The sequence below is a fragment of the Dipodomys merriami genome, unplaced genomic scaffold, assembly GCF_024711535.1.
Source record: "Dipodomys merriami isolate MVZ:Mamm:240054 unplaced genomic scaffold, mDipMer1.0.p SCAF_975, whole genome shotgun sequence".
NCBI classification, from domain to species: Eukaryota; Metazoa; Chordata; class Mammalia; order Rodentia; family Heteromyidae; genus Dipodomys; species Dipodomys merriami.
The window spans coordinates 128766-272944 of record NW_027206596.1 but is presented as its reverse complement, the minus strand read 5'-3'; the positions used below and the strand labels follow the sequence as shown (position 1 = coordinate 272944).

Here is a 144179-nt window from a genome sequence, read left to right as displayed (position 1 = left end):
ACACAAATAGGATGTATTCTAGTACTGGGGATCGATTTCAGACCTAAGGAACAGACATGAATTTCTTGACAACAAGAAGGCTAGCTTCCCCTTTCAATACAGTGCAACAGAGTTACCCAGACCATGAGTTCCAATCCCAGTTGTAGCAGAAAAAATGGCACCTTTATACTGTGTGACGCCCAATTCTTTGGTATTTCATTATGCTTCCATTTAATGAACGTAATTTTTTAAATGCTTCATAAAGTATTGATTAAAATCGATCAGTGTCCTATAATATTATTGTGTATAATTTTATCGTAGAATTATTTAAGAGCTGCCCATTCAAACATAACATAGATCATGTTCCATTGTATTCATATAGATAGGAATGAGTTTCTAAGGATCTCTTTCCATTTGGAGGTGGCAGGATCAGGATTCGAACTGTGGGCTCCAGCTCCCACCATTTTAATCCGAGGATAGGGAACTCACAGGTTTGTTTAAGAATATCAGCAAGACCAATGATTAGGCAGGCACCAGTGGTTCTCAGCAGTCCTTATTGATGTTTACAAGGCTGTGATAGGAGGATCATAGTCAAATTCACACTAGGCAGAAAAGTCCTTGAGATCCCTGTCCAACTTCAGTGCCAACAAAGGCAGAAGTAGAGCTGTGTAGCTCCAGTGGTAGAGGGATAGCCCTGATTAAAACAGCTCACAACACACACACACACACACACACACACACACACACACACACACACTGTAGTCTAATCATCTATCTGTTTATATATTGGCCATTCCTAGGGCTTGATCTCATGTCCTCAGATTTGCCCACCAACTTCTCTTGCATCAGACTGGTGTGCTAACATTTACCCACTCATGAAGTGGGCCTGCTAGGCCCTGAGTTCAAGTCACAGAACTGCCAAAAACTTAATCCTGGTGGAAAGCCAATTGTCCCACTTGGTTTCATTATGGGTGAATGATACTCAGGAATGATGTAGAATACACAGGCAAATCTATGTCTTATGTAATAGGATGCAAAAAATATTATATGTGTAATCATATTCACTAAAATATATAAGAAACAAAACACAAAATAAAATGAATACACTAACTGCAATATGCAGTAAAAATATGTAGGTCAATAAAATTCATGTATTTAAAATATATACGAATATTATTTTTTCGAGTGCTAGGACATGAATTGAGGTCCTAGAAACAGGCCTGACTTTTTTGTCTTCCAGAATGTTGATCTTCCCCATCCCCCACAGTGCTGAGGATTTACCCAGACCCTGAGTTCAAATCCCGGTCCTGGCAAAAAAAAATGGCATGAATTCTAAGCCAAGGAGCCTCATAATTTTAAAAACATTTTTAATGTATTTATGTATGTATGTATGCATGCATGTATGTATGTATGTATGTATGTATGTATGTATGTATGTATGTATGTATGTATTTTTATTTTGTCAACCACCGGGCTTGAACTCAGCTCATGGCAATTCTGCCTCAGCTTTGATCACTCTTGGCTGGGGTGTAGCCACTGGACCCACAGCTGAACCTGGGTTCCTGGGACCCAAAGGCTGACAAGAAAAAAAATAATTAATGCAAATCAGAAAATAAAAAAAAAACTGGCAACTTGCAGATGGCTACCGGTTTTATATTTGTTTTCTTTGCTAGTTGACCATTCTGCTTCTGAAAGACACGGTTGAAGAATGTTGGTAACTTGGCATTACGAAAGGCTGGCGGGCTACCAGGGAACCCAAAAGCCAATATGGCAATACAGGCCCTGTGTTTGAAGCCGGGTCCTAACCCCAACCAATGGAAGGAAATCCTAAGTGTCTCGTTCCTATTCATAAGGATACCAATGGAAGATTGTGAATGGCAAGGTTGAATTAGTTGTTTCTGAATACTACCATATAAATAGAGTGCTTTTAGGAGGCCAATGGATTTTAATGAATATTTTTGACACATTCAAAGAATACTATTAATTACATGGACATAATAGTTTCAGGACAGTGGTTGATTTAATTAATAATTAAGGATGAAAACAATAATATTAATTACATGGACGTATACTAAATACCCCAAAATTGATAGGAATGTAGCCTATATAACTGAATAATGTACAGACATCTCTAGCACTCTATAAAAATCAATAATTATTTTTGTACTACCATCTGCATGTCAATCTGTTCTAATTTTGTCAACTCCTAGAGCTGGATCTCAAGTTCTGGAAATGCTTGTCAGCTCAAAATGCCTCAGGTGGCATGCTGACACTCATCCTTTCATGAATTGGTCCTTGTAGGCTGTGAGTTCAGATGCCAGCACTCACAAAAATTGAATCGTGCAGTAAGAAGCCCATGGCGACACATGTTTTCCTTTTCTGTGAAAGTCCTAGGTATCAGGTGTGAAGTTTCATACATAGGCAAATCCATATCCTATGTAATAAATGTAATAAATATTTCATGTGTAATAACAGTCAATAAAATAAATGGTAAGTAAATGAATAAAACAAAACATAAAATGAACAAGCACACTAAGCATAAAATGGGGTCAACATATGGGGTTCAATTTCAGGGCCTGGGAAGTGCCTGGCAGCTAAATTGGCTAGAGGCTGCTGTTCTGACAGTCAGCCACTTATGAATTGAGCATTCTAGGCCCTGAGTTAGATCCCACCACTGCCAAAAAATGTAATCTTGGAGTGAGAAGCTGAGCGTGACACATGTTTTCTTTGTCTTTGAAAGTGCTTGGTGACAGGTAGGATGTATAATTCAAATGAAAATCTATATGTAATATATGCAAATCTATATTTAATAGGATGTCATAAATGTAAAAAATGTCATAATTGGAAGAATTGTCACGACAATAAATGAAAAACAGATTGAATTAGTAGTGAATCATTCTAGGATAAAATTAGACACTAAAATTATAGGATGTGTATTAAGTTTAATATTTTATTAAGTATTACCAGAATAAAAAATGCATGGAGACATAAATACCTAATAATTGGTAATAACACATGATGCATAATTTAATAATATATAGATATCTGTCTCATTCTATAAAATATGAAATTATGTGTATGGATGTATGTACAATATGTGATAAACAATAACAGGATATTGAATAATTTAGTTAATGCTTTATTAATTGTTAACTGGGACATATCATTAATGGAGACATAATTTAATAATTATTAATTGGTAGTAATATTTATAAATTAATTGTATACAGACATCTTTCTGTGTATATAGTGTTTATATACATCAATCTCTATCTATTTATACCTCATTCACTCCTGGGGTTCGGTGGTTGAGTGCTCACCTAGTGAGCATGAAGCCCTGGGCTCGATTCCTCAGTGCCACATAAACAGAAAACCTGGAAGTTCTGCTGTCTTTCAATCACTTGAATTCTACCCTTGAGCACAAATGCTTAGCGACAGTTTCAAAACCCTTACTCAAGCCCCAGGACTGCCGCCAAAAAGAGTTACAATGTTCTAACTACAACTGTAGAGGGACAGGACTTCAAATACCACATGACAGAGCAAGCTAGGAGTCTGATGCTGACTTAGCCAGATATAAACTGCTGCAACCCAGCTCCATGGGTTACCCCCATCATCCTGGCTTACCCTGGCTTACCCCAGATATCCTGGCCTCTCTGGGGCTTTAAAACCTGCCAGGAAGTCTGCTAGACTCTTTGAAATATGGCTCTAAGTGGTAGAGTTCTAGCCTTGTGCAAATGTTATTAGAACAATAATATCCCAAAGCTTTAAGCTCAAGCTCCATGACTAAACCCCCCCACAAAGAAATCTCACTAAACTGTAAGGTGTGAACTTGTGTGGTTTGTGAAATGTTCCTCATAGAATGGTGATATTGATTAGAGCACCCTAAGTCTAATGACAGCTTGTGGAACAGAGCTATGTGCTGAGTCCTGCATAGGGTACTCTGTGCTGAGTCCTGCACATGGTTCTATGTGCTGAGTCCTTCACAGGGTGCAGTGTGCTGAGTCCTGCATTAGGTGCTGGGTTCTGAGTCTTTCACAGGATGCTGTGTGCTGAATCATGCAAAGAGTGCAATGTGCTGTGTCCTTCACCAGGTGCATTCTTTCATTGGGTCCTTGTAAGATCTCCCCACTGAGATGATTATGCAGACAAGAATATTGAGGCTCAGATATGTCTCCATGGCAGGTACAAAATTATGTATTACTGAAGACTAATGAGTTGTCTACTACAGACAATATTGTTTTGTTCTGGTTTTTCAAAGTCATAAACCTTGAAATAGGAGCCTAAGCTCTGACCCTTACCTCTTGGGCTCATGGTTAGCACTCCACCTCTTGGAGCCATGGACCCCCTTGCAGCAGATGCCACAGCCTAGAGGTCTATAGCTGAGGTCTCTCATCCTGCCTTCCCAGGAAGCAGAGATCTGAGGATCTGCGTTCCAAATTATCCCAGACACAAAAGGTCCCATGAGCATATTATCTCCAGTTCACCACTAAGAAACCTGAAGTGGAAGCTAGGTGCCTGTCACCCTAGTACTCAGGAGGATGAGATCTGAGGATCATAGTTCAAAGCCAGCATGGGCAGGAAAGTCCTTGAGACACTTAGCTCCAATGGGCCACCAGAAAAGCTGTAATGGTGTTTGGCTCAAGTGGTAGAGCACAAGACTTGAGCTGAAGAGCTCAAGGACAGGACCCAGGCCCAGACATCAACTCCTACAATAGAAAAAGAGAGAGAAACAAGTTAACAAACCTGAAGTGGAAGGCTGGGAATGTGCCTTAGGGGTAGAGTGCTTTGCAAATATGAAACCCTGCGTTTCATTTCTCAGGAACACAACAGTAAAAAAAAAAAAAAAGCCTGAAGTAGCTCTGTGGTTCAAGTGGGAGAACGCTATGATTGTACAAGAGAAGTTAGGTACAATGCTCAGGTCCTGAGTTCAACCTCAAAGAATGATGTATGTGCCCTGCCCCTGTGTGCCCACGTGTACACATACACACACACACACACACACACACACACACACACACACACACACACACACACACACACACACACACACAGACTAGAAGTGATGCTGTTACCCAAAATGATAAAGCACCGGGCTTCTGCACTGTGCTCATGGTCAGCACACTGGCCCTGTGTTCAACCCCAAAACCTAGCCACCCAGGGCCAAACTAGGAGAGGTCAAATGTTTAAAAACCTGTTGAATTCACCAGCCCTAGATGAGAGGAAGCTTTGTGATATTAGATATGTGCTTGGATTTCCCAAGCTTCCAGAAACCTAAGAGAGGCATCATAGGCCCATCATCACTGGCAATGAAACATTTCATTAAGTTAAGGGTCCTAGTTGTCTGCCAGAAGGAATCTTGATTTATATTGAACACTGTATCTGAGCACCGGAATATAGTCTCACAAAGGCAGGATAAGTGCACAGGACTTGGCCTGCCACAGGAGGTGGCAGAAATGAAGGCTTCCTGTCAAACCAGAGCACTGGGGAGAGAGATAGTTTGGGGAACAAAGAGACCTTTTTCGCCTGACCTTCAGAGCCTGCCCAAAATCATCCTCACTATCTGACCCAGATGGAGTTGTTGATTACACAGCTGTACAGGAGTGAGGGCTTTTGTCTGCCTGTCCAGACAATAAGAGAGACTTCTACCAGCTGGCCTGGGATGCAGAGAAACCCTCAGGCTACTCTGGGAACAGTGAGGGGAGCTCTGGATTATGCACTGTCATGAAAACAGTCTCTGTTACGAAATCATTTTATTGAATACAAATTTCCTACCTTGGTGCCGTTCATCATAATACTCTGCAGCTTCATGTATAAGAATACATCCATACATACACAAAGACATGGAGGTACAGGCTCTTTTTGATGGGGCAGGTCCTGGGGTTTAACTATGAGCCTAGGCATTGTCCCTGAATTCCTTTTGCTCAAGGGTAGTGCATTAACTTTGAATCACAACCTTACTTCTGGGTTTTTCTGTGATCTCTTAGAAACAAGAGTATCATGGATTTTGCTAAACTGGCTGGATTCAAACTCAGATTCTCTACACCTCAGCCTCCTCAGAAGCTGGGATTACAGTGAGAAGCCACTGGCACCTTCTTTCTTTTCTTCTTCATTTTTTAATCTGGACAAGCTGACTTCTTAACAGGGTCATTCCAAAGGTTTGAATTTATAAGTTAACTACCCAATGTTCTTTATAGCTGTTTCTCTGAGAAGGATTTTCTCTCCTCATCTTCTCCTCTCAGTCACAGGTTTGAAGCCAAAAATGAGAAGTGAGTGTCACAGGATTAGGGAGCAAATGTCCACAGGACACGCCAGTTCTGTCACTTAGCATTGAGCTGCAGTGAATTTGCCATCTCAAGATGAGAGGACCAAAAGCTGGAGTGATCCTCATGCTGTCCTCATTGCTCCTTTTGTCTATAAAATGATCTGATAATTATGAGTGTTGTGTGTCTCCAACTTTAAGTATCTAGAACACACTAGATGCTTCTTCATATATCTCTTTTTCTCTAGTGCCTCTCGAGATTTAGACTATGGGTTTGTGTGGAGGGGCTCCTTGGTGTCTTCCTGAGGAAAGCAGCTTGAATCCTGTTTGCAAGATTGCCGTTCAAATTCAGCCTGAGCAGGAATTCGGTGAGACTCTTATCTCCAATAAACCACCAGAAAACCAGACGTAGTACAGTGGTCCAGAGAATAGAGCTCCATCTTTAAGAGAGAAAGCCGAGCAGGATTCACAGGCCTGACCAGGAAGGAAAGCCTGGGAGGCACTTATGTCCAATTAATGACCAGATGGCTGGAAGTAGAGCTGTGGCACTGGTAAAACCTCAGCATTAGGAAAAACAGCTGAGGAACGCCCTGAGTTTAAGCCCTAGTATGGCCACAAAAATTTTTCAGTGCTCTACCTACTTAGTCTGTACACTACCTCCCTGAATGTAAACATACCTTATGCAATGCTTCTCCTTTTATTTACTGATTTATTTTTCAGATATACTCCTTGTGCATACTGCATCATTCTCTTCATTACAGGCCCATGTCTTTTCTCTTCCAGGGTTCCAATCCTGTGTCCTTATATGATACACTGACGCTCTCAGAAGCTTTTATTTACATTTTATTATGAGGCCATTGCAGGAAAAGTAACAAACCAGGCGTGGGAAGAGAAGATCAGGTTTTGTAGAAGTAAGCAATATTCAGAAAATAAAACTTGGGGATGTAAAATGGCAGTATAATTATGTAAGAAACTACCATTAAGGAAAAGATGAGGGGGCAGGGAATGTGGATTATTGAGAGAGTGCTGGTCTGCATGCAAGAAGCCCTGGGTACGATTTCTCGGTAGCACATACACAGAATAAGCCAGAATTTGGACTGTGGCTCAAGTAGTAGAGTGCTACAGACAGTGCCCAGGCCTTGAGTTCAAAACAAGAACTGGCAAAAATATACCTAGGTGTTGGGTCTTCATCTGTCCCATGAATGAGGAACGGGGTCCAAAGAAAGGTCAGTGCAGCATTCAACCATTCCCTAGCCTTCCTCAGCTCGGGGGACAATCAGACACAGCAGGGAGCGAAATCAAGCAGGAAGAAAAACTCATTCATTAACAGAGAGCAGCCCTTTTTAAAGCCAAAAAAGGTGGGTGGCATGGCAGGGGAGGAAGAGGAACGAACCACTGTCTAGGTCACACCCTATCAGGCAACTAAGCTTTCACGGGCTGGTTCCTCACTGAACTTAAGGCAAATTGGGCTCAGCCCACTCTACTCTCTCAGCGCCATCTTCACTGCCCATGTGCCCTGCAGATTCCCCCTCACCTTTTTTGTTTGTTTGTTTTAACAGGATTATATTGGTAAGTATAGCATTTGCCACACAGGGGGTTTGAGGCAAGTCTGGGGGTTGAGATTCACCAGACAAAGATAGGGAGGGCACTTGTGCATGATACAAGAGCCTGTCCCAGTTGCCTCACATCCCCACCTAGCACAGTAATAAACATCAGTCCCACCACAGTTAGAAATGTCTGAAACAGTTCCATTATTTCCTGGGCATATATAAAAGTCAGTTTCAGTATCTCGTAAGGTCATCCTCTTTAGAACATGGGATAGCCTGGATATTGGGAGTTCCACACATGTGGCACTGTTACATCCTTGTGGGCCCCCATACTCAGGCCATTCTACCATAGTCCAGAAAAACAAGGAAAATTTAAAAAAACTGCAGACATAGCAAAGCAATCCTGGGCACCTGGTGTCTTTTAAGTAAGCAAGTTCCTTGTACATGCCTTTAAGCTAGCACAGGGGTCAAAATGACCTTTGAGCTTTACTGTCAATGGCTCCCAAAATCATCTCCCCCCATCTTTGTTAAAAGAAGCGAACCTGCCTGTCTTAGGTTGGGTGGATCACCTTGTCTGTCTTACTCGTCATCGTAAACTTCTTCAGAGTGAAGCTGAAGGCCCTGTCTTAGTTTGGTTAGACTGACACCCCCTCTTACCCGTCTCTGTCTCCGATTCCTCTTGGGGGGAAATTCATTCACTTGGAGATTGATCTTATGTAACAGGCTGTCTATGCTCATAAGAGTTATACAGTGCACGTATAATGCAAGGAAGGCATAGAAAAACCATTAGCAAAAGCATTACCAGGCCAGGAAATGTCATTACCAGTCCTTTAACATTAGTGAAGGATGGGATAGCAGTCTTTGCCACTTCAGAGTCCAGAGGTGGGGCTTGTAACAAAAGGTGGTTGTTTAACAATAAGTATAGATTCAATGCCACTATACAAGCAATTAGTAAAAGAACAATTAAAGCAGGTAATATTAAAATGATATAAGGTGGTGATCAAAATGAATTTTAGGCCACCAGGTCAAAGGGACAGCTTCTCTTGTGATGCTATTTATGATTTCTGCATTGCCAGCGCTGATCACTGCCCGGGTCACCCATTGAGGTTGATGCAGATTCCGTAGGGTCATTGCCAGAACTGGGAGAATCAGGACAGCCAACAGCTGGAATATCGCCATGTGCAGTTATTAGAGAACACAAGAGCTTCTCAAGGGCTGGTTGCCCTTGGGGAAGGTTATTAGTTATCTTTCTGGCTTTTCTCTTTTAAACACAAGCCTCGCCCATGTCTGTTTTTCTTTCCTTGTTGGTTAGTTTATCTTGGGCATCCTCCTGTATAGAGGAGATGGGTAAAAACTTAAGGTTCCTGGCAGGCATCCAAATGGGGGCTGTCTCCCTTATGGGAAAAAATGCATCCAAATACCCTGCCCATAGTAACTAGGGGGTCAGGTCCTCTTCATTGTTGTGTCAGGGGATAGAAAAAAAACAATATTTCACAACCAAGGTATATTCTGAAGGTACAGCAGGAGTCCAGGGCATGCCTCTTAGGGGCGTTCCTACTAGCTCCATCCTTTCATGTACCTTATGTAGATCTTGGAGCATATGCTAAACCCCGGAGGCTTTTTGAATAACAAATACGGGTGTTAGGTTTGGTCAATGGCCACTGCTCCACCCAGATTGGGCTTCCTGGCTTCCACCTAATGGGAGGTTATCGGGGGCAGTGGCCTTTTAGGATTGGGGGTGCACCTGAGCATGTCCCCTATGTTCTTCTTTTTTTTTAATTTAATTTTATTTTATTTGTGAACATACTGTACAGAGGAGTTACAATTACATGGGCAGGATAATGCGTACATTTCTTACCAAGCATTGTCCCCTATGTTCTTCTCTGTAATTATGAAAGTTAAAAAAATCCTTTACCTTACCTCCCTCTAGATCCTGTTTAAGCCTTTGTGCTTCATGCCCATCCAGGATATCATCATAGGATGCTTGATGATCTGTAGGGACCATGGCATCCATTTGTCATAGCATGTCTTGTTCTAGTAAATTTGCAGTGAGGTTTTCCCACTAAAGGACATATCTTTTCCTGTTCTCCATCTGGGCTAGTCCATGTCATAAGGTCAACCATCTCTTGGGACTGGGAGTTGCCCCCTACCACCAATATCAGGGGCCCAGGTGCAAGCTTCCAGTCCAAGGGCACTTCCACCTCCCTGAGTATGGTTCCATCTGCCCCAGTGTCAATTAATCAGTGAAACCTCTTTCCGACTACGTGAATACTCATTTTAGGGCAGAGTCCTTCCACCAGGTGGATGGTCCAATGGGCTAGGGTCGCCCTGCCACAAGGCTGCCTGGGCCTCACAGCAGAGGGGTTTCCTCCTTGAGTTAGTGGGGCTGGAGGATGCCCTTCCCCTAGTTTAAAGGCTTCCCATCTAAATCAAACTTGTATCTCTCTCTGCCCCTAGGGCAGAGTGTATGGGGCGGTTTGCCCCCAGGTCGGTTGGTGCGGGATTGTTGTAAACAGTCCCTCTTAAAGTGCTCCTCTTGCCTGCATTGAAAACAAGTCCTTCTGCCAGATGATCTTGGGGTTTCTTGGCCCTGGGCTACCAATCCCTGGGTAATAGCCTCAGTCATTGAAGATGTCTGAGCCTGTAAAGTTAAAGCTAAAGTTTGTAAGTGGTGCTGTTGGATTCCCACATCCTGGGAGGTCCCCACCCATCTGCCCAGGGAACTCTCTCTCAATCCCTTGCAGGCCATGTGGTGATCTGCATTCATCCTTTCCCAGACCAGCAGCTTTACAAACTGATCTTGGAGGTTCCCTGCCGGCAGCTTGCAGTGAATGCTCAATTGGATTCAGTCTATGAAATCCGGTAGAGGCTCACCCAGTGTTTTTGTCTCACTCCTGCTATGGGGGTCTTGGTAGGCCCATCATCCAGTTTGTACCAGGCAGCAAGTCCTGCCTGTCTCACCTGGTCACAGTACGGGCCAGTTATTGTGGCCTGTTGGACATCAGTGGAATGCCCTTCCCTTATCCCTGCTAACATGGCAGAAGTAATAGGGATCATGGGTTGAGCCTGCCAGTTATTCTCCACCCACACTCTGCATTCCTCCTCAAAGAAAGCACACCATTTAATAAACTGAGAACTAGTAAGGACAGCTTTGGCCACATCCAGCCAGTCCTTAGGGACAACTGTAATAGGGTCTGGGCCCAAGGAGAGTTTGGGTGATCCTCTGCCACGGCCTTGAGGAGCTCTTTAAGATCCTTAGCTTCCCACGGATACCATTCCAAAGGCCTGTTAGCCCCTGGTGACAGATTGAATGGATATGCTTGGGGAAGCAAATCCTGTGGCCTAGAGTCTGGGCTCTCAGGTGGCCCTTCCTTTCCAGGGAAGGTCTTCCAGTAGGTTACTTCCCCAACCCTCAGCCCCTCCATGGGGTAGGGGTCTGGGTCTTGCAAGTCCCTTTCGCAGATCTCGTAGGGTGCAGTACCTCCCCTCCAATCGGGGGAATAGGGAAGGGGCCTAAGACCTTCAGGGTCACCCGAGTCAGAGGGGTTAACTTTCATCCTCATTTTGACTTCCACTGGGCATGTTTCAGTGCATTCTTGGTTGAATTTGACCTGGTCCTTTTCCTTCTCACTTCCCAAGTCCTTCTGTACTCCTTCTAGGCCTAATGTTGCCTCCTCCTCCTTCTTCTGTGATAAAGCATTTTCCTTTCATGCCCAACATTGGGCACCAGATGTTGGGTCTTCGTCCATCCCATGAAAGATGGATAGGGTCTGAAGAAAGGTCAGTGTGGCGCTCGACCATTCCCTAGTCTCCCTCAGCCCGGGGGACAATCAGACACAGCCGGGAGCCAAGTCAAGCAGGAAGAAAAACTCATTTATTAACAGAGAGCAGCCTTTTTAAAGCCAAAAAAGGGCAGGTGGCATGGCAGGGGAGGAAGAGGAACCAATCACTGTCAAGGTCACACCTTATCATGCACCTAAGCTTTCACGGGGTGGTTCCCCACTGAACATAAGGCCAATTGGGCTCAGCCCACTCTATTCTCTCAGAGCCATCTTTGCTTCCCATGTGCTCTGTACCTAGGTAGAATGGTAGGTAGGTTGGTAGGTAAGTAGGTAGACAGACACACAGAACGAACAAAGGAAAGAAGGAAGGAAGGAAGGAAGGATGGAAGGAAGGAAGGAAGGAAGGAAGGAAGGAAGGAAGGAAGGAAGGAAGGAAGGAAGGAAAGAAGGACAGAAAGGAAGAAAGAAGGAAAGAACGAACGAAAGAAAGAAAGAAAGAACGAAAGAAAGAAAGAAAGAAAGAAAGAAAGAAAGAAAGAAAGAAAGAAAGAAAGAAAGAAAGAGAGAAAGAAAGAAAGAAAGAAAGAAAGGAAGAAAGGAAGAGAGAAAGAAAGAAAGAGAGAAAGAAAGAGAGAGAGAAAGAAAGAGAGAAAGAAAGAAAGAAAGAAAGAAAGAAAGAAAGAAAGAAAGAAAGAAAGAAAGAAAGAAAGAAAGAAAGAAAGAAAGATAGAAAGATGATAGATGAATCTGGTCTTGGATTTCAGGAGGAAAGAAGGGAACATTTCCCAGTCATTAGGCCTTATGCAGTGTGCCAGGACACCAGCATCGCCTTCACACACCCACAGAGTAGGAAGACTGTCTCTTTCCCACTTCTCAGGTAGCCAAGGGCCCCAGAGACAATTGGTCAGAGCCAGGTTCTAACTCCTGTGCTTGGAGAAAGAAGAGAAACATCCCTGACTCTAGTGGGTCTGGGGATTTGCATTAATTATGTGGAAAATGAAGGAAGGAGAAAGGACTGGCAGAAGTAGAATGGCCTTCAAATCTGACAGATGGAGAGTCAAAAGCCCACTCCCTAAGAACAGAGAGCAGGGTTTTTCTACTCTGTTCCTCCCCTCTCCCCCACTAAATTTGCTCTTTATTGTTAGCCAAAAGATATCCTGAAAGTCCCTTCACCTGTGGGAGGAAGGTTAATTAGAAATTGTTTGAATAGGCTGAGAAAAGCCTGACCCTGGTGTAACTCTAACAAATGTTTCAGGTTTCTCCCCATTGCTGGCAGTGCCTGGAATAAATGAAGTGGTTTTGCTGCTCACTTACCTGTTGAATGTGTACATTCTGCCTCCTAATCCTGTAGGCCTGTTTCTGCACCTAGCCTGGCATTTGAAACTGTTTTCCGTCCTTCAAATACAGTGTTACACTGGAGTTCTTCCTGCTAACAGGGCTAGGGCTTGGATCCTGAGAACTTCATCTGAACCCAGGATGGGTCAATAATGTTTCTTTCTTGCTTCTATAGCTCAAAACTCCAAGAATATTTAGAGTGCAAGTACTTCTCATCACCAAAGGAAACACAGGAAGCTCTTGAATATGTGACCTTTCAGAAGTGGAAGTCAGAGTGTCATAGACTTTTCTGCCTGGCTGGCTTCACCCTGTGATCCTCAGACCTCAGCCTCCTGAGCTAGGATGATGGGCTTGAACTACTGGTGTTCTGCTAGGTTCAGAACTGTAATGACTTTATCACAAAGGGCTTGAGGAGCATATTAAGCCTTTCAACATTGACCTTTCAGAACCCTGTAGGACATAAGATTACAATGCTACAGTCTGAGAGGCTGGGCAAATGGATATGTTACACTTGAACCTTAAGCTCTGAATCCAATTCTGGTATACATCAGTGTTCATTTTCCAAAGTATGATCTCATAATTAGCAAATAATAATTAGCAAAATTAGAAAAGTACCTGGATTAACCTTCACTTTTTTTTCCCAATAGTGTGTCTTGAACTCAAGCCTGGGCACTGTCCCTTAGCCCCTCAGGTCAAGGCGAACACTCTACCACTTGAGCCACAGTGCCACATGGGGTCTTTTCATGGTTCACTGTAGATAAGCGTCTAACAGGCTTTCCTTGATTAGGCTGTCTTTGAACTGTGATCTTCAGCTCTCAGCCTCCTGAAAAGCTAGAGTTCCATGTGTGAGCCACTGACATCTCATCTATTGTTTTTGGCAGTCCTTGGGATTGATCTTAGGGCATGGGTACTGTCTCTGAGCTCCTTTTCCTCAAGGTTAGCCACTTAGGCCCCTCCACAGCTTCTGTTTTTTCTGAGTATGTGGCACTGAGGATTAAACCCTGGCATTCCTGCATGCTAGGCGAGCTCTTTACCACTAAGCCACATTTCTAGTCCCACTCTTACAATTTTATCCCTCACTTGCCTATACTCAGGAAAAGATTTCTGACTATAAATCATTGAAAGAAATCCCAATAGGAAGATATTCAAAGATTGCACAAAGCTCATACTTGGGAGAGACTCTAAACATGTGAAGACTGTGACAAATGCTTCCATTTAATTATGTATTATGTTTCAACACTTAATAAAATATTAATAAAAATGAGTACATATCCTAAATTATTGTATAGAATTTTATTATAGATGTGCAAATTGTAATAAATATTATGTGTATAATAATACTAAATACAATAATCAATCAATAAATGAATACAAGATAAATAAAATACAAAATCAATAATAAAAATCTTAATATGAAATTAACATACATATGTAAGTGTATATCATATATTAAACATGTATAGAAACATTTTTTGCATTGCAGAGCCTTCATTCAGGCCCTGGGAACTCTAGCCTGAATTTCTTTTCCTCAAGGACAGTGAACCTCGCCTTCAACCATGGTGTAAAAGAGTTACCTGGTCAGTGATCTCAAATCCTAGCAATGGCAGAAATACTGGCCCCAGTTCCAAGACAGTGACATTTTTTTAAATGGAAACATTTATGGTTACTCAGTTCCATACTGAACATTAAAAAAAAGCAGTGTGGAATTTGTACAGCTATTCAGACATCCTTTCCTTACTTCTAAATTGCTTCTCTGAGAACAACATTGTTTCTCTTTTTTTGTACTTTTTTATTGCAAAAGTGTTTTACAGAGGGATTACAGTTACAGGAGCAAGGTAATGAGTACATTTCCTATTGAGCATTATTGACTCCTCCTTTGTTTTCCCCCTGCCATCCCTTCCCTCCTATCTCCACAACTACTTCCCCTGCCAAGGTCAGTGACTTAGTTTTTCATTTTTGTTTGGCATGGGGTTTGAACTCAAGTAGTGGCAACTGTTCCCTCACATTGCTACAAATTTGTCAACACCCTGAGTTCAAATCCCAGGCTACGAAAAAAAACTGGCAGAAATTCCAAACCAGGGAGCTTTATTTTTTATATAGTTAAATAATTAATATTTTTATTTTTATTTTTTGGCCATCCATGGGGCTTGAACTCACGTCCTGGAAACATTTCCTCAGCTTGGATCTCCCTAGGCTGGGGTACAGTCTCCAGACCCATAGCTGATCCTGAGATCCTAGGCCCAAAGGGCTTGCAGGAAGAAAAAAGAAGCTGGAAAACACAAAAAGTGGTGAGCTGCAGAGGGCTGGCACTTTATGATTTTTTTTTTAGCATGGTGACCATCCTGGATCTGAATGACATGGCTGCAAAGTGGACCTAACCTGCAATTGCTGATGGCTGGTGGGCTATCAGTGAAGCCATAGGCCAACCTGTCAACATAAGCCCTGGGTTCAAATCCCAGTCCTGACACCAATGGCAGGAGAACACAAGAGACTCATTCCTATTCATGGGAATACCAATTGAATGAGTTCATGCATCCGTCTAATCTAAAATTGGATGCAATTGTCCTAGAATGCTGATTGATCTTAACGTATAGTTCATTAAGCATGAAAAGAATAATATTCCTTCAATGGTGGTATAATAAATACCTAAAAGTTGGTAGGAACGTAGTAGGTGTCATTCAATCATAGATAGATGGCTCTGGGACTCTTTAACAATATATATTTATTTGTATACCACTGTCTGCCTATCCATATATCGCTGTTTTGGCCTAAAGTGAGGGTCGATCTCAGCGCCTGGGAAGCACTTGACAGCTTCATTGGCTAGAGGCTCCCATGCTCAAATTCACCCATTCATGAATTGGGCCTGCTAGGCACTGAGTTCTCCATCACTGCCAGGCATGATTGAGAACACATCTAAAATCTAGATTCTATGTGTTAGGATGTAAACAATGTAATAAATGGTATAGGTGTCATCAAATTCAATAAAATAAATGGTGAATAAATGAATAAAACAAGAAATAAAATGAATAAATGCACCAAACACAATATGGACTGAAGATCTGAATGGAAATATAAATCCTATCGTTAAAATGTGTATAAGGAGTATGTTTTCCAGGACTAAGGCTTGAATTGAGTTTCCCTAGGAGGAGGAAATGGCGGGAGATCCTGAGATACTTGTTTCTGGACCTAGAAAGAGTCATGGCATGCGATTGATTTCATCCTTGAATGAGTAGTTCATGCATGATGTGAGTAGGAAATAATATGCAAGACTCATTGGGTATAGATTATTTGTAGAGAAGAGTTAGTAAAAGCACGACAATAATCATCACAGACATGAAATGGATAAATCAGGAAAGATCCAAATATAGGTACTCACAGATTGGATTCCACCACAGGTCACCATCAATCCTACTCTATACAAATATGTACTTATTTGCATTCTACCTTCAGCTTATGAATGGATGACTATTGTGCTCCCCACTCTCCCCCAGGGGGGCTCAAATTCAGGTACTGGGAATGCCTAGCTCCTTCGTTGCTCACAGGCTGGTGTGCTCATGTGGACTCATTCACCAATTGGGCCTGCTAGGCCCCGAGTTCAGATCCCAGCCCTGCCAAAGGATTCATCTTGATGTCAGAAGCCAATTGTTGCATCTGTTTTCCTTTTTTGTGCAAGTCTTGGGTCTCAGCTAGGATGGAGAATGCATGGGCCACCTTCTGGTTATGGGAATAAATTGTTATCCATGTCAGCCCAGTTATACCTGTCATCATATACATAAGAAAATACACAATACATCCATGAATAGCATACAAAATAAACACAATAAGTACACTCAATGAACGATGCAGTCCACACACGAATGTGAATATATATCCCATGTTTCAATGATGCATTGAGCACTATTTTGGCCTCCCTGTGGCTCAATCTCAGTTCCTGGGAAGAGCCCATCTCCTTAGTGGCTCAAAGTCTGGTGTGATCACATGGACTGATTGGGCAGTTGGGCCTCCTAGGCCCCGAATTCAAAACCCAGCACTGCCAAAAATTCACCCTGATGTGAGAAGCCAGTCGCACCTGTTTTCCTGTGCTGTGCAAATTCTGGGTCAGAAGCCAGTTGTTGCACACGTTTTCCTCTCCTGTGAAAGTCCTGAATCTCAACCAAGAAGAGGAATTCATAGGCAACCCTATAACCATAGGAACAGGTTGTCATCCATGTCAGCAAAGTTATACCTGTCACCATATTTAGTAAAATACACAATACCTCCATGAAATAGAGACAAAATAAAGAGAAGTTCACTAAATACAAGATGCTGTTTATGTGGGGAGCCGGGGCGAACGCAATTAGACTCCGCCCACTGCCCACTCCCTTCCAGTGTTGAGGTAAACAACTCCATATTAGGCAGTGCTTGGCGGGACGGTGGGTCCTGGGCTTTGCGCATGCGCGAGCCACGTAGAGTCCCCAGCCAATCCCGTGGCACTTGGTGACGGTGAAAGGCAGACGACCAATGATAGGACGACACGTGTCCCTATTCCCTATATAAGCGGCCATTTTTTCTGTGCTCGCTCTCTCGCGCCCAAGCTCTCCTACAACTAAAAGGCTCTCCAATAAAGTGTGATCTGAGAAGACTCCTGGTGTGGTGGTCGTTCTTCCTCGCTGGTCGAGTAGACGGCCGCAACAAGTGGTGCCGAAACCCGGGACCCGTGCGAGAGGCTGAACAGGAGCCAGAACTCAACACACGGAGAGGAGACGTCGGTAAGTATCCCCCCCGGAATGCTGTTCACGGTAGATTACTGGTTGCTTGCGTTGCTTCTTCCCTTGTGGTTTGTTTTTTTAGTGGTTCTCTGCGTTTGCCTACATTGTAGCGAACCTGGGAAGGCCTGCCGCTGTTAATAGCAAACAATTGTAAAGCGAAAGTAAAGCCACGGTAGATCACGTGGTTTTCGCCCCGAGAGATAAGTCACTCGTACATAAGGGTGCGACATGGGAAACGGACAAGAGAAGCCCTGCGGCTTAACGGACTTTTATGCACCTCTTCAGGCCTTGTTAAGGCAGCGGGGGCTTAAAGTTTCCAAAGCCACGGTCCAGAAGGTGCTGAGTGATTTTGACAGACAGGCCCCATGGTTCGCAGTTTCGGGAGACCTTACGCTCCCGTGCTGGGATAAGCTGGGTAAGGACCTGGCTAGGGCCCAGGAAGAGGGTCAAGTGACAGGTGCGACTCTCCCCCTGTGGCGAATGATTCGCACTTGCCTTGAGGAGGGTGGTTCTGATCTAATACGGGAGGGGCGTAGGGTTTTGATGCAACACCAGGATAGCCTTTCAGAGTCAGCATCGGAAAGGGAGGAAGAAAAAAAGGCAAAAAAGAAAAAAGAAAAAAGGAAAGGACTCTAGAGAGTCAAAACAGGAGGGACTGCAGCCCTCACAAGCTCAAAAGGAAAAGAGCCTTGACAAAACCCCTGAAAGGGAGACTCCAATAAAAAACTCTTTATACCCTTCACTGAAGGAATTTTCTAATCGGTTCTCCGCCCTACATGTGGAAGGGCGGGACCCACAAAGTGACGTTGAAAGTCACTCAGAGGGAGAGGAAAGTCAGCTCGATCCGGGCGATGCTGAAGATCTAGAAAAGGTAGCAGCCGAGTATGAGGCAGGCAGATATGGGGGGTGGCGTGCTCTGACAACAGACCCAAGGCCACGACAAAAGGGAAGCGGCCAGACTGGCCTCTGCCCATCTGCCCCCCCCATACCCAGAAACGGGGAGGAGCCATTTTATAAAAGGCAATACTTGGTCGCGGTTAGCGGCCGCGTTTCCGGTCTTTGAAAATCCTACCACCAATGAGAGAACTTTTGAACCCGTGTCTTATACTCAACTTAAAGATTTAGTTGAAGCAGTCCGATCCTACGGGGTAACAGCTAATTATACTACAGCCCTGCTCTTGAGATTGACCGTACACGCTATGACACCCACTGATTGGTTTGAGGTAGCCCGGACTTGCCTTAATCATGGGCAATACCTAGATTTCCGATCCATTGCCCAGGATAAAGCCCAGGCCCAGTATAGACAAAACATTCGAGATGGGCACCCCGAATGGAACGTGGACATGCTTTTGGGGCTAGGGCCCTATACTGAAAACCAGACGCGGTACCCTATTGAGGTGTATCAACAGGTAAATGCCCTTTTTTACCAATCATGGAGAGCCCTCCCCAATAAAGGGGAAACGGCGGGTCCCTTAACAAAAATTACCCAAGGCCCTAGTGAGCCATTTTCTGATTTTGTTGCTCGCATGTTGGAGACGGCAGAGCGCGTCTTGGGAAACCTAGAGACTGCCATGCTGTTTGTACAACAGATCATTTTTGAGCAGAGTACTAAAGAGTGCCAGCGGGCTATTACCCCAGTAAGAACTCAGAGCTTGGAGGCATGGTTAAAAGCATGCAGGGAGGTTGGCGGTCCCCTAACCAACGCGGGGCTGGCTGCTGCGGTCTTGTCGGCCGCTAAAGCGGCCCGGGATAACAGCAAAAAGGGATGCTTTCGCTGTGGCCAGTTAGGCCACTTTAAGCGACAATGCCCTCAGAAGGAAAAACTTCCCCAGGAAGTGTCCCGACCCGCTAGGACCCCTGGGGTGTGCCCTCGATGTAAAAAAGGGAAGCATTGGGCTAATGAGTGCAGGTCAGTCAGAGACATTAATGGCCACCTTATTCCCCAGGCCAACAAAGATGTTAACCCAGATCAGGATCAAAAAAACGGGATGGGGGGCCCCCGTCCCCAGGGCCCGAAAATTTATGGGGCAGCTCAGGATCTGACTCCCAACCCACAAGGAGGGCAACCACAGGCTCAGCAGGGTTGGACCTCTGTGCCACCTCCCGACTGGTATTAACACAACAAATGGGAGTCCAGGTCGTGGAGACAGACATGACAGGACCCTTAGATAAAGGCACTGTGGGAATAGTCTTAGGACGTTCCTCCTCTACAATGAAAGGTTTGATCATTTTTCCGGGAGTTACTGACCCGGACTATACGGGGACTATTAAGGTCCTCTGCCATGTCCCCCATGGGGTGGTGTCTATTTCCCCCGGGGACAGAATTGCACAGCTTCTGCTTTTGCCTTCCCTTTATGACAACTTCACTGCAAAGGCGATAGAGAGGGGAGATAAGGGGCTAGGCTCCACTGGAGTTGACCTAACATGCCTATCTATAACCTTAGACCAGAGACCCATGCTAACTCTCCAGGTGGAAGGGAGAAGATTTGAGGGACTGGTGGATACAGGGGCAGATCGAAGCATCATCCAAAGAGGAGAGTGGCCAAAGCAATGGCCAACTCAGAAATCCTCCCAGACCTTACAAGGGCTGGGCTATGCCGATGCCCCACAGTTAAGTGCAAAGGAATTGACTTGGAGAACAGACGAAGGCCAGGTTGGAAAAATGCAGCCATTTGTGGTAGACGTTCCTGTCAATCTTTGGGGGAGAGATGTGCAGCAGCAGCTAAAGTTGACCTTAACAAATGATTATTCTGAGGCCAGCCAAAACATGATGAAACAACAAGGATTTGTGCCCGCCCTAAGGCTCGGTCGGCGTCTCCAAGGATGCAAGGAGCCGATGGAGCCGCTCCCCAAACAGGATCGAAAGGGTTTGGGTTTTTCTTAGGGGCCTCTGAAAATAAAGCTTCCAGCACAGGTGCGGTGCCCATACCTTTGTTAACGCAAAAGGCAGTGTGGGTTCCACAGTGGCCCCTCTCTCGAGAAAAGTTGGAAGCGGCACAAACTCTTGTCCGGGAACAGCTACAGTTGGGGCATGTTGAGCCTTCAGTGTCATCTTGGAATACCCCAATCTTTGTGATCAAAAAGGCCTCCGGAAAATGGAGATTATTGCATGACCTTAGAGCAGTAAATGCCCAGATGCAAATTATGGGACCCATCCAAAGGGGACTTCCACTGCTCTCGGCATTACCTAGAGAGTGGCCTATCTTGGCTTTAGACATTAGGGATTGCTTTTTTCCCATACCTCTTTATGAGAAGGATAGGGAGCGCTTTGCCTTTACTTTGCCCTCTGTTAATCATGAAACCCCGGATGCTCGCTATCAGTTGAAAGTCCTCCCCCAAGGGATGGCTAACAGCCCAAAAATTTGTCAATTGTTCGTGGGGGCTGCATTAACCCCTGTTAAGGAAAAATTTCCAAAGGTGCGGATTGTCCATTATATGGATGATATCTTGTTGGCTGCTCCCTCGGTAGAGACTCTTCATGAGGCATTTGGGCAGGTAACGGAGACCTTAGCTGATAAAGGATTAATTATTGCCCCTGAGAAGGTTCAGCAGACTAGTGTCGTTCAATTTTTGGGAACCGTTGTTTCTCCTACTGAGGTCAAACCACAAAAACTTTCCATTCGGACTGATCACCTTAAAACACTTAATGATTTTCAACAATTGGCAGGGGATATTAATTGGATAAGGGGGTTTCTTAATCTCCCTCGGTCAGAGCTGTTACCCTTGTTTGCTATTTTGGAGGGCGACCCTGAAGTCACCTCCTCTAGATCCCTGACACCTTTAGCACTAAATTCCCTACAAAAGGTTGAGGCAGCTTTGTCTAGGGCTCAACTTTCACGGGTTGATTTAAACTTACCTATTGATTTATGTATATTGAAAACAAAAAATTATCCCACGGGGGTTCTTTGGCAAAATGGCCCCTTATTGTGGCTCCATGGTAATTCTGTGGGAGCAAAAACTGTTCAATATTTTCCTGAATTAGTGGCAAAACAGGCAATTTTGGGTATGAAGTATTGTTTGATACACTTTGCAAAAATTCCAGATAAATTGATTATTCCCTACACCCGTGAGCAAGTTGAAATTTTAGCAGCCACAATGGATATGTGGGCAATTCTTGTTTGCTCATTTCCAAATGTAATTGATAATCATTATCCTAAGCATCCTCTGCTTGCCATAGTTAACAAAAATTTAGTGTATTTTCCTGTTGTCACTTCAAAGGAGCCCTTGGTTGATGCTCTGACCATCTTTACGGATGGATCAAAATCCGGACAGGGTGCCTTTTTTGTTCAAGGACACAAACAGCTGGTAGTTTTTAATTTTCGGCCGAATGTCCCACAGGCTGTTGAATGTTTAATTGTGCTTGAAGTTTTTAAAAGATTTGATCAACCTTTTAATTTGTTTTCGGATTCATTATATGTTGTAAATGCCGTTGCCTTTCTTGAAGTTGCTGCTTCAGTTAAGCAGGCCAGTACAATTTCTAATGTTTTGTTACAGATTCAATCCTTTATTTTAAACAGAAAATACCCTTTTTATATTGGACATATTCGTGCCCACTCTATGTTGCCGGGCCCAATGACAAAGTGTAATGATTTGGTGGACCAGGCAACTCGGGCTGTGGCTCTGGTTGCTGCTGATCCTGTAGAATTGGCAAAAGACTTTCATAGATTGTATCATGTACCTGCTAATACCCTTAGGAAAAGATATAATTTGTCCAGGCATGTGGCAAGAGATATTGTTAAGGCCTGTAAATCTTGTGTTACCTTTCTTCATCCTCCCCATGTGGGGGTAAACCCCAGGGGGTTGAGACCAAACGCCCTATGGCAAATGGATGTTACTCATCTGACGGAATTTGGTAAATTGAAATATTTACATGTGTCTGTGGACACCTTTTCTAGTGTCATTCATGCCACACCTCTGGCAGGAGAAAAGGTGTCCCACGTCAGAATACACTGCTTGGAAGCTTGGGCAGCTTGGGGAAAGCCCCTTAGACTCAAGACGGATAATGGCCCTGCTTATACTTCCCATGGTTTTCGCGCCTTTTGCGCACAAATGCAGGTTGCCCACACCACCGGATTGCCCTACAATCCTCAAGGACAAGGTATAGTGGAAAGAGCTAATCGAAGCATAAAAGAAGTGCTTCAAAAACAAAAAGGGGGAGTTGCTGAGTCTGCGTCCCCCAGGGAAAGACTTTCTCTTACACTCTTTACCCTCAATTTTCTGATTTTAAATGACAATGATCAGTCTGCCGCAGATCGGCATATGACAAGAGACTCCATGGATACTAAAGACATGGTCATGTGGAAGGATGTTATTAATAACAAATGGTATGGACCGGATCCGGTAATAACGAGATCCAGGGGAGTTGTTTGTGTTTTTCCACAGGATCAAGAAGTACCTCACTGGGTCCCGAGTCGGCTGACGCGGCCGGTCCTACAAGGTCAAGAAAAAATTGAACAAAATGACCAGGCTCCTGCTGTTGGTGATACAATTGATGATCAAGACTCATCTCAGCAGGGAGGAACACAGATGGGCAATTCTGTTGGCGTTCCCGAGGCCGCTGCCGGTTCGACATGATGCGAGACTTTTTCCCCGCCTGTTTGGCACCAATAGGACCATGGACCTTCCGTATCTTTTGTTGGACCCAGAGGAAGCCCCCATTGGGGAAAATAGATCCTTCCACTTGGGGGGGAGTCTTTGTTTTCAGTTAGTGAAAGACAAGTCGGCTCCCTCCTTTTCCCCATGCATTTTGCTTTTATCTCAGACTGCAGGCTGGTTTGATGTTCCCCACGGCGGCGGCCCCTGTAAACAGTCCAATGCCACTTGGTTTTCCGGCTGGTGGCCGGCAAAGCGTCAGGAAAAGGGTTTGCCTAGCTTTCCAAAGTGGGCCCCCTTTTGCATGGGTTGGCACTCTGGAGACACTTGGCCCTGGACGGGCTGTCAATCCCGTACGGGGGCCTGGGTTACGCAAGACCAAACCTTTTATTTCTCCCCCGGCATTAGCACAAGTTTTAATCAAACCTATAAGGGAAAGAATTATACTGACCAAAACCCTTCACAGGCCTATGTTTCCAATCCATTTGATATTTGGTTGCTGTGTGGCGTAAAAGGCAGTTGTATAAATTTAGAGCCTATGGCAATGATAGGAGGGGGAAAGATTGGAGTGAGTCGGTTTGGGTGGAGCACTTCCAAACCTTGGGCCTTTTGGGATCCAGAGATCGAGAGCCCTACCAGGACCGATAGCGTTGTCGCTTGGTCATCCACCGTGGGTTGTGGGGGGGATGGAGTTCAACCATATTATAATATTAGCTATAAGGCTACCCCAGTCTGTGTTTATCCCCCTTTTGTTTTTATAGTCAGTGACAAAGGTCTGCAGACCTGTACTAATGATTCTTGTTTTTATACTTCATGCTGGAAAGCTTCTAAATATGAGTATGCGCTTATTGCTCGCATTCCTCGCTGGGTGCCAGTACCTGTTAAAGCTTCCAGTGCCTTGACCCTTTTACGCCAAAAAAGAGATTTCGGCATTACTGCTGCCGTGGTGACAGCTATTTCGTTAGCTGCCGTGGGAGCTGCAACGGCAGCTGTTGCCATGGGGCAATCAATACAAATGGCACAAACGCTAAATGACCTTTCTGCCAATACAGCACATGCTTTGGATGTACAACAAGGGATTAATTCACAATTGAGGGGAGGGCTGATGGTGGTTAATCAGAGGATTGATTTAGTCCAAGAACAGGTAGATACGTTGTGGCAGATTGCCCAGCTGGGATGTCAGTGGAAGTATGAGGGGTTATGTGTAACAAGCGTACAGTATAACAACGCTACGCAGGCTGCAAACTTGTCTAAGCAGTTGTCAAGTTATCTTCTAGGTAACTGGTCTGGCGAGTTTGATGATATGCTTGACCAGCTGAGGATTGCCATTGTGACCGTAAACTCTACACGCGTGGACCCTAAATTCGTGGAGGGACTTCAATCTTGGATCTCCTCTGCTGTTTCCTGGTTTAAGGAGTGGGTGGGAGTTGGATTATTTTTGGCCTGCTGCTTGGGAGGATGCGTGGTCTGCCTATGGTTGGTCTGTCGCCTTCGAGCCCAAACCAGAAGGGACAAGGTTGTTATCTCACAAGCATTAGCCGCTTTGGAGAGTGGATCCTCACCCCAGATCTGGCTGTCGGCCCTGAGAGGCAATTAAGCCTTACCATTTTGCATAGCCTTAGCACCCCGAGGGATCAGGGGATCCCATTGCACCGGGACAGGTATGCAACTTGCAATTTGGGACAGGGTGCGAGGCAAGTGCACTGCACTTGAGGAGGACCATCGCCTCAAGAAGAGCATGTTGGGTTGCATGTGGGATGATGCCCAAGATCCCACCTCTGCAAAAAGGCATCGGACGGGCCTGGTCATCACTGGGGAAGGCGCCCCTCAGGCGAAGACCAGTGCAAGGTCCTCTCATTAATGTTTTAGACAGAGGCCCAACCTCTACTCTTACCTGTCGCCAAAAAACAAAAAGGGGGAACTGTGGGGAGCCGGGGCGAACGCAATTAGACTCCGCCCACCGCCCACTCCCTTCCAGCGTTGAGGTAAACAACTCCATATTAGGCAGTGCTTGGCGGGACGGTGGGTCCTGGGCTTTGCGCATGCGCGAGCCACGTAGAGTCCCCAGCCAATCCCGTGGCACTTGGTGACGGTGAAAGACAGACGACCAATGATAGGACGACACGTGTCCCTATTCCCTATATAAGCGGCCATTTTTTCTGTGCTCGCTCTCTCGCGCCCAAGCTCTCCTACAACTAAAAGGCTCTCCAATAAAGTGTGATCTGAGAAGACTCCTGGTGTGGTGGTCGTTCTTCCTCGCTGGTCAAGTAGACGGCCGCAACATGTTTAGACATGTATATCAATATAGATTGTATGTTTAAATTATGAATTTATGACTATACTGGATGACTCTGGGGATCAATGTCAGATCCTGGGAATGGCCTACATCCTTAGTTGCTCACAGGTTGGTGTGTTCACCTTGACTTCTTAGCCAATTGGTCCTACTAGGACCTGAGCTAAGATCCCAGCACTACCAACAAGTGGGTTGTGGAGTAAAAAGCCAAGGGTGAAATTGTCTTCCTTTCTTTGAATATCATTTGTGAACCTGAGAACACTGACAAGATGGAGAACATTTATACAAATCTAGATGGTCTCTGATAGGATGTCATCAATGTAATAAACGGAATGGGTATCATCATAGTATAATCAATGGTAAATAAATGAATAAAACAAAAAATTCAAGGAATAACCACACACATGTATGGACTGAACATCTATAGGTAAGTATAAATCCTATCTTTACAATGTATATAAATATTATGTTTCCAGGGCTGGGGCTTGAATTTAGGACTAGTAAACAGGCCTGACTTTCTTATCTTCAAGTACAGTGATCTTCCCTTTCATCCACATTGCTGCTGATTTACCCAGATCCTGAGTTCAAATCCAAAGTCTAGAAGAATATACATCATGAATTGCAAGGGAGGGAGCTAAATTTTTTATTTTACTTTTCTCAGTACGGGCTTGAAGTCAGGTTGTGGCAACTGTGCCTCAGGTTCAATCACCCTAGGCTGGGGTGCAGCCACTAGACCTACAGCTGCTTCTGGGATCCTAGACCCCCTGGTCTTGCAGAGAAAGCAATGCACAGAAAAAATGTGGCCTTTTTATATTTTCTTCCTTTGCACGGTGATCCTCATGGCTCTGAATGACACTGTTGCAAAAGGTACTTCACCTTGCATTGCTGAGGGCTGACAGACTATCTGGGAATCCATAGGCCCACGTGGCAACATAGGCCCTGATGTCAAATCCCCCTCCTAACACCAATCAACGGCAGGAAATACTAAGAAAATGGTTCCCATCCATAGGAAGAACAATGGAATGTTATCAATGTCAAAGTTCAATGAGTTGATCATGAATGATGCTCCTATAAATTTAGACAGCATCATTTCAGGAGGCTAATTGATTTTATTTAATATTTGTGAAGCATAAAAAGAGTATTATTACTTAAAGGAACACAATAATTTCAGGACACTGATTGATTTCTTTAATAGTGTAAGGATGAAAATAATAACATTAATTACATGGATGCATGATTAATACCCAGGAATTGGAAGGAATGTAGTCTATATAACTGAATAATATATAGACATCTCTAAAAACTATAAAAATACATATTTATTAGCTTTCTGCCATCTGCCTGTCAATCTGTTCTTATTTTGCTAACACCTGTGGCTTGATCTCAGGCCCTGGGAACAGCCTGTCAGCTCAGTTTGCCCCAGGATGGCATGGTAACCCTCACCCATTCATGAATTGGGCCTTGTAGGCTTGTAGGCCATGAGTTCAGATGCTAGCACTCCCCAAAAATGAATTATGGAATAAGAAGTTGATCGTGACACATGTTTTCTTTTTCTGTGAATGTCCTGGGTGTCAGGTATGAAGTGGAATACATATGCAGACCTGTATCTTATGTAATCAATGTAATCAATTTTTATGTGCCATAATAGTAAAAATAAATGGTCAATACATGAATAAAACAAAAAAAATAACTGCACTGAATGCAATATGGAGTCAATATATGTATATAAATATAAATCATATGTAAATTGTACATGAATAGGATGTTTTCTAGTGGTGGTGATCTATTTCAGGCCTAAGGAACAGACTTGAATTTCTTGACTTCAAGGAGGCCAGTTTCCCCTTCCCACACACTGCAAGAGAGTTACCAAGTCCATAGGTTCCAATCCCATTCCTGGCAGAAAAATGGCACCTTTATATTATGTAATAGAATAGTAATTCTTAGGTATTGCATTATGATTCCGTATTATGAATGTGATTGTTTAAATGCTTCATAAACATTAACTCACATCGATCAGTTTCCTATAACATAATTGTATATAATTTTTATTTATTTATTTTTTTTTTTTTGTCGGTCGTGGGGCTTGAACTCTGGGCCTGAGCGCTGTCCCTCAGCTCTTCAGCTCAAGGCGAGCACTCTACCACTTGAGCTACAGCGCCACTTCCGGTTTTCTGGAGGTTTATTGGAGATAGGAGTCTCACGGTCTCTCCTGCCCGGGCTGGCTTTGAACCTCGATCCTCAGATCTCAGCCTCCTGAGTAGCTAGGATTACAGGCGTGAGCCACCAGCGCCCGGCAATTGTATATAATTTTATCATAGAATCATTCAGGAACTGCTCTTTCAATCAGGACATACATTATATTCCATTGGTAATCATATGGACAGGATTAAGTTTCTTAGGATCTCCTTCCATTTGGAAGTGGCAGAACCAGGATTCCATCTATGGGCTACAGCTCCCACCACTTAAATCCGAGGATAGGGAGCTCACCAGTCTGTCCAAGAACATCAGTAAGACCAATGATTAGGCACTCACCAGTGGCTCTCAGCAGTCTTCCTTGATACTTACAAGGCTGTGATGGGAGGATCATGGTCGAAGTCACCCTAGGCAGGAAAGTCCAACTTCAGTGCCAACAAAGCCAAAATCCCTATGGCTCCAGTGTGGAAGGCTAGCCTTGAGCCAAAGCAGCTCACAGACTGTGCCCATATCCTCAGTTCAACGTCTGGGACTGGGAACAAACAGACATACACAACAATCTGTGTGGTCATCCCGCTAAAGCAGGTCACCCTCTTGTCTCCAACTGAATTGGACATTGTTCCCCAGGAAAAGGACTGGGGGAGCTGCTATCTCCTTGACTCCGCCCATGCTGCTTGCATCACAGGATTCTGGCCACACCCCAATTATTTCATGGTTCTTTCTGACCAATGAGATACAAGAATGGTGGCCACGCTCACATTCCATGCTGCCAGGTAGCACCGGGATTCCCTCTGTTAGTTTACACCACTACCAGCAGTTGAGGAAGGTAGAGATGGCTGAGTGGTGAGGAAGAGACTCAAGGCAACTTTGGAATTTTGAACGAAAATGATATGGCTGCCCATGCCCCAGTGCCCTCCCTGCCCATGGTTCAGGATTTCAGACATCAGGCAATACCCTGCCAGGCCGCGTAAAGCCCAACCTGGTCCCTGGCTCTGAGGCCATGTGTCTGAAATGCAACTGCCATCACTGCTCGCCCCACCTGGAGCAGCCTCAAGCAACTTTTCACAGCAGCACATGTGAGTGGCTGGCCCAAAACTACCCCTACCCCGGGTCAGACACCCTTCTGGGGGCACCATGACCTCCTACTTCTGTCCAATCCCTGGCTCTGAGAAGCCACCTTTCTGTTTGGGGCATTCCTGAAACAGAGCCTCAATATATGCTCTGGCTGGGCTGGATCGAGGTCCTCCTATCTATAACATGTATGCTCCACCAGGCCTGGTCCTCTGTCGTTGGTATAGTAGATATGTAGCAACATGCTCAGTCATCAATTTAGATGGATTATCCCAAACTTTTAGTCCACATCAGGCGATTCTTTTTTTTTTTTTATTGTGAAAATACTGTACAGAGGGTTTAAAATTACATCGGCAAGATAATGAGTACATTTCTTATCAAGTATTGTAGCTTCCTCCTTTGTTTCCCCTTCTCATCCCATCCTCTCCCCGCCTCCCTTCCTGTCCCTCCACCTCCCCCTACCAAAGTTGTAAAGTTCATTTTCGACATACGACTTCTATGTCTCATTGTTGCAATGGGTCCACCTGTAATCTCTATTTAAATGATTCGTTTTTTCCCTTCCCCTCCATAAATTATAACAACATCAAATACAGTTAAAGCAGGGATTATACTGTGGGGGAGGGACATAAAAAACAACAAAGAAATAATCTTATAAATGTAATAGAAACAATCGAATGAAAGAAAAAATATTGAATACATATTTTAAGGTTCATTTCCCTAACATCAACTTATCTGACCTGTTTTGCTTGACTCAGACATATACTAGTTATTGCAAATAAGGCAAACCATGGAACCTATGTTTCTTTGGGCCTGGCTTATTTCACTTAATATAATTTTTTCCAAGTCTTTCCATTTCCTAACCAATGGAGCACTGTCATTCTTTATGATGGAGGCATAGAATTCCATTGTGTATATATACTACATTTTCTTGATCCATTCATCTACCCAGGGGCATCTGGGTTGGTTCCATACCTTAGCTATCGTAAATAATGCTGCAATAAACATAGTTGTCCTGGTAGCTTTAATGTGGTCTTGTTTGTGAACATTTGGGTAAATGCCCAAAATTGGGATTGCCTGGGTCATAGGGGAACTGTACATAGAGTCTTTTGAGGAACCTCCATACTGCTTTTGAAAGTGGTTGAACAAATTTACACTCCCACCAACACTGCAATAAAGTTCCCATCTCTCCAAATCCACTCCAGAATCTGTTGTTATCAGAGTTCTTGATTATAGCCATTCTAACTGGGATGAGGTGGTATCTCAAAGTTGTTTTGATTTGCATTGCTTTTATGGCTAGAGAGGTTGAGCATTTGTTCATGTGTCTATTGGCCATCCTTCTTTTCTCTTCAGAGAAGTTTCTCTTTAAGGTTTTAGCACACTTATTTATTGGGCAGTTGTTTCTTTGAAGATTTGTTGTTGGGGGATTTATTTTAGCTATGAGACCCTTGTCAGTTGTATGGCTAGTGAAGATTTTCTCCAAGTCTGTGGTCTTTCTATTGATCTTGCTAGCTATATCCTTTGCCATGCAGAAGCTCTCCAATTTCATGCAATCCTAATTGTCCAACCTTTCTTTGGTTTGTTGTGTTTCAGGGTCTCTATTCAGAAAATTTCAGCTTTTGCCAAGTAGACCTGGGATTTTTCCTATTCCATCCTGTAATGTTTTCAGAGTGTCTGCTTTGGCATCGAGGTCTTTGATCCATTTGGAGTTGATTCTGGTGCAGGGTGATATATAAGGGTCTAGTTTTAGTTTTCTACAAGTAGTTAACCAATTTTGCCAGCACCATTTCCTGAAGAAGCTTTCTTTCTTCCATTCTATTTTCTTAGCTCCCTTATCGAATATTAGATGGCTATAGGTCTGTAGGTTCATTTCTGGGTTTTCAATTCTATTCCATTGGTCCTGTGGTCTGTTCTTGTTCCAGTACCAAGCTCTTTTGATTATTATTGCTTTGTAGAGGAGTTTGAAATTTGGAATTAATATTCATCCAGGACTGTTCTTTCTGTTGAGGATCATTTTTGCTATTCGGGATCTTTTATTGTTCCCTATGAATTATTGGATTGCCTCTTCTATTTCCTTGAAGAATGAGGTTGGAATATTCATAGGAATTGCATTGAATTTGTAGATAGCCTTGGGAAGTATTGCCATTTTCATGATGTTGATTTTTCCAATCCAGGAGCATGGGAGTTTTTGCCACTTTCTAAGATTTCTTTTGATTTCCTTTTTCAGGTTTTTTACATTTTCATCATAGAGGTCCTTCACTTCTTTGATTAAGTTAATTCCTAGGTATTTTATTTTTTGTGTGGTATTACGAATGGAGATGCTTTCCTAATTTCAGCCACACTTTTCTCATTGTTGGCATACAGAAAAGCCATTGTTTTTTGAGGGTTAATTTTATACCCTGCTACTTTGCCAAAGTTTTAAATCAGCTAGAGTAATTTGGGAATGGAGTCTATGGGATTCTTTAAATACAAGATCATGTCATCTGCAAAGAGGGAGAGTTTTGCTTCTTCTTTCCCTATTTGGATCTCCTTTACGTTTGCGTCTTGTCTTATTCCTGTAGCTAGGCATGCTAACACTAGATTGAAGAGAAGTGGAGACATTCTTGTCTCATTCCTGAGTTAAGAGGAAATGGCATTAATGTTTCACCATTAAGTTTAATGCTGGCTGTAGGATTGTCCTATATAGTCTTTATTATATTGAGGAAAGTTCCATGGATTCCTAGTTTTCCCAGAACCTTAATCATAAAGGGGAGTTGGATCTTGTCAAATGCTTTTTCAGCATCAATTGAGATAACTATGTGGTTCTTACCCTTGCTCCTGTTGATGTGATGAATTATATTACTTGATTTTTGTATATTGAGCCAGCTTTGCCTCCCTGAAATGAATACTGTTTGATCATGGTGTATGATTTTTTGGATGAATTGTTGAAATCGATTGACCAAAATTTTGTTGAGAAGTTTTGCATCAATGTTCATCAAAGAAATGGGTAAATAGTTCTCTTTCTGTGATGAGTCCCTGCCTGGTTTGGGGATGGGGCTTATGATGGCTTCATAGAATGTGTTCGGTAGTGAATTTTTTCTTTCAATTTCATTGAAGATTTGGAGGAGTATTGGTGTGAGCTGTGTTTTGAAGGCCTTATAGAATTCTGCTCTAAAGCCATCTGGTCCTGGGCTTTACTTAGATGGGAGGTCTGTTATTGTGGTTTCTATTTCAATGCTTGATATGGGCCTGTTAAGATGGTTTAACTCATCCTGGTTTAGTTTCAGCATGTCAATATTTGCTAGGAAAAGGTCCATTTCTGTCAAGTTGTCAAACTTATTAGCATAAAGTTTTCAGAAATATTTCCTTATAATGTTCTGAATCTTGGTTGATTCTGTGGTGATGTTTCCATTCGCATCTCTGAGTTTATTTATTTGCGTGTGTTTTATTCTTTTTCTGATAAGATTTGCTAAGAGTCTGTCAATTTTGTTAATTTTTTGAAGTAACAAATCTTTGTTTTGTTGATTCTTTTGATGATTCCTTTTGCATTCTAATTCATTTAATGCTGATTTAATTTTAATTATTTCTTACCGTCTACTGGATGGGGGATTATCTTGCTGTTTTTTTCAAGGAGGCTCAGATGTCTCATCAAATGGTGGGTTTCAGATCTCTCGAATTTGTTGATGTAGGAACTCAGAGCGATGAACTTGCCCCTGAGTACTGCTTTTCCTGTGTCCCAGAGGAGCTGGTAATTTGTGTGTTCAAGAACATTTGAATTTCCTTTCTAATCTCTTCCATGACCCACTCGTGATTCTGCAGTGTGTTTTTCAGGCTCCATGTGTTATAGGATTTTCTTTGGTGGCTTTTGGTATTAAGTTTTAATTTTATTTCCTTGTGGTCTGAGAGAATGCAAGGTATAACTTCAATATTTCTGAAAAACGTGTATTCTGATGATGCTGTGTGAAATATTCGGTAGATGTCTGTGAAATCTAGTTGATCTATGCAGTTGTTTAGATCTGCGTTTTCTCTGTTGAGTTTTTACTGAGTTTATCTATCTAGTGAGGAAACTGGTGTGTTAAATACCCCACAAATTAATCTCTTTGGATCTCTGTCAGATTTGAGGGAAAGTAGTGTTTCTTGGATAAATTTGGGGGCTCCATTGCTTGGCGAATAGATATTCAGAATTGTAATATCTTCTTGAAGGATAGATCCCTTAATTAGTATGTAGTGACCTTCTTTATCTCTTTTCACAAATTTCATTTTGAAGTCTCTTTTATCTGATATTAGGATTGCAACTCCTGCCTGTTTATGGGGGCCATTTGCTTGGTAGATTTGGTTGCAGCCTTTCATATCCAAAATGTGTTTGTTTTTATATGCAAGATGTGACTCCTGATCCTAGCAGATAGAAGGATCTTGCTTTTAATCCAACTAGATAGTCTACGATGCTTAATTGGAGAGTTAAGTCCGTTAATGTTGAGAGTTAAGATTGAGAGGTATTTGGGAGTACCTGCCATTTTATCCACCTTCTTGAGTGCTGAGTCAACTGGGTTCTTCTTATGGTTCTTGGATTCTCAGTTTGGGTGCGATTTCTTGGCCTTTATTGTGATCTTGTTGGTTTTCTATGTGTAGGACATCTTTAAGAATGTTTTGTAGGGCTGGTTTTGTGGAGATATATTGTATCAATTTTTCTTTGCTATGGAAGGTTTTTATTTTACCTCCAGTTAAGGAGAGTTTAGCTGGGTACAAAATTCTTGTTTGATAGTTGTTTGTTTTTAGGGCATGGAATCCATCATTCTAGGCTCTTCTTGCAATGATTGTTTCCGCTGAGAAATCTGAGGTGATTCCAATTGATTTCCATGTATAGGTGATTGATCTTTTCTCCTCGTCATCTTTAAGGATCTTTTCTTTGGTCTGAATTGATCCTGTGTGGATTATAATTTGATGGTGGATGTCCTATTCTGGGCTGGTCTATTTGGAGTTCTACCAGCTTCTTGTATCTGAATAGGACTTTCTTTTTGCGTGTTTGGGAAGTTCTTTGCTAGGATCCTGTTACACAAATTTCCTAGACCATTAACTTCTGTCTCTAGCTTCTCCTCTACACCCGTTAGCCTCAGATTAGGCCTTCTGATGGTGTCTTCCAAATGTTGGATAGATTTATCATATTTCTTGGATTTGTCTTAAATAGTTGTATGTTCTTTCTCTATAATATCTAGGCTCTCTTCAATCCCCGAGAGTCGATCTTCTGCATGGTCTAACCTACAATAGAGACTTTATACTTTGTTTTAAATTTCTTCTTATAGTTGGTCAACTTTGTTGGCTTCAAATTCTTTGTTGCAGCATTGTTTTAGAACTTGTATGAACTTCTTTTCTTCCTTAATTTGGTTTTCAGTGTTTATTCTCAAATCCCTTAGTTGATTTGTTATTCCCATTCCTTCTGTTGGGGTTCCATTCAGCATTCCCTTTGTGGTCTCTCTGACTTCTTTCAGTTCTCTGTTTATGGATTCCATGAATGCCTTTAGTGATCTTTCTGCATTCTCATCTCACTCTCTCAATTCCTGTATTTTTTTTGATTAGCTTCTTCACGTTCACGCAGTTCCTGTAGTTCTCTTTGACTGATCTCAGCCTGCTCATGACATTCCTTTATTTCTCTTTGAGTGCTCTCCATCTGCGCATGCAATTCCTGTATCAATCTTTGAGTAGCTTCCTCACGCTCATGATATTCTTGTATTAATCTTTGTTTTGCCTCCTCTCTCTCCCTATCACGCTCATGCGGAGTCCTTTGCAGGTTTTCACTCTTTTCATTTACTATATTTACCAGTAGTGTTTATAGAGCTTTTTGAGAACTCTCCTCTGGATTATTGATTATCTTTTCTGACCCCTGATTACCATGAGTGGGAGTTGAGATACCCGGACTTGTCATTTTTCTTGTGTTTTTCCAGGTTGCTCTGCCCATTTGGGATGAAAGTAATGCCAGTTTTGTGCTAGCACACTATTTTAAGGCAAGCATCAACCAAAGTCTGTAGTTCCACACTCAAAAATCTGCAGATACAATCTAGTTCTACAGATATACCTATTCAACATCAAACAACTATGTATTAATGGGCTACAAACCGCAAAGAAGAATTTGGCAAACAGAAATGATTAAGTTTAGGGAGAGATATGGGTAAAAATAGGCACATAAGTATGTGGAAAGGCAGTGGGATAGTTAACTCAATCCTAATCTCAAAGCGGGAAATAGGTTGGATAGAATGATAGTAGAGAGAGAAATAAGAAGAAAGAGAAAGAAAAAAGACAAGAAAAAATAGAAAAACAAAAAAATAAAAATTAAGAAGTTCAACACTTAAAAATTATGCAAAATGAAAACGTAATATTCAGAGAAGAACGTGGATAGAATAAGAGAAGGGGATGGATAGAAAGGAGATGTGAAAAACTTAAAAATAAAAATTCTTAAAATATTATACAGGTAAAAAGGGTAGTACTGCTATTAAGAAATTTAAGGCTAAGAGGTTTTAAATTGAGTAATAAATTTCTGGATTAAGGGTGTACACAATGGGGCTAAGGTCTAATAATCGACTATTGGCATATCTGAGGATTAGCAGAATAACAATTAAGTCACGCAAAGAAGATAGGAAAGAAGAAAAAGTGAAAAGAGTAAGAAGGAAAGAAACAAAGGGCAAATGGTCAGTAGAGCTAAACAAAAAAAATTTTAAGAAGACAAGAGAAAAAAGTACACACACATATACCCCTAAAATGAAAATTCTGAGAGGAAGAAAAAAATGTTAACAAAAAACAAAAAAAATTAAAGTAAAAAATTCAAAATTAAAAAAAAAACTTTTAGAAAAACATTTTTTATAAAGGTACAAAAAAAGAGTTCTTTGATATTTTTGGGTGGGGATGGTAATATAATGTATCTCCCTTGTGTCCTTAAGCTGTCTCTTGTTGCAGTCTCTGGTCTGTTTGTGGTTTTTGATTTTCCTGTGGCTTGAATGGTTTCTTAAGTCAGTTTGAGCAGGCAGAATAATCACAGCAGATGATTCTTGACCACAGGTGAAGCTCTGGGTAGGGTCACAACCATCAGACCTCATTCTCCTCTCAGGACAGTTGTGAGGAAACAAGGGATTTATACAGAGGGAACTCTGGAGCATGGCTAGGCACAGAGGGAGCAGCCTTCAGATAAGTTTCTCCGCAATTCTGTGAGCAAATGACAGGAAGATAGCTGGGAAGGGCTCAGGTGGGGCCTGTTATTAATTGTCCAACAGATGTGGGCTTATGAAACAAAACATGGCTCTCTTTCATCATTACCCTATCGCCATGAGGAAGAGGATCCTTCACTATGTTGAGTTTTGTAGCTGGTGAAACCAAAGCACAGAGAAGCCAGTTGACCTACTTATGACTTCAATTTCACAGGAAGCTCTGCCTGACTTTGATACCCTGCTCCCTAGGAGAATGGATGCTATTCAGTCCACTTCTTGTGTTAGGAAGTTCACTTCTTGTCAGTTGTGGGGCTGGAACTCTAGGCATGGGCACTGTTCCCGAAAGCCTCAGCAAAAGGCTATTTAGTGCTCTACCACTTGAGCACAAAGCACTACTTCTGATTTTCTGGTGGTTCTTTGGAAATAAGAGTCTCACAGACGTTTCTGCCTGGGCTGGTTATGAACCATGATCCTCATATCTCAGCGTCCTGTGTAGTTAGTATTAGAATTCTGAGCCACTAGCACCAGACTTAATTGTAATTCTGACTTTTTTTCTCTCTCTCTTTCAAAAGTACTGATCCCCATGTGGCTGGAACCCGAGGTGGCCCTCTCATTCTGGAGGTTGGCTGTGGGTCAGGAGCTGTCTCGCTCAGTTATTGAAACAGCTCCATGGGATAAGCCCCTCTGGCTAGACCGTGACAGTTATTCATTGTCCCTCCTGCCTTACTAGACTTATTGTATTGCTTTCTACATCATTTTCTAGCACCTGGCCAAAATTATGATACGTAGTTATGGAATGAAAAAGTAATGCCATCTTAAGAAAGTTATTTAGGGCTCTGGGAATGTGGCTTCATGGTACAGTGATTGCCTAGCATCCATAAAAGCCTGGGTTCAATTCCTCTAGTAACACATAAAAGAAAAACTGGAAGTGGTGCTGTGCCTCAAGTGGTAGAGAGCTAGCATTGAGCAAGAAAAAAAAAAGCTCAGGAAAACTCCCTACCCCTGAGTTTTAGCCCCTCGACTGGCAAAAAGAACAAAAACGAAACAAAACAAAACAAATAAACCATTTAGTTAGTAAATCAAAAATAAAGAACCCATACTTGGAATATATAATTGCTCCTTTCATACTGACACCTGACAACAGTCCCTAATTCATGTACTTTACTTATATGAGGATACTGTGTTGAAAAAATCTTTGTTCATTAAGTCACAGCAATTAATACTAGGAATGTGCTTAGATGCCAGGTAAAGTTTAATTCTGGAAATTCAACGATTCCAGGATTTGTGTCATCACTGAAAATCACAAAAAGAAGGGTAGGCTAAGTGTGATTTTGAAATTTTTTTGGTCCATTATGGCACCAAAAAGGCAGAGGCTAATTAATAGTTGTGACAGAAAATAAGGAATAACTCCAGATAGAAGGAATAAATGATAGTAATTAAGGTATACCAGAAACTGGTCTTGAAAACAATTTTTGGTTATTGTAGAACTAGTTGTTAACTAGGCTTTTCCTCATTGCCTTTAGAATTCCAAATCTCTTAGGCTAGCTCTTCATCTCTGTGTGATAAATGTATCGCCTATGCTATTCTTTCATACCTTATCTCCTTTACTTTCTAAAAATCTCATTCTTTCTATATTTCTCTATGAACATTTCCTGATACTAAATACACTTATACAGATGGCAGAGGATGCTAATGTAAGGGTCCCATAGCTCATGAGTTATTAATGTCGGAAAATGGAAAAGGAGGACTTCAATTTTAATGTCATCATTTGGTTAAAATTTCCATTCTTTGTCTACACAGTGTCATTCAGTGCACATAAATGCAAATATGAGCCAGGTGCTGGTGGTTTACGCTTGTAATCCTAGCTACTCAGGAGATTGTGACCAGAGGATTGTGGTTCAAACCCAGCCTGTTCAGGAAAGTTCATGAGACCGTAACCTTCAATTAACCACCAGAAACCCAGAGCTGGTGCTGTAGCTGAGCACCCAGGATCAGAGTTCAAGCCCCACAACCTATAAAAAGGTGAAATATGACTTTAAGTTTCCCCAAAAGGAACGACAAGATCAATAATCTTCCCAAGCAAAAAAAAAATTCCAAAATGATTCAGTGGGCCTACTTTTGCTGAGTTATGTTATGGATTCTATGCTGGACATATTCTTTAAAAACAAATCGTTTAACTAGGGATACAGGTGGAACCATTGCAACAATGAGATGTACAAGTCATCATGTTGAAAAACGAACCTTACAACGTTGGTGGGGGGTGGAGGGTCGCCTGGGAGGAGGGGGTATATGGGAAGGGATGGGAAGGGGAAACAAAGAGGAGACAACAATGATTGATAAGAAATGCACTGGTTATCTTGCCCATGTAATTGTAACTTCTCTGTACGGTATGCTCACAGTAAAAAGGAAGTAAAAATTGTCAAATATTAGCTTTACAATAAAATTCATATAATATTTCTCGTTTGAAAAGAGAAGTCTATACAGTTGATGTCACTTGGCTTTCTTACTATCCTAGTTTAAAGCCAAACCAGGCAGGATAGTCTGTCAAAGTCTTATCTGTAATTACACAGGAAAAAAGCCAGAAGTGGAGTTTTGGTTCAAGCAGTAGAGTACTAGCTTTGGGACTAGGTGAGCAGGAAAGAAGACTGTTCAGAGACAGGGTCCAGCCTCTGGGTTCAAGCCCTAGAACCAACACCAGCTAAACAAAAAAGCAAACAAAAAACCAGATATTTCATTGGAACCCTCCTTAAAGGACTATTGGTGTGAGAAATGGCTCCTTTTGCTGTTCATACATACTGGTTGCTTTTTTGGAATCCTTATTGCTCTGGAGAACTCAGGACCAAACAAAAGGAATTGATAACTGACTCCTGCAACAAAAGAATCATCTCAGGGGTAAAATATCCATCCATAAAACACTTTAAAACCTCCATGTCTTTGTTTCTTTGCAGTAGATTTTTTGGGGGGTCCAGTCGTGGGCCTGAAATCTGGGCCTGGGCACTTTACCTCAACTTTTCAACTCAAAGCTAGCGCTCTACCACTTGAGCCACAGCACCACTTATGGCTTATATTTGCTTATGAGGTGCGAGGAATCGAACCCAGGGCCTCAAGCATGCAAAGCAAATGCTCTATCACTGAGTCACCTTCACAGTCCCTGCAGTAGAACATATTTAAAACAACGTTATTTCCTTTTGTTCTATGCTGGCCATCAAATGGCACATTATATCTTTTTGTAATATTCTCAATTTAGAAGTTTACAGAAAAATTATATATGAGTAAAAACACACTAAAAAAAGTCAGGGACAGAGTTTCCTTCAAGCCTTCGGATTCTCTTCTTTTACAGTAAAAAGGAAAGCACAAGTTAACTTGAACTTTGTCAATCCTCTATGTTCCATTCTTCTCCTGGGATCAGTTTCCACATCCAGTAATAGTTATTTCCAGGAACAATCTATGGTGCTGTCTAAGGTATAATGAATGTTTTCTGGCTTCACCGAAATAACCCAAGGACACCTTTGGACCTGAGGTAACACGTGTTTCAGAGACAACTTAGTATAGAGAAAATATGAAATTGACATTTCTTATAAATACATTATCCATGAGTATATTGAGTTCAAACTTTGTAAATTCTCTGTAAATTAAGGTGAATTTTAAAGGGGAATATGGTTCTCAGATAATTTTTTTCTGAGTGTATATGCTGCGCATTATTTCCCAAGTTTACATAAATTTGTTAACTCATGTTAACTATAACAATAATAAGAGAAAGAGAAATTCTGTGTTTAAGACTCTACAAATAAGACCACGTTGAAACAATAAAGCCAAATCCAGTATGTAGATTTATGAGTGTGATATAGAGAAAGCATTACTCCTACGTGGAACACGAAGTGTATTCTAAATCACACTTGCTAACGACACATCTTTGTAGAAAGAAGAATGGAAGAATAATTCTGTTTCCAATGCAAGGCAGATATAAGAGCATGGACTTGTCTGGAAAAAAAGAGTCCATCTTGAGAGAGCAGGGATTATACTAGCCATGAACTGGTGGATAAGATCACATTTTTTCTTTCCTTTAGTTATATATTTTTTGTTGGTGGTGGTCTTGTCACTTGAACTCTGGGCCTAGACACTGTCCCTCTGCTATTCTGCTCAAGGCTAATGCTCTACCACTTGAGCCAACAGTGCCACTTCCAGTTTTCTTGCAGTAAATTGGAGAAAAGAGTTTCCGGGACTTTCCTACCTGGGCTGGCTTTGAACCCCAATCCTCAGATCTCACCACAACGTAGCTTAGGATCACATTTCTAACAGTGTACACTCAGCATATGTAATTTGTATATTCATCTATCTGTATATGAAATCTTGAGTTAAAAATCTGGACTACAGCTTAGACTTTAAACTCAAAAAATGTTTGTAGTTTAAAAGTTGATTCTACTGGATAAATGAAACCTAAGAATGTAAAGGAGTCTGGGAGGTTCAGTTTGCATCCAGCCTGGGCAGAAGAGTGTTTGAGACACTATCTATAATTAACCACCCAAAATCTGGATTGGAAAAATGGCTCAGGTGATGGAATAACAGTCATGAGCAAGAATGATGAATAAGAGCTTGAGGCTTTTGCATACATACATATAAACATATACATACACACAGAGGCACTTATATGTGCACACACATATACAAAAATGAAGCAACTCTCAAAATATGTAGAAAAGTTAGAAAACAATAGAAAATATGTCCTGAGTAAGACTGGAATCAAGTGCTAATTTTTAAAATTAGAAAATCCTCAAGTGAACTTTCTTCAAAATGTTTGAGCATATTAGAGAGGTAGGGACCAGAGATAGTAAGAGAGTCAAGTAATCAATATTAAAAGGATTGGATCCATGGAGGAATGAATCAGAGACCCCGCAGGTGCACTTGAAAATGTTCATACCCTGTGTCAAATGTTAGAACATCTTTGAAAATAGTACATGAACAGTCTGAGAATTCTAGCGGATAATATCACTAGAGAAGTTCAGAATTGCTAGTCAGTATCTAGATTAAATAAACCAAGAAGGGGCTGGGAAGGTGGCTCAATGGTAGAGTGCTGTGTTGCATGCATGAAGCCCTGGGTTCGATTCCTCAGCACCACATAAGCAAAAAGAAAAAAGCCGGAAGTGGCTCTGTGGCTCAAGTGATAGATCGCTAGCCTTGAGCTGAAGGGCTGAGGGACAGCACACAGGCCCAGAGTTTAGGCCCCATTACTGGACCCAAAAACAAACAAACAAACAAACAAACAAACAAACAAAATAAATAAACCAAGAAACTATGGTTGGGCAATGTGATACAAGCCTTGAATTCTAGCACTCAGACTGACAGGAGATTAGGGACTGGAATTTCTACTGATACCTTCCCTAGACCAGGTAGTATAATTTTGTCTTAATAAAATAAACCAAACAAGAAAGGAATACACAGTTGGAAATTTGGGCTAATTTCTTCATTATGTTTTGAGAAGCCAAGATTTCTATTGAAATGCAACTGGTATATCATCCTCAGTTGTGTTTAAATGTTCTCTTTATTACAGAATATTCCTAGATGCAAAATGGTTCATTATTCCCATCCAAAATTTGAAAAAGTAAGTAATCATCATTCTGTTAGATTCCAAGGAAAGATGAAGGATTACAAAAGCATAAACCTGGAGGAATAGCAAAGTTCATCTAATGTAGGTCTTTATAGAACTTGCTAAATTAGAGTTTAGACTTCAAATAAATATTTCGGTTTTGTTTGTAATATCATATTCTATAGGATACTACAAAATTCTTTTTAAGTAGAGGGTTTAATTGGTGTGTGTGTGTGTGTGTGTGTGTGTGTGTGTGTGTGTGTGTGTGTGTGTGTGTGTGTGTGTGTGTGTGTGTGTGTGTGTGTGTTGTGTGAGAGAGTCAGACAGAGGTGAAGTTTGGGATAAAATACTTCTTCCCTTCAGCATTTAGTTTTGGTATCTATTGTTTGTCCCACCTCCCCAATCTGGAGTTCTAAAGTTGCCTTCTAAATACATTTATCCTTTGATCTTCTTGATATTCAGATTCCTAAGGTCTGCCTGTGAACTTCAACATTGGCTTCATGAAGGTGATGCCTTTATTCTAACTTGTATGAAGCCCATTGCTCTGTTTAAATGCAGTTTGTGCTGTGTTAATGGTTTTACTTAGCCCAGACTGTGGTGCCCCAGGCTGTGACTGTTAATTCTGAGATTAGTTTAGGCGAATAAGAGATACTATACTTTCAGGTATATCAGTGAAAGAAGTTCAGTATCTTTATTGAAACAATTTCCTGGCTGTAAATACAAACAAAAACATCCAGTGATATAAATGTACTATCTGTTGTTTTTAGTTAATTGTGCACCACTCTAATAAAAAAATCTTTTTAAACTAAAATGAGTATTTGTAATGGGAAAAATCAAATGTTACAAACCTTGAAAATTGATCAAGTACTAAAATAAAAAGAAAGACACTAATCAGGAATGAAGTACAAATGTAAGTGTTTAATAAATAAATACAATGTTTGAGATTCATATCCATGTAGCAAATACAAAGGAAAATAGAGGAAAGTCACTGAGATCCTATCTTACACACTAGAATAGCTATCACCACTCAAATAAATAAACTGCTGGAGAGGTTGAAATAAATCAGGAACTATATCTGGTTCTGTGGCATTGTAAACCAGCGCAAACCATAGGGATACCTTAATGGAAATTTACACAATATCAAAAAGACAGATGTGTTGATGTCCTTTACCGCAATTGGATACATATTGAAGGAATATAAATCAACATGAACATTCATGTTTATGGCAGCAATATTCCTAGCAACCAAGCTGTGTAATCAACCTAGATGCACCAGAAAGAAGGAATGAAGAAAATGTGCTACTCATAGCTATAAACATGTTCTGATATATGAGAAGTGAATGTTTCTACTGTATCATTGCTAAATATTTTGAATATATACCTAATCTTACTTTCACGACGTTTTGTGGCATTGTGTTTTTGCTTTAAGGAAGAATGTCCATATTGATTTTCAGACTAGTTACAATAGGTTGAAGATATCCTATAATATGTGGATATTAGATTAAAGTTTAAATATATCAATGAACATATAGAGTACCATCATATATAGTTTATGATTTGAAGCAATTTTAAGAAGGCAACAGTTGGGGAAAAAGATGTTGTTAGAAGCTTAACAAATACACAGACATGGAAAAATACAAAAAATGTGCAAGTAATTACTGCTAATAGTAAAACATTTTCCTCAAGTTTTAACAATGAAACTATTAAAATAATACTTAATAATATCAAATAAATATGCCATGGAAGAAAATGTACCATTGCTATACGTTTCCCCATAATTTGTTTTACTTTATAACAAATGGATTAGAAGAAAGTGTAACTACATGTCTGAAGATGCTAACACTTTCAAGTGTCATTGATTTAATCCAGCAAAGGAAAGTAACAGAGAAGTAGAGAGTAAGAACAACCTGGGGTATGGATAAAGATACTCAGTAGAACTTTGTGAGGAAAGAATGTGCTCCGTTTTCCTTATCACAATAGAGCTAGGACAGCTAACTTTTGACAGAACACTTGTAATGTAGAGTAGTGGAGTTAGTAATTTAGGTAGTAATTTATTACTTTTATTCCCTAATCTTATGATGTGATTCCCAAATGATGTGAGTGTTCCTAGATTTTCTTTCTTTTTCTTGGGGGGGGGGTCCGGTGGTGGGTCCTGAACTCTGGGCCTGGGCGCTGTCCCTCAGCCCTTCAGCTCAAGGCTAGCGCTCTACCACTTGAGCCACAGAGCCACTTCCAGCTTTTTTCTTTTTGATTATATGGTGCTGAGGAATCAAACCCAGGGCCTCAGGCATGCAAGGCAAGCTCTCTACCACTGAGCCACTTTCCCAGCCCCCTGATCCTAGGTTTTCTGAGGCCTTTTTTTCACCAACAGTTTCTAATTCCTCACTCTGCCAATGGTTCTTCTGCTACTCTCATTTCTCCTTGTTTCTGAACTAAACTCCTGTAACATTTTGGTTCATGAGAAAGAGCTGGAGAAAGATGAAGATGGCTTGGAGTCTGAGCTAACATCCACTCCAGCTTGGAGGATCTGGTAAAGGACTTCCACCTTGGTCTCAGAATCAGATATTAATTGACATCTTTGAAAATGGAGAAACTCACTCCCTCAGGCAGAATCTGTCATTTCTTGACTTTCTCTGAAGTTTTGATACTAGGGCACAATTCAAAGAATGAGCTTTCCCATTGTCAGAAGGAACAGGTTGAAAACTAAAAGTGACCTCAGGTCCCAAAGGGCCAGTCAGAAACCAAGAGATCACACTTTCCTCCTCATCAGGGACCTTCTGGTAGGAATAGAGTCTGAGCAAAATCTAAGATAGAGATAAACTGAGACTGGGCCTAAGGAAGAAACAAAAGAATGACCCTCTCTTTGACTACAAGTGAGTTGTGTAGTGAGACATGACAACTTCCTTCATATAAGAAAATTCACTAGGTAAGTTATCTCACTGCCACTTTGCAGGAGGTCAGTTTCCCCAAAGGAGAAGTTGTTAAATGTTGTGAATGCCAGTTTGCTCTCTAGGCTGTTGTGTCTCTGACCCCCTCTCATGTCAGGAATGCATTGCTTCTTTCAGGCACTCAACTACTTGTCCTGACTCCTAGGCAGGAATACTGTAGGCTATTCTTTGGCTAACCTCTTACATTTAAGGTAGAATAGGCCCAGGCTCTCCTCATGCCAAGAGGTAGATGCAAGAAGTGAATATAAGCTTTGTACAGAAAAAACAATCATATTGAAAAAAATTAAAATAAATTAATAGTTGAGTAATTTAGGGTTTATAGCCACAAAAAATTAGGTAATTATTAGTAATACATCTAGAATTATGGATTAGGAAGGCAACAGTGAAGTAGGTTCAGGATACAATGGAAAAGACACACCATAGCCATAAGAAGAGATGAGAGTATGAAGGATCTATTGGCATAGGTCCATTTACTATCTTAGGAGTGACCTTTGATAGGAGGCTTTTAGAATAATATCTAAAAGAGAGGGACTTGCTGGGCACTGGTGGCTCAGACCTATAATACTAGCTACCCAGCAGGCTGAGATCTGAATTTTATGATTCAAAGGAAGCCCAGGCAGAAAAAGCCAAAAGTGGTGCTGTGGTTCAAGTGGTAGAGCATGAGCCTTGAGCTCAGAGACAATGCCCAGGCCCTGAGTGCAAGCTTTAGGATCAGCAAAACAACAAGAAACAATAATGATAAAAGAAATAAAAGAAGGACTTAAAGATATGCGATGGAATGATGATCATGTGTGACTGTTTAGGGAACATAAAAGGAGACAAAATTTGGGGCAAAATGATATCTATTTTTTTACTAATGAAGGATGCAAATCAAATGCCAAATTCCTCTTCTCAAAAACTTCAAACTTGGGCTGGGAATGTGGTTCAGTGGTAGAATGCTTGCCTTGCATGCATGATGCCGTGGTTTCCATTCTTCAGTGCCACATAAGCAGAAAAAGCCAGAAGTGCTGCTATGGCTCGAGTGGTAGAGAACTAGCCTTGAATTGAAGAGGTGAGGGACAGTGTTCAGGCCCAAAGTTCAGGCCCCTTGTCCGGCCTAAATAAAAACAAAAAAATATAAAATCAAACAAAAGAAACAACCTCCAAACTTATCTTTTCTCAAAATTGAAGAGAGGTTCCTTTTACAGAAATTCTCCTAATCTAGCTCAAGGTCATCAGAACTTTAGTAGACTTTTCCTGTTGAGATGTAATGCACCTGACTCTACTGAACCTAATCATGGCTAGGAAAGTATGGACATTGATACTTTTGTTGTATTTTTCCTTATAAATATATAACACTGTCAGTTATGATATATAATATATATTATAATATAGAATATATTATACATTATATAATATATTAAATATATTATAACATGTATTATGTATTAAAAGACTTCCTAATTTTAGATGTAGGAACAGGCAACATATTGAAAGAAAAATGTTTGAATTTCTGAGTTATTTCTCTACCACAGGACAATACCAGGTTTCATTCTTATTACCCAAAGAGCAACATAGGAAAGCAATGCCCATGAATGTGGTTCTCTGGATTTTGGAAATTGTGATCATATATATATATATGTGTGTGTGTGTGTGTGTGTGTGTGTGTGTGTGTGTGTGTGTGTGTGTGTGTGTGTGTGTGTGTGTATTCATATATATGAAATATCGTTTAATAATAGGGAATATGTAAAACTATAACAACAGATACACCTATGTGCACACACTCCCAGTCACTTTCATGTATAAGAATTTCTTTTCTATGCTCCTATTCACCTACACAGAGAGTACATGAGTTGCCCTTGAATTGTCCTGGAAGTTCTTTATTGGAATACTGTAGCTTCACATCCTTTGTTCCCTAAGTAGCCAGATTTTATGTATTCAATAACAAAACTGTTACAGGCAAAAGTATCCACTCTGACACACAGAGGAACTTGGATTTCAGAAATGCCACAAATAAGTGGGAGGTACAGCAGTACTTTTCAAAATTGAATAGATTACATATTTATTAGAAAGCTTGTAAGAAAAAAAAACTTCAGTGTAGGAGGATACACTTGAAGAAAACTACAGTTTAAATTACACATAGCCGGGTGCTGTAATAGACAATAAATAAGAATAAAAAAATTACATATGACAACAAATTACAAAGTTCCAGGGCATTTCCCTACTCATGAGAACTAAAGTAATGCAGAGTAAAAATAAATAAGTGAAAATGCAAATATTTTATACCAAATTTCAAAACATATTATATGTTATACAAAGGAAATGCAATAAGCATGCATATGACAGTCTAGTAACATCATATGGTATGATGAATCTGATTAACTGATTCATAAAAATTAATACAATGCATTACATCTGATATCTCAAGTGTCAACTTAGCAGAATACTTTCAATCTATGGTGTCTATTTTGCATATTATCCAGTCCTATCTATCCCACAATGGCAGAAGGCTCTTCCTGAGAATGTCCAGAGACCCGTCTACTGTGGTGCTCAATATAGACCTGTTCCAATTCTCTTTTATTTGGCATGTGACAGACTATCTGTTAACTTGCCAAAGGCACAATTTGGACAGGCTTCCAGTAATGATACTTTAGCTCGCAGATAAAAAGGGAAAATGAAGACAAAGGGAAAATCTACCAGATCCCTGAAAGTTTTCTATCATTGTGCTAAAACTGTAGCTTTCTACTGACACTTCAACAAACTGAAGTAATTGCCACTCCAACCACATGTCCAAATGGTAGCTTTCCAAATATTGGCCTATTTTCACTTTGGTAAATCAAGGCACACTACTGTGGCCCCGTTTCACTTAAACTATCAGCTATGGTTGGACCAAAGGATAGTTGAACCTATCAATTTCTTAATTTTAGGTCATCACACAATCAGTTCATAGCCTTAAACATTAAAAATACCTACCCATATAAGTCTGCATTACATACGTATTACTGTTTTTCTTCATTTGTCATGTTTTACATACTTGTGTATCCCAGGGCTTAGCTCTGTAATATTCCTTCTCATGGTTGTTGAGTGGCTTTCTTCACTGGGTGACTTTTCCCTGGGTGGAGCTGAGTCTGGCATGTCACGCCGTTAAGTTCTTGTGACCTGCTAAATGACTCCTTTTATTCCAAGGCCTGAGTTGGAGCTAGCAGCTCTGCCAAGCTTTGTCGGTATCCAAGATGGAGTCTCCAGTACTGGGGAGGGGGGAAGGGTGGCCTTCCCTCCTCTGCTCCCTAAGAAGGAGTGAGGACATCAGGCTTCAACTCTTGCCGAATCTTGGTTCCTGGATCATCTCTGGTCTGTGAACTGCAGGATGAAAATGTCTGCTCCTTGTCGGTTCTTGCTGGTGTTGAGTAGAATCTGCTCACCCGCTGTGTATGGCTCTTTCCTCCTGGACTCTCACTATTTCAGGTATGGCAGTAAGGCCGCCACCACCCCTGCTGCCGCAGTGGCAGCTGCTGGGAAGAGCTCAGATCTGTCCCCTTGCTTGGATTTTTCCTCTCTGGCCTAACTCTCTGTTGTGTGATGGCACACTTGGCGTGATTGTCTGGTTTAGGACTGTTCACTGGAACTCTAAAACTGCTTAATATGTGAGAGCTTGTTTAGCCTCCAGCTTGTCCTCCGCCATCTTCCTGGAACTCCACAATTTTAAATTTTCTTAATAGGCTAAGTTGTTAAAAATGTTGAAGAATTAAAATTTACCTGTCATAATTGTAAAACTCTTTTGAAATTCCTTTATCAGAATCGCAAATTCACCAATCCTAATTCCACCTTTACCATCAGAAACAGCTAACATTGTTTTTATGATATAGTGTCCATGCAACTATTCTTTTCCAGTGGCTTTGTTATGCATATATATTACCATAGAAGCTAATGCCGAGCAAAATGAACTACAAGATATGGAAACAGAGGCTTTTTTATTAGCTTGCTGTTTTTAATGTAGTATGTGATTTCTATTTTGCTTTGGGTTTTCTCCCTATAGTTTAATCCCTGCTGTATTTGATTTTGGTGCCCTGTATTTTGTGTATACATTTACCTTAATTAGGGAATGGAAGAGGAAAAACAAAATGGTGAGAAAAAAGACAAAAGGCAAACCAATGCAATAGCAATGCTCACAAGACAATATAGGGGAAATGTACATAACAACTTGTGAGAGGTATTGAGGAAAAGGAAAACTGTGAGAAAAATGAGGGAGGAGGTAAGAAGTATGAAAAGTTATGAATTAAGTACTTTAAAATTACTGACAGGATCATTGCAAGATAATGTTAAAGCATGCATAGATGCCTCACCAGCAGCCATTCAAGGAATGGCACATGCTGCAGCAATGAAAGGAGAACCCTTCAGTGCTTATGTACAAAAATTACATAAGAAATGACCTCAGGCCAGAAATGGGGTCTGTTTCTCATGTGACCAGTCAGAACACATGAGTAAAGATTTTCAACAAAAGAAAAATAAGCCTAGTAACAATAAAAAGGGTAAAGCGCCTGGACTTTGTCCACAATGAAATAAAGGCAATCATTGGAAAAATGAGTGTAGATCAAAATATCATAAGGATAGAATTCTCCTAACAGAAGAAGAAAAGGAGACAAAAAACAAGAAGAGGGGTGCTCCCTCAGCCCCGTAAACGAAAGAGGGGAAACACCTACTGTTACACAAAAATCCCCTAAGGGATCAGTTCCATTAAATCTCTTGTCACCTTCATTTGCAGTATGGGATTTGCCAAGAGCTACTCCAGGAAGTGCAGGGTTAGATCTGGCAGCAAAAAAGAGATTACATTGTCTCTATCATGTATGGTATTCAGCTAATAAACACTCAAGTTTACAGTCTTGTAATTGAAGGAACTGTGGGCTTGATAATTGGTAGAAGCTCAAATTATAACAAAACTTTGAGATATTACCTGGAGTAGTTGATGCAGATTATCAAGGGGAAATTAAAGTAACGGTAAGGTTTTTAAAAGAAAATATGTAAATACATATGGATCAAAGATTATCTCAAATCTTAATTTTAAATTATGTCCATCTTCGAAATGAAATCCTAAAACAAGATCGAGGTACAGGAGGTTTCAGTTCCACAGAAACTGTGGCCTGGGTACAATCTATTTCTAAGGATGGACCCATGAAAACCAAAAAAGTGGATACAAAGCCTGTTAAAGGTCTCGTGGACACAGGGTCAGACCCAACATTTATTGCAGGAAAAGACTCGCCCTCCTCCTGGCCAATTATGAAGACAGAATCTACATTAATGGGATTGGATATGGCTAACAATGTTGCTCAAACTTCAAAATTTTTAAAGTGGGAGTGTGAAAATAGATTTGGAAACTTTCAACCTTATATTATATCTTCTTTGCCCTTACATTATGGGGCAGAGACATTATGCAAAACATGGAACTAAAATTAGTTACCGCAGATTACATTAGTGTACAAAATTTTTCATAGGGGCCGCTGATGAGAAGTTTGCTGATGCAATATCATGGAAAAATGATCAGCCAGTGTGGTTTGATCAGTGGTCCCTAACTCAAGAGAAGATACAGGCTGTAGAACAATTGGTAAATGAGCAAATACAGAAAGGATATTTAGAGGAATCCAATAGCCCTTGGAATACTCCAGTTTTTGTAATTAAAAAGAAATCTGGGTAATGGAGGTTGTTACAAGACCTCACAGCCATTAATAACACCATGTATGACATGGGGACTCTTCAGCCAAGACTTCCATCTCCTGTGGCTCTTCCTAAAGGAGATTATATAATAATCATTTATTTTCAGGATTTTTCCTACAATAAAATTGGATCCTAATGATTTTCAAAGATTTGCATTTCGTGTGCCCTCATGTAATTGGAAAAGGCCCTGGCAGAGATATCAGTGGAAGGTCTTGCCACAAGGCATGAAAAATTCTCCTACATTGTGTCAAAAATTTGTGGATTAAGCTTTACAAAAAACTAGGGAAGAGTTTTCTAATGCTTATATTATTCATTATATGGAAGATATTTTAATAGCTGCTGAAAGTAAACATTTAACAGAACAAATTTTAACAATTAACCATTGAGCAATTAAACAACTTTGGTTTGCTTATTTTTCCAGATAAAATTCAACATAATAAACCTTTAAATTATTTAGGAAAAATAATACATCATGTCACAAAAATGAGTATTAGGCTAGATAAATGAAAAACATTAAATGATTTTCAAAAATTACTAGGTAACATAAATTGGGTTAGACCCTACTTGAAAATTATCACAGGAGAATTACACCCATTGTGTGAAGCCCTAAAAGGTGATTCTAATCTTAACTCTAAGAGACGATTCACTCCAATAATGTTAGAAAAATTTCATTGGTGGAATAAAAGTTACAAGCAAAAGTGGTCCAATTGGACTATAATAATGACTGGGATTTTATAATATTAAAGACATCTTATACCCATACAAGATGTTTATGGCAAGATGCATTCCTGGAATGGCTTCACTTGCCTCACAGTCAGACAAGAATGATAGCTTCTTTTGTATATTTGTGCAGCCAACTCATTGCCAAGGCAAGGAGTAGGTGCCTAGAGTTATTTGAGAAAGAAATGAATAATATAATTATACCTTATTATAAAAAACAATTAAAATATTATTACAGAATGATGAGAATTGGGGATTAGTATTATTAAATTATACAGGACAAAAAAAATTCATGTTCCTCAACATCCTTTATTAAAATTTGTGGAAGAGATAAAAACCATTTTCCGTTAGTGGTAAGAACACCTTTAGAAGGAGCTCTAACAGTTTTTACTGATGGGTTCTCAAATGGAACTTCGGTGGTATACATTCCAGACCACTTCCCCATTACTAAAAGGGCATCCGACATTTCAGAGCAACAGGCGGAAATTATTGCTGTAATTTTAGCTTTAACCATATTTCCCCAGCAGCCTAACATTTACACAGACTGTAAGCATGTGGTTAACTTATTTCCCGCCATAGAGACAGCTCTTTTATCATGACAATAAAAAATTATAGACTTGTTACATCAGTTACAAAAATTAATTCAACTTAGAAAAGAAAAATTATTTATTGAACACATAAGAGACATACAAATTTACCAGGTCTTCTTTCATTTGGAAATATGATGGCTGACCTATTAACTAGAGAAACCATCATGCTTTATTTGTAATTAATCACAAACCCAGGGGAAAAAAAAAAACAACAGAAGATGCAAATGAAGAAAGCGATGCAAAAGCTCAAAATTCTTCACCTTTCTCCTGAACAGGCGAAGACAACAAAAGAAGCCCAACCACCAACCTGGGAACTAATTAAGAAGCTCAGCCATTCTGCGGAGGAGATTGTTGTTTCTACAGGAAAGACTATCACTGTTGAAAATATGTTTCTTGCTATGCTTGCCATTATTGCTGTGCAGGCAGTGTCTGTTTCAGGAGAACAATACTGGACTTATGTTCCTAATCCTCCTCTTCTACATCCCGTGGGATGGGAGGGATAAGGATATAATACAGGTAATGACAAATAATAGTGACCTGCTAGGGGGTTTGGAGGACTATTCTAATTCTCATATGATTTCTCAAACAATTAATTATGAAGGAATGACAGATACCACTCCAATTTGCATAACGCTATCAGGAGAAAATCTCCCCGGGTGTTTGCCTATAAACTATAGAACTTTTTTTTTTTTTGAATTGTAAAGATGCTATACAGAGGGTTACAGTTACATGAGTGAGGTAATGAGTACACTTCCTATTGAGCATTGTTACCTCCTCCATTGTTTTCCTCCTACCATCCCTTCCCTCCCTACCTTCCCCGAGGTTCTTTTTTTTTTTATTGGGATTAAGTGATTACATAATTTCCCATATTTCACAGTATTATGGAATAATGATGCTCATTTAAAGTCATAGGTTCATTCTAACTTTCCTGGAGCAAATTGTCTATCACAGTCTGTAACATATAACGGTGTTCACATGTTATACACCATACATGTGATCAGCAGCATGGGTTATTTAGTAGTGGTTCGACCAGATGATTGGGAGTTCTTTGTTTCTTAAGTCCTGTTGGTTTTGTCGTATAACCTAACATTTTGGATTTAGCATACACTTATCAGGGAGACCATGTACCATTTGTCTCATCGTTCTTGGCTTACCTTGCTCAACATGATTCCTTCTAGCTCCATCCATTTCCCTGCAAATGCCATTATTTTGTCATTTCTAATGGCTTCATAATACTCCATTGTGTATAGATACCACAATTTTTGGATCCATTCATCCGTGGTGGGGCATCTGGATTGTTTACATATCCTAGCTATTGTGAATAGTGCTGCAATAAACATGGAGGTGCATGTGTCCGTTGTTCAGGGTAGATGCCTAGAAGTGGTATGACTGGGTCGTAAGGGAGGTCAATCTTTAGCTTTCTAAGGACCCTCCAGACTGCTTTCCAAAGTGGTTGTATAAGTGTACATTCCCACCAGCAATGTAATAGGGTTCCTCTTTCTCCACATCCCCTCCAGCATTTGTCGTTGGCTGATTTGTGGATGTGGGACATTCTGACTGGGGTAAGGTGGTATCTCAGGGTTGTCTTTATTTGCATTTCCTTCACCACCAGGGATGATGAACATTTCCTCATGTGTTTCTTTGCCATTTTTATTTCTTCATTTGAGAAGTCCCTCTTTAGTTCCCTTGCCCATTTAGCAATTGGTTTGTTAGGTTTGGGAGGGATTAGTTTCTTGAGTTCCCTGTATATACAGGATATTAACCCCTTGTCTGATATATTGCTGGTAAATATTTTTTGCCAATTAGTTGGTTGTCTTTCTAGCTTAGTTGCGATAGATTTAGCTGTGCAGAAGCTTTTTATTTTAAGGTAGTCCCATTTGTCGAGTCTCTCTCCAACTTGTTGTGACCCTGGGACTCTGTTCAAGAAGTTCCTTCCTGTGCCTATTAGTTCATGCGTTTCTCCTACTCTGTCCTGCAGTAGTTTCAGAGATTCAGGTTTAATGTTAAGGTCTTTAATCCATTTTGAGTTGATGTTGGTGCATGGTGATAGGCTGGGGTCCACTTTTAGTTTTCTGCATGTGGCCACCCAGTTTTCCCAGCACCAGTGGTTGAAGAGGCTGTGTTTCTTCCATTGTATGTCTTTGGCTCCTTTGTCGAATATCAGCTGGCTGTAGGCCTGTGGATTTATTTCTGGATCTTCTATTCTGTTCCATTGGTCTTCGGGTCTGTTTTTGTGCCAGTACCATGCTGTCTTTGTTATTATAGCTCTGTAGTAGAGTTTGAAGTTCGGAATGGATAGCCCTCCCATATTGTCTTTATCCCCTAGAATTGTTTTGGCTAGTCTAGGTCTTTTGTTGTTCCATATGAATTTTTGGACTGTTTTCTGTATTTCAGTGATGTATGTCATTGGGATTTTAATAGGAATTGCATTGAATTTGTATATTAGTTTTGGAAGTATTACCATCTTTACTATATTAAGTCAGCCTATCCAAGAGCATGGGAGGTCTTTAAATTTCCTAGTGTCTTCTGAAATTTCTTTCTTTAACTTTTTATAGTTTTCATTAAATAGTTCTTTTACAACTTTGGTTAGGTTAATTCCTAAATATTTTATTTTTTGGGAGGTTATTGTGAATGGGGATGCTCCCTTTATTTCCCTCTCTTCTTGTACATTGTCAGTATACAGGAAGGCCACTGATTTTTGTGGGTTTATTTTGTATCCTGCTATTTTGCCGAAGTGATTAATGATTTCTAAGAGTTTGTGGAGGGAGTTTTTTGGATCGTGACGGTATAGTATGTCGTCTACAAAAAGTGGTAGTTTAACTTCTTCTTTCCCTATGCGGATCCCTTTAATGTCTATTTCTTGCCTTATTAACCTGGCTAAGGGTTCCAGGACTATATTGAAGAGGAGTGGAGAGAGTGGGCATCCTTGCCCTGTTCCTGATTTTAGGAGAATTGGTTGTAGCTTTTCCCCATTAAGTATAATATTGGCTATTGGTCTGTCATAAATGGCTTTTATTGTTTTTAGAAATGTTCCTTCTATTCCTATTTTCTCCAGAGCTTTTAGCATGAATGAATGTTGAATTTTATCAAAGGCCTTTTCTGCATCTGTGGCGATAATCATGTGATTCTTCACCTTGGCTCTGTCGATGTGTTGGATTACATTTATTGACTTATGTATGTTAAACCATCCATGAGTCTCTGGGATGAAGCCTACCTGTTCATAGTGTATAATTTTTTTATCTTGTTCAATAGGTGTTGCATTCCCTTGCTCTGGAATTCCTCACCTTCTTCCACTCCAATTATACGAAGGTTAAATTTCTTGGCATTATCTGCTTGGTCTTGAATTTTCCTTTGGTTTAATTTGAGTGATTTTTCCATATCTGTCACTTTTTGGTCCAGTTGGTGTATTCTGTCTTCTGTATCTGACACTCTACCTTCCATTTCATTCGCCTCACCTCAGCTCATCACTCCCCACCAACCCTAGCACTTGCTCAGGGGATCGAATCTCCCCTCAGCTCCACTACTAGAGGAGACACTCCTCCAAGCCTTTCCACTCCACATATCAAGAACGTGCACAGTGACTGAGTGAGAGAGAGAGAGAGAGAGAAAGAAAGAGAGAGAGCCTGAGAGACTGAGATACTGAGAGATACTCAGACTCAAGGACTCAGAACATAGCATCCTTTGAGAAGACTCAGCACACAGCATACTTCAAAAAACAGCACAAAGTACCCTGAGTAATAGACTCAGCACAATGTGCCCTTTGAAGGACTTAGCATATAGTAGCCTTTGGGATGATTCAGCACACAGCACCCTTTGAATGAGGGAGTCCATAGCACGCAGTGTATAGGACTCAGTGCATGGCACGCTTTGAAAAACTCAGCACGTAGCACTCTTTCCCAGGACTCAGCAAATAGCACCCTGTGTTAAGACTCCATACACACCACACTTTGAAGGGCTGAGTATGTAGCACCCTGTGTAAAACACTCAGTGTCCAGCACCCTTTTAAAAATTCAGCACATAGCATAGTTTTGAAGGACTCTGCACATAACACCTTGTAGAAGAACTCAGCACACAGCACCATTTGAAAATCAGTACAGAGCAAACAGTCTACAGGACTCGGCAGACAGCACTCTCCTCATTCTTCTCTTCTCAAGGATGCAGCATATTGCACCCATTGGGATAACTCAGCACACAGCCTTCTTTATTGGAGGCTTGTTTTTCCTTTGAAAACAATTTATTCTTTGTGATAAGCGTAACATAGCCCTCTTCCCTGGCCACCAATAGGCCACTAGATGCCCCTTGAATTTGGGCCACCTCCCAGAAGCCTTTGCCCTACCCAAACCGCAGTTTACCATTACCATGACCCAGCAGATGTAGGCCTGAGAGAAGGCCACTTGGCCACCTACATATGTTGGCTGCTGAGGCCTTGAAGAGTCATGTCACATAGTCATCATCTGCATCACTCTACAGAAGAAAGGGAGGGAGTGCTCCTCACCTGAGCCCATGAGCTGTGGGTGTCTCTAGATGTGGGGCAGCCGTGGCAGGATGTGCTTTGTGGGGGAGTCCTCTATGGGGTTGGGAACCTCGATCTCTCCTCTTGCAGTTTCCACACTGTGTTGAAGTGGTAATTCTTCAAAACTTTTCTGCTCCCCCCTCATTTCGCCCGCCCTGGAGCATGGAGGCATCCAAAGCGGCGGCAGCGACAGGAGGCTCAGCCTGTGCTGGCATCTGGAGCCCGTTGTCCATGTCTTCCCCTGTGAGGAGTGACAGCGGGTCCTGCAGCTCTCTCCTCTTCTCCATCTTCTCCTAGGACAGTTGGTACACACGCTCAGGTTTCTTCTGACACAGCTCAGCCAGAATGAACATCTGCTCTTTACATGCCACGAGGGACTCCTCAACAGTGCAATGTGTGCCGAGCTGGCTGTATCTATGTTGAGGATCACCCGCTGGACTATGGAAGTCCATCTCATCAGGCAGGTCGTGGACAAAGTATATTTTCTTCTCGGACACCCAGGTGTCCCTCTTCCCATCCCCACACAGGCTGTGGTGCCAGCTCATGGGATGGAGGGCCTGTGGCTCAAGCTTTCTCTGGCACTTGAGCTGCCAGGTGAACCGGTTGCCCACAGCAGGCCTGCCACTCCCACTACAGGAGTTTCCCCCTGTGGATTTCAGCCACTAAGAGTGCTCACAAATCCACATCCCTATCAATTTGGGGAATGTCTCCATCCTCTGCAATGTTCATGTGTATGGGGGGAGTCGACTCCTCAACTTTTGCTTCTCCAGGGTTTTTGACTTCCCTTTCCCCAGGGAAAGCCAGGAAGCTCAGCTGGGCCTGCCGCCCCTCTTCCTGTGGTCTGATTGCTTTCAAGCACTTGAGAGTGTCCTGCCACTTTGGTGGCACCACCTAGTCTCCCCAGTTGGTCGGGCCGTGCACTTGCTTCAGCTGCTACAGGTGTTGGGTCTGCCTCTCTAGGTGCTGCTGCAGGGCCTCCTTCTTGGAGCTCAGCCGCTAATTGGAGATGCTGTGCTGTTCACAGGTGGCTCTGAGCTCCTGCAGCTGGGCCAGAGACTGTTCCTGCTGGTCCTGAGATGCTTGGCTTTCTTTCTATCTCAGCCACTTCTTTCCATTCCTCTATCTTCTCCTCTGTGTGGACCAGCTGTTCCCGCAGGTGTTTCTTCACCTGCTGCTCTGTGTCCAGGATGCTCCCAAGCTCCTCCTTCTCACCGCTCACCCTGTGGAGAGCATCCCTCAGCAGGGCCAGCTGCTCCTCCAGCTGTCCGTCACACATATGTGCGCATCATAGGGTTTCAGGGATCTCCTGCCAATCCTTGGCCTTCTCCTCCAGTCTCCACCATTGCTACTGCTGCTCCGGGTTCTGGAGACGGAGCCTCTGGTTTTCCTGGACCTGGATGTGAAGTTATTCCTCCTGGTTTTTCAACTCCATGTGCGTGCAGTAGGCATGGGCCTGCAACTGTCACTCGACCTGAGATGGGCCATAGTTCCTCCAGCCTGTTCTCTAGGCCAAACACCTGCCTCGCCCCTCTCCCTTTTGCTCCTTCTCCTCTGTCAGTTCGTTCATCCACTGGGTCAGCAGCCGGGCCTCCTCCTTCCACGTGGACCTCTCAATGCTCAGGTCTTCTGTGAAGATGTCTCTCTCTAGATTCACTGTGCTCACCAGTCAGCTCAAGTTGTCCAGAAGTCTCTTCAGTACCTCATGCCCACCAGTGCTTGTTGGAACTTGCAGATTCCTTTCTTCCTGTTGTCCAGAGCACTTCCAGCTCCTCCTATAATTTTGAGTTTACTTGCTCCAGGTAATCAAAGATTCTGGCCTTTTCCTTGAGCAGAAGGTTCACATCATGCAGCTGTTCAGAGAATATTTCAGTCTCATTCTGTGATCATTGACCACAGAAGCCGACATCTTCAGCTCTCCCATGCACTGCCATTTTTTCTGCCACAGCTAGGATTCCAACTCAGATCTGGGTAACACTATAGCACTGTGGGTGAAGGGGAAGATCACCATCCTTGAAGACTACAAGGTCAGGTCTGCTCCCAGGGCCTGAATTGAAGCCCCCGCATTGGCAAAATTCATATACCCACCTATTTCAAACATATGATCTTTATTTAAATACATGTCTGGAATGCATCATGTGTTCACTGTAGTTATTCTTTTTATTGTGTATCTTAGGGATGCATTTTGTATTTTATTGATTATGATGAGAGATATAACTGTGCTGGCAGGGATGAGAACTAATTCCCATGTCTGTAACATTGCTTAAGCCTTCTGCATCCTAGCTGAGACCCAGAATTTTCACAGGGCAGGAAAACAAGTGGATGTATTGGATTCTCACATCTGCATTCCGCTTTTGGCACTGTTGTGGTTGGAACTTAGAGCTTAGCAAACACAACAGGAGAAAGGGTCAAGGTGAGGATACCATGCTGAGAGCTAAAAAGTAACTAAGCTGTTCCCAGGACCTGAGATTGAGCCCCAGGAGTGGCAGAGGGAGAGCACAATACTCATCCCTTCATAAGCTGAAGGTAGTCTGCATATTTGCATACATTAGGAGAGATGGCGACCTGTGATGGAATCCAATATACCCCATGACTACCGATTCTTGGATCTTCCCCGATGCCTCCATTTCATGACTGTGATGATTATGGTCAAGCTTCATCAACTCTTCATTGAAAATAATCTATACACAATGAGTCTTGCTTATCATTTCCTAGGTGCATCCTGCAAAAAGTACTCATTCACAGATGAGATTGATCAAATTCCACGACCCTTCCAAGTGCTGGAAAAGAGTATCTCAGGATCTCCTGCCATTCCCTCAATGGAGGGGGACTGACTTGGATTCGACCTTGAGGTCTCCGATACCCCGATGCCCTTGGGCTTCCGCGAGAGCCAGCAGACCTTCAGCCACTCCAGGTCACCTTCACTCTGCAGGCCGCTGAGTTCGGACCCAGCATGATCACCATGCAAAGGAAAATGAACATAAAAGTGCCAGGTGGAACTTCCTGCAACTTTTCTTTTCCCTTCGCGGCTATTTTTTTTGTTCCTGCAAGCCCTGGGGTCCTAGGATCCGATGATGGGTTGTAGGTCCAGAGGTTGCAGCCTAAGATGTTCGGAACTGATCAGAGTTGCCACAACTTGAGTTCAATCTCTGACTCTGTTAAAAAAAATTATGAAGGAATCACCCTAGTCCGAATACTCCCCATTTTACTGCCAGAGCTGGGATTAAAACTCAGGTCTGGGTAACTCTGTTGCACTGTGGAAGAAGGGGAACATCACCTTCCTTGAAGACTACATGTTCAGGCCTGATCCCAGTGCCTGAATTAAAGCCCAACACTGACAAAAATCATATGCCTACCTATTTTACACATAGGATCTCTATTTACATACATGTGTGGAATGCATCATGCTTTCAGTTTAGTTATTTATTTTGTTGTGTGTCTAAGTCAGAGATGAATTTGGTATTTTATTGAGTGTGATGATAGATATAAATGTGCTGACATGCATGACAACATATTCGTATGTCTATAGAGTAGCATATGCCTTGTCCATCCTAGATGAGACCCAGGACATTCACAGGACTGGAAAGGAGGTGAACTGATGTACTGCTCACATCAGGATTCATGTTTTGACAGTGTTACGATTTGAACTCAGGACCTAGCAGGCCGAATTGGTGAAAGGGTCAAGGTGAGGACACTGGTATGTGATCAACTGAGGAGCTAGACCATTTCCAGGACCTGACATTGAGCACCAGGGAGGGCCAGGATGATCATAAATTCATAATTTAAACATAGGACCTCTATTGATATACATGTGTAGACAGCATCTTGTGTTCAGTGCACTTCTCCTTAATTTGTGTCTAATTCATGGAGGTATTGTGTACTTTACTGAGTATGGTGCCAGGTATAACTGTGCTGACATGGATGTCAACCTGTTCTCATGGCTATAGATTTGCCTATATAGAATGTTCCATTCCTAGTTGAGAAGCAGGACTCTCACAGCACAGGAAAAGAGGAAGATCACTTGGCTTCTCACATCAGTATTCATCTTTTGACAGTTCTGGGATTTTAACTCAAGGCCTAGCAAACCAAAGTGATGAATGGGTCATGGTGAGTACAACATTCTGTGAGCCAATAGAGGGTTAGGTCCATCCCGGGACCTGAGATTGAGCCCTGCCCAGGCTGGCTTTGAACCATGATCCTCAGATCTCAGCCTCTGGAGTAGATAGGATTACAGGCATGAGCCACTGGTGCCCAGCACTAATATGATTTCTATGTACTCCTTTTTATGCCCCTGACACAAGTCTGTTTCATGTACTCATCACTGGTCACCTAGTATTAAACAACTTTTTACAAAGTATATTTTTTCCACATAGTGTTTTCATATTGGTCCTCTCCATCAACAAATTACTGTTCCTTGTTAAGTGTGCAGAGGGAAGAGCTCAGACACAAATTCTAGTATCATTATTTACTCACTAAATTGACTGTTGGCCTTACATTTCTCATCTATAAATGGATGTAATCTACCAGAAATATTGAAGAATACTTTGCTTACTCCTAGAGGAAGAAAAAAGAAAAGTGAAGAGTCCTTACATTTTCCACTTTAGCTTACAAATAAGGAAAGAGTCAAATTCAGTTTGTTGGTATAAAGTCACAAATTGCTTCATGCAGAAATAAAAATAAATTTTACCTCCTCGCTCTAAGGGCTGTGTCCTTTTAAGGCAACCACAGATATGTAATTGATATTATGTAAAGTAGGTCATGTGTCTACATTTGTATTGAAGAACATACTCAACATATCTCTGAAATACATTGGTTATTGAATAGTATGTATATGAGAAGTTACTTGAACTAATCACACTAGGTTGAAAACTAATCTTAGTCCATCAGAATTTTCTTATTGCTTTATGTGCTGCCAAGTGTGCTTCATAAATTTATACATAGATTTTCTTCAGTGAACTGGATAGAAACTAAAACTGACCAAGGATTTCTGCCTAATGAGTGAAGCATGCTTGTGGCATGTGTTGTTACCTTCTAGGGATATATAACTAAGCCACTGGCTATGTGGGTGGTGAAAGGCTTTCTCCTAAGTTCCCAAGGCTAGAACAAACAAGATCATTTGATAACAAAGCAGTCAGCTTATTATATTTTATCTATGTGGGATAATAAACGTGAAAATAAACAATTTTATTTATAAGAAAACAATACCACCAAGAAAAGTGAATATACATTAGAGAGACTACAAGAATAACATTAGGGATTTACTGTCTCACATGATTATGTGATTGTTATTTCTTGATATTGAAACTCTCCTATTGTTATTCTTTTTTTTAATTTTATTTTGTTTTATTTGTGAACATACTGTACAGAGGAGTTACAATTACGTGGGCAGGATAATGCATACATTTCTTACCAAGCATTGCAGCCTCCTCCTTTGTTTACTGTTCACATCCCTTCCCAGCCTCCCCCCTCCCCCCAATCCCAATCCTTCTCTTCCCCCCCCCCCCCCGCACCGACATTATAAAGGTAGTTTTGGACATGAAAACTTGTACTTCTCATTGTTGCAACAGGTCCACCTGTATCCTTAAACAACTGGTTTTTCCCCATCTCCTCCACAAGTTATACTGACATCAAATATAGTGAAAGCAGTGGTTATAATGTGGGGGAGGGATATACAAAGCAACAAAGAGATAATCTTATAAATGCATTAGAACCTCATGCATGAAAGAAAAAAAAACATTAAAGTACACATCTAAGGGTTCATTTTCCTGACATCACATTATCTGATCTTTTCCGCTTGACTCATACCTATACTAGATATTGCAAATAAGGGAAACCATGGGACCTATGCTTCTTTGGGCCTGGCTTACTTCACTTAATATAATTTTTTCCAAACCTTTCCATTTCCTAACAAATGGGGAAATGTCATTCTTTCTGATGGAGGCATAGAATTCCATTGTGTATATATACCACATTTTCTTGATCCATTCATCTACTGAGGGGCATCGGGGTTGGTTCCATATCTTATCTATGGTAAATAATGCTGCAAAAAACATAGTTGTGCTGGTAGCTTTAGTGTGGTCTTGTTTGTAAACATTTGGGTAAATGCCCAAATGTGGGATTGCTGGGTCATAGGGGAGTTCTATGTGAAGTCTTTTGACAACCTCCCTACTGCTTCCTTATTGTATGTAATCCAACACTGTTTATTATTATGTATTCAATGTGGGAAATCTAAATTCAAAGATGTCTAAAATGTATTCCTTTTCAATTATAACATTGCCATTATCAAAGTCATTCTTATCATCATCTTCAACAAAATTATTATTAGGATCTTAAGTGTTAATTATTGAAAATCTGGTATGTGCCTATGATTTTGTATTATTTGTATTTTATTAATAATTTTATTATTACCACTGTGCATGCATCCGTGTTAAATTTTTGAATAAATAAGAAACAAAAAAACTAAATCATAACAGGTAGCTTGATTATGTGATTATAACAAATTATTGAACAGATTTTAGAAGCATTGCACATTTCTAACCAGTGTGAATTAACTTCCCCTCTTCCTCCCATTACAAACAAATATTTAAGGGTTTGAACAGAATTTTTCAATTAATATACTATAAATATTACTACTATATCATGTGTATATCTAAAATTACCTTAAAAATAATATGTTCGACTTTCTATTGAAACTTTAGTCATTTTACTCTAGGAAACTTTTGGAAAAATAGACTATATCTTTGAAATGAAAAGGGTAAAAAAATAGTAGCATAAAAATTTTAGAGGAAGTATATATATTCAGAAACATCTATATGTGTGTGTGTATAAATGTTATGTGTAGAAAGTCATACATTTTTAGAGGGAATTTGTCGTCATATATATATAAATTTATCTATAGAATTATGTGCATTATAGTGAAACAAACATCTTAAAACATAATTAAAATTAAAAAATCATCAAACCAAGTGCCAGTAACTCACGCCTGTAAATCTAGCTCCTCTGGGTGCTGAAATCTAACAATTGTTTTCACATCCAGCCCAAACAGAAAACTACAGTTGAGTTTCTTATTCTCCAATTAACCATTCAAAAACAGAAATTAGCCCTGTGATTCAGGTTGTGCAGTGCTGGCCTTGAGCACAAAAATGCTTAGGGACAATGCCCAGGACTTGCAAACAACAACAACAACAACATGTCTCACATTAATTTCACAAAAGCATTTTTTAACTGCTGTGCACATTTCTTAGAATCATGAATGTATGACCCTGGAAATGTTTAGGTAAAATTATAGAATATTTATGTCTATGTTAAAGACATGACTATTTAGATTGTTTAAGATATTTAGGTAATGATTAGAAATTAAGCATAATGATAGGTAGGTAATAATTGGGACTGCTCTTTTATTCTGTTTTATGATAGTGATAAAATGATACTTGTAATGATTTTATAAAATTACTCTTGCTTGGTATTTGAATTATAATAAGTGAAGATTTTTATTGTGAAAATACTCTACAAAGGGGTTATGATTACATGAGCAAGGTAGTGAATATATTTCTTTTCAAGCATTGTTGCCTCCTCCTTTGTTTCCTCTTCACATCCCTTTCACCTCCCCCCCACACTCATCCCCACTCCCTCCCTCCCCCATTCCCTGGCCAAAGTTGTAATGTTCGTTTTTCTACATAACAAAAAACAACTCCAGTTTTCACTGTATTATAGTTGGTATAATTTGAATAGGGTTAGAGAAAAAACAAATTGTTTAAATAGGAATACAGGTGGAACTATTGCGACAATGAAATATACAAGTCGTTATGTTGAAAATTGAACTTTACAATTTTGGTGGGGGGGAGTGGATTGGGTAAGGTGAGTCTGGGAAGTGATGGGATGCAGAAACAAAGGAGGAGGCAATAATGCTTGATAAGAAATGTACTCATTATCTTGTCCATGTAATTGTAAACCACCTGTACTGCATTTCCACAATAAAAAAATACCTCTCAGTACTATCTCTCAACATTACCGGATTTAACTCTCCAATTAAGAGACGTAGATTGTCTAGTTGGATTAAAAAACAAAATCCTTCCATCTGCTGCCTTCAGGAGTCACAACTTGCCAATAAAAACAAACACATTTTGAAAGTGCAAGACTGGAACAAAATCTACCAAGCAAATGACCCCCATAAACAGGTGGGAGTTGCAATCCTAATATCAGATAAAATAGGCTTCAAATTAAAATTAGTGAGAAGAGAAAAAGAAGGTCACTACATACTAATTAATGGATTGCTCCTTCAGGAAAATATTACAATTCTAAATATCTATTTGCCAATCAATGGAGCACGCAAATTTATCCAAGAAACACTACTTTCCTTCAAAGCTCACGTAGATCCACAGACATTAATTGTTGGTGACTTTAACACACCACTATCCACACTAGATAGATCTACTCGGCAAAAACAATAAACTTCAGGCCTAAACAGCTCCAAGGATCAACTAGATTTAACAGACATCTAACGAATATTTCACACAGCAATATCAGAATACAACTTTGTCTCAGCAGCATATGCCACATTTTCAAAAACTGACCACATTTTGGGTCACAAAACAAAAGCATAAATTCAGAAACATTGAAGTTATACCTTGCATTCTTTCAGACCATAGGAAATAAAATTACAATTCAACGCCAAAAGCCACCAAAGAAAGTCCTGTAACACATGGATGCTGAACAACATAGTGTTGAATCACGAGTAAGTCATGTAAGAGATTAGAAAGGAAATTCAAATGTTCATGATATTCAACAAAAACCAGCAGACAAATTACCAGCTCCTCTGGTACACAGAAAAGTCAGTACTCAGGGGCAAGTTGGAGATATATGAAACCAACAATTTAATGAGCCATCTGAACCTCCTTGAAAAAGAGCAGCAAGATAAACACCAATCCAGTAGATGGAAAGAAATAATTAAAATTAAATCAGAATTAAATGAATTAGATTCCAAAAAAAAATAGAAAGAATCAACAAAACAAAGAGTTGGTTCTTCTAAAACATTAACAAAATTGTAAGACCCTTAACAAATCTTATCAGAAAAAGAAGAAAAATCACCCAAATAAATAAACTCAGAGATGAGAATGGAAACATCACTAGAGAAACAACCAAGATTCAGAACATTATAAGGTTATACTTCTCAAAACTATGCTAATAAGTTTGAGAACTTGGCAAAAATGGACCTTTTCATAGCAAATATCGACATGCTGTTGAAACTAAACCGAGATGATTTAAACCATTTTAACAGGCCAATATCAAGCATTAAGATAGAAACAGCAATAAGAGAATCCCTATCTAAAAAAAATCCCAAGACCAGACAGATTTACATCAGAATTCTACAAGGCCTTCAACGCAGAGCTCACACCAATACTACTCCAACTCTTCAATGAAATTGAAAGCGAAAGTTCACTACAGAACTTATTCAATGAGGATATTAAAACCCTCATCCCAAAACCAGGCAGGGACTCATCAAAAAAGAGAAGTTTAAACACATTTCTTTGAAGAACATTGATGCAAAACTTCTCCACAAAATTTTGGTCAGTTGACTTCAACAATTCATCCAAAAAATAATACACCACAATCAAACAGGATTCCTTTCAGGGATGCAAAGTTGGGTCAATATATGCAAATCAATTAATATAATACATCGCAACAACAAGAGCAAGGATAAGAACCACATGGTTATCACAATTGTTTGAGAAAAAGCATTTGACAACATCCAACAATCCCTTTATGATGAAGGCTCTGGAAAAATTAGGAATCCAGGAAACATTCATAATAGAATAAAGGCTGTATATGACAAACCTACAACCAGCATTATACTTAATGGTGAAAAACTAAAGCCATTTCCTCTTAAATCAAGAAGGGGACAAAGGATTGCTGGGTCATAGGGAAGCTCTATGTGGAGTCTTTTGAGGAACCTCCATACTACTTTCCAAAGTGGTTGAACAAATTTACACTCCCACCAACAATGCAGTCAGGTTCCCGTCTGTCCATATCCCCTCCAGAATCTGTTGTTATTAGAGTTCTTGATTTTAGCCATTCTAACTGGAGTGAGGTGGTATCTCAATGTTGTTTTAATTTGCATTTTTTTATGGCTAGGGAGGTTGAGCATTACTTAATATATCTATTGGCCATCCTTCTTTCCTCTTCAGAGAAGTTTCTCTTTAAGGTTTTAGCCCACTTATTTATTGGGCAGTTGTTTATTTGAAGATTTGTTGTTGGGGGATTTAATTTTTTGATTTCCAGGTATATTTTAGATATGAGACCCTTGCCCATTGTATGGCTAGTGAAGATCTTCTCCCAATCCGTGGGCTTTCTACTGATCTTGCTAACTATGACCTTTGCCATGCAGAAGCTCTGCAATTTCATGCAATCCCCTTTGTCCAACCTTTCTTTGATTTGTCGTGTTTCTGGGTCTCTATTAAGAATATTTCAGCCTATGCGGCATTTACCCAAATGTTCACAAACAAGACCACACTAAAACTACCAGCACGACTATGTTTATTGTAGCATTATTTACTATAGCTAAGATCTGGAACTAACCCAGATGCCCCTCAGTAGATGAATGGATCAAGAAAATGTGGTATATACACACAATGGAATTCTATGCCTCCATCATAAAGAATGATATTGCCCCATTTGTTAGGAAATGGAAAGCCTTGGAAAAAATTATATTAAGTGATGTAAGCCAGGCCCAAAGAAACATAGGTCCCATAGTTTCCCTTATTAGCAGTATCTAGTATATGTCTGAGTCAAACAGAAAAGATCAGATAATTTAATGTTAGGGAAATGAACCCTAAGGTATGTATTCAAATATTATTTTTTCCTTCATGCGATTGTTTCTAACACATTTGTAAAATTATTTCTTTGTTGCTTTGTATGTCCCTCCCCAACAGTATAACCCCTGCTTTCACTGTATTTGATGTCGGTATAATTTGTAGAGGGGAAGGGGAAAAACAATTCGTTTAAATAGGGATACAGGTGTACCCATTGCAACAATGAGACGTACAAGTCTTAATGTTGAAAATGAACTTTACAACTTTGGTGCCGGGGAGGGGGGAATTGGGTGGGGGCGGGGCGAGGATGCGTAGGGATGAGAAGTGGAAACAAATGAGGAGATTACAATGCTTGATAAGAAATGTATTCCTTATCTTACCCATGTAATTGTAACCCCTCTGTAAAGTATTTTCACAATAAAAAAAAAAGAAGGGGACAAGGATGTCCACTCTCTCCAGTTTTTTTCAATTTAGTATTAGAATGCCAAACTACAACAATAAGACAAGGTGCAAACATAAAATGTATCCAAATAGGGAAAGATTAATTAAAACTTGCCCTCTTTTTGATGACATGATCTTGTATTTAAAGAATCCCATGGAATCCACTCCCAAATTACTCATAATGATTCAAAACTTTGACAAAGTTGCCAGGTATAAAATTAACCCTCAAAGACAATGGCTTTTCTCTAATCCAACAATGAGAAAAGTGTGGCTAAAACCAGGATAACAATTCCATCTATAATAGCCCCCTCCCCCAAATAAAACACCTAGGAATTAACCAAAAAGGACCTTTATGATGGAAACTTTTTTTTTTTGTCAGTCATGGGTCTTGAACTCTCTGCCTGGGTGCTGTCCCACAGGTCTTCAGCTCAAGGATAGCTCTCTATCACTTGAGGCACAGCAACACTTCCGGTTTTCTACTGGTTTATTGGAGATTAGAGTCACATGGACTTAACTTCACTGGCTAGCTTTGAACCATGATTGTGAGATCTCACACTCCTGAGTAGCTAGGATTACAGGCGTGAGCCACCAGTGCCCAGCTGATGAAAACTTTAAAAACCTGAAAAAGAAAACAAAACAGTACTTAGAAAGTGGAAAAAGCTCCCATGCTCCTGGATTGGAAGGATCCACATAATGAAAATGGCAATACTTGCCAAGGCTACTTACAAATTCAATGTGATACCTATAAATATTCCAACCTCATCTTTCAAGGAAGTAGAAGAGGCAATCCAAAAATTCATACAGAACAATAAAAGACCCTGAATAGCAAAAATGATCAAAAACAGAATGAAAAGTGCTGGAGGTATATCCATACCAAATTTCAAACTCTACTACAACACCATTGTAATCAAAACAGCTTGATACTGAAGACAAGAACAGACTTCAGGACCAATGGAATATAATTAAAAATCAAAAATTAACCTACAGACCTATAGCCATCTATTCTTCGATAATGGAGCTAAAAATTAGAATGGAAGAAAGACAGCTTCTTCAGTAAATGGTGCTGGCAAAATTGGTTAATCACTTGTAGAAAACTAAAGCTACATCCTTATATATCACCCTGCACAACAACCAACTCCAAATGCATCAAAGACCTGGAGTCAAAACAGACACTCTGAAAATATTACAGGATGGAATTGGAGAAACTCTAAGTCTCTTTGGCACAGGCCGAAATTTTCTTAAAAGAGACCCAAAAACACAATAAATAAAAGAAAGGTTGGACAAATGGGATTGCATGAAATTGCAGAGTTTCTGCATGGCAAAGGATGAAGCTAGCAAGGTCAATAGAATGCCCAAGGATTGGGAGAAGATCTTCACTAGCCATACAACGGACAAGGGTCTCATATCTAAAATATACCCAGAAATAAAAAAATTAAATCCCTTAACAACAAATCTTCACACACACAACTGCTCAATAAATAAGTGGGCTAAAACCTTAAAGAGAAACTTCTCTGAAGAGGAAAGAAGGATGGCCAGTAGACACATAAAGGAATGCTCAACCTCACTACCTATAAAATATATGCAAATCAAAACAACATTCAGATTCCACCTCACACCTGTTATTATGGGTATAATCAAGAACTCTAACAACAGATTCTGGATGGTATGTGGACAGAAGGGAACCCTACTTCATTGTTGGTGGGTGTGTAAACTTGTTCAACCACTTTGGAAAGTAGTATGGAGATTCCTCAAAAGACTCCACATAGAGCTGCCCTATTTCCCAGCAATCCCACTTTTGAGCATTTACCCAAATGATACAAACACGATTATTTTAAAGCTACCAGCACTACTGTGTTTCTTGCAGCATTATTTACGATAGGTAAGATATGGAACCAACCCAGATGCCCCTCAGTAGATGAATGGATTAAGAAACTGGTATATATACATAATGGAATTCTATGCCTCTATCAGAAAGAATGACATTGCCCCATTTCTTATGAAATAGAAAGACTTGGAAAAAATTAATTAAGTGAAGTAGGCCAGGCCCAATGAAACATAGGTCCTATGGTTTCCCTTATTTGCAGTAATGTATATTTGTGAGGCAAGCAGAAAAGGTCAGATAAGTTGATGTTAGGTGAAATGAACCCCAATATAAGTATTCAAATGTTTTTTTTTTTCTTTCTTGTGATTTTTTCTAACATTTATAAGATGATTTCTTGGTTGCTTTGTATGTCTCTCCCCCACAGTATAACCCCTGTTTTCACTGTATTTGATGTTGGTATAAATTGTGGAGGGGAAGGGAAAAAACAAATAGTTTAAATAGGGATACAGATGGACCCATTGCAACAATGAGCTATACAAGTCGTTATGTTGAAAAATGAACTTTACAACTTTGGCCTGGTGGAGAGTTAGGGGGAGACATGGTGGGGGCATGAGAATGGATGTGAAAGGGAAACAGAGGAAGAGGCAAGAATGATTGATAAGAAATGTACTCATTACTTTGCTCATGTAATTGTAACCCCTCTGTACAGTATTTTCACAATTAAAAAAAGAAATATATACTATTCAGAAAAAAATATACGGAATTAGGGGCTGGGAAGGTGCTTCAGTTGTAGACCACTTGCCTTGCATGCTTGAGGCCCTGGGCTCAATTCCTCGGCACCACATAAGCAAAAAGAAAAAATCAGCAAATGGCGCTATGGCTCAAGTGGTAGAGCACTAGTCTTCAGCTGAAGAGCTGAGGGACTGTGCCCAGGCCCAGAGTTCAAGCCCCATGACCGGACCCCAAAAATATATATATACAGAGAGAGAATTATAAGATATAAAAAACTTAAGTCTTACGATCATTGTATCATTAACATTGTAGCATTAACACATATGTGCCCTGTATCTGTTGGATATATTTTCACTTCTGTTATAGTGTCCTTTGAATTATGAAAGGTTATCATTTGATGTTATCCAGTTTATTCTTGCTTTTCTTTAGCCACTAATGAGCGTCCTCAGTATGTAGGATTACAGACATGACATATTGGTGCATGTTTGTCTTTCAATATTTTAAGGGTTTTCCTCTTTCCTTTGAATTCAAACATTGTCCTGTCAGTACTTCTGCAAATTTTCAGACTGCTGTTCTCAAACATGATAAGCCTCTGTTTGATGGGTAATTGTCCTGTTCATTGTGTTTGACATAGTTTTCATTGTTTCTATTGATTTGCCCTTCCTAATGGTTTCATATGATGATTAGAATATTTAATATATAGATTTCGGTTGTGCCTCTTTGGAGATTGTCAAAAGAATGTTTTAAAAGATTCTTGTAGAGACAGCATTATGAACCTTATACATAAAAACAAAAAAACTTTTAGTTGGTCATTGTTCCTACGAAGAAATTTTAAAAATAGGATTTAAATTATATGGTAATATATTTTTAAATGCCATATGAATAAAAATATGATAATCAGCAAAATTTTCCCTAGGTGACTGTCCCATTTATTCCCCCACCCCACTTTTCCCTGTTCTGGAACCTAGAAAGGAAATTAAAAGTTTGTTTTGATAATTAAACATTGTGATATTCTCAAACTAGCTTTTTAGAAGCTCTAGAGGGTTGGGATGTAGAACTGTGTTAAAGACCAAGCCATTTATATGCAACGCCCTGCGCTGGATCTTCAGAACTGAGAAACGAGGAGGAGGAGGAGGAAGACGAACAAGAAGAAGAAGAAGAAGAAGAAGAAGAAGAAGAAGAAGAAGAAGAAGAAGAAGAAGAAGAAGAAGAAGAAGAAGAAGAAGAAGAAGAAGAAGAAGAAGAAGAAGAAGGAGGAGGAGGAGGAGGAGGAGGAGGAGGAGGAGGAGGAGGAGGAGGAGGAGGAGGAGGAAGAGGAGGAAGAGGAGTAGAGGAGGAGGAGAAGAAGAAGAAGGAGGAGAAGAAGAAGAAGGAGGAGGAGGAAGAGGAGGAGGAGGAGGAGGAGTAGAAGAAGAAGAAGAAGAGGAGTAGTAGTAGGAGGAGGAGCAAGACGTACAGAATCAAATTTATCCACATTTTATTTAATGAATAATTATGGCAAAATAAGAGGTTCAAGTTTCATTTTGATCGTTACAGTAGTTCCTGTTTAGCCTCTGGATATACATTTCAAGTGAATACCTGAAATCCATGAAGTACTTTATAGAATTAACCCTCAGTATCCAGAATTTCCACATCTAGGTATTCAATCAACCAGAAATTTAAAATATTCAGGGAAAAAATGTTCCCCAAACATTCAATATAGCAACTATTTACATACTGTTACATGTATGTTGGTAATACATATAACCTTGATGTGATTTATAGTGTAACTTATTTTGTATAATATACTATGCTATTTTCTATATGGGACTGGACCCTCTGCTGATTTTAGTATACTCAATCAGTTCTGGAAGCAACACTGTAAATACCGAGATGACCATTTTATGCTTTTACCCAAAGAAATATAGTTACAATAAAGCTTCAAGTATAAATTAGGTACAGTAAGACAAATATAACAGTAACTAATAAAAATAGAAAAATTGTAACAATATACTGTAAAAATAAAAAGTAATGTGAAATGGATGTGGAAGTGCATACCTGTAATTCCAGGAAACAGAAGCCTAGGCAGGAAAATAATCAAAGATATATACAGTGAAACTGTAGCTCCAAAAAGAACCCCCCCCCAAAAAAAATAAAGATATTATGTGAATGTGGTCTCTTTCAAATTATGAGATGTTTTTCCATTAAGCTTTTCAGAGCACAGTTGAGCACAGGTAACTGGTTGGCTCTTTGTCCATCCAGCAAACAAGAAAGACAGAGGGGTCTGAGGAAAGGTAAGTGCGGTGCTCGCCCATTCTCCAGCCTCCCTCATCCCAGGAGACAATCAGACACAGTGGGGAGCCAAGTCAAGCAGGAAGAAAACTCATTTATTAACAGAGAGCAGCCCTTTTTAAAGCCAAAAGAAGCAGGTGGCATGGCATGGGAGGAAGAGCAACCAATCACTGTCAACGTCACACCTTATGATGCACCTAAGCATTCACGGGCTGGTTAAGCACTGAACATAAGGTAAATTGGGCTCTGCCCACTCCACTCCCTCTCAGCACCACCTTTGCTGCCCATGTGCTCTGCAGTAACTAACTACAGAAGGGGAAATTACAGTGAAGTGGACTACAGTATAATTGTTTTGTAAAGAGAAAAACGTATCTTATTTAAAGGTTATTTTCTGAGAAGAACAACCATGCATAAATCTTTTGCCTTTTTCTGAAACTTTAAGACATTTCTCCCCTCCCAACTAACCAGCTTCCCACCTGGGTGCTGGAAAGGACAAGCACTCCCAAACTAGCTTAGCTGTGCCATCAAGTCTTTCCATAGCAGCAATGCTTGATAAGAAATGTACTCATTACCTTTCTCAGGTAATTGTAACCTCTCTGTATGGTATTTTCACAATTAAAAAGAAAAAGCATGAAAGATTAAAAATTAGAATTACATTTTACAATTGCTAACTGCTGATTTTGCTTTTGTAAACTTGCTCGTCCTAGCACTAACCCTCCTCCCTTCTGTACGGGAAATAAGGAATTGAGTAAAAAGTCTCGGAGCCCAGATGCCGGAGCCCAGATGCCGGCCCCTGGGACAAGGCTTGTGGTCATAGATAAAGAACACACAGGTATGTTTTCCTGGTTCCTGTTTGAAAATTCCCTAAGTGGCCAAATGGGACCCAAGATAGGGACCCAAGATAGGGACCCAAGATAAGGACCACCTGGCAAGTCCAGCAAACTAGGCCAAATGTTAATCAATCTCAACCCTGTAATTCTGTAAACTACCTGACCCTTATCTCCCAGAGTGACTATCTCCTTTGAGCATCCGCGCCAATTGTTTTATTACAAAGAGTGTTATAAACTTCCCCATGTAGTAAAAAAATGACTGGTAGAGTGTATAGTGACCCATAATTACCAGACGCCTTGTGTTATGTGTAAATCTTGGGGTTTCTGCCTTTAAAAAAAAGCCTGTAACCACTGCTTGGGGCTCCCTGTCTGCTCGGGACAGAGAGTCCGTTTGCGCAAACGGACTTGTAGATGCTTGTTGCATCTACTGGTTTAGAGTCTTGGTCTCTGAGGCACCCTCCCATAGACGAAAGTGTCCCAGGAGTCTGGGGTCTTTCATTTGGTGCGTTGGCCGGGAAGCTTGTGCCCCCAGACCCCGAATTCCAGGACCGGTAGGAGGTAAGATAGAGCTCTTGCGTTTCGCGTCTTCTGTGTTTGTTATCTCTGTTCTGCATTCTGTACTCTGTGATCCAAAGAAAAGTGCCTGTACAGGTCCTGTATTTTGCCTGTATTTGGGCCAGTGGGGGAGGCAGATGCAGACGTGCCCTGAGACCCCAGGCCCGACTCAGGCAGACGTACCCTGAGACTTGGGGGGGAAGAGGGAATGTGGAAACTCTCTCTTCCTGGCCCTGCCTGGGAGTCCTACTCCTGGGTGACCTGGAGGAAGGAGGGAACGTGGAATCTCTCTCCTTCCCGGGGAGTTTAGCCATGGTCGGCCACTCCCATCTGAAGTTGCTTTTTCTGTTTGCAGTCCTTCGACTGCTGCGCAGCGCCTGTCTGGTTTCCTCTGTTTCTGTTTAGTGTTAATTGTCTCTGTTGTCTGTCTTGCTGTCCTTAAAGGGAAGGGGCAGCAACTAACAACCCCCTTAAATCTGACTTTAGATGACTGGAAAAAAGTTACAGCTCGAGCCCAGATTGTCAGGTTTTAGGAACTTGCTTGTTTGTCAATTATGAAATTGCCACTGACCACCTGCGAGTTGCCCCAGTTAGATCTCAGCCTTGGGCCTTGGCTCAGGGGGTCTGAGTGTGGGGGACAGGCGCTAGGGATTTTTCTTTTCCCTTGCCCCAAGATGACTGGGAATTCTCCTCTGCCTTGGAAGGCCCCTGGGTCAACGTCTGCAGGAATCTAAGAGAAAAATCCTCCAGAGGTGAGTAGGGGGGTTGAGTCCCCTAGTAAGTGAATGGTGGTGAGATGTCGCCCCATTCACTGAGACCTGATTTTGTCTTTGTGGCCTGTCGTTTGTCTTGTTAACTTTAGTGTGTGTGTTTGTTTTATGTTTTCTGGGGTAGGGAAGTTCTGGGTGAGTGTGGCAGGCTCACTCAGCAGACTCTGGATTCAGCTTGCTGAGTGGGAGCAGCACAGAATTCCGGTAGGGATAACCTGGGGCCCATTAGTCCCCAACTCAGCCTTTGGTTCTTGTCTAGTTCTGTTTTAAAATTGGTACCAGTTTTAAATGTGGATCCTTGGTTTTTGTGTTTATCTGTGTTTTTGTTATTTATTTATTTAAACATCTGTGGGGGAATAAAAGTTCCAGCTGGGCTCGGTCACAGACCTGCTATGCCCACCCTCCCTGTGAGTCATGGAAGGTTACTGGGCTAGTTTGGTTCCCTTCAAGCCTCAGGCTGCGTTTTCTCCTTGTGCAGGCTGCCAGCAGTGAGGGTGTAAAAGGCTGTGTGCCTGGTTTGGACTTTTTCAGCTAGTCCTGACAATGTAACAAATTGTGAAGTGCTCTTGTCTAAAATTGGATTAAAAAATTCTGGCCAGTTTGGTTTTAGGTGACCCCCTCTCCAGCCCTCCTCCAACAGAAGGGATTCAAAAGACTAATTAGTGAATTGCCTTGCTAGATAAGCAAGCTCTGGGAAAATAAAGCCCAACAAAGGTACCCAGTTAAAAAAATACTATCATAAATTTTTGTTTAAAAACTTTAGAAGGTGTACATACAACTGATTTTGATTTTTGCGCACTTTAAGATCTGTGTGAATGTTTTGTGTGTGTCTGTGAACGTGTTCAAAGATAAAATTGTCAGCATGCTGTAACAATTGGGTGAATTTTAATTTAAAAATTCAGAAGGTTATGAGGTTTGGACATTACCAAAAATTTTTAAAAAAAATCTTTGCATTGTTTTAAATGGCTTTTTAAAGATTCTTTAACTTGCAAATTAGAAAATCTGGTATTTAAAAAACTAATGTTTTAAAATGCATAAGACTGTTTATACTGTAATCAAGTTATATGGCTTAACATAAATGCATTGGCTGTTTGGGATCTAGTTCCCTTGGCTAAAATTTGGGATAAATATTAAAAATTTAAATGTAAAGGTTAGTTTAACACTGTCAAAGATGGTACCTGTTCTGTCTGTCTAAAACTGATGATTTCATTCAAGAACCAAGAGAAGAGACAGGGGGAAAAACTAGAAGCCAACAGAAGACCTATCTTTAGGGGTGAGAGGTGAACAAGCACAAGTGCAGTTCAGCTGGTCATGCATGGTGGGACAGGTCCTGGGAGGAGTCCATGCATGGTGAAAGAGGGCAAGCTGGCAGTTCATCTAACCCTAAAGAGTCGGATTGGGTGTGTGCCCATTCCATAGAAGGGGCTGAGTGGCCCATCTTTGTTCTCTCTTTTCCCAGCAGATAGACACTGAAAACATGATGGTTAAAATGAGTGATGTGATGATCTGATTAGTATTGCTAAAACCTCCCCTTGGATGTGTTAACATTAAAATTAAAAAGGCCTTAAAAAGAGGGTTAAAAATTATTTGTATAATGTGACTTGTTTTTAATGTTTTACAATTAAGATATTTTTAAAAGTCATAAAGATGCTAAGTCTAGCTTTTTGGGTCAGTTATGATGATTGTTATTTGTGTGTCTGTTTTAAAACAAGAAGCCAAGAGGCAATGAGTGGCACTTGACCTCAAGATTTCAAGGGATCTTTTCAAAATGCAAATAAAAACTAAAGTATACAATATTAAAAAGAAGATTAATAGGAGACTAAAAAATAGGGAATGGATTTTTGGATATAAAGTTTAAAAGTAAAGTTGTTTTTAACATTGGCTTCAATGTGCATGGAGGAAAAAATTAGGATTACCAAAATAATTGCTATTCCAGTTTGGTCTTATAGGTTGTTTTTTTTTTTTTTTTAAGTTTCCAGCAAGCCCAGAGCAAAGCACAGAGGATTCTTACAAGTTGTCCGATGTAACTTTGACTCTTAATAAGTTTCAGGTAAGAGCATGCTTAAAAGCTACTTATATGTTGACCACCTTGTTGCTTTTAATTGGAGTAAAATGGCCTTTTTAAAGACTCATTGATCTGCAAACTGGTTCAAAGCCAACCCGGGCACAAAAAGGTTCCTGTGAGACTGTCACCTCTATTCAGCCAGCAGAGTACTAGCCCCGGACTAAAGAGTCAGGGGACAGTACTCAAGCCCCAAGCTTGAGACTCACAGTGGCAGAGTACTAGCCTTGGACTGAAGAGTTAGGGGACAGTATTCAAGCCCCGAGTCTGGGACTCAAAGTGTCAGAGTGCTAGCCTTAAGCTGTAGAGCTGAGGGATAGTGCTCAGGCCCCAAGTTCAAGTCCAGTGACCAGCTAAAGGGAAATACCAATGAAGCATTTATCCCAAAGTAAAGAAGACACTCCTGGGACAAAAGCATTGGAGGAGCATCCAGAGGCAGTAAACCACTGCTTGTATGACAGAAATGTCAGATCCTAGAGTCATTTCTGCGTGGCCCTTCAAAACAGGTCAGAGCCAGGAGGTCATAGGAAGATAGTTTGGAAGCATGCCTAATGTTCATGACTACCTTGTAAGGGACAAGAACTTGCCAGTCCTCTGTGATAGTAAAAAGCTAATGTTATAAAATGTGGGGGATAGTTTAAATCTCAACCCCTTTATGTACCAAAAGCTCTAATTGGCAGTAATATTGAGCTGACACCAGCTACATGAAATTCATCTGCTGAGGAAAGTTTGTAATCCTGAGAGAGTGTGTTTCTATTGATATCTGTCTAAAGGCCTGCAAAGGTAAATTAGGCATTGTTTGGGATCATTAGAGATCACATTCCAAAGCCATCTAGAAAAATGCTTTTGCAAACCAGAGTGCTAAACAAGCTACACTGCTGTAGCTGGAGAAAAGGTCTGTGCAGTTGTCAAAAGTTAAATATTGTTCTTAATGACATCTAACCCTGATGGCCTCTTTGTAAAATAGGCTAAGGTTATAGGTTCCTGGCTAGGTAAGATCAACGCCCCTGAAGTCAGCTTGAAGAAGTTAGAAGATGGACCTTCACCCTTCTACCCCCATTTTAAGATCAAGGGTGCAGAGTCAGTTTTGGAAAAATAAAGCAAAATAGATAAAATAATTTTTAAAAAAAGGCATAAAAAATAGTGTTAACAGTTGTCGGTGTGCAAGGTGTGGAGACTGCTTTTGTCAGAGATGGTTACAAGACTAAGCCTTCTGAGCCTTTTGTGTCTAATTACAAAAATATCTGGTTAGTAAAAAAAGTTGTGATGGGTTATTGTTTAAAGATCTTAAAAACCAGCAGGATCAAAGCCTGCCAAGCCTATGCAATGTATCTTTAACCAGTCTGTGTAGGAATTTACAGCCCAGCATGAGGTGTGACAGTCCCTTGGAGCCACTGAGAGACCCTGCTGCTGCTGCTGCTGCTGCTGCTGCTGCATACCCTAATGGGTAAAGTTCAACGACGGCCTGACAGCCACCTGGAAAAACTCCTGCCTGATTCCATCACCTGAGTCTGCTTCCTGGTTGACTGCTGCTAAATCTAAGATCTTGTGGGACATTCTTTTGGGTAATATCCAGAAACCCTCTATTCCCACAGTGGATATTGGGGACAAGTATATCACTGGCTTGCTTGCCTTAGGCACTTCAGTGCATAGTGACTGGAAATCCACTCTATGGTCGCAGCCTAGTTTGCCTCTGGTATGGTGATAACCTGAGTGTGTTATCAATGGAGGTAATACTCTTAGCCTTAAACTATAGCAAGCTTCTGCATCACAGTGGTGCCTTAAAGCTGTTCTAAGATAAAGGTTCCACAAGCCAAAGGAAAATTGGGCAGTTTTAAACTGCAGCCACAAAGATGCTCAAGAAATTGTAAAGAAAGAAGGTAGTAAAGAAAGCCTGGGAAAGGAAATTGGGGAAATTTGAAAAGTAAGGATTGTCTTCAAGACAAACCTCAGAAAGCTTAAGTATGTAGCAGATGGTATGAGTATGTCTTAAAATTGGAGCTTACAAGTACAGCTGGTATAAAATTAACTGTGATACACAGAGTCAGGACTGGTGGGAAAAAAATGTAAGGGGCCCTGGTACAGTTAATTTTGTTACAATCAGACATTGAATACTCAACAGACTGGTGTCTTTTGTATAAGAAAAAGATCAGCGCAGTCTGTCTATTAGTTCTGAGATCCAAATACCAAGCATTGAGAACGACTGACATCCCACAAGATAATATAGAGACACCCTGAATTTTAAGATTAAAATTAGCCCAAAGAAAAAGGAGGGAATGAAAGATTAAAAATTAGAATTACATTTCACAATAGCTAACTGCTGATTTTGCTTTTGTAAACTTGCTCGTCCTAGCACTAACCCCCTCCCTTCTGCATGGGAAATAAGGAATTGAGTAAAAAGTCTCGGAGCCCAGATGCCGGAGCCCAGATGCCGGCCCCTGGGACAAGGCTTGTGGTCATAGATAAAGAACACACAGGTATGTTTTCCTGGTTCCTGTTTGAAAATTCCCTAAGTGGCCAAATGGGACCCAAGATAGGGACCCAAGATAGGGACCCAAGATAAGTACCACCTGGCAAGTCCAGCAAACTAGGCCAAATGTTAATCAATCTCAACCCTGTAATTCTGTAAACTCCCTGACCCTTATCTCCCAGAGTGACTATCTCCTTTGAGCATCCGCGCCAATTGTTTTATTACAAAGAGTGTTATAAACTTCCCCATGTAGTAAAAAAATGACTGGTAGAGTGTATAGTGACCCATAATTACCAGACGCCTTGTGTTATGTGTAAATCTTGGGGTTTCTGCCTTTAAAAAAAGCCTGTAACCACTGCTTGGGGCTCCCTGTCTGCTCGGGACAGAGAGTCCGTTTGCGCAAACGTCAAATAAACTCCTCTTGCTTGTTGCATCTACTGGTTTGGAGTCTTGGTCTCTGGGGCACCCTCCCATAGACGAAAGTGTCCCAGGAGTCTGGGGTCTTTCAAGCAGAAGTACAAACATGATTTATTCCTGAACAATCAAGCTTCTTGTAGCCTGTTTCTCTCTTCCTATTTTGCTCCCAGATGCCCTGGAGACCCTGGTTTGAAGACATATTCTGTATTGTCAGGTGTGTGAGATAAATGACTTCCTTAGAAGAAAATGTGAATTTGAAGATTGAAATTGAGAAGGGAAATCAAACTCTTCCATCTTTTTTACTAAGGACCAGAAAACAATGATAATGACCTTACATGCTGAGATTAAGCAACTTTTGCCACCTGTGGTAATGAATTTAATTTTGATGCTGTTGTGAAATGTATCTGACATGTGTCCTGAACCCTAATTTCTTATTTTCTGAGAGCACCACCTATTCAGAAATTCTGATTTGTGCTGTGAATATTTACTTCCTGTAAAATGTAGTTGATTGGATATTTTGATTTTGTGAAAGCTTGGTTAGTTTGATATTGTTCTCTCATTTAAATTATTAGCAAGTAAAAATGAATTGAACCTGATTAAATGAAGTTCTTTCTGCCCATTTACTCTGGTACAGATTTCTCTGATTTAGGAAATCTACATTTTAAGTCATTCTGGATGCCTCACCAGGTCTGTGTATGTGGATGAGTCAATAAGAATTGCAGACTTTGCCACATTGATTTTGGAGCAAAAAATATCAGCTGGTAACTAAGCAATGATTCAGAAGACAGATGAGGCTGAAGCCATGAGCCCTCCTGCCTGTGTTCAGCTCCAAATCTCTTCTAAAACACCCCTCACTTTCCATGCAGTGGTTACTTTTTCTATCCAAAAAGGTTTCTGGAGCTTCATCTTATGCTGGCCTCCTAGTATGCCAACATGAGGTGAGTCAAAGCAAGCAAGGCAGATGTGGCAGAGGCATTTTTTGGGTCAGATTTGGGGCCTGAAATCTGGGACTGGGCATTGTCCCTCAGCTCTTCAGCTCAAGTCTAAAACCGCTGATCTAAACAGCTGCATATATCAAGTAGATTTAACAGACATCTATTGAATATTTCACCCAGCAGCATCAGAATACACGTTTTTCTCTGCAGAACATAGAACATTTTCCGAAATAGACCACATTTTAGGTCACAAAGGAATCTTGTCCAAATTCAGAAACATTGAAGTTATACCTTGCATTCGCTCACACCACAGGGAATAAAATTAGAACTAAACACCAAAAACCACCAAAGAAAGTCCTGTAACACATGGAGGCTGAACAACACACTGTTGAATCACCAGTGGGTCAGGGAAGAGATTAGAAAGGAAATTCAAATGTTCATGATATTCAACAAAAATGAGCACACAAATTACCAGCTCTTCTGGGACAGAGCGAAGGCAGTACTCAGAGGCGACTTTATAGCTTTGAGTTCTTTCATCAACTAATTGGAGAGATCTAAAACCAACAATTTAATGAGACATCTGAACCTCCTTGAAAAAGACCAGCAAGATAAACACCAATCCAGTAGATGAAAAGAAATAATTAAAATTAAATCAGAATTAAACTAATTAGGATCGAAGAAATCCATAGAAAGAATCAACAAAACAAAGAGGTGTTTCTTCGACAAAATTAACAAAATTGACAGACCCTTAGCAAATCTTATCAGGAAAAGAAGAAAACTCACCCAAATAAACTCAGAGATCAGAATGGAAATATCACCAGAGAAACAACCAAGATTCAGAACATTAAAAGGGAATACTTATGAAAACTATGCTAATAAGTTTGAGAACTTGGCAGAAATGGACCTTTTCATGGCAAATATTGACATGCCGAAACTAAAACAAGATGAGTTAAAACATTTTAACATGCCCATATCAAACATTGAGATAGAAACAGCAATAAGAGAAGTCACATTTAAAAAAGCCCAGGACCAGAAAGATTTGCAGCAGAATTCCACAATGCCTTTAAAGCAGAGCTCACACCAATAGCCCTTCAATGAAATTGAAAGAGAAAGTGCACTACCGAACTCATTCTATGAAGACATCATAACCCTTATCCAAAAACCAGTCAGGGACTCATGAAAAAAAGAGAATTATAGGCCCATTTCTTTGATGAACATTGATGCAAAATTTCTGACAAAATTTTGGCCACTCAACTTCAACAATTCATGCAAAAAATCAAACACCACGATCAGACAGGACTCATTTCAGGGATGCAAACCTGGGTCAATATACGCAAATCAATTAATAAAATTCATCAAATAAATGAGACCAAGGATAAGAACCACATGGTTATCTCAATAGATGCAGAAAAGGCATTTGGCAAGATTCAACACCCATTGATAATGAAGACTCTGGAAAAACTAGTAATCCAGGGAACATTCTTCAATACAATAAAGGCTGTATAGGACAAACCTACAGCCAGCATTATACTTAATGGTGAAAAACTAAAGCCATTTCCTCGTAAATCAGGAACAAGACAAGGATGTCCATTCTCGCCACTCCTCTTTAATCTAGTATGAGAATGCCTAGATACAGCAAAAACAAGATTCAAACATAAAATGGAAAGATGATGTAAAATTCTCCCTCTTTGCAGATTGAATGATTTTGTATTTAAAGAATGCCACTGACTCCACTCCCAAATTATTCAAGCTCATTCAAAACTTGGGCAAAGTAACAGGTATAAATTTAACCCTCAAAAATCAATGGCTTTTCTGTATGTCAAGAATGAAAAAAGTTTGGCTGGAATCAGGAAAGCAACTTTATTCATAATAGCTCCACAAAAATGAAACACTTAGGAATTAACTTAACCAAAGAAGTGAAGGACCTCTATGATGAAAACTTTAAAAACCTGAAAAAGGAAATCAAAACAGAACACAAAAAGTGGCAAAAACTCCCAGGCTCCTGGATTGGAAGGATCAACATCATGAAAATGGCAATATTTCCCAAGGCTATCTACAAATTGAATGTATTACCTATCAATATCCCAAATTCATTCTTCAAGGAATAGAAGAGACAATCCAAAAATTCATATGGAACAATAAAAGACCCTGGATAGCATAAAAGATGATTAACAGAAAGAAAAGTGCTGGAGGAATATCAATACCAAATTTCAAACTCTCCTACAACACCATAGTAATCAAAACAACTTGGTAATGGCACAAGAACAGACCTCAGGACCAATGGAATAGAATTGACATCATCCTGATGTCAGAATTTAGAATTGACATCATCCTGATGTCAGAAGCCAGTTGTTTCACACGTTTTCCTCTCCTGTGAAAGTCCTGAGTCTCAACCAAGAAGAGGAATTCAAAGGCAACCCTATAACCATAGGAATAGGTTGTCATCCATGTCAGCAAAGTTATACCTGTCACCATATTTAGTAAAATACACAATACCTCCATGAAATAGAGACAAAATAAGGAGAAGAAATTCACCGAACACAAGATTCTCTACACACATGTGTATCAATATAGATCGTACGTTTAAATTATGAATTCAAGACTATAGTGGACCACCTTGGCAATCAATGTCAGATCCTAGGAATAGCTTAGCTCATTAGTTGCTCACAGGTTAGTGTGTTCACCTTGGCTTATAGGCGAATTGGTCGTACTAGGACCTGAGTTAAGATCCCAGCACTACCAACAAACGGATGGTGGAGTAAGAAGCCAAGTGTGAAACTTGTTTTCCTTTTCTCTGAATATCCTGGGTGATTTTGAGAATCCTGGCATGATGGAGAACATTTCTACAAATCTAGATGCTCTGTGATACGATGTCATCAGTGTAATAAATTAAAGGGGTTTCATCTTAGTACAATCAATGGTAAATAAATGAATGAAACAAAAAATACCAGAACAACCACACCAAACATGTATGGACTGAACATCTATAGGTAAGTATAAATCCTATCTTTACAATGTATATAAATAGTATGTTTCCAGGGCTGGGGCTTGAATTCAAGACTAGTGAACAGGCCTAACTTTCTTTCTTTCTTTTTTTTTTTTGTTCGTCATGGGCCTTGAACTCTGGGCTTGGGCGCTGTCCCTCAGCTCTTCAGCTCAAGGCAAGCGCTCTACCACTTGAGCTACATCGCCACTTCTGGTTTTCTAGTGGTTTATTGGAGATAGGAGTCTCACGGTCTTTCCTGCCCTGGCTGGCTTTGAACCGCAATTCTCAGATCTCAGCCTCCTGAGTAGCTAGGATTACAGGCGTGAGCCACCGGCGCCCGGCTGTGAACAGGACCAACTTTCTTATGTTCAAACACGGTGATTTTCCCCTTCATCCACTTTGCTGCAGATTTACCCAGATCCTGAGTTCAAATCCAAAGCCTGGAAGAATAAACAGTGTGAATTGCAAGCCAGGGAGAGTAATTTATTTTACTTTTCTCAATATGGCGCTTGAATTCAGGTTGTGGCAACTCTGCCTCAGCTTTGATCACCCTAGTCTGGGTTTCAGCCACTAGACCTACAGCTCCTCCTGGGATCCTAGACCCCCAGGTCTTGCATGGAAAGCAATGCACAGAAAAAATATGGCCATTTTATGGTTACTTCCTTTGCATGGTGACCCTCATGGGTCTGAATGACACTGTTGCAAAGGGTACTTCACCTTGCATTGCTGAAGGCTGCCAGAATATCAGGGAAGCCATAGGCCCACGTGGCAACATAGGCCCTGATTTCGAATCCCTGTCCTGACACCAACGAATGGCCAGAGATAAAGAAAATGGTTCCCATCCATAGGATTAACGATGGAATATTGTCAATGTCACGGTTGAATGAACTGATCATGAATGATGCTCCTATAAAATTAGACAGCATCATTTCAGGAGGCTGATTGATTTGATTTAATATTTATGAAGCATTGAAAGAATATTATTACTTAAAGGAAAGCAATAATTTCAGAACACTGATTTCATTAATAGTTTAAGGATGAAAACAATTAATTAATTACATTACATTAATTACATTAATTACATGGAGGCATAATTAATACCCAGGGATTTGAAGGAATGTAGTCTATATAACTGAATATTGTATAGACATCTCTGACACTCTATAAAGATATATATTTATTAGCATACTGCCATCTGCATGTCAATCTTTTCTTATTTGGTCACCCCTCGGGCTTGATCTGAGGTCCTGGGAACAGCCTGTCAGCAAAATTTGTCCTAGGATGGCATGCTAACACTCACGCATTCATGAATTGGGCCTTGTAGGCTTGTAGGTCTTGAGTTCAGATGCCAGCACTACCAAAAATGAATTGTGGAGTAAGAAGATGATAGTGACACATGTTTTCCTTTTTATGAAAGTCCTGTATGTCAGGTATGAAGTGGAATACATATGCAGACCTATATCCTGTGTAATCAATGTATTCAATGTTTTATATTCCATAATAGTCAATAAAATAAATGGTCAATACATGAAAAAATAAAAAAAATAAAGTAATTACACTGAATGCAATATGGAGTCAACATATGTATATAAATATAAATCATGTATGTAAATTGTACATGAATAGGATGTTTTCTATTGGTGTAGATCTATTTGAGGCATAAGGAACAGAACTGAATTTCTTGACTTTAAGGCGGCCAGCTTCCCATTCCCACACAGTGCAATAGAGTTACCAAGACATTGAGTTTCAATCCCAGTCCTGGCAGAAAAATGGTACCTTTGCAGTATGTGAGGCCCAATTCTTAGGCATTTCATTATGCCTCAATTTTATGAATGTGATTGTTTAACTGCTTAATAAAGAATTAACTAAAATTGATCAGTGTCCTATAATATAATTGTGTATAACTTTATCCTGGAATCATTCAAGAGCTGCCCATTCAATCATGACATACATCACATTCCATTGGTACTCATATGGATAGGAATGAATTCCATAGGCTCCCAGCCATTTGGAGGTGGCAGGACCAGGATTCGAACTGTGGGCTCCAGCTCCCTCCACTTCAACCTGGGGATAGGGTACTCACCGTTCTGTCCAAGAATATCAGCAAGACCAATGATTAGATAGGTACCAGTGGCTCTCAGCAGTCCTCCTTGATACTTACAAGGCTGTGATGGGAGGATCATGGTCAAAGTCAGCCTAATCAGGAAAGTTCCTGAGACCTTTTTCCAACTTCAGTGCCAACAAAGCCAGAAGCCCAAGGCTCCAGTGTGGAGGGCGAGCCTTGAGCAAAAGCAGTGCACAGACTGTGCCCAGATCCTTAGTTCAAGGTCCGGGTCTGGCAACAAACAGACATATACAACAATCTGTGCAGCCATCTGCCTAAAGCAGGTCACCCTCTTGTCTCCAACTGAATTGGACATTGGTCCCTGGGATAAGGGCTGGGGGAGCCGCTGTCTTCTTGACTCAGCCCATGCTGCTTGCATCACAGAACTCTGGCCACACCCCCATTCTTTCATGGTTATTTCTGACCAATGGGATACAAGAATGGTGACCACGCCCACATTCCATGCTGCCTAGTAGCACCCTGGATTCCGTTAGTTTACAACACTACCAGCAATTGAGGAAGGTAGAGGTGGCTAAGTGGTGAGGAAGAGACTCAAGCAACTTTGGAGTATAGTAGGAAATTGAGATGCCTGCCCGCACCCCAGCTCCCTCCTCCCCTTCCCAAGTTGCAGGATTTTAAACCTCAGGCAATGGTGCACTGCCAACCAGGCCTAAAGCCCTGACCTGGTCCCTGGCCCTGGTTCTCTGCTCTTGGTCCATGTGTTTCGCTGCCATTGCTTCTTGCCCCACCTGGAGCAGCCTCCAGCAGCTTTTCCCAGCAACACAGGTGAGTGGCTTCCCCCAAATCACAACTAACTGTGATCAGACACCCCTCCTTGGGCACCATGACCCATGCTTGTTTCCTCACCCTGGCTCTGAGGAGCCATCTTTCTGTCTTGGGCATTTCTGAAACAGAGACTCAATATATGCTCTGATTGGACTGGATCGAAGTCTTCCTATCTGGGAAAGGTATGCTCTACCAGGCCTGGCCCTCTGTAGTTGGGATGGTAACCATGTAGCACCATGCTCAGTCATCGATTTAGATGGATTATCCCAAGCTTTTGGTCCACAGCAGCCAATTCTTGACCACAGGTGAAGCTCTGGGAAGGGTCACAACCATCAGAACTCATTCTCCTCACAGGACAGTTTGAGGAAACAAGGGATTTATACAGAGGGAATCTCTGGAGCATGGCTTGGCATGGAGGGAGTGGCATTCAGAGAAGGTTCTCTGCAATTCTGTGAGCAAATGACAGGAAGATACCCACAAAGGGCTCAGGTGGGGCCAGTTATTAATCATGCAACAGCTGGGGATTTTGAAACAAAACATGGGTCTCTTTCATCGTTACCCTATACCCATGAGGATGGGGATCCTTCACTGTGTTTAATTTTGCATCTGGGGAAACCGAGGCACAGAGAAGTCAGGTAACCTCCTTATGACTTCAACTTCACAGGAAGCTCGGCCTGACTTCACTACCATGCTCCCTAGGACAATGGGTGATATTCAATCCGCTTCTTGTGGTAGGGAGTCCAGTTCTTGTCAGTTGTGGGGCTTGAACACTAGGCATGGGCGCTGTTGCTGAGCTCCTCAGCAAAAGGCTAGTGCTCTACTACTTGAGCCCACAGCACCATTTCTAGTTTTCTGGTGGTTCTTTGGAAATAAGAGTCTCAGAGACGTTCCTGTGGGGGCTGGCTATGAACCATGATCCTCATATGTCAGCCTCCAGTGTAGTTAGGATTAGAGTTGTGAGCCACCGGCACCCAACCTAATTTTAATTCTGACTTTTCCCTCTCTCTTTCATAAAAACTGTTTGAATGGGTGCTGGTGAAGGGGGCCCAGCATCCCCATGTGGCTGGAATCCAAGGTGACCGTCTCATTCTGGAGGTGGGCTGTGGGTCAGGAGCTGTCTAGCTCAGCCTGTTGAAACAGCACCCTGAGGTAAGCCACACTGTGCCCTGGCTAGATCATGAAATTCATTGTCCATCCAGCCTTACTGGACTTATTGTATTGTATTGCTTTCTACATCATTTTCTCGCACCTGGCCAAACTTATGATACTTAGTTATGGAATGAAAATGTAATGCCTTCTTAAGAAAGTCATTTAGGGCTCTGGGAATGTGGCTTCATGGTATGGTGATTGCCTAGTATTCATGAAACCCTGGGTTCAATTCCTCAGTAACAGAGAAAAAAGAAAAACACTAGAAAGAATACTGGGCCACAAGTGGTAGAGTGCTAGCCTTGAGGAAAAAAATGCTCAGGAATAATTCCCTACCCCTGAGTTTAAGCCCCTGGACTGGCAAAAAAATTAGTAAATGGAAAAGAAAGAACACATACTTGAAATATATAATTGCTCCTTACATACTGACACCTGACAATAGCCCCTAATTCATGTACTTTAGTTATGTTAGGATACTGTGTTGAAAAAAGTTTTGTTCATTAAGTCACAGCAATTAATGCCAGGAATGTGCTTGGATGTCCGCTGAAGATTAATTCTGGAAAGTCAAGGATTCCAGCATTTTGTGTCATCACTGCTAATCACAAAGTGAAAAGTAGTCTGCGTGATTTTGAAATCTTTTTGGTCAGTTTTGCCATCAAAAAGGCAGAGGCTAATTAATAGTTATGACAGAAAATAAGGAGTAACTCCGGATGGAAGGAAAAAATGATAGTAAATAAGGTATACCAGAAACTGGTCTAGAGAACCATTTTTGGTTATTGAAGAACTATTTGTCAACTAGGCTTTTCCTCATTGCCTTTAGCATTCTAAATCTCTTAGGCTAGTTCTTAATCTCTGCGTGGTAAATGTATCTCCTTCTATGCTGTTCTTTCATATCTTATCTCCTTTGTTTTCTAAAAATCTCATTCTTTCTATATTTCTCTATGAACATTTCCTGATACTAAATACACCTATACAGATGTCACAGGATGCTAATGTAAGGGTCCCATAGCTCATGATTCATTAATGTAACAAACTGGAAAAGGAGGACATATTTACTGCTACCTCAATTTTTTTGAAAAGCTGCAATGTCATCATTTGGTTAAAATTTCAATTCTTTGTCTACACAGTGTGTCAGTGCACCTAAATGCAAATATGAAATGGGTGCTGGTGGTTTACACCTGTAATCCTAGCTACTCAGGAGTTTGAGACCAGAGGATTGTGGTTCAAAGCCAGCCTTGTCAGGAAAGTCCATGTGAACCTAATCTTCAATTAACCACCAGAAACCAGGAAGTGGTGCTGTAGCTAAAGTGGTAGTGAGGTCAACTTGAACTGAAGAGCGGAGGGTCAGTGCCCAGGATCAGAATTCAAGCCTCAGAACCAACAAAAAAGGTGAAATATGACTTTAAGTTTCCCCAAAAGGAACGACAAGATCAATAATCTTCCCAAGCAAAAAAAATTAATTCCAAAATGATTCAATGCACCTACTTTTGGTGAGTTATGTTATGGAATCTGTGCTGGACATATTCTCTAAAAACAAATCGTTTAGGGATACAGGTGGACCCATTGCAACAATAAGATGTACAAGTCATTATGTCAAAAAATGAACTTTACAACTTTGGTGGGGGGAGGATGGGATGGGGGAAGAGGGAGAGTATGGGAAGGGATGGGAAGGGGAAAAAAAGAAGAGGCAACAATGCTTGATAAGAAATGTACACATTATCTTCCCCGTGTAATTGTAACTCCTCTGTATGGTATTCTCACAATACAAAAGAGAAAAAAAATGTCAAATATTAGCTTTACAAAAAACATCTAATATTTCTTCTTTGAAGAGAGATGTCTATACAGTTGATGTCACTTGGCTTTCTTACTATCTTAGTTCGAATCCAACCATGGCAGTAGAGTCTGTCAAACTCTTATCTGTAATTACACAGCATAAAAACCACAAGTGTAATTTTAGTTCAAGCAGCAGAGCTTTGGGGGCAGGTGAGCAGGAAACAAAACTGTTCAGAGACAGGATCCAGCCTAGGAGTTCAAGCCCCATAACCAACACAAACTAAAAAAAACAAGCAAATAAAACCCCCAGATATTTCATTGGGACCCTCCTTAAAGGAGTACTGGTCTGAGAAGAGGCTTCTTTTGCTGATCATAATCACTGGATACTTTTTTGGAATCCTTATTCTCTGGAAAATTCAGGACCAAACTAAAGGAATTGATAACTGACTCCTGAAACAAGGGAATCATCTCAGGGGTGAAAATACCATCGATAAGACACTTTAAAGCCTCCATGTCTTTGTTTCTTACCAGTAGAATGGTTTTGGGGGGGTCCAGTCGTGGGCCTGAACTCGGGGCCTGAGCGCTGTCCATCGGCTCTTCAACTCAAGGCTAGCACTCTACAACTTGAGCCACAGCACCACTTCTGGCTTATTTTTGCTTATGTGGTGCTAACGAATCGAACCTGGGCCTCATCCATGCAAGGCAAGTGCTCTACCACTGAGGCAACTTCCCAGTCCCTGCAATAGAACATGTTTTAAACAACGTTATTTCCTTTTGTTCTATGCTGGCTTTCAAATGGCACATTATTTCTTTTTGTAATACTCTCAACTAGGAGTTTACAGAAAAGTTATATATGAGTAAATACACACACGAAAAAGTCAGGGACAGAGTTTCCTTCAAGCCTTGGGATTTTTTGAACAGTAAAAAGGAAAGCACAATTTAACTTGAACTTTGTCAATCCTCTATGTTCCATTCCTTTCCTGGGACCAGTTTCCACATCCAGTAGCAGTTACTTCCAGGAACAATCTACGGTGCTGCCTGAGATATAATGAATGTTTTCTTGCTTCACCGAAAAAACACAAGGACATCCTGCTCTGAGGTTACACGTGTTTCAGAGACAACTTAGTAAAGAGAAAATATGAAATTTATATTGCTTTTAAATACATTTTCCATAAGTATATTGAGTTCAAACTTTGTAAGTTCTCTATGGATTAAGGCGAATTTTAAATGGGAAGAAGATTCTCAGATCATTTTTTTGTGAGTGTATGTGCTGCGCATTATTTGCCAACTGTTCATGAGTTAACAGTAAGGAAACAATAGCAATAATAAGAGAAAGAGAAGTTTTGTGTTTAAGTATAAGGGTTCATAGAAGACTCTACAAATAAGACAACATTGAAACAATAAAGCCAAGTCCAGTATGTAGATTTATGAGAGTGATATAGAGAAAGCATTACTCGTACGTGGAACAGGAAGTATGAGGCCACTCCCTTTCTAAATCATGCTTGCTAATCACGCAACTTTGTAGACAGTAGAATGGAAGCATAATTCTGTTTTCAATGCAAATCAGATATAAGAGCATGGACTTAATTGGAAAAAAAAGATCATCCTGAGAGAGCAGGGATTATACTAGCCATGAACTGGTGGATAAGATCACATTTATTTTCTTTCCTTTACTTATGTATTTTTTGTTAGTGATGGTCTTGGCACTTGAACACTGGGCCTGGGAGCTGTCCCTCTGCTATTCAGCTCAAGGCTAATGCTCTATACTTGAGCCACAGTGCCACTTTCAGTTTTCTTGTAGTTAATTGGAAAAAGAGTCTCCAGGATTTTCTTGCCCAGCCTAGCTTTGAGCCCTGTCCTAAGATCTCACCACCACCCAGCTAAGGATCACATTTCTAACAGTGTACACACAGCATATATAATGTGCATGTTCATCTATCTTTATATGAATTCTTACGTTGAAAATCTAGGCTACAGCTTAGCCTTTACACTCACAAAAATGTTTGTAATTTAAAAGTTGATACTACTGGAGAAATAAAACCTAAGAATGTAAAGGAGTCTGGGAAGTTCCGTATGCATCCAGCCTGGGCAGAACAGTCTTTGAGAAACTATAATTAACCAGCCAAAAGCTGGATTGGAAGCATGGCTCAATACCAGCCATGAGCAAGGTTGCTGAATAAGATCTTGACGCTTTTGCATACATACATACAATCATACACATATATACAGAGACACATATATGCACTCACAAATACACATATGAAGCAACTCTCAGAATATGTGGAAAAGGTAGAAAACAATAGAAAATATGTCCTGAGTAAGATTGGAATCAAGTGATAATTTTTAATGTTAGAAAGTCCTCAAGTGAACCTTCTTCAAAAAAGTTTAAGAATATTACATAGATAGGGACCAGAGTCAAGTAATCATTATTAATGGGATCAGGTCCATGGAGGAATGAATCAGAGACTCCTGCAGGTACATCTGAAAATGTTCATATTCTGTGTCAAATGTTATAACATCTTTGAAAAGAGTATATGAACACTCTGAGCAGTATAGTGGATAATATTACTGGAGAAGTTCAGAATTGCTAGTCTGTATCTCGATTAAATAAACCAAGAAACTATGGAGGGGAAATGTGATACAAGGCTAGAATTCTAGCACTCAGACTAAGACAGGAGATTAGATAGTGGAATTACACAGTGATACCTTCCCTGGACCAGGTAGTATAATTTTGTCTTAATAAAACAAACCAAACAAGAAAGGAATACGCAGTTCGAAGTTTGGGCTAATATTGTCATTATATTTTGAGAAGTCGTTTCCTGTTGAAATGCAACTCATATATAATCCTCAGTTGTGTTTTAAATGTTCTCTTCATTACAGAACATTCTTAGATGCAAAATGGCTCATGATTCCCATCCAAAATTTGAAAAAGTAAGTAATCATCATTCTGATAGATTCCAAGGATAGGATGAAGGATTACAAAAGCTTAAGCCTGGAGAAATAGCAAAGTTAATCTAATGTAGGACTATGTAGATCTTGCTAAATTAGAGTTTAAATTTAAAATAAACATTTTGGTTTTGTTTGTAATTTCATATTCTATAGGATACTACAAAATTCTTTTAAGTAGAGGGTTTAATTGATAAAGTTACAAATGTTTCTTGCAATCTATTTGCCTAGAATATTCTTTCATGAGAATTAGAACTCAGTTAATAGATAATACCAACACTTCATGTATAAAATGAAAATGTGAATAATGTAGACAGAGTTGGCAAAAAATGGATGATATTAATTTATAAATTTAGAAAAGACGATTTTTTGAGGTTTTGGTATAACATGGTATGAAGAGAATAATTGTGTGTCATCTGTCTTCTACCTGTATGTAACACAGGTAGCAATTTCCTTAATAACGTCTTCTGTATACAGTGAGAAAACTGCTAGGTTTGGGATTTGTTTTTTTTGTTTGTTTATTTTATTAGTTTGACCTAGGGCTTGAACTCGGGGACTAGACACTGTCTCTGAGCCTCTTTGTGCGCAAGGCCCATGCCCTACCACTTCAATCTCAGCTCACTTGTGTCTGGCTTTTGCTGGAAAGTTTATTGGAGATAAGAATCTAGAGAACCTTCCTGCCTCGGTGGGCTTTTGTCAACGTCTAGTGCGTTGGAGTCCCTGGGTAAGGGTAACAAAATCACCAGGACACAGGGGATGCAGAGTGCAAACAGCAATTGCCACTGCATGCTGTGCTTTATTGTTAGTGGTATTTAATGACAAGCAAGCATGATCTTTGCCAAGATTTGGTCAGAAGACATTGACACAAAAATTTCAACAGATACATTTTTACTTGACCTATGAGACAATGTCTTGATATATTATTATCTAAACTATTTTAGAGCATGTTCAAACCAATCAGGAAAATGCTTGACCAGCTGGTCAACTATGATTAAGCAATCAGAAGAGCTACTTCCTCAGCTCCCAGGAGTCTGTGACATGTGTTTTGAGATAGGGAGAGAGAACATTTTCCCTCTCTAGCCCGGCATGCCAAGAACTTTCCTAATACTCAAACACAGTCCTCAGATAATCCTGAGGCCGGAGTCTGCACCATTCTGCCCCTTCAACATAGACCCTGAGTCTTCACAATTTCCTTCTTTTTTCTTTTGTTTTAAAAGTAAAGCTTTCCACAGAGTTATCATAGACGCTTGCATTGGTTTCATAAATATCAAATATAACAGTACAAGTGCAAACAAAATAATAACAACCATAATTTCCACACCACTAGCAGTATGTGAAATGCTTTGTAGTATTTCTTTTGGATCCAACCCTTCCAATTGTTTAATAAATGCATCAGCAATATTAGAAGCATCATCATTTGTAAATTGTTTACCAAAAATATCATGTACATCAAATTGTAACTGAGCAATCAATTGAGCAGCAGTAGAATTTCCATATAAATATTGCTGTATTACATTCTAATCATATATATATATATATATTATATTTTACATTAGTAATGAAAAAGGTAGTAAAATTGCAATCACATTTTAACAATAACTTTTTTTCACAACCAATAACTTGTTTCCTAACCATCCCACTGTCTGTTTAAGAAAATTAATCTGTGTTTGTAATAGAGTATCATTTTCTACCTGTGAGACCCACAATTCATGTGAATCCCGGTGACATTCTTCCACAAAGTGCTAATTTGTAAGGAAGTGTGTAGGGCAATTCCAGACACCGCAGCAACAGTGGTAATAGCAATTAAGTTTAAGATGACAGCTACCATGGCTCCAATCATGCACTATGTACATTGTAGTAGTTTGGTAAAAAATTCAATAACAACACTATCCAAAGGATTTTGGGACCATTCTCTTCCTAATTTAACAGTAGCCAAATATGAGTTCTTTGTTGTAATATCATGGTACTATACTGCCATTAAAATTAAGAGAGGAATTAATGCAAGAACACAGGCGACAATTAAAACAAGAAATAGTAGGAGAAAATGTATAATTTCCCACTAAAAATGCATAAGGCAGAGCTACACAAGCAGTTGCATCATAAGATTTGTACAAAGTAAAATTATAAGTGGATGCAGAGTTCACCGTCCCTGAAAACGATCCATTTGATAGCATCATGGGTTTCAGCGCCGCTGCGACCTTCCAAAGATGAGTCTGAACAGCATTGGGTGCAGCCATGAAAGCCCATAGAGCATCTGCAAAGCCTCCATCTCCCTAGGCCATCAATTGAGCTCCAGTAAGCTATCCATTAATGGCTTCCGGCATCCTAGTAACATTTGATAAATCACATCTGGTAATATTCCATTCTGAACATGTGTTAATAAACTGTCCAAAAGGTCCTCAATTAATAAAATTATTGAACATTTTCCCAAATGTTCCTCTACCCTCTTGCCACACAAAAGGCTGATATTTTAAATCAATATAAGTAAAATCAGGGCACATAGGTAAGGATAACTCGCCATCAGTGACACTTTCCCAGCTACTATTAATGGCCAAGTAGTTAATTGGTGCAGCTGTGTTTTAGAATTGGAAGTGCGTTTCCCAGGTAAAACCCAATGTTGCCAATTCATTACTAAACATGGAGGAGGCCCCAGAAAAACAGGCAAGGAATGAGTATAGTAAGTAAAATTTAAAAAGTTACCATCATCTTTATTGCAAAATGTGAAATTATTCCAAGGAGGAGATAAAACAGCAGGAACAGTATAGACTGTTATATACATGTCTCCCCAAACAACAGGTTCCAATAAAGGAGGGTTAGGAACAAAGTCCCAATAACTTACATTAGCATTAGCATGGACAGAGTTTACAATAAGCAGGGCACATGGCCAGGAACAAGTTCTCAGCCGTGACAGGTTTACCATTAAATTGTAACATCTTTTGTCCTTCTCCAGTCAACTTTTTAACCTGCCCCCAGGTGGGCAGTGGGGATTTCTTTTTCCTCAACTGTTGGCGGATTCCTTGCAAGATATGGGGCTGTCCTCACTGGGCCACGTCTGTATCCATCAGGCAGGAAGCTAGTATTGTTTGCCATCCTGTGTAGACACAAAACCTTATCCTTGCCCCTTATGTAATAATGTTCCTAGTTGCCATTCTGCATCCAATGCAATCTTATTCCATACGGGAGCATTTAAATAAGGTTTTTGTGATATTTGCTCAAAATGGCGCTCAGCTCTAGTTAAAATATCTCCTTGTGGTTAGTTTAAAAAATTAAGAACATAAAGAGCTTGATGTAAAATTATTTTAGGATTTTGCATGGAATACCACAAAATATCCATACTTTCATCCAACCTTTTCCTCATTTTAATTTTTTCATTTGTTGTTTTAGTGTGCCATGAACACATTCAATAATGGCTTGTCCTTGGGGGTTATATTCTATTCCTGTAATATATACCACATCATAAAGTTCACAAAATCTTTTAAATCTGATACTTTTATTGGCTGGTCCACGTCAGTCTTCATTTTGGCAGGCACTCCCATAATGGCAAAATCTTCCAATAAGTGTTCTATTACATGGTTAACAGTTTCTCCCATAAGGGCAGAAGCCCAAACAAATTTGGAATACGTATCTATTGTAACATGTACAAAGGAAAAACAGCCAAATGCTTATACATGGATTATATCCATTTGCCAGAGCTCTATAGGTTGTAATCTGGGAGGATTTACTCCAGCAGGTACAACTCTCAAAGCATTGGTCTGCAGATAGGACACCTTTTTATAATTTGTTTACCTTGAGAATAAGGTATTTTATAAAGCATATGTAAATAGCTAGAATTTGTATGTAAATGAGAATGATCCTGTTTAGCAGAACAAAATTAATTTATCAACCTGATTATTGCCATATACAAGGTACCCAGGTAAGGAAGAGTGAGCTCTAATGTGAGCTACAAACACTTTGGCATTACGTTGTTGCAGTGATGCTTGTAATTGTTTAAATAATTGGTTTAGCTGGGGTTTAGATGAATGTGTAACTGCAGTGACTATATTACTCACAACTCCTACAGCTTAGGCAGAATCAGTAACAATATTAACATCTCCCACAAAATCTTGTAACACCTTAATAATAGCAAAAAGTTCATTTTGTTGAACTGATGCTTAAGTAGTTCTTTGTACCCAATATTTATTTGTTGTCTAATAGCACTTTTTGTTTTGGAGCCATCTGTAAAAACAGTAATAGCAGTTGAAATAGGGGCCTTGGTAATTATATTATTAATGATAAGTTGTTGTTTACCCAAGCAATCCCACAATCTACCTTTGGGGAAAATGATAGGAAAATTGCCCAGTAAAATTTACTAATGCTCTTTGTAGCATTTCAGACAGGTTTAACAAATATTTTACTTGGTCTTTTGGCAAAGGAAAGATGATTTCAAATAAATCATGCCCTGATAGGATAAATACCAGTTGCCTGGCCTGTTGAATAATAACTGCCAACTGTTGTTCATAAGGCATAATATTTTTTGTAAATCTATGCCGTGTATAAATCCATTCTAATGGTAGCTCATTTTGTCTTATAATTCCTGTTGGGTATTTTCATGTATCTAAAATATATAAATTTATGAGTTGAATAAGCGTTACTCGATGTAAAAACATTTTTTTTATTCTCTGTTCTACAAATTGTATTTCTCTTTCAGCTTCCTTAGTTAAAGTTCTTTTGCTATGTCAATCAGGCTCCCTTTGTAACATTGAAACAAATTATGTAATAGATAAGTAGGAATTCCTAAGGCTGGTAGCATGCAAATAATATTTCCTAGTAACTTTTGAAAATCATTTAATATATGTAATTGATCACGTCGTAAAGATATTTTTTGAGTTGTCACTGTTTGTCTACAAACAATATATCCTAAATATTTTACCACCATATCTTTTTGTATTTTTTCAGGTGCTATTATTAATCAAAAATCTTTAAATATAAAGTGTAAACACTGTAACACCATTTCTAATTCTGTTATATTTGGTCCTCCAAACAAAATATCATCCATATAATGAAAAATATAAATGTGAGGCCATTTTTGTCTAACAGGTTTTAAGGCTTATCAACATATATCTGACACATAGTTGGAGAATTCATCATTCCTTGGGGCAACACCTCCCATTGGAAGCGCTGATGAGGGGTTTGATGATTTATTTGTGGTAAAGAAAAGGCAAATCTTTTACAATCTTTACATGTACAGGAATGGTTAAAAAAAAAAAAGCAATCTTGTAAATCTATTACTATTATTGGCCAATTTTTAGGAAGCATGGCAGGCGACGGTATACCAGGTTGTAAAGCCCCCATAGGGTACATGGATGCCTTACCTCCTCATAAATCAGTCTGCAATCTTCATTTCCCTGACTTCTTTTTAATAACAAATATTGGAGAATTCCATGTTGACATAGAAGGCTCAATATGTCCTTTGGTTAACTGTACTGCAACTAATTGATGAGCTGTTTCTTATTTTTCTTTAGATATAGGACATTGTTCAATCCAAAGAAGTTCCTCAAATTTCCCTAATATCTTTATGGGCTCCATCTAAAAATGTTAAAATTGAATATAAGCTCCCCATTGTTCCAGTACATCTCTACCAATTATGTTAACTGGAACTTCCATAATATAAGTTTTAAGGATAGCTCTCTGTCCGTCTTCTGAGGTTATAGTAACATATGACACTGTTTGTCCTATAAAATTTACAGGAGTATTGCTAACTCCTTTAATATTACAGGGGATTATTTTATATAATAAATGATTAGGCCATTCATGAGTTTTAATAATTGTAATATCTGAGCCAGTATCTATTAGTCCTGTCAATATCTTTTCCTGAATATTAATCTTAATCTTAGGCTGCATTTTAGTAATATGAGTAGTCCAAAACACATTTTGTTGGTTAGTACTTTCAAATCCCCCAATGTGGAGTGTAAATGACTTTCCAATAGATATATATGATAATAACAAGATTTGAGCAATTCATTCTCCCTTTTTAAAGGAAATATGTGCAGCAGCTGACATTAAAAATTTTATTTCCCCAATATAGTCAGCATCAATAATTCCTAAATATATTAAAACTCCTTTTGCATTAAGACTGGATCTACAGGTCAATAGGCCAAATGTTCCTTCAGGTAAAGGCCCATAAATTCCAGTAGGATATTTTTGTGGCTTATCACCACCTTTCAAAATAAAATCTTTTAAGGCTGGTATGTCCACTGCGGTGCTGTGGGCTGTGGCAGGAAGAAGGGAAAAAATGGTTGGCTGCCCTCCATTATTAATCCTGGGCCCCGGGGCTGTCCCAATGGAGACTTTCCCTGCATAGGGTAAGCATCTTTTATAGGAATTCCTTTATTGTCTATTTTTGATCAAAACTCCCTTGACCAGTGCTTCCATTTTTTACATTTAGGGCAAATTCCTGGTCCTCTCTTGTTAACGTCAGTAGCCTTTTTGACCCTATCCAAAACACTTTAGAGGGTTTTGTTTGCAAGCATGCCAGGTTAGTGGCCATAGATTTAGCAAATACCTGCATACACCTGGATTCAGATGTAACGTCTTTGCAGTCCCTTAAATATGTATTCACATCCCCAGATTCTTTAATACGCAATAGGGTCCGTCTACAGTCCTCATTAGCATTCTCATAAGCCAACATGTGTAGCAGTTGTTGCCCTGCAGCCTCTACCACAACAGTACATTCCAAGGTCAATTTCAATCGTGATAAAAATTCAACATAGGGTTGATTAGGTTTTTTAATTTCTTTAGTCCAAAAGCCATAATGCTCTCCTACTGGTCAAATCCTTTCCCATGCCTCAATACCAATGTCTCTTAACTCCTCATGGATCTCTTCAGGAGAGTTCACTTACATATGAGCATCCGCATATTGTTCTGTTCCACTTAACATGGGAAAGGTTATGATCTGCAGGTGTGGATTACTGCTCTGTGCATTTTGTTTAGCCCTTTTTGTACATAACTCAGTAAACCACATTTGCCATTGTAGGTATTTCAGTTTCTTAAGCAAGGCTCTACAAAGCATCTTCCAATCCTAGGGAGCAAAATTATTGTAATGTCAGGCAAGCCCATTAAGCAATTCCTTAACATAATGAGACTGAGGACTGTTAGGTTTTTAAAAAGAGGAAGCTGAGTAAGAACAGCACCACGAACGTGGTATTCAGGTAAGGGGTAGTTTTATTCAGTAGACCTGCTGGGACCAGGCAAGGTTGGAACTCCACGAGGCTGGGAAAAGCCTAGGAAAGAGAGAGCTGGGAAAGAGAGAGGAAAGAGAGAGAGGAGAGAGCTAGAAAAGAGCAGCAAGAGAGCAGAGAGCTAGAAAAGAGCGCGAGAGAGCAGAGAGCTAGAAAAGAGCAGCAAGAGAACAGAGAGCTAGAAAACAACAGTGAGAGAGCAGAGAGAGAGAGAGCAGATTGCTAGAAAAGAACAGTGAGAGAGCTAGAAAAGAGCAGAGAGCAGAGAGAGCTAGAAAACAGCAGCAAGAGAGCACCTCTGGGTCTGGGCTAGGCATTATCTAGGGTATGGGCGGAGAAAGGTGTGGCCACATCAAATTCAGATGTGATCTCAACGGATGCAGATGTGACCTCTTCCAGGAGTCCCAGTTGCATAGGTAATGCAGGTACTGGGTGGAGACTTTGCTGCGAGGAGGGTGGAGTCTGCTCACCATCCTGTAGCGGACCTTATATTCCAGCCTTTTAATAATCATAAAATAGGGCATGGATTCTCTCGGGCTACTTCCTGCTGACAAGGGGGCATCGACAATAGGGGTAAAAGGCTGGAATTTGGTCCCCTCCCAGAGAAGGCAGTGAGCAGCAGTGGTACCTTGGTGGCATGAGTCCTTAGATGAAGCCTGGAGAAGTCTGATGAGCATTGAGAGGCTGGAAAAAAATACTCCAGAGCAAATAAATGGCAAGAGGAAGGACTTGGGGCTGAAAATGTAGAAATGTCCCTAGATACTTCTGACATCTGGCGACTAGGTAGAGAAGTCAGGTGACAAAGGCAAGAATATAAATTCCTGTTTAGTTAATAGGTAGACAGGTATAGACATTTGATGGGCAGGCTTCTTACTTCCACTGACCTCCTGGCTCTGGTAAATTTTGAAAGGGCAGGCACAAAGTAGCTGATGTGACATCTCCTCTTACTCCTCTCCATGTTCCCTTGTTCCCCAGACTGGCTGAGTCTAGGTGCTCATTGCTGGGATGGCTTGCCCAAGTTGGTATTCAAGGAGGCTTGAACACAAGGCCTGGGCACGGTCCATGAACACTTCTGCTCAAGGCTAGTGCTCTACCACTTTGAGTTACCTTAGTACTTCCAGTGTTTGGCTGCTTAGAAATAAGAATCTTGAGCCATGATTCCAGCCGGGCTCTTTGTAGGTTAGTTGGGAGATGGAGTCTTAGGGATTTTTCAGCCTGGGCTGACTTTGAACTGCAATCTATGCCACAAAAACCCTTTATTATTTTCAATTAAAGCAACAAGGAGATCAAGTAGAATAAGTAGAACTGACCTGGTTCTTATCAATAATTGACAGACAAATATTCTGAAATGACAAAACTCAGTAGATGTGATGAGAATTTCAGCACAGATATGCCCAGTATTTTAGAACCATGCAGTCAGTAGAATTCACAACACAAAACAAAAAGGCTTATCAAGAATTGCCAACAAATATTCTGAAATGACAAACCTCATTAGATGTGATGACAATTTTAGCACAGATATGCCCAGTATTTTAGAACCATGTAGTCAGTAGAATAAACAACACAAAACAAAAAAGGCAAAACTCAAAACCTAAAATTTTAACAACAATGTTTAGACATCTTTGCTAACAAAGGCACATCACATGGTTGAGCCTCAGTTACCAGGGCCTGTGAAGAGCGCAACTTGTTAGCAAGGCACCTTAGAATAGATGGATGGAATAGTAAGTTTGGTGGAAGGTTAAGGGCCATATAGGGCCAAACCCTAAAGTCACCATGTGGCCAAGATGGTGAACTCAAGATGGTGAATTTCTGAAAAAAAAAATGCAAAGACACCTTGAACAAATAGACCAAGACTACAATTGGCTAGCCTTTGAAAGAGAACCTAGAGGGGGTCGTTGGGACCCAGCCTGCGTCACACTCTTCAGGACACAAGCCAAAATGTAGAAAAAAGACAGCGAGAGATAGGGAAAGTTGGACATGAATGGCAGAGAGAGAACAGAGAGAGCCCAAAAGTAAACAGACTTCTGACCATTTACCATTGAAGTAGCAAAAACTGTCTACATCTGAGAATGGCATAAAAATGAGGCACTCTGGCTTTCCAGGGAGAGCAGGAGACATTTTAAAGGGGTTTCACGGCTCAAGCGTGATTCGCAGCACCCCATTAAAAGAGTAGGAGAGTCAGTCTGGTGAGTGAAGTAGAGCTGACGAGGCGGAAGCGGCGTCCCAACATTCCCCAGAGCCCTCTAGAGAGAGCAACAGAGAACCATAGAGTAGCTTCACTTACCAGAGTAGAGAAGTGGTGTGGACGTGGATTATGAAGGCCAGCAATGGTATCGATGAGCTCTGTCCGCAGCAGACAGTTGGGTTCACAAAAGGCCATCAGAATTGTGCGTATTCCTCAGAGCAAAAAGGGTAAAAACAAACAGAACAAGAAAAAAGACGAAAAAAAAAAACAGAGAAATCCCAGCAATCCTGAATTTAAGCCCTTTATCCGAGTCACGGCACCATTTATGTTAGGTTTTTAAAAAAAGGTAGCTGAGTAAGAAGAGCACCACACACGTGGTATTCAGGTAAGGGGTAGGTTTATTCAGTAAACCTGCTGGGAACAGGCAAGTTGGCACTCCACGTGGCTGGGGAAGGCCTAGGAAAGAGAGAGCTGGGAAAGAGAGAGGAAAGAAAGACAGGAAAGAGAGAGAAGAGAGAGTTAGAAAAGAGCAGCGAGAGAGCAGAGAGCTATAAAAGAGCTGGGAGAGAGCAGAGAGCTAGAAAAGAGCAGCAAGAGAGCAGAGGGAGCTAGAAAAGAACAGTGAGAAAGCAGCGAAAGAGAGCAGAGTGTTTGAAATGAACAGTGAGAGAGCTAGAAAAGAGCAGAGAGCAGAGAGAGCAAGAAAAGAGCAGCAAGAGAGCACCTCTGGGCTTGGGTTAGGCCTTATCTAGGGTATGGGCAGAGAAAGGTGTGGCCACATCAAATTCAGATGTGACCTCAGGGGATGCAGATGTGACCTCTTCCAGGTGTCCCAGTTGCCTAGGTAACGCAGGTACTGGGTGGAGACTTTGCTGCGAGGAGTGTGGAGTCTGCTGGCCATCCTGGAGTGGACCTTACACGGACCATACAACATTACTGCCTTCTTAAGTTTACCAATATCATCTACAGCAGCACCTTAATATCTGGCTGGTTGAGATATACCATTCATAGGGGGTCGTTGAATTACAGGATAAGAAAAAATAGGCATTTCATCATCAAAGTCACTGTCTGAGCCCTTTGTTTTGTGAGGGAATGATGCTGTAAAAATTGCATTGGCCAGTGAACGAGCTGAAGGCTGCTTTACTTTCAGTTTCTCAGGTTCTCCTTTCACTCTGCTAATTTCCAACCCCATATGTTGTAATTTTGATAATATCCATTCCATTTGCTCAGACATTTTGTTTACACTTTCAGTTTGTTCCTTTTCAGCCTTTTTTACCTCTTGTTTTTTCTCTGTGAACTGCAATGCATCCTTATCTATTGAGTCCTTAACCTCAGAGTCCAATTGTAAATCTACTATAAAAGGGGTGGCCTCTTTCTTTAAGTCTGCTTTTAATCTTTCCTCATTCAAAGCTTTAAAAAGGGTATGTAAAATAGCCCAAATGGACCAAAATCTAATAGGAATCTTTTCCCCTTCTCGAACAGCTCTTTCTACGTTATTCTTTACTCATTTCCAATTATCGACATCTAATGTTCCTTCATCGGGGAACCAAGGATTCCATTCCCTAACTACATTAATACAGATTTCTATGTCAGAAGAAGAAATATTTAGACCATAAGCAGCAAGTAAATGTTTAAGCATAGTTAAGTATGGAGTAGATTTAACTTGTCCCATCATCCTGTAATTAAAAGTACTTACCTGAATATCCCTTCCTGAATTCAACCATGAAGGGTCCCTGTTTGGGTGCCAATTGTAACGTCTAGTGCCTTGGGGTCCCTGAGTAAGTGTAACGAAATCACCAGGGCACTGGGGATGCAGAGTGCAAACAGCAATTGCCACTGCATGCTGTGCTTTGTTGTTAGTGGGTATTTAAAGACAAGCAAGCATGATCTTTGCCAAGATTTGGTCAGAAGACATTGACACAAAAATTTTAACAGATACATTTTTACTTGACCTATGAGACAATGCCTTGGTATATTATTAATTTGGGGGGGGGGTCTGGTCATGGGGCCTTAACTCTGGGCCTGGGTGCTGTCTCTCATCTCTTCAGCTCAAGGCTAGAGCTCTACCACTTGAGCGACATCACCACTTCTGGCTTTTTTCTTTTTGCTTATGTGGTGCTGAGGAATCGCACTCAGGGCCTCATGGATGCAAGGCAAGCACTCTACCACTTAGCCACCTTCTCAGCCCTGTCTTGGTATATTATTTATCAAAACTATTTTAGAATAAGCTCAAACCACTTTTCCAATCTCAGGAAAATGCTTGACCAGCTGTTCAACTATGCTTAAGCAAGCAGAAGAGCTACTTCCTCAGCTCCCAGGAGTCCATGACATGTGTTTTGAGATAGGGAGAGAACATTTTTCCTCTCTAGCCCGGCATACCAAGAGCTTTCCTAATACTTAAACACAGTCCTCAGATAATCCTGAGGCCGGAGCCTGCATCATTCTGCCCCTTCAACATAGACCCTGAGATTTCACAGTCTTGAACTGTAATCTTCCAAGCTTAGCATCCTGATTATCTTTGATAGTTAAAAAGTATAAATATAAGTAATATTTGCAAGAATTCCAGTGGAGGAAAAATGATGCAACCCAGTTAATAGTGGTGTTCTTTCCAGAACAAGGAGGGCATCACATTAGCAGAGATGCAGTGTATTTTCACAATGGAGATAAGCTATACTTGATGTGAATTAAGGGAATTTTGAGGTACACCCTACAAATTGGAAACTGGTGGGCTAGGATGACTTTATGACATAAATCTTGTGATTGATGGTCATGAAATAATAGCTTAATCTGATAAAAAACTGCTTACTCTTGAAGAATTAATTATAACATGCTTCATAGTTTTATCCCATATCAGAATGTGGCTCTTTTTCTGTTCACTTCTCAGTCTGTAACACCCCATTGGAAAATGAATCTATTGCAGAATTACATAACATGCAAACAGGTATATTTTGAGTCTCTCAGGTATGGAATGTTCAGAATTTTAAAATGAGTAGTTATTAGTCCTAGGAATTTTGAAGAACAAATACATTCTGTCCTCTTAACAACTTATTTACTTTTAAAAGTTATGGGTTTCCATAGAATGAAAATGTTTTCTGTGTTAGTATAAGAAAGTAGTAAATTTATTCTATTTTCAAAATATTGGCAAGTATATTGTGAAAAATTGTCTAGTTGGATATTCAAGTTGGTGATCCTGTGATAAAGAAGAGGTAATTAATTCAAATTAGATGCCAAATAATACTGATTTTTAAAAAGTTACTACATAAAGAATAATATTTACTATACCAAAACAGTGAAATTTTATTTCATCAGCTTATTTTTAATTTAATTTTATTATGAAAGTTATGTGCACTGGGGTTACAGCCATTGTAAGGTACTGAATACATAACTTTTCAAACTTGCTATCCCCTCTCTCATTTTTCTCACAAAAGTTGTAATGTACATTTCCAACTTATTGTGTTGTGTGAATTGCCATTGCATTGGTTTGCTCTTTGTCTTTGCCTCGCCATTTTTTTTGTTCCTCTTCCCTTCCCTAATTAAGGTAAATGTATACACAATACACAGGGTACGAAAATGAAACACAGCAGGGGATTAACCATAGGGGAAAATCTCAAAGAAAATAGAAATCACATAGTACATCAAAAACAACAACCGCAAATTAATATCTCTCTTTCCATATCTTGGAGGTCATTTTGCTCATCATCAGCTTATATGAACATATATATGCATAAAAAAGCCACTGGAAAACAGTAGTTTCATGGACACTATATCATGAAAACAACATGTTAACTTTTTTTGATGGTAAAGGTGGAATTAGGATTGTTGAATTCGCGATTCTGATAAAGGAATTTCAAAAAAGTTTTAAAATTTATGACAGGTAAATTTTAATTGTTCAAACTTTTTAGCAACATAGCCTATTAAGGACATTTAAAATTGTCTGGGAAAATAGGCTTTCATGCAAAGAAATCCTTGGAGACTTAGCTGGGAGGGAGCAATGTGGGTGAATATGGCTCATTTTCACACTAAACAAACAAGCCTCACAAACCTTGCTGTAAATCCTGTAGGTTCCCTTGAGAATTGTCCTTACCCAGGAAATATATTTTCACTGTGTGAAAACAAGGTTTTAGTGGAATTTAAATTCAAAGTTCTTAAAAAAAAAGACATCAAAATTTGTGAATTGACATTTAATTACCAAACAGTAATTCTCTCAAAAAGAAGGAAAGATGTAATTCAAAATCACATTATTAAAAGTATGAGAAAAGAGTAGTGGAGAAAGATGAGAAAAACCATAGAGGACTGTTATCTCTCCAGTGGTGTAATGGGTTCTTTATCTTGTTTCTTCCATTCTATTTTCGTCAGCTATGAAGAGTGTCTCAGGACTGGAGTAACCAGTTCAGACAAAGAATACTCACAGAATGGGGACGGGGAAAGTGGCTCAGTGGTAGAGCGCTTGCCTTGCATGCCTGAGGCCCTGGGTTCGATTCCTCAGCATCACATAGGCAAAAAGAAAACAGCCGGAAGTGGAGCTGTGACTCAAATGGTAGAGCGCTAGGCTTGAGATGAGTAGCTGAGGGACAGCGCCCAGGCCCAGAGTTCAGGCCCCACGACCGCCCCCCCCAAAAAAAAAGAATACTCACAGAAGAAAATATTTTCAGTCGATGTAGGTGATTTATAACCTTTGACAGTCTATTCAAATCTGTTCAAAATTCTCCCCTACCCTAACCTGCCATCTTTGAACAGCTTTGTTTGCTTTTCCCAAGACTGCCCTTCATTAACTGCTTAAAATTTTGTGAGGTCATATAAATACTTTCTAGAGATTGCTGTTTGGTTGTGATTTTTGTGTGTTTTTGTTTGTAGTTGTGTTTTTAACTGAATTTCAAAAGGTTGCACAAGTGGGTTGGAATTAAATATGTCCACCTAATTGTCCAATGCTCCTGGATCAGAGGCAATACTTCTATCATTCTTAACCAACCCTTTCTCCAAGACTTATTTCAGATTTACCACTTCCTTTATTACATGTGTACATTGAGTATTCTAGCTGTACTTGCCCCTTGTTCCATTTTTCATTCATTTTATGTCTTTAATATTATTCCTTTCTGGTTTCAATATCCTGATAGTCATTCTGTTAAACTGTCAGTTAATAGTTTGAAAGGCTTATATACATTCCATGGAGTTTCAATCCTGCATATACTTGAACTGATGTCAGCTTATATTTCCATAATTCATTCATCTGCAATAACAATTTGTAAGACTGGAGACGTGAAGCACCTAGACATGATTTTATTCTCATCTTTTTGGAAGATTAATCTTTAGTCAACAAGAAAGTTTAAAAATCACTTAGAATTTATAGCTAGCTACCAGTTTTTATAAATGGCTTTGTACATTGGTGTGTGATTATTTTATTTTACATGGGATGATATTTTCTGCTACCTATAAGTTTTGGACAAAGAAGAAAACTAAATTTTATTACTGTAGAGTAATATGATAGAAATAGAAGACAAATTTTACGTTTATCACATATTTGATCAGTACCCATAATCAAGACTTAAAGTCATATTTCTTACTATGTTAGACAGATAGGGAAAATATGATAAGGCAACACATGATTGGGCAACTATTAGTAACTTTTTAAAGTGTGCATTCTTATGTGATGAAATTTACTTTATTATCCAATATTTGGGTTTGAATTATGGGAAGCTGATCTATTTTACACATTTCTGGAAGGCACCTACTGATCAACGCAAATGGTGGGAGATACTATTTCTACACTTTAATGAATGGTTGAACTTATTTGGCATTAGTGCTGAGTAAATAAATCAACTCTATTGTAACTTGATTCCTACACTTGAAAAACTTAATGTCACTGTCATTTACTTGTCAAGTGTTATTTTGGTGAATATGATTTTAAAAAGTTTATTTGAAAAGTTATATACTTTCAAGAGATTAAATGTAGGTTATCATTGGTTTGAGAATGACAACATTTTTATACTACAGAACCAAGATTTACTGAAGTACCAGTGTTTTGAAGTACTAAGGGTCTTCTCAATTAATGTTTTTCGAAATTATATTGGACCTCTAAGTCAAGTTTTCCTAGCCTTGGTAGAACAATTATGGATCTATCATTCCAGGAATTATTTTTTTGCCTACTTATGCTGGACTGCAATCTTTCATTCATCATTAAGAGAGGGGTATTAAAAATAATCTTGTGACATTTGGGATTTTGTTTACTCATATGGGCTGCTCATCTGTAAATTGAAAGTTTGAACTACATTACTTTCTCTCATATTTTGTGATCTCATCATTCATTTTAAGTTGCCTTACATTTCACAATTGCTTACTGCTAATTCCTGCAATGAATTGCGGCACTGAAATATCATAGGAAGTGAGAAATTGAGATGGGTCTTTAATTACTTTCTGTTAGCATGTTGCATGGGCCAAGATGAGAAGGTTTGCCCATGTTACCTGATGATGCAGATAACTGGGACCTGATATCCTCAGACCCGTGGGTACTGCAGAAGAATAATAGCTTTTAGGCATCATATCAGCAAAATTTGGGTATAATCAGTAAGAATGTTTCAGAAATATGGAGAAAAACACTTTGGGACTAGTGAGTTAACACAATATACACAGCAGCAGTGTAAAATCTCTTCTAGATTAGAGGAAAACAATACTGTTTTTTTTTACTATGTGAATTCAGAAGACCACGAACACTTAGAAGGTATCACAAGTTTATACCGAGGACATTGCATTGATACTTTTTATATTCTATTATATATTCTAAACCTAATTATTCATGTTTCAATCTATTTATGGGAATAAATTTCAATTTATTTGTCAAATTATCAATCAATTCTAGTAAGAGTCACTGTGTGAAATTTAAGATCAATACATATAAATATAAAATATATAAGTATATATATTATGAGAAATTGTTATTCATTGTTCTGTTGTGGTTAGGGTATCAAAGGCAACTCTGCTTTAAAGTATTATTCCATTATCTCTACCTCAGTTTTCAGTAGAGTTAGACCTAAAACTTTACCATTTGTAAATTTACAGCCTGGAGGCAAGAGGAAACACTTTGATTAAAACATAACCAATTTAAGCCTAATATCGAGGAGAAACATATGGACTTCTCTAGGAGGTATGGAAATATCTGGTGATAGAAAGTCAGTAGTGTAAGTTCCTGCCTTGTTGGATGGTAGACAGGCCAGGATATTAGGTAAACATGCATATGAACAATTTTTTCACATTCTTGGCTTTAGCTACTTTTAAAATGATAGGTATAATAAACAATTATATTTTGATAAAATACCTTCTATTCTGAATATTTCGGTCTGCAGTGTTCATCTCTCTATGAACCCTTGTAACTAAGATTAATTTTGTTCCAGTAAGAAAACTATGCTGTCAGGGTAAGATATTCTGGTTGGTCTGTTCCTACATGGAAGAAGGGTGAAGGGTAAGGAAGACATTTGTACCACTGAGACCTCATTTAGGAAATTTTAAGCTGCAGAAGTTTAGAAGTAGCTCTTATGCAAGGCTTACTTTGAATCCATTAGCTCCACAACGCTAACTCCGTTGATAAGTACTTGAAAAGCCATCACCTTTGGACTTAGCTATAAAGGCTTCAAAATATGATCAAATTTCAAATGAAAACGACAAAATAGTCATTGACAAAAAATTGCAAATGTGAGCAATCGACCAAACAATATAAGTTTTTCCCACTATATACAGAAATTTATAGAAATAAGATCAATAGCATATTTAGGAACAATAAAGGTTCCTTGTTACAAATAGGCAACCAAGGATATATGCCTGTATAAAGATTGCATCATTAACTACTTAAACTAAGAGGATACTCCATGCTTCAGCAGTCGGTCTACCCAAATTACAACAATACAGAGATTAACATGGCACTTGCACAAGGATGATATGAAAATGTGTGAAGTATTCCATATTTTTCATTCTTCAAATGCAAGAAATGAAAAACAGTTATTAAAAAGTTGATTACAAAAATCAAGTGTAACAAAACCTGTAATTCATAGAATTACAGGTTAGTTTGACATCAGTGTATTAAATCTTCACCTTCGAACGGCCCTTACATAGAATAACCTTTAAAAAACTTGAAATTAGATAACATTATCTTTTTATCCCAAAGAAATAAAATAATATAAGGACCTCGGGAAAAAAGGAATCTTAAACTTTTTCTATATAGAATGTAATCTGAAAGGACACATTTATTAATGAACCTTTATATTATAAAACAATATAGACTGCAAAGTATTATATCTAGAAGACAATGAAATAGATTATGAACTTTATAGAAACATAGATACTTTTTTCAGACAATCACCAGGATTATCTTTAATTTCTATACTATTCATTTCAACAGAAAAAATAAAATTAAAAATATTCCAAACTCTGCAGAAATCATTATAGATGCATACAAACAACTCTTAAATACATTTTGAGACCAAAGTCATGCAATTCACGTGGAAGAATACCATGGAATCCATAAATTTTTAAATTAAGATATTACTGTTGTTTTGTATTATGAAAATATTTTGTAGGGACAGAAAGGATGGACTGGCACTTTTGAAATTTAAGAAACTTAACCAAACCATTACTACATAGGAGTACAATTTGTACAGCCTTCCACTACTTCAAAAGTAGTGATACATACTTATCCTTTTGGCAATATCAGATGAGGTTTCTTCCAAGTTGTTTTTCAGATCCGGTTTGATATCATGATTCAACAGAAGGAGGTACAGCATATCTTTGCTATTTCAATTCCCAGCAACAAGATTCAAGGGGGTCAAGAGGACTTTAGTTGGAGATTGGTATCTGCATCATGATGAAGTAAGAAAGAATCCATTCTGGTATTATTCCACATATAAGCACTGTGCAGGGTTGCCAAGCCATTCAGAATTATAGCATGAATATCTGCCTTGAGCTACCAACTCATGGACAATGTCTAAATGTCCACTTTAGGATTCCTGATGAAGAGGGGTATATTTACCTCATCTCTAGTGTTCATATGAGTGGCCTTTTTGAAAAATAGTCTCGGTACTGTAGTAAGCCGATTCATTTCGACATCCCAAAGAAGAAATTTGCATGGATTCTTCTCCATTATTTTCTTGCAATTGATACCTTTCTCACGTTTTCATCTTGTTCCTTGTCTTCATCAGAATTGCCTAACCAGAGACTTTGAGTACCAGTGGAAATGAAGTGTCCATGTATGTCCCCAATAGTTCAGGTTGGTTGTACTGGTCAGAAAAATCTGGTGAATTTTCTGCATATGTTAATCCACCATGATTTATTTTCTCTTTTTCCATTTTTACTATTTTAAATTATTCTAACTGGAGAGTAGTGAATTGATAGAGAGCAGAGGAAAGATTTTCCTCCGTATTCAAATGCACAGACTGAAAATGAGGACCAGTGCTGTCTTCATAGGCAGCTTATTCTAGAAAGGAGAAAATAGGAAACAATGCCTTCTATGTAAATGATTTGGAAAATACCAAGATATAGTGTAAGAGAACTTACTATTCAATATATGAGCTTTAAGTGCTTTCTAATAGATCCATTATTTACTGGTAACCAACCTTAGAAAAAAATGTATAGTGCAGTAGTAAAATAGAAGTCCTTTGTATGACTACCTAAATTCTTGTTTTTTTTTAAAGACACTTGTTTTCATCTAAAAAATAGGCCTATCTATTTTCTTCAGTTGATTTTGATGATTGAAGATGCTTAATGAGGAGTCCACATGTATTAGTAGTCCTTTGATATCAATTAAATTTCAGTTTTTCTTCTTGGATAATATAATGATCAAAGCAATAGGTCAGAATCAGCAAACAATAGTTCAGCATCATACTTTCAATGCAAATGGATCACCAGTAAGTAATCTTTGATACCATTTTCCACAAAGTTTTGTCACAGATACAATCTGCCTGTCTTTTCTAGCTGCTTTCCTAGCCTGGATCTCTTCTTTCATTGTGCAAGAAAAGTGTGATTCAACTGATTTCAGTCAGAATTGTTAATAGAATCATCAAGGATTTAGATTCTTTATTAAAAAAATTAGGTGTGGGGCCTGAACTCTGGGCTTGGGCACCGTCCTTGAGCTCTTCAAATCAAGGCAAGTGCTCTACCACTTGAGCCACAGAACCACTTCTGCGGTTCTGTTTATGTGGTGCTGATTTGGAAAATGGCAGAGCAGAAAGTGAAATGATGCAACCAAAAATATAAAAGCAAAATAAATTAGGATAATTATGGATCAACTTATTGTCTATGAGAATCATGAACGAGAGAGAGGAAGAGAGATACAGATGTTCAATGACCTAGCTGGCCAAAAAATCCATGCTTCTGATCCATTTACAAAGTAAAGAATTTTATTTTTTATTTGTTAAAAGAGATTGAAATAGAATTTATGTATTTATTGAAATTAGTAAATACATTTTAGTAGCCTACATAAAGAGACATAGCTTTGACCAAATTATAAATAAGAATCTTAATCCTTGGACTGGGTTGCTGGCTCAGTGGTAGAGTGCTTTACTTGCAACTTACTATAGTGCAGAGACTACTTTCAAAAAAGGCCAGTCATATGAATACTGAGGATGAGGATGAGTATACCCCTCTTCATCGGGAAGCCTAGAGTGGACACTTAGACATTGTCCATGAATTGGTAGCTCAAGGCAGATATTCACGCAATTACTGTGAATGTCTGGACACCCCTGCACAGTACTTATATGTGAAACATATTGCAACAGTACACACACACACACACACACACACACATACATACACACACATATACACACATACACACACATCATCAGATTTCTTCGTATGTATTTTTTGTGTATGGTCTTAAGAAGAAATTTACATTACTAACTTGAATTTCTGACAGAACAATATAATCACTATACAACTTGCTTCTATACTCTCAATATTAAATTGCTAAGTATGTGCAATATATAAGTATAGGAAAAAGTAGGAGCCACATTGGTGGCTCATGTCTTTATTCCAAGCTAATCAGAAAGACGAAATCTGATTATTGTGGTTTGAAACCAGACCAAGAAAAAAAGTCCATTAGATTCTGGTTTGAAAGTAACCAGCAAAAGCTAGAAATGGTACAAGCAATAAAATGATAGCCTTGAGAAAACTAAAACAAATAAAAAAAAACAAATTCTAGGACAGAGCTAGGCCCTGAGTTCAAGCTCTAGTATTAGTATTTAACTAATGAAGGAATGAATTAGTTTAATAATTACCTAAAATAAATTAAGTGGTCACAGGTGGCGGGGCAGATAAAATGTTACTACCATGGTGACTGGATTATGTATTATTTTGTAATAAGGCAAATTATCATTTTCCAAATCACTAATATTTTATTTGAACTTTTTTGTACAATAAACCCTGAATTTAGCATGTGTGTATATGTGTGTGTTCGTGCACACACATGTGTGTTTATGTGTGTGAGTTTGCTCTTGCAATATTGCTTGCCAATATGAACAGGGCGAGGCTGCAAAGAGCTGTGTTGCAATGTTTTTTATTTATAAGTGTTCTGTCCTGTCATTTCAGTAAATTTTATTTGTTAAGTAATAAAATCATCATAATCAAAGCATTTACAACATAAGTTAGATAAAAGAGATCATTTTTATTTCTTAATATATGTTAGGTAAAAATATACACATATAATTAGGTAGTAAGTTATTCTGTAAGATGACTGTACAAAATGTGTATTTGACTTCTTAAATTGGTTATATTTTTAAGAAATATTCATGGAGTGATTTTGACCGACTTGACCAAATAGGTATTACTCTCAGGGTATTTCTGTGAAACTCAAGGTGGATAAACTCTTTCCGGATTTCAGTTGAAAATAACTTTCTTTGTAAGACCTTATCTATTCACACCAAGATAATAAACCCCGTATTTTTAAGGTTTGAATATCCCATCATAATGACTGAAAATCAGTATTGTATCTATACTTGTTAGATATATATTTTTAAAAAAACAAAAACATGTGTTATCTCCAGATTGTGGATGCATTTGAAGTTGTTTTGTACATACAAAGCTTTCTTCATTAATAGTTCTTTTGTGGGAGTAACTATCACAACTTTAACAAATAAGGCTTTTCTAATATCTTTTCCAATATAAATAACACCCCAGAGAGAGGTTTTTTTTTTTTGTTTTTTTTTTTTTGTTTTTTTTTTTTGCCAGTTATGGGGCCTGAACTCGGCCTGGGCACTGTCCCTCAGCTCTTTAGCTCAAGGCGAGCACTCTACCACTAGAGCCACAGTGCCACTTCCAGCTTTTTCTGCTTATGTGGTGCTGAGGAATCGAACCCAGGGCCTCATGCATACAAGGCAAGCACTCTACCACTGAGCCACCTTCCCAGCCCCCCCAGAGAGAGTTTTGCAATTTCATAAAAACATATAAATGTTTTAGTAATATTTTAGTTCTTTGACTATACAGCTAAAGACATTTGTGAAATAAATATTGTTAAGATCTGAAAATGTAAGTGGCTATATTGGCTTTTTATGCATCATTTTATGTAAAGCCAGTTTTTATGAAACTAAAAGAAATAGAATAAAAGAATGTAAGTGAATTGGGTAACCTAATTATAAGTATAATTTTGTTTTCTATTAGCACAGTCCTTTGAATGTACATGATGCAGTTAAATTATTTTTGTGTCACTGTGCTTCAGTTATTTTTAGAATCTTTGTAGTTATGAGTGAATTTGTAGTATAAATAAAGGTCTTTTAATATGATTAGGATTAATCTTGTGTTTTGTGTTCTACTCCCATGAACATGAGTTATTTTCATTAGTCTTCAGTATCATAAGAAATTTTGAAAAAATTTGGTAGTATTGATGTCTTTATTTTGGGAGGGGAGGGGTCCGGTAGTGGGGCCTGAACTCAGGGCACTATCCCTCAGCTCTTTAGCTCAAGGCTAGCACTCTACCACTTTAGCCACAGCGTCATTTCCAGCTTTTTTCTTTTTGCTTGTGTGGTGCTAAGGAATCGAACCCAGGGCTTCATGCATATAAGGCAAGCGCTCTACCACTAAGCCACCTTCCAAGCCCTTCATTTCTTTTTAAACCAATAGTATTCACAAGTTGGAGAGTCTTTTAATTCATACTTAGGTCTTGGTGTCTATGATTTTTTATCCTCTCATTCCTAACATTAATGATAGGTCAGAATGCATTTTTGGGTATAGGAAAGGTAACATATTTATGTGGGGTCAAAGGTGATTTTTATATCAGTCTTGCTTTAACAGCATTTTAAAGTAGTAACTTTCTCTCAAAATGTTAGGTACAAAAAGCAATCAAAATACTTCGAATGGTAAACAACTTAGTTGAGCTGCAATGTGAAAATGATTGGTCCATAAGACCTGCAGTCTGTTTCCATCAGGAATTGGGGAGGTCATTCTTTCAGTAAGACAGTGTTAAACAGAAATATGGTCCCCAGGCATTGCAGTGTTGAGTAAAGGGATAAAATATGATTTTTACTATTTTGAGCTAGAAATCAAGAATGTAATACTTTAGCAGTTCCTTTCACCAAGGAGGTATGCATTGATTATTAACTTTGACTTTTCATATTACAGTTCCCTATTTTCTAACAAAGATAAAGTGAAATATTGTGAAACTGAAAACAATAATTCTGGGAAATTTTCCTAGAATTTGTAGACTAAGTGCTGATATTTTAGTCATAAAATAGAATGAGGTTAATTGATACAGTGGGACATGATCCTCAGGTTAACACTTACCATGTGTGCAATGTTGTACTAGTAACTCCAACTCTGAAGACTTCAATATTATTAACTGAGAATTAAAAATGTAAGGAGTTCCACTTTATGCAATTATTGTGAGGATTAAATTATATACCATAGGTAAAGTACTTGGAAAAACAATCAATTAGCATTTGACACATTCTACCTTTTATTTTATCATGTTGTGAATTCTAACATTTTTACTGTGATTTAATATGTGCAATGTAATGTATTGATATTCATTGCATTGATCACTTTTCTGTCACTATGAGGAAAATACCTACAAAGAAAACTTCTGAGGAAGAAAATATTATATTGACTCATGGTTTAAGAGAACAGGGTTTAAGATCAAATGTCTCCATTGTTTTTAATTATATTTTTATTATCTTAACTAGGTATACACGGGAATTTCCATTCAATAAATGAGTTTTTAAGTTTGGATCTTTATATAACTTTTCCCTACCCTTCCAAACCTCACCCCACTTTAATATTTTCTATTTTCATATTATTTGCATTGAATATAATGTCTTCACTCTTACTCCATAACTCTCTTTATTCCTTCCCTTTGTCTTCCCCTCACATCTTCCAGGTGATAGTTTCCTGGTATTCATTTTGTTGGATTAAAAGTTCAATTTTATAAGATACTACTACACCTTTTAAATACTGCTCTGAAAAATGAAAGCTTTGGTTAATACTGTTGTTTAACTTGCATAAAATTCTGGCTTCCAAATATGCGACAGAACATGGGTCCTTTGTGTGTCTGATTCTGACTTCGTTTACTTAGCATATTTTTAGATCTATCCATTTCTTTGCAAATAATGTAACAGTCCTCATAATGGATGCATGCAATCCAATTGTGTATATATGACACACTTTCTCCAACCATCCCTCCGCCAAATGGCATCTTGGCTGTTTCCATAACTTGGCTGTGGTGAATAGAGCAGTAATGAACAAGGTTGTGAAAGTGATTTTACAGTAACCTTTTCTAAGAATTCATCAATATTTTTCTGTGAGCAATCCTCTAGCCAGTTTTTCAGAATAAGCACATCCTTCCTTTCATCTCCATCACAACGTATTGCAAGTCCTCAAAAACACACTATCCCATACATGTCTCAATAAGCTAAAACCACACTATGCCCATATTTTTTCAATATATTTTTAATACATAAATTTAGTGAGAACCTTCTATGTACTTTCGTAATGTGCGAATGAGAGACATAACAAGAGTAAAAGTAAGAAATATTCATTTTAATTAGCTATTATCATATTTAAAATCTTTTTCAGCTCTAACTCATAGCCTCACTTACTATTATTTTAATCTTTATTTGATTACTTCATCTATCCCCTAAATTATAATAGGTGAGTTAAATACATACAAAAAGTGTGGTTTGATTTTGACACTCATGTGTGAGGATGCACAATATGGGCAAATAGATGGATTAGAATTAATAGAAATTATCCATTTTGTTAGAGATGGTTTTTCCAAACTGATTCATATTTCATTCAACAAAAAGAAACGTGTAACAATTCCCTTTGTTTTGCTCCTTATTAACTTTTGTTTCCATTTTATTTTATAATGGATGATTTCATATATGTACTGTAGATACAAAAATATGTTAAACTATTTCTATCCATATGTATTGATATATATACATAAATACATATATTACACAGGTTACAACGATAATTTTTAACTTCTGTAACTATACAATTTACTAAATTATTAAAAACATCGACGGCTCATGCCTAGACTCCTGGTTACTCGGGAGGCTGAGATCTGATGAACATGGTTTAAACCCATCTTGGGCATGAAAGTCCATTAACCTCTTATCTCCAAACAACCAACAGAAAATAAGAACTGGAACTGTGGTTTAAAGTAATAGAGTGGTAGCCTTGAGAGAAAAAGCTCAGGGACATAACCCGGCTCTTAGTTCAAGAACTACAATCTACACAAAAATTCTATTTAATTTACACCTGTGTAAGTAGAGTATTTCCATAACCCAAATGCATATCCATGCTCATTTGCAAGGTAACTCTGTTTTGTGTGAAGAACCACTAAACATTATCACTAAAGTAGCATTGGAAAGTGGGTTCATTCTATCTCTCTAATGGATTTTTCTCCACTCAAATACTCAAGTGTTACAATTATTCCAATTATTAAAATCATAGCTTTTTTCTTTAATATCCCTAATATTACAGTATCTTGTGCCCACTAAATGGGTGTTCTTACCACTTTGTCATGTGTCCTGCCCTAAATTATCCTGATAATTTTTTCAGATAGAAACTGGCTTCCTACATGTGTATGATCTTGGTCTCAGTCCACTTTATGTTATTCTTCCTGGAATTTAGAATAACAAGTGCATGGTGTTATGTACAGATTTTTCTGTCTAGTCTGGGCCTTAGCCAATGTTCTCAAAACAGTGCACTCCCATGTAGTCAGGATTTTCATAAGCTTGTCATAGATGATTTTTAAAAAATCTTTGCATTTCCTGCAGGTTCTTGAGTACTGAATTAATTTGTGTTTTCTTGTCTTGTTTTGTTTCATTTGAATGTATGTGTTGAGTTGTTCCTAACTTTACTTTTTGTTTCTTTCCCTGATGTTCTTACCTAATGTGCTGAGAAACGAATTCTTCTTTCTCAAGATAGTCAGGGTGAACGTTATTTATTCCAAAGCAATTTCAGTAACATTTAAACACCTTCATATCTATGAATGGTATAAAAATGCTAAGCGCTGAGAAGGGTGTTTTTACTTTCACGGTAGTCTTTGCCATACACAGATCATGAAATATATGAAGATAATATAACTACGGATGCATGCCAGGAGGAGAAAAACCTATTATTAATTTTTTGACAGAGGCTTCCCTTCTAGTGAAAGAAATATATTATTTGATGCAGGATTTCTCAAAATCATATTGCTAGGAAGAACCTAAACAATCATCTAATACTATAGACTTGAGAGTGATGAAGACTTCCTGAATAATTTACTTTTGGGTCAATTAAAAGCAAGCTTCCAAAAAGAAAGTAGATTTTAGAGAAACATGATGAATTTTATGTAAATAGGTCCTTAGCTGATTTTGTTAATTTGTGAACTAATACAGGGTAATAAAGTACAGCAAGGTAAAAAAGAACTTCACATTGAAATGCTCATTTGTGTGTGTGTGTGTGTGTGTGTGTGTGTGTGTGTGTGTGTGTGTGTGTGTGTGTGTGTGTGTGTTCATGCGCATGGGAGTATGCAAACACACATGTGCATGTGCTCATGCATGCATTCATCATTCTTGAGGCTTGATAGTGCCTGGGAACTATTCCTCAGCTTCTGTGCCCAAGGATAGTGGTCTACCCCTTCAACCACTTCTGTTTCTTTTGTTTGTTTGTTTAGATAATCACTTGTATTTTCATGCTTGGACTGGCTTTGAACAGTGGTCATGAGATTTCAGACTTCCGTGTAGCTAGTTAAGTGTATTCAGCCTCTGAGTAGCTAGTTAAAATTCTGCCTGTCCTCTATGCTTCACTGCTCTTTTATTCATTTCCTGAGGTAATCACAAGCCTAAGTCATATATATGTCTAATTGCTTTAAAAATGCTGTTACTGCTTGGCACCATGGGCTCCTATCTGTACTCTTAACTACTTAGGAGGCTTGAGAACAGAACCCAGGCCAAAAGTTTAGTGGAATTCCTTCTCAATCTATAGCTGGGTGAATTGGAACATTTCCACCATCCTTCACTATCTAATTACTACGATGGAAAGGACTGTGGATCCAGGCCAATCAAGGTAGCAGGCTGGACAAGTTGATGTTCATCTCGGATGCCATTGATGATGGGAAGGCTAAAAGCACAGATCAGGTCCAAGTTCTTGTGGCAAGGAAACCCCTATACTAAAATGAGCCACTGATATGATGCCAGCCTAGCAAGAAAAATATACCCCAAGTTGAAATACCCACAATTTCCCACAACCAAAATAAATATATACATGAACATTCAAAAAACTGTTCTTTGCTCTAATATCAGCTTTATCTGACTATCATATGATGTGACAGAATAGTTTCTTCATTAAACTTATGATAATTTAAAAAGACCTAAAATATTCTTTCTCCCTTATTAAGTGCAAATGAATGGCAAATTCCCTCATTTCTTACATATTGGACTACCACTATAAATTAATCTTATGTTTATTATTAATAGTAATATATTCTGATTTATTACTTTACTTTGTAACAATTTTTAAACTTTTGGCTTTTCTGCTGAAGTTGAAGTAATTAAATAATATCATCAAATATATTCCTTGGGTATTTATGGCAGTTTTTTACAAAGTTTTTAACCAATGGCTTCTACGAATTCTTAATTGGTATATCATTTGGGTTATTTTTAATTTCAATTTAATTTTATTTTAATGGTAATGTACACAGAGGTTACAGTTACCTATATAAGGTAAAGTATTGAGTACATTTAATAGGGAAGGAACATTGTAATGCCTTCCATTGAATTTTGTATACTCAAAACAAGAAATACTGATGCTTTTTTTGTTGCTATTGATCCATGGGTACTTCTGCTTTCTTTGTTAATGCATTTTTATTATAAAATCGATATACAGAGGGTTTAAACTTAATTGAGTCAACTAAAGAGCACACTTCATTTTATTTTCTAAATTTCAAATTTTGGGCTTAAATGATTTCGTTTCTTTAGGGTAATTCATTTTTTTCAGAGTTGTAGGATTAGTTAATTTATTTTTGCATGATTTTTACACATGTAAATTATTCAGACACATGTATTTTTCTTTTATAATATTTAACATGACTATTTAAACAATTTTTTCTTAATTTTTATATGGTTAATGATTTTAAATAAATTTATTTTCTTATAGTTATAAACATATTTGTCCAGGTAACAAATCCTTACTGTATTTTCAAGAAGCACATACTTTATTAAGAAATGCTTCATTACTTGGCCACTTTTTGGAAATAGTTTTACTTGAATTAAAAAAAAAAAGTTTGAGCTCGGCATTGTGATTTGTGGCATCCATTTTCTAGCTATGGTGGGTAGTGTAAATAGGGTTTGTAATTCGAGAGATACTGAGAAACTCTGACCTTATTATAAAACTATTCAGAATGAAATGAATAGATATATAGCCCTCGCTACTGTTATATAGGGCACCTCGCTATCATATTCTAAATCTTGAGTTAAAACACCAGTAACATCAATCTTTTGTCAAAATAAAAGGACATTTGTTTCAAAATGCTTATTTTTTAAACTTATTTGCAAATATTCTCATGTCTTCTATTAATTTTCAATTTACTTTATCTATTAAAATCCAAGTATATTATGACTATTTTATTTCTACTAAACTTTTAAATAGTATGAGTAATATTATGATTTCATATATTAACATACTTTTAGTATTTGTGATAATTTCCTCTGTTTAATATGATAATATGAATATTCCAAATGTGTGTATGTGTGTGTTTATGTGGTTTTTGTGTGTGTTTGCTTTGTGTGTACTTTGTAATGTTTGGGAGATCACACCATTGCTTCACACATGCTAGGCCAATGTTTTACCATTGAGCTATACTGCCTAGTTATAATCCAAATAGTGTTGCAAATCATGACATTGAAAATTTCATTCCTAGTATGTTTTTTCAAAATTATATATGATACAATGTGATCCTTATTCTATCCATGCTAGCAATTTTTATTGTTATATAGAATATTCCCACTACCTTTCCACTTCCAAAGTCTTGTGTTTGTTATTGATAAATGTTTTACTTTGCTTCTTTTCTCTCTTCATTCTTTTTCCCTTTAGAGTTTAGCTAATTTTTCTCTTATTTCTTTGCGAATTAATTATCATATTCCTATTAAATTTCCTTACATTGTAACAGGTATATACAATGCTTTATTTTCTATTTTCTTTTTTCCCATTTTCACTGACTTTTGGTCCAAACTATTAGATGGATTAAAAAGAAACTTGACTCAGGACACTTTACTTTTCTCCTTTTCTTCTCTGAAGTCTTTCTGTTTTTTGAAACACCATAGCAATGACATATAGCTCCTATGTGTTCCATCATTATTTCCCCTCTCACTCTCCTCTGTTGTACAGCTCAAGTTGTTATCATTCAGTTTGATGATGCTACAGCATTATCTAAGTCTTAACTCATTCCTAAATTAATTTTAGTTGTTTCCAGTATTCACTAAAGACATTTCTCTATGTATAATATCTGGGGTCTTGTGTTTTTACAAGGTACAAAATATGAGTGACTATCAAACATCTAGATATCTCTGTAGAATATTGGTCCACCTGCTCAATAAACTCGTATGTAAATTCAAGGAATACAGGTCAGTCAGAACAATCTTGTAAAATTGTGTAGCTTCAGCCTTCATACTAACTTTGAATCGTATTACCATGTTTAGTAGTGAAGACTAAATAGTTCTACTATAAGAGCAGATACATAGAAGAATGTAACAGAGTTGTCAAAAATAAATTCTTAGTTTTATGATCAATAGATTTTGAAAACTATCCTATGACTTTATGAAAAAAAATAAAATCTTAAATGGGTGTATTGACACTATTGTCTCTCGAGATTTAAAGAATGATCTTAGACTACTACCTCAATCCTTTTTTGTTTTGTTTTGTTTTTTTGACATTCATGGGGCTTGAACTCTGGGCTTAAGCGCTGTCTGTGTTCTTCTGCTCAATGTGAGTGCCCTACGGCTTGAGTTACAACACCAGATCTGGTTTTCTAGAGGTTTATAGGATATAAGAGTATCATGGACGTTCCTTCCCGGCCTGGCAGGGTTACAGATATGAGCCTACTTCCATCCTTATACAAAAATTTAATATAAAAAATGATTATCAAACTAAATGTGAGATGTGAAAACCTATAATGCATAAATGTAAAAGGTTTCTAAAATTTTGACATGGAATGCATTAGTGGCTAATGAAAAGCAAAAATAATCTGGATTATATCAAGTGATAGCTTTTCATAATTCAAAGGACACTATAACCGAAGTGAAAACGTATCCAAGAGATACAGGAAACATATTTGTTAATGCTACAATGTTAATGCTACAATATTACTGAATCTTAAGTATTTTTATATCTTCTAATTCTATATAAATTTTTCCCGAATAGGGTATTTCTTTAAAGAACATATGTAAATTGATAGTCAATAGGAGGAGCAAATGAAATAAGTTCCTCTTTAGTATCTAAGAATAAATCAAAAGAAAACTCACTAGTATGACCATAAAATAAAAAGATTACACAAAATATAGTAGTGCAATTATGGAGAAATTGATATACTCCACATAGCAAATCAATTTGTACAATACTACAATCATTATATCAAGCAAGTTTTCAAAAGGTCAAAGAAAATTTACAGGATATATTTATTACACTTCTATGTATATATTAAAGAGAAGTAAAAAACTTGTTTGGACAGGGAATATAGCTCATTGACAGTACACTTGAATAATATGTGTTAGAACCTGGAAATAATCCCCAAAAACAAATTTGAAAAGACACACTATAGAGGATGTATGCTGGACAAATTCCTGTAAGTGAATTTTATATCTATTTTAATGTCTGTTCTAAAATTTATGGCATTTCTATTTGAAGAAATGCAAGTTTGTGAAAATTAGGCTTGGAAAACCTATTATTGTACAATTTACTTCCAAAGCACTACAATGTATACAATAAAAGGAGATTATATATTGCATGTGAACTTCATGTCAGCAAAAAGGAAAACTATTGTTAAAAATACTTCACACAAATTGCAGAATACCTAAAAAGATGTTTTCATTGTTGGCTAAAAAGTCTTTGTAAACTACAGCGTTTAAAACAACGATGTGATTTCTGTGTTTTTTGAGTTTTTTGGTCGTTTTTTTTGAGTTTATACAGAGATAACTCAATCAAAAAGTGTATATGATAACTGTAATATCTAGGAATTATGCATCACTTAAAAGTAATTGATAACCTTTTCTGGAAGAAACTTTTAGCAAATGACAAATGACCCAAATCTATGCATCTGCATTCTAAGAAAGTCATATGTTACTTCTTCAATCCAATTGTATTCTCTACTTTGCTAGGAAAAAAATTATTATCAAGGTAAGAACCAATAGCAATGAAAAGAATAAAAATACATAATCATCTTGACTTATTTGTGAAAATAACAAATGAAATAAAACAATTTCACTTAAGCAACTCCAATATTAGTACATATAAAGATGTTCCTGAATACCAATATCCATTGAATTTTTGGAATTTTAATTTCGACCAACATATAAAAACTAGAACAAGAAAACAAATATAGTCTTAGAGCAAATCAGCCTTCGACTAATTTTTTTAATTGTTTTGTAATTACTAAAGTATTGATACACTGGGAAGGGATGTGAAGGGTAAACAAAGGAGGAGGCTGCAGTGCTTGATAAGAAATGTACTTATCTTGCCCATGTAATTGGAAACCGTGTGTACAGTATGTTCACAATAAAAAATAAAATTTTTTTAAAAAAGTGAGGAAAAGGAAAAAAAGAAAAAGAAAAGAAAAAAAAGAATTGATACCATTAAGAAAATGATTTTTTCCTATGGAAATCAATTTAAAATGTTTATTACTTATTATAACTCAAATAGCAAACAAGAGTATTTTTATACAATCATTACAAATATCATTTTAATACTATAATAAAATAGAATAAAAGACCAGTCCCAATATATTATCATTATTCTTAATTCCTAATCATTACCTAAATACCTTAAACTGAATAGTCATGTCTTTAACATAAACATAAATATTCTATAGGTTTTACTTAACATTTTCCAGGGGAATGTATTCATGTTTCTAAGGAATGTTCACAGCAGTTAAAAGGTGCTTTTTTGAAATTAATGTGAGGCACAGAGGTAACTCCTGTTTTTAGTGGTTAAATGGAGATAAGAATTGAACAAGTATTTTTTTTTGCGGGATGGAGGGGTCCAGTCGTGGGGCCTGAACTCTGGCCTGGGCGCTGTCCCTCAGCTCTTCAGCTCAAGGCCAGAGCTCGATCACTTGAGCCACATCGCCACTTCCAGCTTTTTTCTTTTTGCTTATGCCGTGCTGAGGAATATAATCCATGGCCTCATGCATGCAAGGCAAGCGCTCTACCACTAAGCCACCTTCCCAGTCCCCTAAAAAGTACTTTCCTGTCTGGGCTAGTTTCAAACACAATTCTAAGATCTCATTACCCAGAATCGCTCAAATTATAGGCGTGAGTCACTTGGTTTGATGTATTTTTTTTAATTTAATTATGTTTTAAGATTTTTGTTTCACTATAATGTACATCGTTCCACACATAAATTCAAATATATGTATTTATTTCTGATGACAAATATTCTCTAAAATGTATGTCTTTCTACATATTATATGTATATATATATATATGTATATATATATTGCTGAAGACAGACTTCCTCTAAAGCTTTTATGCTACTATTTTTTGACCTTTTTCATTTCAAAGATATACAGTCTATTCTTCCAAAAGTTTCCTAGAATACAATAACTAATATTTCAATAGAATGTATAATCTATTACTTTCAAGGGAATTTTAGAGATACACATGATATTGCAGTAACATTTACAGTATATTACTTGAAATAATTCTGTTGCCACTCTTAAATATTTGTGTGTAGTGGTGGGGAGAGAAGAAACTAATTCATACTGGTTAGGAATTTGCAATAATTCCAAAATCTATTCCATAATTTGTTATAAGCACATAGTCAATCTACCTGTTAAGGTTTAGTTTTTTTGTTTCTTTATTTGTGCAGATTTTTAATATGGATGCATGCACAGTGGCAACATTAAAAATATTAATCCAGATTTTGTGGATGATTTATATTTCTCTTGGGTAAACTAATGAGCTCCAAGAAAATGTCCATAAGGTGCCTTTCAATTCTAATATCACTGTTTGTCTTAAAATGCTTTAAATTCTACACACTTTAATGTGGACACAGGGTCATATTGTGGAACTTTTCTCCGCAGAGAGTGAGCACTACCCTATTGCTTAACATGGACAATGTACCTTCATACATAGACTGGGCATGTGCAAAGAAGAAGTGGTAGTTGAAAAATTTTCTTAGCAGTTTTTACAGATGAAATGTAAATAGAGCAACTACGAACTCAAAAGGAATGTGCAAAGAAGACAAGGGCACAAAGTAGAATGTGCCAAGAAATGCTGAAGTATATTTTCAAATAATGTGCTCAGGTGTGAGGGTGTGTTCAAAGTACAGATTCAGACAATGTACTTGGATATCTTGGGGGGGGGGACTGCTTTAACCTATTCTGGGATAAATGTACAAGTACAAGCCGCTAACTCTGACTCTAATCAGACACAATATCATCAACTAGGGATAAATTCCAACTGCAAAGTAAGAAAAAAAAGGCTTATCACAGTTGGTGTTCAGGTTGAAGCAATGGCAATCACATAACTTTTCTTACAAATCTTCCATTGTTTTGGAGCATTAAAGTAGGAAAAAGCCAAGTAATTATTTTGCATGTACCTAAATTAAATGAGATGTATTCTATTGGTCTCTCTTTAACTTGAAAGTTATAGATTATGTCTTTTTATACTCTATCTTTGGACAATGATCTGCTGTCAGTTGTTTTCTTCTCGTCCCCTTCTTTTGCCCTTCCACTTACATAATTGTTATTTAAAGAGACATACTTAAGCTTGCATTTCTAAATTCTTCAAAATTATCTGAACTACTTTATACTTCTGGCAGCCTCCTATATCTTTCTCAAGGGACATATTTTTGACACTACCATATTTATCTTCTGATATTGGATATCTTCCTGCCTAATTAAGTGCAAGATATACATGAGACTCATCCAGATTTCTCAAAACTCCTACCACCATAAAATCCTATCTTACTTAGAAATCATGCTTTTAGAATGTCTGGGGAAGTGGCATCTCTCATTTTTGAATGACCCTAAGTGATAATTACATGCCGTCATGTTTTAAACCAATATGCGACTCAGTAGATGAACTAAGTGACAAAATGTGGTTTATGTATGCACGGTGGAATTCTTTTTTTTTTAATATTATTTTATTTTATTTCAGAACATACTGTACAGAGGGGCTACAATTACATGGGCAGGATAATGCATATATTTCTTACCAAGCATTGCAGCCTCCTCCTTTGTTTACCCTTCACCTCCCTTCCCAGCCTCCCCCCTCCCCCCACCCAATTATACCCCCCTCCCCCCCCGACATTGTAAAGCTGGTTTTGACATGACATTTTGTACTTCTCATTGTTGCAACAGGTCCACCTGAATCCTTAAACGACTTGTTTGGCCCCATCTCCTCCACATGTTATACTGACATCAAATATAGTGAAAGCGGGGGTTACACTGTGGGGGAGGGACATACAAAGCAACAAAGAAATAATCTTATAAATGCGTTAGAAACATATGCATGAAAGAAACGAGAACATTAAAATACATATTTAAGGGTTCATTTTCCTAACATCACATTATCTGACCTTTTCCGCTTGACTCATACCTATACTAGATATTGCAAATAAGGGAAACCATGGGACCTATGCTTCTTTGGGCCTGGCTTACTTCACTTAATATAATTTTTTCCAAGCCTTTCCATTTCCTAACAAATGGGGAAATGTCATTCTTTCTGATGGAGGCATAGAATTCCATTGTGTATATATACCACATTTTCTTGATCCATTCATCTACTGAGGGGCATCTGGGTTGGTTCCATATCTTAGCTATGGTAAATAATGCTGCAATAAACATAGTTGTGCTGGTAGCTTTAGTGTGGTCTTGTTTGTAAACATTTGGGTAAATGCCCAAAAGTGGGATTGCTGGATCATAGGGGAGATCTATGTGAAGTCTTTTGAGGAACCTCCATACTGCTTTCCAAAGTGGTTGAACAAGTTTACATTCCCACCAACAATGGAATTCTATACTTCAAATTCATACGGAAATGGAAAGACTTGGAAAAATCCTACAAAGTAAAATAAACAAGACACAAAGAAATAGATTCCGTTGTTTCCTCATTTGTAATAAGTAGGAAATGTCTAGGATAGTGCTAGCAGTTGAGCAGAATTGCTCAATAACTATGTATGTATGACCATATAAGATGATGATGAGCAAAATGGACTCCTGGATATGGGAACAGAATTTTCTGTTTGTGGTTGTTGTTTTTAATGTACTATGTGATTCCTTTTTTCTTTTGTGTTTTCCCTTTGGTTTATCCCTGTTATATTTGATTTCAATATCCTGTGTATTGTATATACATTTATCTTAATTTAGCAAGGGAAGAGGAACAATGAAATGGCAAGACAAAGAACAAAGGGCAAACCAATGCAATAGCAATACTCACAAAACAACATGTTGGAAATTTACATTAAACTTATGTGGTGTATTGGGGTAAAGGAAAAGTGTGAGAAAAATGAGGGAGGGGTAAAAAAAGTAGCACATATTATGTATTCACTACCTTATAATTACTGCAACCCCTTCTATATATCACCTTGACAATAAAATTAAATTAAAATTGAGCTGTATAAAATATAATTTCATTGTATTGGTATAGTAATTTTATTCTAAGTGTATTACCTTTTAAAGAAATGAACATTTTGGCTGCTAATTTGATTTAATTATCCCTTTATGAGAGGGTCATCAACTTGAATATTATCAAACAATACAATATTTTTAGAATATACTTGTCATTATTTTGGAAAAAAATTGTTTTAGTATTGTCTCATACTAAAACAGAAAAAGTTCAATTCTATGGAAACACTTAACTTTTCAAACTTAATAATTGTTAGGAGGACAGAATATATGTGTTCTTCAACATTCCTATTATTACTAGCTATTCATATTCAAATTCTGAACATGCCACACTAGAGACATTCAAAACAGTACCTGTTTGCATTTTATTTAATTCTGTAATAAGTGCAGTTTTCAGTGAGGCGTTACATATTTAAATTCAACAGAAAAAATAACCACAGTCTGGTAGAAGTTAAAACGATGAAGTATCTATATTAATTCCTCTAGAGTAAACATTTGTTTATCAAGTAAGCCATTATTTAGATAACCATCAATCCCAAGATTTTATGCCATAAAGTCATCCTAGCTCAACAATTTCCAACTTGTAATGTGCACGTTAAAATTCCTTAAATTCACAACATGACTAGCATATAAGTATTGTGAAAAATACTACACTACTGCTAATGTGATGCCCTTCGTACACTAAACACTACACTAAACTTTGCTGCATCATTTTCCACCCAGTGTTACCCTTGAGATCAGAACACTTGCAAATATTATTTATAATTACATATTTTATCTATCATAGATAATCAGGAGATCTGAATGTCTGAATATTAAGATCTGAAGATTCTGGTTCAAATCCCACCCAGGAAGGACGGTTCCTTAGATGCTTACCTCCAATAAACTGGTCACGAAAAGCCTGACACAAGTGGCACTGAGGTTCAAGTGGTAGAGCAGTAGCCTTGAGCAAAAACAGTCTCAGGAACAGTGCCCAGGCCTAGAAGTTAAGCCCTAGGACAAACCAAATAACAAAAACAAAATAAAAACAAACCCTAACCGTAGCATTTTTCTCATTGTATACAGAGGTACATAATTAAGGAAATTTCTTCCTGTGTTATGTATTGGTAGAAAAAAAAAAAAGATGTCACGCAATTACTCTCTTCATACCATGTTACACCAAAGTCTCAAAAAGTTGCTCTTTTGGTAAATTTATAAATTAATAGTATCAATTTGTTGACAACTTTATCTAGATTATTCACATTATCATGTTACTTATGAACTGTTGAAATTAACTGTTAACTAACTACTAATTATACCTTACTTGAAATAATATTTTAGGCAAATAGAATGCCATAATAATTTGTGAATTTGTAAATTAAATCTCTACTTAAAAACAATTTTATACGATCCTATAGAATATTAAATTACAAACAAAAATATTTATTTTAAATCTAAATTCTTATTTAGCCAGGTCTACAAAGTCCTACATTAAATGAACTTTCCTATTTCTCTAGGCTTAAGCTTTTGTAATCCAACATTTCTTTAGAATCTAACAGAATGATGGTTGCTTTTTCAAATTCTTGGTTGGGAATCATGAGCTCTTTTGCATCTAGTAATATTCTGTAATGAAGGCGACATTTAAACACAACTGTAATATTCTGTAATGAAGGCGGCATTTAAACACAACTGAGGATTATATGAGTTGCGTTTCAATAGGAAATTTGACTTCTCAAAATATATTGACAAAATTAGCCCAAATTTCCAACTGTGTATTCCTTTCTGGCTTATTTTTTATTCCTCTTTTGTTTGTTTTATTGAGACAAATTATACTACCTAGTCCACTGAAAGTATCACTACGTCATTCCACTCTCTAATCACCTGTCTTATTCTGAGTGCTAGAATTCCTGGCTTGTATCACATTGTCCTACAATAGTTTTCTTTTTTTATTTAATCTAGATACAGACTAGCAATTCTGAATTTCTCCAATAATATTTTCCGTTAGACTGATGGCTCAGATTGTTCATGTACTATTTTCAAAGATGTTCTAACATTTGAAACAGGATATGAACCTTTTCAGATGCTGTGAAGGGGTCTCTGATTCATTCCTCCCCGGATCTGATCCCTTTATTAATGATGAGTTGACTTTCTTACTATCTTTGTTCTCACCTATGTAATATTCTCAAGCTTTTTGGGGAAATTTCACTTGAGGACTTTCTAATATTAAAAATTATCACTTGATTTTATTCTTACTAAGGATATATTTTCTAACTTTTCTACATAATCTGACAGTTGTTCCATATGTGTGTTAGAACATATAAGTGCCTCTGTGTGTATGTGCGTGTTTGTATGTATATATGTATGCAAAAACCTCAAGCTCTTCTTCAGCACTCTTGCTCATAACTAGTATTCCATCACTTGAGACATTCTTCTAATGCATCTTTTGGCCGGTTAATTATAGTGTCTCAAAGACTGTTTTGCCCAAGCTGGATGCAAACTGAACTTCCCAGACTCCTTTACATTCTTAAGTTTTATTTCTCCATGGGTATCAACTTTTGAACTACAACCATTTTTGTGAGTGTAAAATCTAATCTGTTTCACAGATTTGTATCTCGAGTTCATATAAAGACAGATGACTATACACATTACTTATGCTGAGTATACACTGTTAGAAATGTGATCCTAAGCAGGTTTCAAGTGGTTCACACTGGTAATCCTAGCTAATTAGGAGGCTGAGATCTGAGGATTGCAGTTCAAATCCAGTATGAGTAGAAAAGTTTCTGAGGCATTTATCTCTAATTAACCAACAGAAACCTGGAAGTGGTGTGAGGCTCAAAGGTAGAGAAAAAGTTTTGAGCTGAACAATAGAGGGACAGGGCCCAGGCCTAGATTTCAGGCCCCACTACCATCAAAAAAAAAAAAAAAAAAAAGAAAGAAAAGAAAAAAAAAAAAGAAATGTGATCTTAGCCACTAGTTCATTGCTAGTATAATTCCTGTGCACTCGACATGGCCTTTTTTCCAGTTAAGTCCATGGTCTTATATATGAATTGCTTGGAACCAGAATTATTCTTCCATTCTACTTTTTACAAATTTGAATGATTAGCTATAATGATTTAGAGCTATTAGAAGAAAGAGAGTGGTCTCATCCTTCATGTTCCACTTAGTAGTAATGCTTTCTCTATGTCACTCCCATAGATCTGCATACTGGCCATGGCTTTATTATTTCAAAATTGTCTTATTTGCAGAGTCTTCTATAGTGTATAGAACCATTTTACTTAAATACAGAATTTCTCTTCTCCTATTCCTATTGTTTCTCCTTCTGTTACCTTATGTACACTTGGGTAATACTACACAACACAAACACTGAAAAAATTTTTCTGAGAACCTTCTTCCCACTTAAAATAGGTCTTTTTTTAAAATTTAATTTAATTTTATTTGAGAAGATACTGTACAGAGGAGTTACAATTACATGGGGAGGATAATGCGTACATTTCTTACCAAGCATTGCAGCCTCCTATTTTGTTTACTCTTCACATCCCTTCCCAGCCTCCCCCCTCCCCCCAATCCCAATCCTTCTCCTTCCCCAACTTCCACCTCGCCCCCCGCACCGACGTTGTCAAGCTCGTTTTGGACATGACAACTTATACTTCTCATTGTTGCAACAGGTCCACCTGTATCCTTAAACAACTGGTTTTTCCCCATCTCCTCCACAAGTTATACTGACATCAAATGTAGTGAAAGCAGGGGATATACTGTGGGGGAGGGACATACAAAGCAACAAAGAGATAATCTTATAAATGCGTTAGAAACACATGCATGAAAGAAAAAAACATTAAAATACACATCTAAGGGTTCATTTTCCTGACATCACATTATCTGACCTTTTCCGCTTGACTCATACATATACTAGATATTACAAATAAGGGAAACCATGGGACCTATGTTTCTTTGGGCCTGGCTTACTTCACTTAATATAATTTTTTCCAAGTTTTTCCATTTCCTAACAAATGGGGCAATATCATTCTTTCTGATGGAGGCATAGAATTCCATTGTGTATATATACCACATTTTCTTGATCCATTCATCTATTGAGGGGCATCTGGATTGGTTCCATATCTTAGCTATGGTAAATAATGCTGCAATAAACATAGTTGTGCTGGTAGCTTTAGTGTGGTCTTGTTTGTAAACATTTGGGTAAATGCCCAAAAGTGGGATTGCTGGGTCATAAGGGAATTCCATGTGAAGTCTTTTGAGGAACCTCCATACTGCTTTCCAAAGTGGTTGAACAAGTTTACATTCAAACCAAGAATGAAGTAAGGTTCCATTCTGTCCACATCCCCTCCAGCATCTGTTGTTGTTAGAGTTCTTGATTTTTGCCGTTCTAACGGGAGTGAAGTGATATCTCAATGTTGTTTTGATTTGCATTTCTTTTATGGCTGGGGATGTTGAACATTTCTTCATGTGTCTATTGGCCATCCTTCTTTCTTCTTCAGAGAAGTTTCTCTTTAAGTCTTTCACCCACTTATTTATTGGGCAGTTGTTTCTTTGCGGATTTGTTGTTGGGGGGTTTAATTTTTTGAGTTCCAAGTATATTTTAGATATGAGACCCTTGTCCGTTGTATGGCTAATAAATATCTTCTCCCAATCCGTGGGCTTTCTATTGATCTTGCTAGCTATGTCATTTGCCCTGCAGAAGCTCTGCAACTTTATGCAATTCCATTTGTCCAACCTTTCTTTGATTTGTTGTGTTTCCGGGTCTCTATTCAGAAAATTTCCACCTGAGCCAAGGAGACCTAGGGTTTCTATCACCCTCACCTAGGAGAAAATAAAAATAAGAGCATTGTAGTATAAGAAACAAATTATATTAAAAGATGCCAATATAAACTATCATGAACAACACACACCTAGTATTTGTTTCTCATACCTGTAACACTAACTATAGCAAGGATTATATATGTGAGCCCGAGGCACCAAGCAGTTCATCATTTCAAAAATGTCTATTTGAAGACAGGTGCCAGTGTCTCATGCCTATAATCCCAGCTACTCACGAGGCTTAGATCTGAGTATCACAGTTCAAAGCCAGTCCCCATAAGACTCTTATCTCCAATTTGCAACTCAAAAACCAGAAGTGGCCTGTGGCTCAATTTGAGCACAGAGGCACAGGGAAAGTGCCCAGGCCCTGAGTTCACCCCACAACTGACTCAAAAAATAAATAAACTTTTTAATGGCTGAATTTCTTGTGAATTAAAATGACAGGTGTGTTATACAATTCTATAGACTACAACAGATTTCGTTATATTTGCAGTTAGAAAAAGCAACAGCACCTAACTAAAGGATTTTTTTTTCATAAACTGGGGCAGACTGGTCTTTAATTAGAGGAAATTGCTGGACTCATATATAGTTTTTTTTGGTTGGTTTTTGTTTTAATTTTAGAACAGGATGAGAAACATTATTTCTGCCAATGGTCATTTGGATATGTTTAACATCATTCACAGGCCATGTAGAATTAACAGTAAAGACAAGACACAGTCAACTGGCAATAAACCTACTCGTTTTTATGCCATGTTCCAAGGGAATTGTTTAGCTTATATGTCCCTATGGCCTATAGTTTCAATTCTTGTTTTAATCAAAATACAAGTATGTTCTACCAATTCAGATTTTAGCCAGGCAATATGTAGTATTAGTGCTAAGAGTCGAGGAAAATTGTAACACAACCAGGGAAGCATAAAACCAACACTTTAGTAGCTGGACACTGAAGACTCAGGCCTATAATCCTAGCTACTCAGGAGGCTGATGATCACAGTTCAAAGACAGCAGGAGTGAGAAAATTTGTGACTCTTCTCTTCAATTAACAACCAAAAAGCCATAAAGGAAGCTGGGGCTCCAGAGGTAGAGTAGCCTTGATTAAAAAACCCAGGGGCAGCACACAATCATGATTTCAAGCTGAAGGTCAGGTACACAAATAAAAAAAAAACATCAACAACAACAAAAAAAGAAACTGGGAGAAAGCTAAGGAAAGGTTGCCATTGTCTATAAGAAAAATATACACATGACATGAATTGTGGAATGGTAAACTCACTGTACACACCTTAGTAACAAGTACATTTAAAAAATAATCTGAGAAATCCCAAAGCCATGGGCCTTATGATGTGCATCTGCTTTCCAGAATTTCAAAGTTCCATCATCTGAGCTGGTACCTCACGGGTTGAAGCCCAGGAAGATTAGTAAATATGAGGGCAGAGATCTTTTCAGAATGTCCCACCAAATCTTTGCTTATGTTAGGCAAAAAACGAAACAAAGCAAGGAAAATAGACTTTAAGGTTAATTAGGCTGCTATTAAAGATTCAGATGTTGGTATACTTTGTGGAAGGGAAGGGAAAAATGGTTTAAATAGGGATGCAGGTGGAGCCATTCCAACACTGAGATGTACAACATTTTATGTCAAAAAATGAACTTTACAAATTTGGCGGGGGAGGTGGGGGATGGGAAGGGATAGGAAGGGGAAACAAAGGAGGAGGCAACAATGCTTCATAAGAAATGTACTCATTACCTTGCTCATGTAATTGTAACTTCTCTGTATGGTATTTTCACAATTAAAAAAATTTAAAAAAAAGATTCCAGGCAAAATTATACTGTTACATGATAAGTTAGTACATATGTTTTGTAGATACTGAACACACATGTGTCAGAAAAAATATCCATGGATTCAAAACTGGAAACACTGAAGTGTCAAATCCCACATAAATCCAAAGACATTAATTGTTGGAGATTTTAACACACCACTCTCCCCACTAGATAGATCAACTCGGCCAAAACTCAACAGAGAAACCACAGATCTAAACAGCTGCATAGATCAACTAGATTTAACAGACATTTCCCGAATATTTCACACAGCAGCATCAGAATAAACGTTCTTCTCAGCAGTACATGGAATATTTTCTAAAATAGACAACATTTTAGGCCACAAAGCAAACTTGTCCAAATTCAGAAACATTGAAGTTATACCTTGCATTCTCTCTGACCACAAGGGAATAAATTTTGAACTCAACACCAAAAGCCACCAAAGAAAGTCCGGTATCATATGGAGGGGGAACAACACACTGCTGAATCACGAGTGGGTCATGGAAGAGATTAGAAAGGAAATTGAAATGTTCATGCTATTCAACAAAAATGAGCACACAAATTACCAGCTACTCTGAGACACAGCAACGGCAGTACTCAGAGACAAGTTTATAGCTCTGAGCTCCTACATCAACAAATTGGAGAGATCTGAAACCAACAATTTAATGACACATCTAAACCTCCTTGAAAAAGAGCAGCAAGTTAAACTCCAATCCAGTAGACGGAAAGAAATAATTAAAATTAAATCAGAATTAAATGAATTAGAATAAAAAAACTATAGAAAGAATCAACAAAACAAAGAGTTGGTTTTTCGAAAATATTAACAAAATTGACAGACCCTTAGAAATCTTATCAGAAAAAGAAGAGAATACACCCAAATTAATAAACTCAGAGATGAGAATGGAAACATCACCACGGAAACAACCAAGATTCTGAACATTATAAGGGAATATTTCTCAAAACTTTATGCTAATAAGTTTGACAACTTGACAGAAATGGACCATTTCCTAGCAAATATTGACATGACAAAACAAAACCAAGATGAGTTAAACCAGCTTAACAGGCCAATATCAAGCATTGAAATAGAAACAGAAAATAAGAGACCTCCCAGCTAAGAAAAGTCCAGGACCAGATGGTTTTCAAGCGGAATTTTACAAGGACTTCAAAGCAGAGCTCACACCAATACTCCTCCAACTCTTCAATGAAATTGAAAGTTCACTACCGAACACACTCTATGAAGCCATCATAACCCTCATCCCAAAACCAGGCAGGGACTCATCAAAGTAAGAGAAGTATGGACCCATTTCTTTGATGAACATTGATGCAAAACTTTTCAACAAAATTTTGGCCAATCGACTTCAACAATTCATACAAAAAATCATACACCACGATGAAACAGGATTCATTTCAGAGATGCAAAGACGGTTCAATATACGCAAATCGATTAATATTATACATCACATCAACAGGAGCAAGGATAAGAACCACATGGTTATCACAATAGATGCAGAAAAAGCATTCGACAAGACCCAACACCCCTTTATGATGAAGGTTTTGGAAAAATTAGGAATCCATGGGACATTCCTCAATACAATAAAGGCTGTATATGACAAACCTACAGCCAGCATTATACTTAATGGTGAAAAACTAAAGCCATTTCCTCTTAACTCAGGAACAAGACAAGGATGTCCACTCTCTCCACTTCTCTTCAATCTAGTAATAGAATGCCTTGCTACAGCAATAAGACAAGATGCAAACATAAAGGGGTTCCAAATAAGGAAAGAAGAAATAAAACTCTCCCTCTTTGCAGATGACATGATCTTGTATTTAAAGAATCCCATAGACTGCACTCCCAAATTTCTCAAACTGATTCAAAAATTTGGCAAAGTAGCAGGGTATAGAATTAACCCTCAAAAATCAATGTCTTTTCTCTATGCAAACAATGAGAAAAGTGTGGCTGAAATTAGGAAACTAACTCCATTTGTAATAGCCCCTCAAAAAATAAAATACCTAGGAATTAACTTAACCAAAGAATTGAAGGACCTCTATGATGAAAACTTTAAAATCTGAAAAAGGAAATCCAAACAGAACTTAGAAAATGGCAAAACATCCCATGCTCCTGGATTGGAAAGATTAACATCACGAAAATGGCATGACTTCCCAAGGTTATCTACAAATTCAATGCAATACCTATCAAAATTCCACCCTCATTCTTCAAAGAAATAGAAGAGGCAATCCAAAAATTCTCATGGAACAATAAAAGACCCCGAATAGCAAAAATGCTCCTCAATGGAAAGAACACTGCTGGAGGAATATCAATACCAAATTTCAAACTCTACTATAAAGCCATAATAATCAAAACCACTTGGTACTGGCACAAGAACAGACCTCAGGACCAATGGAATATAAATGAAAACCCAGAAATGAACCTACATGCATATAGCCAACTAATCTTTGATAAGGGAGCTAACATAATAGAATGGAAGAAAGACACCCTCTTCAGAAAATGGTGCTGGCAAAATTGATTAACTACTTGTAGAAAACTAAAACTAGATCCTTATATATCACCCTGCACCCGAATCAACTCCAAATGGATTAAAGACCTCGAAGTCAAAGCAGACACTCTGAAAACATTACAGGATGGAATAGGAGAAACCCTAGGTCTCCTTGATTCAGGCCGAAATTTTCTTAATTTAGACCCAGAAACCCAACAAATCAAAGAAAGGTTAGACAAATGGGATTGCATGAAGTTGCAGAGCTTTTGCATGGCAAAAGTCATAGCTAGTAAGATCAATAGAAAGCCCACAGATTGGAATAAGATCTTCACTAGCCATACAACGGACAAGGGTCTCATATTTAAAATATACTTGGAACTCAAAAAATTAAATCCCTCAACAACAAATCCTCAAAGAAACAACTGCCCAATAAATAAGTAGGCTAATGACTTGAAGAGAAACTTCTCTGAAGAAGAAAGAAGGATGGCCAATAGACACATGAAGAAATGCTCAGCATCCCTAGCCATAAAAAATGCAAATCAAAATAGCATTGAGATACCACCTCACCCTAGCTAGAATGGCTGTAATCAAAAACTCTAACAACAACAGATGCTGGAGGGGATGTGGACAGAATGGAACCTTACTTCACTGTTGGAGGGAGTGTAAACTTGTTCAACCACTTTGGAAAGCAGTATAGAGGTTCCTCAAAAGACTTCACATAAATCTCCCCTATGACCCAGCAATCACACTTTTGGGCATTTACCCAAATGTTTACAAACAAGACCACACTAAAGCTACCAGCACAACTATGTTTATTGCAGCATTATTTACCATAGCTAAGATATGGAAGCAACCCAGATGCCCCTTAGTAGATGAATTGATCAAGAAAATGTGGTATATATACACAATGGAATTCTATGCCTCCATCAGAAAGAATGACATTTCCCCATTTGTTAGGAAATGGAAAAACTTGGAAAAAATTATATTAAGTGAAGTAAGCCAAGCCCAAAGAAACAAACGTCCCATGGTTTCCATAATTTGCAATATCTAGTATATGTTTGAGTCAAGCAGGAAAGGTCAGATAATGTAATGTTAGGAAAATGAACCCTTAGATAAGTATTTAAATGTTTTTTTTCTTTCATGCATTTGATTCTAACTCATTTACAAATTATTTCTTTGTAGCTTTGTATGTCCCTCCCCCACAATACAACCCCTGATTTCACTATGTTTGATGTCGGTATAATTTGTGGAGGAGATGGGGACAAATATGTTGGTTAAGGATACAGGTGGACCCGATGCAACTATGAGAAGTACAAGTTGTCATGTCAAAAACGAACTTTATAACTTTGGTGTGTGGGGGGCGGGTTTGGGTGGGGGGGCGTGCAGAGGCTGGGAAGCGATGTGAAGGTTCAACAAAGGAGGAGGCAGCAATGCTTGATAAGAGATGTACTCATTATCTTGCCCACGTAATTGTAACCCCTCTGTAGAATATGTTTACAAAAAATTAAAATTAAAATTAAAGAAAAAAGAAACACTGAAGTGTAAGGTATATTAATTAGGTAAGTTTCATTAGGTAGCCATCGAAATGAACACCACATGGTATTCAGTCAGGTAAAGTAGTTTATTTACCTAACTGCTGCCCATGCCATACATGGCAGAGCGGCATGTAAAAAAAGGTGGAGCAACCTAACCTAGTGTCAGGACATATCTAGGCCAAGGATTGGATGAGAAGTGTTACCAGAGGCTGACCAGGTTGTGACTTAGCAGGAGGGGGAGGTGGCTATCTCCAGGTGTGTCAGATACCTAGTTAACACATAAAGGGTGGAAACAGCCAAGAAATGGGGGGGGGGTGTCTGCATAGGGTCTGCACGCTGGGGCAGACCTAATACCAAATACAGGTAGTTCCTCTGGCATGTGACTTCTGACTCCATTCTCTATCACTTTCTTTCTTTCTTTCTTTCTTTCTTTCTTTCTTTCTTTCTTTCTTTCTTTCTTTCTTTCTTTCTTTCTTTCTTTCTTTCTTCCTTCCTTCCTTCCTTCCTTCCTTTCTTCCTTCCTTCCTTTCTTTTCTTTCTCCTTCCCTCCCTCCCTCTCTCTATCTCTCCTCTCTTTCAATCAACCTCCCACTCTCCTCTACCTCAGTATTCTCAACTCTCAAATAATGAACACTTGCTGAGTTGAACTCACAGGCTGGGAAGAACAGCTCAATTGGCAAATGTGAAATTTAATTTAATATTTCCTCACACCTCTACCACAGGTCACTGGAATCAAATTGTGAACACTTAGCAGCATGGCATTTCAAGCCTTTTGGAAGAGGAAAGCAAGCAAATACATTGCATTCTGTGAGGTCCACCCAGGGAAGATGAGGCAGAGTCCTTCCTCCTCTTGGCTAAATCCCAGCCCAGTTTCTGGATCAGGAGAGGTGACTGCCTCCAAGTGAACCAGGGATCTATATGACACAGGTACTGAGCAGCAACTTAGCCTCTTGTGGTGCTGAGATGAATGGCATGATTCAACATGATCCACTGTTTTGTTGAGATTGATACTTCCTAAATTTTTGGTATATATATATATATATATATATATATATATATATATGTATATATATATATATATATATATATTTATATATATATATTTATATACTAAGTGACATGTAAATAAAATAAAATGAATAAATTACAATGAATAAATTTAACGAACTGATACCATTTGCAAATAATTATTGTACCTTAATAAATTAATGTCTTAAAGTATCCAATGCTATATCACACTTACATGGATGTTGATCTTCTTCAGCGTTTTAATTTAATTTATTTATTTTATTTATTTTTTTTTTTGGGTCCAGTAGTTGAGTCTGATCTCTGGGCATGGTCGCTGTCCCTCAGCTCTTCAGCTCAAGGCTAGCACTCTACCACTTGAGCCACAGTACCAATTCCGGCTTTTTTTCCTGCTTATGTTGTGCTGAGGAATCAAACCGATGGCCTCATGCATGCAAGGCAAGCGCTCTACCACTGAACCACCTTCCCAGCCCCTTCAGCTTTTTTATGATATTGTTTTTTTTCTTTGTTGTTCAGATGAAAAAGCCTGCAAATAAATATACTTGTCTGACGTTCCTTTCTTTAGAAAATGAAAGGCAGTTTCATAATCTGGCTCTTTATGTGTCATCAAAATAATTTTTTTATAATTTCAAGTATATATTGTCTTAGACTTAGATCTCACTCATTTTCTTCTAAAAATACCTATGGGAAGGAGAAAATGAAGGATCATTCTGTTACTTTGGGAGCTTCTGTTCTTAAACACTGCAATAAATATTATGAATATCAACCTCTGAAACTATTCAGAAAGATGACTTGAAAGTTAACTTTCTACACACGCATGCTAGTCCCTCATCTAAATCACAGAACTTAAAATAAATAACATTTTAGCTGGGAGCCAGTGACTCATGCCTGTAATCCCAGATACTCAGGAACTGAGATCTGAGGATGGTAGTTCAAATCTAGCCCTAGCAGGAAATCTGTGACACTCTTACCTCCAATTAACCACCAGAAAACCAGAAGCGTCACTGTGGCTCAAGTAGTACAGTACTAGCCTTGATCTAAAGAGCTTAGGGACAGCACCCAGGCCTGGAGTTCAAGCCCCATGACCAAGAAAAATAAAAAAGGATAAAAAAGGGGGAAAGCAATTTTAACGCTATTATGCACATATGCACAAAAATTGTCTAGAAATAAAATTATAACAGCCCCAGGACTGGCAAAAAAAGAGATTAAAGTGAAATTGCCTTCAATCATTCATTTAGTCAATCTATACACAGGGCAGGCTCTTGGAATTCACATCACTAACTAAAGGGGTAGAATTTGAGAGGATCACAGTTCAGAACCAGTGTGCAAGGAAAGTAATAAGATTTTAATATCATCCTAAAGTCTTGCATGTTGGAATTCATTTGTGTTCCCAGCTGCTTTGAAGAAAGAACTGTGGAACTTAACCTTTGTTCAGCCATCAGCAAAATTGATAACCTATGAGCAAAGTAACTAAATTGATAAAGGATTGTTTTAATGGTAGAATACTTGTTGAGCAAACAAAATATCTAAATTCATACTCATTTCCTAAAAGAGGAAAGAAAAGTGAAGAAAGAAAGAGAAAGAAAAGATAATAGAGATGGAGGAGGAGAGAAGGGAAGGAAGGAAGGAAGAAAGAAAGAAAGAAAGGGAAGAAGAAAGAAAAGGAGAAAGAGAGGTATAAATAAACATCTCAGCATGTGTCAGATGTTAATAATAACCGTAAAACATTTTAGCTATAAATGCCATCATTTAATTCTCTGGACAGAGACATTTTGTATCAAGCCCTGTTGTACGGACTTGGGACCCCCAAATGTCCACGAGGGACCACAACCAATGCGAACAGCAAAAGAGTCGTTTATTTGCAAGCTCAAGCTTGGTCTTCCGTGCACTCGGTAACTGGTGCCGGTCAGAGTCCCCAAGCACAAAATCAGCATAGCTTTTATAGTATTGAGCAAACACTTTTAGGGAATTTCCACACAAGCAGTTACATGATTGGACTGAGTCCACCCTAACTGCACTGTCCTTTTTCTGAACTATTGCCATATTCTGTTCCTGGAACACTTGGGCAACTGCTCTGATTTCTTAATGGTGAGCAGAGTTGGTGGTAACCTGTGTTTTTTTTTTTTTTCTTTCTCTTGGGGTTAGTCTGAGGGCAGCCTAGCACAAGATGGTGGGGTTAATCTCAAATTGGAGTTACTTTGGCTCTTCATTCCCTCCTCTTCCAGACCATCGGGGACCAATCATGGTCCCCTAATTGGCACAGTCTTCTATATTTACAGATTGGTATTGGGATCTCAGAACAAATAGATGGACTCTGCCGATCCTTTCTTTTACAAAGGACATCACTCTACAAGGTCCAATTGTGAGTAACAAAATTAACAGTACCAAAGGCCCTTTCATTTTCTTCCAGCAATCCTGACTCCATATATCACAGCTCACTTAATTTTTTGGGGGGGTCCGGTTGTGGGGCATGAACTCTGTACCTGGGCGCTGTCCCTCAGCTCTTCAGCTCAAGGCTAGCGCTCTACCACTTGAGCCACAGCGCCACTTCCAGCTTTTTTCTTTTTGCTTATGTGGTGCTGAGGAATCGAACCCAGGGCCTCAGGCATGCAAGGCAAGCACTCTACCACTGAGCAATCTTCCCAGCCCCAGCTCAATTAATTTCATACCAGCTGTACTCATAAGTTCCAATTTTAAAATATACTCATACCATTTGCTACATACTTAAAATTTCTGTGGTTTGTCCTCTTTACAAACATTTTAAGACATTCCTTACTTTGTAAATCCTTTCTTATCCAGAGTATACCAATTTTTTTTCCAATTCTTTTTGTAAGGCTTTCTTTACTACCCTCCTCTTCTTTATGATTCCTTGAGCTTCTTTGTGGCTAGAGTTTAAATCTGCTCTGTTTTCCTTTGACTTGTGGAAACAAGTTATCTCAGAAAGCCTCAAGGAATGGGATGAAAAGCTTGCTAGGTTTTAAGGCTAAGATTAGGGTGGGTCTCATTCCTTTTACTACCTCCATTGATTTAAAAAAATCTCTCCTTTATCTTTAAAAAACACCCAGGAAGAAGCAGGTTATTACCATACCAGAGACAAACTAGGCTATGGCCCTGAAGTGCCTAAGGCAAGCCAGTGATATCCTTGCCCCCAATATCCACTGTGGGAGTAGAGGGGCTTACTAGATATCAGCAAAAAATGTCCCACAAGATCTTATTTTGTAGCAGATTTCAACAGGGAAGCATTCTCAGGTGATGGAATCAAGCAGGAGTTCAGTCTATTTTACTGTGATGGAGGTGGTCTGGGTGATGATGTAGATTTCCTCCAGGTGACTGCCAGGCTGTCATTGAACTTTACCCATTAGCATGTGCAGCAGCAGCACCAGCAGCAACAGCAGCAGCAGGAGCAGCAGCAGCAGCAGCGGCAGGGTCTCTCAGTGGCTCCAAGGAACAGTCACACCTCGTGCTGAGCTGCAAATTCCTACACAACCTGGTTAAGGACACATGACATATGCTTGGCAGGCTGTGACCCCACTAGATTTTAAAACTATTTAGACAACAGCCCGGGACAATTTACAAAGTTGCCAACATTTTAAACTAGATAGTTCTTTTAATAAGGCTAGGATTTTCTAGGCAGATATAGAGGGCTCAGGCCCATAATATTATTTCCCATGTCTTGTCTTTTCCTTCTGTCTGTTTTGCCACCTTTTTAAAAAAGTGAATCTGGTCCCTTGTTCTTAAAAGGGGATGATGGGCAAAGATTCATCTTCTGTCACTTCTTCAAGCTGACTCAGGGATGTTGATCCTAGTTAGCCAGGAGTCAATAACCATAGCCTATTTTACAAAGAGGTTATCAGGGTTAAATGTCATTAAGAACAATCTTTTAACTTTCAAAAAATGCACAGACCTTTGTTCTGGCTACAGCAGTGGAGCTTATTTAGACTTTTGGTTTGCAAAAGGATCTTTCTGGATGGCATAGTAATGTGATCTCTAGTAACATAAGAATGTCTGAGTTACCTAAGCAGGCCTTCAGACAGATATCAATAGAAACACACTCTCAAGTTTACAAAGATTTTTTTCCTGAGCAGATGAATTTCATGTAGCTGGCATCAGCTCAAAATTTACTGCCAATTAGAGCTTTTGGCACATACAGGTGTTGGGATCTAAACTATGTTCCACATTTTAAAACCTTATCTTTTTAGTACTATCACAGATGACTGACGAGTTCCTGTCCCTTACAAGGTAGATAGGCATAGACATTAGGCATCCTTACAAAATATGTTCCCATGACCCCCTGGCTCTGACCAATTTTTGAAAGGCCAACCACAAATGACTCTAGGATCTGACATTATTTCTGCCATCCAAGCAGTGGCTTATGGTCTCTGGATGCTCCTCCATTTCTTTCATCCCAGGAGTGTCTTCTCCACACTGGGAAAAATGCCTCATTGGCATTTCCTTTAGTTGCTGAACTTGAACTCAGGGCCTGAGTTTTGCCCCTCAGCTCTACAGCTCAAGGCTATCACTCTGCCACTTTGAGTCCTAAAGCAACTCTGCTTGCTCTTTCAGATATCTTTTGGCTGAGTAGAGGTGACAGTTTCACAAGGACCTTTTTCTGCCTGGGCTGGCGTGGAACCAGTTTACAGTTCAATAATTCTCATAAAAGGCCACTTTCCTCCACTTAAAAGCAACAAGGTGGTCAACATAGAAGTGTCTTTTAAATATGTTCTTACCTGAAAATTACTAAGAGCCAAAGGTACATCTGATAAACTTACACGAATCTTCACTCCTTTTTGTGGACCTGCTGGGAACTGTTACAAGAAAAACCTATGAGAGCAAACTAAACTAAGTATTAAGCAATTATTTTGGTAATCCTAATTTTTCCTTTTAGCACTTTGAGGCAAATGATTAGAACATTTTTACTTTTAAGCTTTATATACAGAAATCAATTCCTAATTTGTAATCTCCA

At 38.9% G+C, this 144179-nt stretch overlaps 1 protein-coding gene, 2 long non-coding RNA genes and 1 other non-coding gene across 4 annotated transcripts; all 4 read left to right on the top strand.

Moving 5' to 3' along the window:
• Positions 1 to 17878: 17878 nt before the first annotated feature.
• LOC138822014 (endogenous retrovirus group K member 6 Gag polyprotein-like) lies at positions 17879 to 19767 on the top strand. The gene is made up of 3 exons (XM_070014513.1): positions 17879 to 18250; positions 18399 to 18543; positions 18644 to 19767. Exons 1-3 carry the CDS (start codon positions 17879 to 17881, stop codon positions 19765 to 19767), a joined length of 1641 nt encoding a protein of 546 aa, XP_069870614.1.
• Positions 19768 to 28538: 8771 nt separating this feature from the next.
• LOC138822013 (uncharacterized) lies at positions 28539 to 59131 on the top strand. Its single transcript, XR_011370293.1, has 4 exons — positions 28539 to 28804; positions 41517 to 41567; positions 51774 to 52014; positions 58724 to 59131. It is a non-coding gene; the product is annotated as an uncharacterized lncRNA (long non-coding RNA).
• Positions 59132 to 85727: 26596 nt separating this feature from the next.
• LOC138822012 (uncharacterized) lies at positions 85728 to 139157 on the top strand. The gene is made up of 4 exons (XR_011370292.1): positions 85728 to 85997; positions 87039 to 87146; positions 91797 to 91847; positions 138913 to 139157. It is a non-coding gene; the product is annotated as an uncharacterized lncRNA (long non-coding RNA).
• LOC138822017 (U6 spliceosomal RNA) lies at positions 109119 to 109220 on the top strand. The gene has a single exon (XR_011370295.1). It is a non-coding gene; the product is annotated as a U6 spliceosomal RNA (small nuclear RNA).
• Positions 139158 to 144179: the final 5022 nt, after the last annotated feature.

Bases quoted from the DNA above. Each gene is read 5' to 3' on its own strand.
- LOC138822014 (XM_070014513.1), top strand. From the start codon at position 17,879: ATGGGAAACGGACAAGAGAAGCCCTGCGGCTTAACGGACTTTTATGCA. The intron at 18,251-18,398 runs GCAAAAAAGAAA...CCTTCACTGAAG, and splicing joins AAAGGGAGGAAGAAAAAAAG to GAATTTTCTAATCGGTTCTC. The intron at 18,544-18,643 runs GCAGATATGGGG...CCCCATACCCAG, and splicing joins AGCAGCCGAGTATGAGGCAG to AAACGGGGAGGAGCCATTTT.